We start from the raw sequence: 118,852 nt of genomic DNA on the forward strand, positions 1-118,852 counted from the left end.
CTTCCACGAGCAGATTGGATGGGCCGAAACAAAGGAATTCCTAAGAAGGACAGAGCTTGTGGTTTAGTCAATAGAAGATATAATTCACGAATGCCCTTTTTATAATGATCTTAGAAACAATTGCAGGTATATTTACCCATTGTTAAGATCACAGAAGGGAAGCTGATCCCTAGCAAAGACCTGTTTTCTGCTGTCTGATGTAGTATATACTTCAGAATATCTAAGTTTCCTGCTTCAAAAAAATCTGTGCTATTAAATTTCAAATTTCCTGCTTCAAAAAAATCTGTGCTATTAAATTTAAAAATTAAGAAGCAGAAATGTAAATCTCAATAATAATAATAATAATAATAATAATAATAATAATACTTTTGTTATTGTTTTCATGTGTAGAATGGCTGTCTGCTAACACACAATAAACTGACTTGACTTGGCCCAGTCTTTCTGTATGGCCTTCTTGCTCTTCTGTCGTCTATTCATCACTACACCATTTCAGGTCATAGACTCCAGGGGTTGGGGCTGGTGAGGTCCAGCGGGCAGCAACACAGAGGAGAAGCAACCATAGTGCCAAGGATTAAGTCATCCCAAGCCCCAGCCTGATCGAGTCAACCCAGCCCAACCAGGCTATGCATCTGCAGGTACTGAGATTCTTGTCTGGACCTGTGAAAACCTGGAACCTCTGCTGGCTGCCTTTAAGATATGTTGTTGGTATCCATCTGTCTCAGGCGACAATGGAGGGAGTGCCTCTGGGGGGTGAAGACAAACTGTTGGACAGTTGCAGCGCCCGCTGCTGCTGTAGAGATGGACATATGGGAAAGACATGTTTTGTTGCAGCTGGGGCAAATGAAGGCACCTGGTTGTGGTGCTTCGGATGCCCTATGGCATTTATTTGCACTCCTCCAGCAGTCATTCCACTTCTGGTCACTGCCATGCATACACGACCTGACTGTCTCCAGGCACTGCAGTTGTCTGCATGGGGTTCTTACATGGTGGGGTTGATGTTGCCAGCCTTCAGGTCACGCTTGCAGACATCTTTGCAACACACGGTTGGTCTGCCCAACGGGCCTGTTGCAGCTTGAAAAATAAAACTGCTAGTATCACAATGTTTTTATATACGATACGATACTATAAACTTTATTGTCATTGTCCCATACAGAACAACAAAATTTTAAAAATCTACATCAGACATTCAAAAACCAACAAGCCTGCTATCCCAGCTATCCCAGCCTGGTTAACCCCCTAAAAACTCTGATACCCCATAATTAAATACCATATACTCCTACAGAGACTACCTTACACTGTGTTTAAAACCAAAATCGCATTTGGATAAAAACAGTTTCTCAGGCGGCTAGTCCTAGTCTTTATAACCCTGTACCTTCTTCCAGAAGGCAGAAGCTGAAAGAGATTATTTCCGGGATGCGCACTGTCCTGCACTATCTCTACAGTTTTCTTATGACACCTGGCAGCATAGATTTGATCCAAGGTGGGAAGAGTGCACCCAATTATTCTCTCTGCAGTCTTTACAACCCTGGACAGCATTGTTTTTTCCCTGACTGTGCAACTCCCAAGCCACACACACATACATACACATATACATTTAATACTTGGGTCAGAACCAAGGACCAGGTTCAGTTCTTCTTTTATATCATGCTTGATATTTTAGGCCACTGTGTCTACCTTACAAAAAATTATTTAAGTGCCCTGGCTTCCTCAGTGCGAGTCTGGGTTTCATATTCTACACTTGCCTAGTTGTTTCTATTCCCCAATTCTGCAAACCGGGAATTTGTTGCATGTGATTAAAGAGACAGCATAAGAAAAGTGTGTGCAAGTGTCACAGTGCCTAACTTCTACAATCAATATGCTTCTAAAACAATCAATACGCTTCTGCAATCAATACACTTCTGAGAGATCTCTAAAGTATAGAAAACACAGAGAGAGAGCAAGAGAGAGAATAAATATATGTTACTTAGCACTTTCTTCTGTACGGAGATGTAGCTAAACTGCATCGACTAATTTGCTACTGCAACTGTGAAGAGCAATTCCAAAGGATACGCCTGCCCTCTTCTGGCTGTACATAGTACCAGTTCACACAGAGACGAATATTTCTCATTCACAATAGATACATACAAATTTCACAAACCAATGCATAGTTCTAATAATAAAAAAGGAACTGGATACATATCCCAAGTTAAGCACTTTCTAGTCCTGCTGAATTCAGTGTTAAGCACAATCTAAACTCTTCAACTAGGGATGGGCAATGTGTCAATTTCAATTTCTCTGTTTCTAATTTTTATCATCTTAAATTCAGTCCCCTATGTTAGCATACCAGTTTGCAAGGCGGGGCAGAGAGAATTAGTCCTCACAAATGCTCATCAGAATTTTGGCATGCACCTCTCCTAATATACCCATTTTTCTATGCACTTCCCCCAAATATAGATACAAATAGCCTCCCAGAGTGGGTGGGACAACCCAGTCAGATGGGTGGGGTACCTCATCATCATCATCATTGTTGTTGCTGCTGCTGCTGCTTCAAAGTGGTTTCCCCTAATATAATGCATTTTGTATGTTATTCTCACTAATATAGGCATATGTGCACATTTTGCCCTGGTGTGCATTTTTATACATATGGTTTGGCTAGAAAACTGCACAGCAAAGCTCAGAGAAGTTTGAATTTCCCAGGATGGCTGCGTCTTGTTTGCACATTGTTTTGGAAAGTGAAAATAGGGCAGGTTCATCCTTAAATGTGAACTGCATCGTGCTTCCCTCCCATCCCCTAGCCCAATCAAAGAGTGCCAGCTTGTTCCATAATCACTCAGCTGTTTCTAAGGAAGTAAGTTTTGGATTTCCAGTGCACATCCAGCATGCATATCTACACATTTTTGAAAAGGAAACAGGGTTGAAACTTATTTCTGCACAAACAAAAGCAAGTACTTAATAAGCTGCCTTCAATAGCCTTTGAAAGTTGCAGCTACTCCATGCCACAGTTTCAAACTCGCTACAGTATTTACTTATTTGTTTTCTAAGAAATAGTTATATACCGCTAATTTGTTTTGTTTTGTTTTTAAATTGGAACAGTTTACAACAATTGTAGTTTTTTAAAAAAATACACTGAAAAGTATTTGCTTAAAAACAGAAACCAGGTAACTATTATTTGATACAAGTTACTTTGGTGCACATAATACTGATATCTAAACAGATTCTTTAGGAACTTTCAAATGGTTTCTGAAGTACAGTGGTACTTCATATGCTTCAGGTTACATATGCTTCAGGTTCCAGACTCTGCTAACCCAGAAATATTACCTCGGGCTAAGTACTTTGCTTCAGGATGAGAACAGAAATCATAATCCGGCGGCGCGGCAGCAGCAGGAGGCCCCATTAGCTAAAGTGGTGCTTCAGGTTAAGAACAGTTTCAGGTTAAGTACGGACCTCCGGAACGAATTAAGTACTTAACCTGAGGTACCACTGTATAGGCCTATAGGCCTCCAAATACCTGTGTTTAGGAGTCACAAGTGGAAACTCAGTCACTCAGTCCCTCCTCCTTTTTATTATAAACCACTACTGAACTTTAAAAAATAAATAAATTACCAAGCACAAAGTGTTGCCTTCCAGGACAAATGCACGTACAGATGTAAAGTCTTGTATGCGGTCATCCACAGAGCATTAAAACAGACTTGGAAAATATTTTACATTACACATTAAGCCCATAGGTTGGCTGCCAGGATCCTGGATGACATGGGCCTTTGCTCTGATCCCGCAATGTCTTCTTACATCAGGAATAGGGAACCTGTGGCCCTCCAGATGTTGCTAGACTACAAATCTCATAATCTCTGACCGCGGCCCTTGCTGGCTGGAGCTGATGCGAGTATGGAGTTCAGCATCTGCAAGGCCCCAGTTTCCAAATCCCTACCCTGTGCGATATTGTGGTGTGCTTAAAAAACCCTGAATCAGACAAATCGGGTTTCACAAGGCCAGAGTAAAGAGTGAGCTTCATCTTCACCCCAGGCTGTTCTCAATTTCAGGCACATCAAAATCTCGCTTTATATGCCTTTTCCTTTGCAAATGCTGTCACTTTCAGGTCAAAGTGTTGGTGCTTTGACATGTTCAACTGATATAGCTACCAAGCCAACTAAGTTTCTTTTGCAACCTCATTGCAACATAGTTGAGCGTTTGTAAATTTTTGTAAGTTTGAACTTTTGAGAAAAGCTTGTGAAACACCCTGCTGTGGTCCATGTTTTATAAGCCTCTGCAAATTATCACTGCAGCTGTTAGGCCAGTTAGCAGGGTCGCTGTAATTCAGATAAAGCATAAAAAATACCACCTTCTTTTGCAGACTTTACAGTCCTCTCACATTTCTTGACATCCTTTTTTTCCTTTGTGTTTTCCAGAAATATCTCCAATTTGTGAAACTTCTGGCTTAGAGTTTATAAATGCAATCAATCAATCAATTTCAGCTCCTTCAGTGCTAGTTTCAACAAGAGTATAGTCATATTCTTGTTCTTCCATTTCTTTCTGTGCACAAAGGTATTTCGGGGGAAACCCTCTTGCTTTGCCAGTGTGGTGTAGTGGTTAAGAGCGGTAGTCTCATAATCTGGTGAACCGGGTTCGCATCTCTGCTCCTCCACATGCAGCTGCTGGGTGACCTTGGGCTAGTCACACTTCTTGAAGTCTCTCAGCCCCACTCACCTCACAGAGTGTTTGTTGTGGGGGAGGAAGGGAAAGGAGAATGTTAGCCGTTTTGAGACTCCTTAGGGTAGTGATAAAGCGAGATATCAAATCCAAACTCCTTCTCCTCCTCCTCCTCCTCCTCCTCCTCCTCCTCTTGCTTGCTCCTTAGCTTTTTCTTAGCCTTTCATTTGCAGCACTGAGCTCCAGACAGTAGCTTTTCATCACCCATAGCTCACTAGAAAAATGCATACATTTTAAAATAAAATTAAGATACGACTGTAATATATATAAAATTAAGTAATTTTTCACATGAAACATAAATTCCAATAAACTTTATGTTCTATGTCACATACAGTAAATGAGTAAGCCCACGAATTACATGGGGGTTAGGTTCTGGGGATCGCACCTAAAGCCAAAATCCGGTATAACCAAACACTCTAGCTGCAAAGGTGGGCAGGGTTGCCACAGTTTTTTTTAGCCAGGTGCCTGTCCTGTCCCTGCCCCCCTTTTTATTTTTATGAACTTTTATTTTGCCAAGCACATAAAGCCAAATATGCACAAGTTAAATGCATGCAAGTTGAGGGTGTGTACCATATACCAAAAACCCCCCCAACAATTCTAATGTATGAATAACTTCAAAAATGATAAAATTATCCAAAATATAAAAAAAGGAAAAAAAATTCAGAAATTTATCAGATATAACAAAAACTAATCTGTATAAAGCTGCTCCTCTCTGAGGTCTCTGCCCTAGGCAACTGTCTAGCTGACCTAATTATAGCACTGGCCCTGTCTTCACCCCCCTATGACGAAAACTAGGCTGTACGCACATTGAAATGTACTCCAGATCCACGGCACTCCCACCACTGGTATTTCAAGCTAAGTACACCTAACACTGGCCACAATCCATATGCATTCTGTTACTTTCTTGAGAAATGCTACTGTTTCGATGCACTTTCCCTCAAACCAGCTTCCACCCGATTTGAAAACGTAAGCTGTGGCTGAGCTGACCTGTGTACATTTGAGACACTGCTGCAAACTATGGTTTGCTCATCTCAAAGCAAGAAACATGCTTAATGCATCTGAGCTGTGAACTTTTCTTGGAACGTTTTAATGTATGTTACACTGAGTATTGTGAAATATTCTTAATATTGAGATGTGTCACTATTACATATGAAGATGCTTCTGTAATTTATATATATATTCTTTTTTTAAAAAATCGCATGCATCTTTCATTATATTTCTTCGTTTCCTTTCCAGTCAGGACAAGGCTGCCCAGGACCCCCACCCATGAGGCAAGGGGAGACAAGGGGACCTCAGGCGGCAGGATGCACAGCGGCAGCAGATCCTAATGTATATTTTCATTCCCCTGCTTGTTCCTGATTTAGATCTTCACTCCTCGCCTTCTGCCCCTGTGGGGAGTGGGGCACTCTTTTGTGGTTTACCTCAGGTGCCAAAATGTCTTGGGCAGGCCCTGCGCCGGTAATTAAGTATGTAATTTGGTTCTGGTGCGCAATCCAACTGAACAGGGAGCGGGGTGTGTTTTTGCACAAAACAGGGTTCCTATGCACGCTTCCCAACTTGGAGAAATTAGGGTCCTTTTCCTGCCTCCTCCACCGACAAGGCCGGCTCTGATGAACCTCCGCGCTCGCAGTGGCACCAGGACCGGGGAACAAGCTACCAAGCAGCGGCTGCCTTCTCGAGGAAGCGGCGCGATCTCCCTCTGCCGGCGGCCCGCAGCGAGTCGGCTCCGCCTCCCAGTTGCACAAGCAACCCAGGAAGAGGGAGAGGATCCCACCCCCATCCGCCGGCCGGTCCTGCCATGGCGCGGGTTCTCATTGTGGGCGCGGGGCTGACGGGCAGCCTGTGCGCTGCGCTTTTGCGCAGGGAGCTGCCGCAGCGCCTCCTGCGCATCGTGCTGTGGGACAAGGCGCGCGGCGCAGGTGGGTCTCTCGTCTTCGGCCGTAGTAGATCCTGTTGGGTAAAAGAATTTAAAAAGAAATAAATAAACCGGGCAGGCAGGCTGCGGGATCTGGGAAGGCTGGCAGGAGAGGTGCCCGGAATAAACGCGCCCAAGTTCCGCTTCTCCACATGAGAACGCTGCAAAGTGTCCGCCCTAATCCTTTGCACGTTTACTCAGAGGCAAGTCCCACCGTGTTCCTTCCTTGGGATTTGCAGGTAATTTTGCACAGGGTCTGTGGCCGTCCTGCAGCGCAGTCCTAAACTAAAAAATAAAAAGTTGAGCGAGTCCCGGAGCTAAATGCGTTAAGCATAGCACACACGGCTTCAGAAGACGTCCTCCCATGCAGGGCTTATTTCCGAGGCAGCGTTCATTATACTCAAGCTTGGATAAAGGTAGATCGGGATCTAATAGATCTGCGGCTGATTTGCCAGGGGAGCGTCAAGGATTTCTGACTCACCGTTTTAATAAAATGACGCACGCGCTTTCCAAATTAGACCGCAGAAAACTCGAGTTAACCGGTCTCGATTTTTGTGTGGAAGAGCTGTTGTTGTGTTTTAACACTCTACATCGCTTAGGTATATTTATAGATTTGTAGAGTCAGTCAGTCAGTCAATTAATCAACGAATGCGTGTCCTTTGCACCTAGCTACAGCTAGTGGATTTTGGGTGGAGGGAAAACACAAGAGCCCTGAAGTCTGTTCTCCCCCGATATACACGATGAAAAATCCAATTCCCGACGAAGCTGGGGTTGTTGGGTCTTTATAAATTGGAACCGGATTCCTAAACAGACAGCTTTAGGCAGCAATCCTATAGATGCACTTATCTGGGACTGAGCTCTTAATTAAGCGCTAGGCAACAAACCATCGCCCCCTGCTCGGAATGACTTGACCATACCCCTGCCGCTTCCCAGTTACTAGGCGCCACTGGCTTATTTTGCCCCACGGAGGAAGCTGATTGGATACGCGCGGCTGTGCTTTAAAAAACTTCTTGTCTCCACGCACGTGATTTTTAAGGGGGAAGAATGGCTACAAGCCGCAGCACTCAGGATCCGAAATGCACGGCAGACCTAGGAGCCCAGTACGTCACTCGGATGCCCGAATATGCCAAAAAGCATCAAGGGTGAGCGGGGAAAATGAATGACAACGGGCTGGGTTTTTCTTTGGGGGGGGTGGGGGGTTCATATGTCAAGGGTGAGACCTGCCAATACTGTTATAGCAACCCGTGGTTATTGATTACATTGCAATCTACCGCTGAGCACCAATGAATGAAAGATTAAAGGGAATTTGGTAAAGTGACTTTTAAGAAGGAAAGTGACACTGCTAATGAAAGTACCTTAATTTTGCTAATTAGATCTTACTGAAACTCTTGAGATGGAATCTCACTTGGCATTTTCTCTGTTCATGCTCAGCTTTTTCCTGTTTCACTTTTTGTTTTTTGTTTTTTTAATAAGAGATTGCTTAAATTTTGTACACACTTGTAAGCTACAGTTGTGTTTCATCATTTGTGAAGTATTGGTGTCTGAATGACTGTGTTGAAGCATCCTAAGTGGCTCATGTAGGTCTTTTGCACTTTCTTAGTATATGAAAGAGCAGTTGCAAATCTTTGTTAACATAAGGATACTGTGAAAGTTGAGATTTTCCCCCCATCAAGTTTAGTCTTCTGTTTCAGAGAGCAGGTAGTGTAAGGTTGCCAAGTTCTCAACCAGCTAATGCACCTATGCCTTTAGTGTGAGTAGCAGACAGTTTTAGCGAGCAGCCCTACCTATCTCCATTCTGTGAAAAGCTTCACCTGTTAATTTCTTGACATCAAATTCCTGTGAAAGGTTTAAGAGTTTGGCAGCCTATTTTTGCCTGATCAGTTGGCATGTCTGCATTGATCCAGTGCCTATGGAAGCTCACAAGTTGTTAGAAGAGGACTGTTCTACTTACGACTGACTACAGGCTTGAAGCAGACATCGGCAAATTGTCCTCCATGCATCCGGTAGGCTTACCTCGTGATGCTGCTCTGCCAATCGGTGCCTGTTGGCGACCATTTTACTGGCCTCGAACAATGCTATATCAAGTGCTTCAAGGTATTGTGGGAAACTTAAAATGGTGGCTCAAAGCAACCCGGCACATGGCAAGGGAGGCCCTAGACAGGTATTTCCCTTCACGTACAGCACAACCCTGATCTAAATCACTTGCTTTTTAAAAAGAAAGTTCCATTTGTAGCTTTGAACAAGGATCTCTGATGTAATTGACAGGTTTGGGCCCAATTTGTTCTGTTTCTCTGTACGTAGTGGGTAGTAGCTGCTGCCAGACATGTAACCAGGAAGCAACTACTACATCTCATGCTAGTGAACTCTTCAAGTTCACAAAAGCATACCATTAAAAAAAAATACATTCAAAATCACAGATCAGCTTACTGTTACAGAAATATGCCTTCTTAGTTGCCTGCATAAACCTGACAGAATACGAAAGTTTTTGGCATGTTTTTTGAAGTTGAAAGAGAAGGCACCTGCTGAATCTCTGTTGGCAGAGCTATTGCACAGGACTATTTTGTGGAAACATAGCAAAGTCTTTATGGCCTGAGGCATGCATCATTTCCTTTTCATGTTCTCCCATGACACGTTGCTTATCCTTGTGTTTTCCTTCGGACACGACAGTGTGGTAAGAACGTGGGCAGCTTCAACAAGAATTTGAGTAGCTTCCATTCTTGGTAAGCTTGATAGGTGTGATGATAAACGTGTGATGATGAGCAACTGTATAGTCATCTTTCACTAGGAAGAGAGAGGGAGTTGGGCACTTTCACACCTGCTTCCAGCTTGTAGATTGCTACTTTATCTTGAGAGGCGGGGCAGGAGGGCTTGCTTCTCCCAACCAGAACATAAGGCAAGGGTGGGGATATGTGGCCTGGACTCCCAACTCACGTCATTCCTGACCATTGGCCATACTGCCTGATGTGAACTGAGGTTCAACAACATCTGGAGGGCACAGACAGCCCACCACTGATGCATTGTGTGAGCTGTGCAGTCCTCTTACACCTGCTGTTTCCTTCCCATGGAACGTAGGAATATGTTATTTGAACTGGGCTGAAAAGAGTCTGTGCTAGAATGAAATATATTAAATCCAGATCCTTTCATCAAGGAAAGCCAGAATCTGTGACTTGTGTAATCAGGACAATTTTTATTTTTATTTATTATTTACTTATTCTCTCAGTGGGTTATAAAAATCTCTCCCAGGGTACAATTGCCCTCCCAAGGCTGTGCTCAAGATTTTATAATAGAACAATAACAATAGGAGTACCCAATAATGTAGTCATCCAAATTAAGACCACATTGCATTCCCTTTAAACTGGGTGTGTAGCAATTAATTCATCACAGAAGAGAATAAAGACCTGACTAAAATAAACATATTTTGCAGTTTGCTTATTTTTCCCCCTTACTTTAATCATTTCTACTGCAATTTCAGATATTTTGCATCATTTGTCCTGGTTTTACTAGTTGCAGGAGGATACTGGCACTAACAGACCTTTGACTTCTGAGGTTTTAACAAGCAGCATTCGTGCACTTTCAGGCCTTTTTCAGGCAGCTGATTCCTGTATCCATGCCTGCATTCTGTGCATATCCAGAGGGCCAAAAGTTCCTCAGGCCTGATGTATTGTCAAGCATTGGGAGTGGCTAAAGTGGCCTAGTACCAGATGTTATTGAAGTTCCAGCATCCTTGACCACTGGCAGTGCTGACTGGGGTTTGGTAGTTGGGGTTTTACCTCCACTGTTGAAGAAAATATGCCTCTGAATGCCAGTTGCTTGGATCACAAATGGGGAGAGTGCTATTATTCCCAACCTATGGGAACCTATGGCTTCCCATAGGTTGACAACTGTCTTACATAGCATCTTGAGGGCAGCAGGTTAGCTTCATACACACACATAAGCACACATAAACTGGTCAATCAGATCTTAAAATTAGGGCTGTGAAATCAGTTCTTGGTAATTTATCTTAAGTAGCAATAGCTTTCTGGTGAGTGCAAAGGCCATTGCTGTGCATGTGGATATTTTTTTCCTTTTGATTTTAATGGTTGTGGATTTGATCACTCAACTTTAAGTTGGGTATTTCAAACAGAAGCATCCTTTTGGGGACGTAGTTAATACAGTAGCTATAGACAATTTGACATTGATGTGTTTATGCTTTTGTTTTGCTTGTTTTCAGCTTTTATGAAGATCTGCTGACTCACGGAGTGCTGCGGCCATTGACTGCCCCTGTAGAAGGAATGCAGATGAAGGAAGGGGCGGAGAATTTTGTAACACCAGAGGGAATTTCATCAATTGTGAAGCACTATTTAAAGGAGTCAGGTATAGACCTTGAAACAATGATCCTAAATATATTATTGTGGGAGCATGCCCCACATTTAAAAGTGAATCTTTCGGTGCAATCCTACACATGTTTAATAGGAAGGAAGCTCCACTGAGACGAATGCAGTTTGCTTTCAGGCCATTGTGTATAGAACTGCATTCTTGGTGTGTTTATAAAATCACATTTGGCAGGTAACATCTTACTATGGATAAACCCTATAGTCTATTTTTATTTGTTACTATAAATTCATGCTTCTCTCTCTCCACACACACACACACAGAGAGAGAGAGAGAGAGAAATGAATGGTGGAACAGAAATAGAGCTACTGGATTTGGCCTGTCTATGCATTATTGTACTTAACTTAGTTAAAATATTTATCTCTCTCTGCATCCTATGCTCAGTTCAGCAAATTATTGTGCGCATGGTGGCAAAGCAGTTTCTGGCCTTTTTCATTTGGGCTTCCAACCTGGTTATGATGATAAAACGGCTCCGGAGAAGCTGGTAGGTTCTTCACTCATAATTAAAACTGCAGCATCCACTGTTAATAAAAGCAAATTGCAGACAAGTAAAACATCTGCTGCAGCAGTTAAATATCCAGCCAAAGTGACCTCACCTCCCCATTGCCGTTTGCATACGGAAGGTCTTGCAGCCCATTCTAAAAGCCATCGGGGATGTGCTACTTTGCCTTCCTGACTACCACTCCAAGCAGGTGAGCAAGATCTGGCTGGCTCTCTTAACCAAACAGGTGTCAGTTATGAAGACAGATTTGTTTCTTGGAGGATAGCTGCTTTCCTTACCACAGGCCTGAGATTAACTAATGAAAACGAAAGAAAAAGCTGTTGAACCTCTTCAAGTTGGGTTCCATCCAGCTGGAAGAAACAGAGCCCCAAATTCTTTCCATTCTCTTACATACCTACCCTACTCTACCATTGCTTGTTTCAGTGTCCCAGACTTACACTTTGACTCTCATAGTCCACCCTCTGTTTACAGTAGTTCATGTCAGAGGAGAAAACCAGAAAGTTAATATATCACTTGTATTAGCTGGTGTGGCAGGGCGGACAGAAGGACAAGCTTGCAAGTGAGGTCCGGCCAGGAAGGTGCTGGGAGAGAAAAGAATATTTGCAGATTGGTTTTTCTTTCTGTCTCTTCATGGAGCAGAGAAGAACCAGGTCCATTGTGATTTAAGGTGGGATTAAAGCCAAGAACCTATGGCATATTTAGCTGGCTTATTCTCAGCTGCTAGAGGAAAACCATGTGAAAATAAGGTCCATTAGTAGCAGTGGAGTTGCTTCAATGTGACAAAAACAAAGATACAAACTAATCAATACAATTTAAAAACAACATTTATAAATGAAAGACAATAATGAACAGCTACATAAAATACCACGTGAAACTTAAAGACCTTAGAAAATGTAAAGGTCTTTGTCACCGAAAAGGCATTTTCAACATATGTGTCTACTCAAAGGTAAGCCTTGTTGGGTTCAATAGCTCTTAATCATAGGGAAGTGTGTAAAATATTTCAGGCACTGTCCCATATTCAGGAGAAAGTCCTGTTGAACGGAGCTTGCCTCTCAGTAGATATGCAAAGGAAGGAGCTGTGAGAATTCCAAAAGTGATGTTCCACAATGGAGAACCTTCCCCTCTCACAGCCCCTGTCACAGCCCACCTCATCTAAGATGGCCGAAAAACCCAGAGGAGGGCCTCCCTGGGGCAGCCCTTGCCAACCTGGTGCTGTAATTTTAGACTACAACTCCTGTCAGCTGCAGCAGGGACTGGGACTGATGGAAGTTGTTGTCCAAAACATCTGGAGGGCACAAATTTGGAAATGGCTGCTCTGATCTACTGCGCAAGCAGGTTTATGTGGGACTTGAGACAGACCAGGCGACAATGAAGATGGGAAAGAAACGCATGTGCCTAACTGTGTCCAGTCAAAACCTGCACAGCTGTGTTCTTAAGAGGATGAAGTTGCTGGACAGCCTTCAAAGGCATCTGTGAGAAAAGTGTGTAGCATCAACCTTGATGTGACTAAAGCACGGGTGATGTTTGTTTGTTAATTGGTTCAGATATCTCTTAGGTTCTCTCTTTATTTCGAAGCAGGTGCTGATGTCTTCTATAACCACCACGTCACACAAATCTGCCTCAGAGATGAGAAGTGGGAGGTCTGCGTCAGTACAGGCTCCTCGGACCAGTTTGACATAGTTATTCTCACAATGCCTGTCCCACAGATTCTTCAGCTTCAGGGAGACATTGTGAACAGTAAGGTTCCTCATTTAGTTTAGTTTTACATACTTGTTTGTTTGCTTGCTTGTTATATTTATATTGTTCGCTTCTCACAAGGAGCTAAAAGAAGTATACGTGGTTTTCTCCCCTACCCCACAGTTTATCCTCAAAAAACAACCCTGCAAGGTAGGTGTGGTTGAGAGAGAGTGGCTCAAGGTCTTCCAGCGAGTGTCATGGCTGACCGGATTTGCATGCTGGCTGGCTGTCAGTTCATACTGGCATTGTGAAGACCACAATGTTCAGTTATTAATGTAATCTATATGCGTTTTTATGTAGTGTAATATATATGCAAACGTATATCTGAACTTTGCAGACATTATCGGAGACATGCCTCCATGCCCCCCTGTGCCCCAGCCATTTGATGTTAGGCATGTGGCAATTGGAGCGATGAGGTGCCATGATTGAAAAGGGAATCTATGGAATAATATCCCTAGGGAGGCTCAGCTGGCACCGTCTTTGATGCCGTTTCTGCACCGGGCAAAGATCTTTGTATTTGTTGTGCATTCTGGCATGTGCTGTAAGCTCATTTGGGTCAGGTTTTGTCTGTTCTGCCGAAGTGTTTCGTTTTGATGCAGATTCCACCTTGGAATGGTTTTGTATTTCAGTTGTCTTTATTGCAAGCCATCCGGAGAGGTTCATTGCTTTTGTTTTTTAAGTGTGGCATACAAATTCTCTAAATAAATCTGTAATTGATTTGTCCATTACATCTAGGACGACTGAAGGCATAATTGTCATTAAGGTGCCTGGGCTGTGCTACTTTAGACTACAGGTACAGAAAGGGACATCTCAGGTGATAGATAAATAAAGAAAGAAAACATCCCAGCCCATAGAAAGCTAGGTATAGGAGTTACTAAGCATTCTCACCTAGTTCTAGCCACAGTTGCAGGAGAAATTGTAAGGTTTTTCCTTTAAAAAATAATAATCAAAAATCAGAATTTCAACATGCCCAGTAGAAAGATTCTTGGACCTGTTTGCTTGTGCATTGGCAGTTTTAATCCTCACTAAAGGGATGCTGGGCATGCAAATTCCATCCACTTTTCAAAATGAAGAAAATATAGATTATTGTTTATTTCCCAACAGCAAATTGAGGGGTGGAGGATGAAACCTCCCCACCACCAAAGAGACTTTGCCTTGGACCCTAAAACTGAGTTAAACAGTTCAAAACCCTTCAGATTGAGGCATGCTGTTTTCTGATGCTCTGAATGGGGTCTGGACCTAATCCTGGGGGCAGTGCATAATTTGGTTTATCTTATCTGTTTACATTGTCTCATAACAAAGGAAATGATAGTGTGATAAGTGGAAATACTGAGAGATGTGTAGTGATTTCTGTGGTTGCTTCTGTCGTTTAGAACTGAGGAATTGGCATTTCTCACTGTTGCTTTAATGCCTTTCCTTTTGTGGATGTGATTCTGCAATTGAAGACTATTTCACAGGACACAGAATCTTGAGCAGGCTGCAGCCTAATATTTATCCTGATCTGTTCGAACACATTCAAATGAATAGACTCCTTTAATGGGAAGACAAAAGCTACTCCCTTATTTATAAGTTTAAGCTTATTTTTACTTGACATTTACCTTTAGTAATTTCACCCTACATGTGCAAATATTTTAATTATTAAGATGTTTTTTCTCAAAATGAGTCGGTGATTTAAAAACTAAAAAAATTGCTGACAGTCAATGGCTATTGCCACTTTCCACGGAATGGGGGGGGGGGATTTCAGAAACACAAATTCTAAACATTCAGTTTCAGAATGCAAAAAGCCTGCAAGCTAAAACTTAAAAACCAGGAGCAGCATAAGTTTATCAAATTGAATCCCCACTGTGACACTTAACTGTCAGAGTTAAGCTTCAAAAGAACCAATATTTTGACATGTTTCAAGTCTAGCACTTCCTTGCATTGGATTTATCGGGCAGGAGAAATGTTTGGCACTTGAAGGGTTACCATTTACTGAACCTGGAAGTGTTTCGCATGTTGCACTGGAACCAGTTTTGCAGGGGATGAGGCAATCCTCTTCTAAGCTGCAGTATTTTAAAGAGGCAGTGGATGGCAGCATTTTAATGGCCTTTGAAATGGCTAGATCAAAATGCCTTTAAAAATCGGAAGGTAGGTTCAGTTTAGCTGTGAATAAACGCCAGATATTATTTCAAGCTCAACTTCGGCCTCCAAATCAATGTTTTCTGCAATTAAAACATTTGTGCTGACTTCATAAGATTTATTTTAAATTTGAAGGGGGGAAATGTAATAAATAATAGGAAGTTCCTCATCCACACATGTGTAGGGAAGTGAGATTTTAATTATCCATCACATTAACAGTGCAATCCTAAGCATGGAAGTAACAGCCTCTGAGTTCAATGGGATTTACTCCCAGGTAAGTGTGTAAAGCAAGGGTAGCCAGTGTGAGGCTCCCCAGATGTTGTTAGACTGCAACTCCCATCAGCCCAAGCCAAACTGATAAAATGTCAGGGATGACGAGGCTAGCAACATTGTGTATAGGATTGCACTCTTGGCCACTACACATGATGAAGCATGTCCAGACTCGCCCTTGATGACTTGCAGCTCCAGCACAGCCTCAAGGTTGAGGGGATGCCTGGTGATTAAAATATGAAAGCCCCATATTTGGTGTTAGATCCTTGGCAGCTCATTCCCACATGCAGGTCACCACTTAACATGCCTACGACTGCAAAATTGTGTGTAAACAAGCGCTAAGAGGGCATTTTACAGATTTTCAGGTGGATTTCAGGAGAGTGGGAATTATTTTCAATTTCAATAAATAAACCCCCACCTCAACATTCCCCTGTAGTAACATAACGGCTTTCCTGAACTGGGAATGCAAGGGTGTCCCAACAGAAGTAATCACAAGGTGGGTCCATTCTTAATTTTAGGGTTGGGGCATTCATTGTGCTCCATAGGCAGTCCCTAAATTTAAGCTTGCATCCTTGCCTAGCTCCTCTTTCCCCAAAATTTCCCATTAAAATAACACTTTTTTTAGCCCTTGGTACCTTTTGGGGGGTTTTGGTTGGCATGTTCTGTTAAAATTCAATAAGAGGTGAACTGCAAAGCAATAAAGATTTGTCATCAATTATTATTATTAGTAGTAGTTGTAGTAGTAGTATTATACCACCCTATACCCACAGGTCTCAGGGCTGTTCACAGGATAAAATCACAATATAAAAACACAGAATACATAATCAAAATAAAAACAAGAACAACCCAATAACACCCCCAGAAAAAAATACATTTTAAAAGGGCATTGAACGTCAGTCAACCAAAGGCCTAGTTAAAGAGGATCATTTTTACCTGGTGCCTAAAGGTGTATAATGAAGGCGTCAGGTGAACTTCTCTGGGGAGAGCATTCCCCAACAGGGAGCCACTGCAGAAGAGGCCCGTTCTCGAGTTGCCACCCTCCGGGCCTCTCAAGGAGGAGGCACACGAAGGAGGGCCTCAGAAGATGATCTCAGGGACTGGGTAGGTTCATATGGGAAGAGGCGGTCCTTGAGGTATTGCGGTCCTGGGTTGTTTAAATATACTTTTATTCAGAGCAGACTCATTGAAATTAACAGACCAAAGCTAATTATAGCCATTCATTTCAATGGGTCTTCTCTGACAACTCAAAGCCTTTTTGTATACCGGCAGATGTCTGTGTTATACTGTCAGTGAGTGAGTGAATGAATAAATGTCTTTGTGTCTTCGTTCCATAAAACTCTACCTTTCCATTTTCAAGGCTTCTTCCCTCTTTTTCCCCCTCTCCTCATCTTCTATCCAAATCCGTGTCAAAATATTCCAAGTTCTGTACATCTGCCAACACTTATCGTTGGAATTTGTTTTGGAAACAGAGGAGACCCACCTCATGCCTTATTTGAACAATGTTATTTGGACTGGAGAATTTGGGATGCTAAAGCAAAAAAAAACCCCAAAAAATCTAGATCTCTCCTTGGTGAAGTTTCCATTGCTCACTCGCTTTGCATTAATGAAAATGCCAATGGGCATGATAATTCACATTTGTTCTCTGGTGCCTTTTAGAGCAATTCCCCATGGCTTTGTTCCATACCGTTACACAACACAATTGTTCCATAGCACAGTCAGTTACTTGTAGAATCTTCAGTCAATTATTTTCCCTTTCCATTTTAATGTATGGTTGAGGGTGAAGTGGAGCAGTCAAGCTGTCGTCTTCACTGAGGAAAAGGGCAGAGGCTGAGGCTGGCTAATCAAGAGGAATAAGCAAGTGTCTTCTGTTTCACTCTGCAGCTTGCAGTTGTCCCAGCCGGCTATATAAGGATGCTGCAGAGTGGATCATCTTTTTCCTGATCGAGATGTTTGGGACTGCAACTCGCATTGGCCTTGCTGGCTGAGCAAGGCTGTCTCCTATCCGTGTATACCTTCTTTCAGCTAACACTGCTATCAGAGTTTCCTGATAATAGTGTTAGCTGAAAGACACCACCAACACTTCAGATGTGTGAAGTGATTATATTGACTACTTGGGGTTGTATACATGCATGCATTCCCTCCATTCGACAGTTTTTTCCCTGTTTGTATTTTTTTGTTTTAAATATTATTTTTATTCAAGTTTTTCACAATACAATAACGGCTACAAAAAAATACAAACAGAACAAGTAAAATATGGAGTCGTCTCCTAAAGGGTTTTCAGCCCCTATTACCCACAAATAGCCCCTCCCAGCTCTCACCTGGCACCCCTGTTTTTTCCCTCCTAACATCTCACCCTGGGAAACCGACATTTCCCTGTCTTGCATCCAGGGTCCTCCATCAGCCATCCACCACCTGCATTAGTACACAGTCCCTGGAACTTAGCAAGTGCCCCAAACATAGGACTCCAAAGGGAAAAAAGAAACAAGAATGTTTCTTTTCCTTTTGTCTTTCTTTCTTTACTCTCATTCGGCAGTTTGGTTTGTGTGACTGTCCCCTTTCAGCTGGGTACGGTGTCACGCACGTGAGCTTCCTTTTCATCCCTGCCTGTTCATCAAGAGTTAGCTTGAGAGAAGCGCAAGACTGCTGTAAGCTGTATTAAAACAGAAGCATGGAAAGCTGATATCTAGCATACCATCTGCTTTCTGTGAAAACCATGTTGTCACAAACTGGTGGGGGTGTAGCTGGGGGAAGAAAATTATTCTGAAGGAGTCAGGACTTTTGAGTGCCCAGATAGGGAGGAAGCATAACTGGTGCTATGCTGCTTTTATTGTAAATATTTGTATGCTGGTTTTTTAAAATGTATATGAAGTTTAATTGTTTCAACAATTGTTTTTTTCTATGTTTTTAGCAATTCTTGTTTTTATCTGTAAGCGCTTCTTGTTTTTAGCTGTGGCGCTTTGTCCTGGATCTTAGGCAAGTCAATCGAAAAATCACCTTTTTTGGCATTTTGGGGTTTTCCTTTAAAAAGCTCAACAGTTTTGGGTGTTTCCTGGGGGGGGGGAAGCTCAACCACCTTTGGGGTGTCCTGATTTTTACTTTTTGAAATATGGCAGCCCTGTTTAAATAATGATAATGATAATAGATTCTAATATTTATGCTTGCAAATGCAGTAGACCAGACTATAAGAGAAAGAGAAAGTAATGTGTGGAATATGTCTTAAAACCTTTTACTAGGTGAGAGCCAAACTGTACCCAAACTGTAAAATACCACCTACTTCCTTAGGAATTTGCTCCTGTATAAGTAAGTGCTTCACTTGGGAACCTGGGTAGTATCCTTAATAGAGGGCTGGGCTAGGCTAGGCCAGGACTGAGGAAACCCAGGTTAAAAAACCTCATATTTGAAGTTCACTGGGTGGCCACAAACTGTCTAGCCCACAAACAGGTTGTATGAGGGGAAGAAAATGGAGGGGCGCTGCTTCTCCTCAGAGAAATGATGGGACGTACTGTACATGTAGTTCAATCACAAAAATGCTAATCTCTATATACAGCAAGATAAGGTTATTCCTCACTTCCTTCATACCTCAACAAGCATGCAATTAACTTGAGTTTAGTAGATAGATAGAAACTTTATTTTCATTAGCCACTAGCCATAGCAATAAAGGAAAATATACTGGGGATAGAGATAAATAGTTAGCTATACAAAATACATTCTGGAGGTTTACATCAATACAAATGGCAGAATTGATACATGATCCTTTAGCCACAGAGAAAACATGTTGAGCCAATAGGCTTTCGTTTGATTAAAAAAAGAAAAGGAAAAAAGCTGAGCAATGTTAGAAAATTAATCAAATAATAGATCTTATTCTGACTGCCCCTGCTAATTTTTTTGCAGTTTTTGCATGCAATTAACTTGAGTTTTGTGTGTGTGTGTGTGTGTGTGTGTGTGTGTGTGTAACAGCCTATATAACATGTCTTGCTTCATCGTGGGAATTTCAAGAGGTGTCAGGCTGGCCTACACAACCAAATGTAGCCCAAATGTATTGTAGCCTGCCAAGTCCTTAACTCCTGTTTTTGCAGGCCCAGGCAGGCAGTAAAAACAGGAGATTTATTAAGCTTCTAGTAGGCTGAATCCAGCTTTTGGGGTCACAAATTGTGCACGTCTGATATTGTGCAGGCATAATTTCTTATTGTTGTCATGTTCCAGCACCCCACACTTAGCTTGAGAGGCCTTCACTCAGCCAAAATTGTTTAATAAAAAGGTGCTAATGGAGCCAAAAGATAAACATTCCCATGCTTTTATAACACTGGTGATTTGCTTATTCCAAGCCCTTATCAACCCAGTGAAGTTTCTGTAGCAATATCTGTATAACATTTGCCTTTCTGAAAACATCACGCCATTTTCCATACTGCCATGATATGAGGAAGTATGTCTTTAAAAGAAGTAAGCTTTTTGTTGTTGTTTAGATTGCTTTTTTTATAGAGTTATTTTCTGCTGACTAGCAGGCAGCTAGAGATTTGCACAACTTCATAATTGTCCTGGGAATGTCAGAATCCAGCTTCTAACGTGAAGCCAGTTTGGTTTTTCAGCTCTGCATGCGTTTTCTTTCTTTTTCAAAAAGGAAACACTGAGCCCTCATGGGGGGGGGGGGGAATAAGGCGGTTGGCTTGCGACATGAAAGCCGAGTCTGTTTTAAGATCTATCATCATCAGTTCATTTGCATTCCACTTTTCTACAGTGGTGCTCAAAACGGCTCATCACATACCAAATGAGCAATAATAAATGTAACAATTCATTAAGAACAGATAGGAATAATGTCAATAAATGCAAAAAGTAAATAAATCCATACAGAAGCAGTACAAATAAGCTAACCTAATTTAAAAGCTTAAAACTAAACAGAAGAGAGAATATTATCCAACAGGGAAATAAAATGGTAGCATTCAAAATGTAGCAGGCAGGTGGGGGTGAGTCTTTATTCCCATAGGACATTCCACAGAAGCTCACCACAGTTAATTTGCATATTTTGTATGGTAGCCTTATCTCCTAGTTCTGAGATCTCTCTCAACCATTTCCCCATCTCTCATCTGCAGGTGTAAAGATTGCCAGTCCTTCTTAAAAGCTCACCTGCCCTCACAGTTCAGAAACTGCCGATGAATGGATGTCTTTCTTACAGACAAGCCATTGCTGTTCCACAGAGGCACTGAAAGGCTGTCAGATAACATCACATATTTAAGCACATAGGATTACTGTCATAATATATGTACTATATAGTTTATATGTGCTAAACTATATGATGAAATTGATTAGTAGCACTGAACATTGATTCACATAGATAAACCTATCTAGTGAATCAACATTTAAGGTTACTAATGAATGTACTGTGTCTATTTTAACTTACTTTAATGGAACACAGGAGGAACAGTCGTGGGAAATTATGAATCATAATAGTATCCAGAAACATTTAGGATGACTGAAATTAAGAGCAGAAATTATCAAACATCTGCATGATACAAACAAACAAACCTTTTCGTACAATAATTAATGAATCATCTAATACTTAAACAGGTAGCCCACTTAGATAGCTTTTCCTTTGTTGTCATTTTGGCAAACTTACCAGTTACATTGGCAAAGAGGAAGAATTGCCCCACAAGCTTGCTTCCTGCAGAGAGCATAATAAGGTGGTTAAAGCATGTGGTAGATCTTAACGTTATGCAGACCTTTAATAGTTTCAGTTTACTAAAGGTATGCTTGTCTGGTGCAGCCTATGCTGGAATTTAACTGAGGTTGTCACACTGTTCTGAGTCCTTTATTCATTGCTGACTGTGTCCTTGCAACAATGTGGGTACATAAATTAGTTAATTGTGTGTGCTGCGAATCCAACAAGGATAGGCTGCAGCATGGTAAAGCTTCTTCAAGTGGGTGTTGGGGCCCAGTCCTCCTCTTTCTTGTTGCTTGTTCCAACTTAAGTCTTCAGCCAAGGAAGCACTACATCACGCTGCCAAGCCTACATGTGTTCCTGATCACATGAAACACATGAACTCATGTGCAACATTACTGCAGAGGCATGATATTTTTAGATCTTGGGCCCAGAGTCTCCATGAGGCGGTTGCTCTGCATGTCAGTTGCCATGGGGAATTAGCACCATACCACTCAGTCTCAATTTGGATTAAATCAGCGTGGGTTTAGTTGCAGAACACCAAAACAGTATCGGAGAGCGAAAGGGCTGTGTGGTTAATACCACCAAAATGGTTAGAGATCATAAAATGGTTGCTTGGGAGTAGAATGTATGCGTAAGCACCAGCATGCCTGGACTAATGGCTTACAGTTGCTGCTTTGCTTCTGTGATAGGGATAGATTGGGAAAGAGAGACTTAGTTTGCCTACCCATGTGTTAAAGCAACCCTAAGGCCCAGGGGCCGGATCCGGCCCAATTGCCTTCTCAATCTGGCCCGCGAACAGTCCGGGAATCAGCGTGTTTTTACATGAGTAGAATGTGTCCTTGTATTTAAAATGCATCTCTGGGTTATTTGTGGGGCCTGCCTGGTGTTTTTACATGAGTAGAATGTGTGCTTTTATTTAAAATGCATCTCTGGGTTATTTGTGGGACATAGGAATTCATTCTTGTGGGTTGTTGTTTTTCCAAAATATAGTCTGGACCCCCACAAGGTCTGAGGGACAGTGGACTGGTCCCTTGCTGAAAAAGTTTGCTGACCCCTGCTTTAACAGAAGCAGAGTGGGATGCTAGAGATTTGGTAGGCTGAAATGGAAGCTGAAAATTCAGTAGTGAAAACTAATAGAATGGAGGAGGTTTGGCTCCCATTAGAACAGAAAGGACAGGGGAAACTGAGAAATGGGGGTGGTTAGGGGGAACCAGGAAGTGGAGTGCTGTTACTTGTCGCAAGAAGAGGAGACTGAGTAGAATCAAGTTTCCCAAATTCCCCAGTGACCCAAGAGTTAAAGACCATGATTTTATGTCAAGGTTCCTAGAGAGTCTATGCCCAGGTTCCTGGACGTCATCCACAAGTAGATATGCCTTCTTAGGTTGCCTTTAGTCTTGTATTTAATAGATAACTTGTGTTCCTTAGAACCCTCCCCAGATGGTTGAAATACTGGGAAATGACCTTTAAGGAAAACGCATAGCTTTGTGTCCCACCCTTAAAGGTCCTGACTAACCAAAAAGGGAAGGTAATGGAGTGAACGAGGCAAAGAACGGACTTGGCTGGGGTTGTAGCATCCTCCACACTTCCCTTGGGCTGACTGGAGCAACCCAGGAAGGCTGAAAATTTTTGCTGCCTGAGGGGAAGGTCTACCCGAGCAAAAAGTGTCTGGGGGACAGGACGGTTTCCAAAATGATAGGTGGGTATGCAGAACTCTGGAGGCTGTGTACTTCAAGGGGTCAAGGGTGGGCTTTAGAATACCTGCTCAGTTTTGTGCATGGCCTTCTTTTCTGGTCCGTAACCGCTGCACTGAAGGTCCAAGGTAAAAAACCAGATGGGGCAGTTTTCCCCACTCCCTACCTCTGCACCCATGGCAGAACGTACAGCTGAATGTGGTTTGGGGGTAAGTGTACATCACAAGACCATGTCTAAAGCATTATGTATTTTAGAACTAGCAATAAGGACAGAGAAACACAGCTAGGATATTATTAGATGGAAGTACAAAATCATATTTTCCATAATTGGTTAGCTAATTATTGGATGGGAGACAAAAGCTCTGTTACAACAACAGTTCTTGTGTAACATGTAGCTACTGCATTCACAACTTTGCCTTCTAATTTCTGAGTGATGTAGAGGCATCTGGAAAAGATGTTGGCAGTTTTGACACTGTAACAAATCAAAACTGTTCGGTTTTGGTCTTTTTATTCTCGGACAAGGCACACGTGTTCCATAAATTACGAAAATAATTTCTGAATTTCCTTCGTAGTATTTGTATGCTTTTATGTCTTCGAAGTTTTCATGGTGATTGATATTCTGGAATTCACTGATATGACGATTCTTACTGTGTTACATTCTGCTCCTTATCAGGCTTTCGTTGTTGGCAGCATTTTTCTAAATAAAAATTCCCCCTAGAAATCAAGCTCCTGGGGACAATTCCCACAACCATTTTGGTGGACTGGTTTCAATCTAATGTGTCATCTTTTTATCAGCCTATGTGGAACGTGGGCTTTTTGTGAAGTGAGCATCTGAGCATTCCCCTGTGGCCCAAGATCTAAATTCAGCACACCACTCTAAACGCCATAAAAAGACTGCAGATGTTGTAATGGTGCAGTAGATTGGGATTAGTGCAACATTAGGTGCTTGAGAAATAGGATTAACCATGAGGATCTGGGCCCAGTTCAAGGTACCCAAATCTCATCTATAGTGTTGTTTAATGTGAATAGTAAGCTTGTACCCTCTCCTACTTTCTCATATGCTCTATTTTTCAGAGTATCCTTAGTATGAAAAAATCCAGAGGGGGTATGTGTGGGAAGACAGTGATTTGGTGGGAAACCTCATATGGATGAGGGAGAATTAATGGAGGCACAGGACGCCTACTGTTTGCATTGAACAGGAAGTATGGATGAGCCCTGAACTGATTCCTTCTCCATACCCACAAACATTCAATACAAGATGACCAAAACAGCTTGCTGTGATGGCCCGTGAACCTGCTCTGTTCCTCCTTGGTGCACTAACCCCGAGGTGCCCTGAGCATACTTTTGGATGTGGAAATTCAGTGTTGTTTGTCCTGGCTTCTCGTGCACCGTAGAACAGTAAAGGCAGGGGGATTATTCAGGCAGAGTTCCTGCAGCATGTATCTGTGTGCCGTTCTTAGCAGTTATTAAGAATAAGCGCTGGCTATTGCAGTTATATAATGTGTGTGGCTGCAGCTTGGGTCAGTCGTCTTGAGCTGAATCAGGGCACATGTGGAGACAATCTGGGCAATTCTCTTCTGGTGCCTTGAGATGGAGGGGAATTGCGACAACGTAGCCGCTCTCCGAGTCCTCTGAACTTGTCGCTCTTTAACGAAGGGATGCTTTATAAATATTTGAAATTGGGTAGAAGTGCAGTGGCACGGTATAAGAAAGTGAGCTGTGAGAGGGGTGAAAAGTGAGAGGGGGGAAATTGGTTGGTTACACAGTGATCAATGCTGACGACCGCGGTACTTGTCAAATGCCATACTAACCATATTAATAAAAGCACATGGGCTGTTCAGGGGATGTATATGCCTCCCATCTGTTGAATTTTTAATTTGAATATAAAGTTGTGGAATTTTTCCATCCGTCTTGCATGCAGCCAGTATTTACTCTACCGGATTATTCTTACTTTCTCAACATGGAAAAAAGGATGAACATCTTGTTACGCAATGCCAGGAGATAGGGCCCTCAGAAGACCTTTTCGCCATCAGAGAGCTTTATCTGATGCCTTGAAGAACTTCCTTCCAAATGAATAAGATTCACCAATTCATGCTAAACTCAGGCAATCTGAGATGAAAATGGACTGTATAATTAATGCTAGCGTGCCACGCTCTGTGTGCTTACCAAGGACGTTGCTAGGAAAATTATTCCATTATTTAGCATTATAAACCAATTCCTCCGAACCACCTCAGCTGCTCATGCATGCAAGCTTTCATTTCCACAGCGCCGTTCTCTTCAGCAAATGCTGTCTCATAAAACACAACAGGAAGGAAGGAAGTCTTTCCACAACATAAAATAAAGCTGCGCTTTAATTTCATCTTGTTTTCACATCAAGCATCAGAAATGAACAATCGGAGAATCACTTCTATGATTGTTCTTCTGTTATTCAACTGCGCCCCCCACTCCCAAATTTATATCAAATCTTCTATGCCCAAATTTCCATCCTTGGGGAAAGTTGTGAGAGAGCGAAATAGTAGTAATATGTGGGTGAGAGAAACATTTTACAAACTTAGGTAGAATCCCAGAGCAAATGGCAGAAAGTTGCAGGGTGGATATTATCACTCAAGATTTCTGTACTACATGTTAGCATAATGAACAATTGTAGTCCTATAACCGTCTATCTGAAGTCAACGCCCTTTGTGTTGAATGGGCTTTAGGATTGAAACTTGAGGTTACAATTGTATCTCTTTTACCTGGGATCCGTGCATGTTTTTGCAATTCCCCCAAAATATTACTTATTTATTTAAAACAAAAACCTATTTTTCTCTGAAAGCTTGTACAGTGGTACCTTGGTTTAAGAACAGCTTAGTTTATGAACAACTTGGATTAAGAACTCTGCAAACCCGGAAGTAGGTGTTTTGGTTTGTGAACTTTGCCTTGGAAGCAGAACATGTTCCGCTTCCTGTCGAGTGTGTTCCATTTATATATTGAGTGCTATAGGAAAGCATGCCATGGTTTAAGAATGCTTTGGTTTAAGAACGGACTTCCGGAATGGATTAAGTTCGTAAACCAAGGTACCACTGTACTGTAATGTCTTTTCCTGCTTGAAACATAGGAATATAATTGTTGTAATTTTATAAAATTGCCAAAATTAGATTTTTCTAACACATTCTTCAAACAGATATTTAAAACTCCTTTTCCCAAGTTATTTTATATTATTTTTGCTCAAATTGCTTTGTGCTTCTAATATGTGCCCTACTGTTTCTCTTTTTTATACGTCTTGTGTGTGAAAACTGCATGTGGCATAAAATGTCACAACCTATTAGTTTTATTACTTATATATTTTTATCAGTATCTTCAAGTTGGGGACCTGGTTTTAAAGGTGCAAAGAGATTATGGAAAGATTGCTTATTTCCAAACATACTTCATAATTTTCAGCCCGGCCGTATATGTAAGAAGCTAGATTTGTTCTTTCTTTTTGGTCTCCTGTGAGCTATATCACTCAATGCAATGCATTTTTATTTTCCTCCTGGTTTGTAATACTATTGAAAAATAAATCCATTTTTTTAAATTTTATTGCCGCAGGTTAAATTTCTCAGGGACTTGCTTCCCAAATATAATTCTATCATTTCTTGGATAAGTCAGTCTGATGGTAATTTTCCCATTTTAAAACAATTAATGGCTTAGGACCTTGATTCCTGAAAGATAGCTTCACATATATCTACTCCAGTCTTGAGATCTGCTTCTCAGTAGGGCCTTCTCAGTGGTGGCACCCCTGCTGTGGAATGCCCTTCTCAGAGAGGTGCACCCAGAGTCATGTTTATGGTCATTTTTATATCAAGTGAAGTTGTTTTGTTTTGTTTTTATTCTCCCACAACTTTAGATAATTTCTGGTCTTAGTCTGTTTATAGGCTGTGTATTTTCAGTCATGCTGTAAAACTGGTTTTATTGCTATCTCTGCTGTAATTTTTTATGATACAATTTGTTGTTTTATGGTATTGTATTTTATATTGTTAGCTGCCCAGAGAACACTGTTATTGAGCAGCCTAAATAAAACCCTTAAATATAATTTTCATCAAGATGCTATACTTTTTTTTTTTAAGTCCTATGGATATATTCCGCCAACACACCTTTAAATTATGTTTGGTCCTTCTGTTTGCACCCTTCAAAACAGGTCCCTAAATTGTAGATGTTGAAAATATAATTAGATTAGTGAAGCTGGTACTTTCTGAGGCAGCAAAATTACTGTCATTTCTTGTTATGACAAAGGCTAGGTTCAGACTCTCATATCTTGGTGTAATAACCAGATATGAACAAGTATTGTGTCTCCCACAGCCACTTCCTTCCTTCCTTTCTGCCACATCTGAATGGAGGTCATAAATCTCCAATTAACCATAGTTTCCCATTTGGTACAAACCTCGATATTAAACCATGGTTTAAGTTGGTTTAAGGTTCTGACTTGTTCCAAAACTGGTGACCACATAGTATTCAAGTTTTAAAGTTATTGAAACCAATGGTTAATTAGCACTGGAAGTATTTAATCATAGTACATGATGAAATGATGAGAGAATAGATATCTTTCACAGGCAAAACTAGTGTGTAATATTTTATAATATTTGGGGGTCTCTAAATCACCCCCAGTACTCTGTTGCATTGTTTTTAACTGTATTAGCAGTATCTCGTTGCTCATATAAAGTGATTCATCGCTTATTGAATTAAACATGTGTTGTGGCGTCCTTACTATGATTATTTTAAAAACTAACACTTATTTTTTATATCTGTTACTTGTTCCATCTATGGCGTTCCATCTATGTCATGCTTTTAATTATCAGTTGATCAAAATTATCGTTGGCAAGATTTATTTATGATCATAGATCATTTTACTCCTAGACTCAGAGGCAGTAATAATGTTTTATTTCTATATGATTAAGACCAGGCATCCCCAACCTTCGGCCCTCCAGATGTTTTGGACTACAATTCCCATCATCCCTGACCACTGGTCCTGTTAGCTAGGGATCATGGGTTGGGGAGGCCTGATTAAGACTTTCACTAATTTATAACCACATATCTTTTGAAGTATACTTAGGAGATCAGTTAACTTTCTTGTGTCCCGTGGAATCCTATACATATCTATTTGGAAATAAGCCCACTCAATTCAATGGGACTTATTCTCAGATAGTATTTATGGAACTGCAAACTAAGGCAACACTTTGAGCACTTACCAAGATCAATTGATGCATAGCCATGCTCAGTTTTTCTGTTCATGTCTTTTTTTATGTTGCTTTCCCAAAATGTCTGTTGCACAACTTTTTTCTTCCTTTTGCGTATAATCAGAGGCTGTACTGATTATTATTATTATATGTGCAAATCTGTTTTCCTCCCATTCCCATTTTTAGATGTTTGCTTAAGCCCCAAGCAGGCTTTTGGTTTCAAAGTGGTCAGATGCTTTTGTACTTTGTTTTGTTGTCACTGCTGTGTGTTTTAAGAGTGGTTTAGGTACAATTTGTGTGTGTGTGCGTGTGAATTTGTATTTTATACTTTTACAGATGGTTGTTGATACACAGCAGAGTGCGGGGAGACGTTGGGATTTGTCAGCTGGTTTGAATACAAAGTTTTTATAGGGAAGTCGAACGAACATCTATTTAATAATAGCAATAAAATGTATTTATTATCCAGTGGAAAATTGAAAATTGGCAACCGTTTGCAGAATCCTTAGGCAAGCTGAAGAAAGCATCTCCCAGGGCAGCAAGTGTTAAAATGAAGGCTTGTGTTAACTTTTTGGAGCCTTAGGTTTTGAAACATTGTGCCTGTACAGCTATTCCCATAGATTTTACCTCATATATATGGGTGGCTGCAGTTTCTTAGGGAGTGGAAAGCTGGGAAAGGGGATGAGGTATTGCTGAGTCATAGCTTTTGAAAACTGCAGAGCTATATGCTTTTGTTCTCCAGCTCCAGTTTTAGATGTAATACTGAAGGGCTTTCCGATATTTGCTTCTCGCTTTTCTTCTGAATTTCACGGAGGAAGTCACTGTACCATTTAACTTGGGCAGCCATGCATCTCATCTGTAAGCTCAATTGTATCAGTTCTTCCTTTTGGTTTGAAATGATAGCGCTAATTGGCAGCTTTGCTCAGGGTTTCCCTAATTTCTCATCTTGCCCAGGCAAGAAGGCGTGATTATCTCCAAATGTTCCCCCCACCCACCCAGGCAAAAGGTAGCAATGTGTTTGAAGTGAAGTGGCAGGATTTTGTATTGTTAAGTACTGCTTTTAAATGTCTCCCACTCAGAATCAACCACTTGTTTGGTTTTAGTTCTTCGTACTAGAGACGAGGCACCGTATATTTCAGCACAAACACTTGCTCCCATTAAAAGTTTGGGTGTTTTGCACACATATGTTTAGATTTATTTTGAATCTTCACAGTGAGCAGGTGAAGAAGAAGAAAAACTGTTTAGGATTTTTGTTACACACACACATGCGAATGCAACACAATAAAAACCAATGTAAAGGCAGGAACAAAGCAAAAACCCAAGTAGAACTTGAAAATTTGATGCAGCCATGCTTGGAACATTTTGTGTTTGGGGCCTCTGTTCTGTCTCAATACCTGATTCTTCAGGCCTGTTTTAAAAGGTACTTTTCTAAGTGGCAACATGTTTTGGATGTCCAAATCCAGCTGGGGCCAGAGAAGTAGATTTCTGTTTTTGTGGCCCTTGCTGAATGGGGATCCACATACGCCAGTAGATGCTCTGTTCATTGTTCCCTTACCTGACGCAACAACGAAAGCCAAAGATAAAAAGAAAACAAAGTCCTGAGTATTTTCACCATGGTTTGGCTTCGCATGGGCCCCATCTCCAAACTTTGATGTAATCACTGCTTTCAGCCCCTGAAAAATGTCGGGATCTTGCATCTGCTTCTCTGTAGAATCATTCCCATTTCATGTGAGCAGGTATCAAAGGACATGAGTTTTCTTTATGCACACACCTCTATGCTTATGCGCCTTATACCGTCCACACAAATAAGACATATTGTACTTAAGTATCCCAAACTTTTGTCAAGGTGTTGCTGTCTTTTGTAATTAGTGAGCAGGAGACTGGGAACGGTGCAAAGGAAAGCACACTTTTGCTGTTGTTTCATTCCTTATTACGTTTAATTTCTTTGTAATAAAATGGAGTTTTATGTACAGGTCAGTAGGTTTATGCACAGTGAATTCATAATGGCTTCCCAGATGTTCATATTTAACTAGCAACCATATTCCTGAAAAGAGCAATGCATTCAAAGGTTATCTCCTTGATTAATTACTTCAACTAGTCGCTACTTTCAGCTTAGTGGTTTTTATAGTCTGCCAGAAAATTTAACCGTATAGTTACCCAGTTTGCAAATTGAGGCAACTGTGCCACATGCTATGGCTAACACAATAAATACATGAGTCTTCTTGACATCTGTGCATTGCACGTAGTGTGTCCATCCCATTCAGTTTTTGAATGTGTATCTCCCCTCTTTAAGCCCGAAAAGATGCGTAGAGGAGGGGGGCAATTTGGAGCACGGGTGTGGTGTGCAGGGAAAGGGTTAAACAAACCAATAGTGTGTATATAGATGAATTCCTCAATGTTTGGAGGAGCTGGGCCAGTCAGAGTAGATGGGCAGCATAAGAAGGAGCAGGTGCTTAACTCTTCCCTTGCAACTTGTAGCCCTGCTCAAATTTGCTCCCTGTGCACTTTCATTGATTAGTATATACTAATGCCAGCTTTTGGGAAGGTGTTCTCAGAAATATCCTTTTTAACTATCACCACTGAGGCTGGATCTACATCGACCCCTTTAACATTATTTCATCCTAATAGAACCACATTAGATATGTCATTTTAAAATTTTAAAAACAGGGCATACTTGTTAATTAAAACATTTTTTACCTTGGTGGTCCCCCCCCCCCCGTCAAATGTAAGTAATACCCGGCCACATGATTTTCCAAAATGCTGATTCTTTCCCTGCTGGTTGCTCTGCTCCGCTCTGGGGTCACCTTTTAACCCCCCCCCCGCCTCTTGTCTTTTGTTCTCTGCCCCTCAAATACCAATGGAGGGAGGTCGGAGTTTGAATGCAGTAAAAAAAAAAAGGTAAAACACTACATAGGGACATACAAGCGGTGTTTCACCGATATAGCAGCATAAAATGATTAAAAAATAAGTGATTAAAAAGACAAGTTAATAATGAATTACGAACGTAAAAAGTAGGACATCGGTATTATCAAAACCATTCCTTAACCCTTCCTTAACGTTAAAAACCATGAGTGTAGATCCGCCTTGGGTTGATATCCTCTAGTCCAGTGTTTCTCAACCTTGGGTCTCCAGCAGTTTTTAGACTACAATTCCCATCATCCCCGACCACTGGTCTTGCTAGCTAGGGATGATGGGAGTTGTAGTCCAACAGCAGCTGGAGACCTAAGGTTGGGAAACACTGCTCTAGCCAGTAATATGCATTATGCTCCTGCTTTTAAAAATACTACCCAGTGGGAAGGAGAGCAGGCTGATCAGCAGTGAGGCACAAGAACCAAGCAAACGGTGGGTGCATGTATGAACTTAATGGATTTGTATCCTGCCCTTCAGTCTAAATATTTCCACAAAGGCTGGATGGTGGCTTTTCTTTGGGAGGGCACACTTTCCACACAGCATGTTGATGTTTCCTCTCAAAGGTCTTTCCCAAACCGGCATAGCTGGGTTTGTAGGATTAATTGCTTTTGAAATCTCCCTAGTCAGTTCCCAGTTCAGAAAAATAGGGCATCTTCATTCAGCATTGTTTCGCTGCAAGCCCACCCACAGTGGAACTCTGGCAAAAATGAATATTTTTTATGAAATAAAATAAAATAAACACCCTTCAGGATGCTGAGCAGAAAGAAGAATAAAATATTTATTTTGGAGATCAGAAGAGTGGAAGTTGTCATGGGGCAGAGGAAGCGAGGCATTAGGGAAGCCGTCAACCTCCACTCCAGAGAGGCTTCCTGGTGCCCTCCTTCATAGATCTTGATGCGCCTGCAGTTTTCACCAACATCCCTCAGTACTGCAGGGCAGAAAAGGACAGTTCATAACCAATCAGGAAATACAATTGAAGCCTCTCAATACGGTTGAGGCCGTTTAAGTGGTTATATATAGTCTAACTGTCCTAATTCTGAACTTTTTCTGTCAGCTCCATGGTAATGAAATATTCATTATCTTTTGAAGTTTACATTGGACTGTACTTCAAAAACTATCAGCACATCAAATTATAATATATAACTGCTCTTTAAAAATCTGATAGTTGTAATCCTTTGTGAGATGCATTCCCTCCCCCCCCTCTTTTGCAATTTCTTCATCAGTGCAGATGTTAGCAACTCACACGGGACAGCTAAAAATGTCTTTCATAAAAGCTACAGAAGAAAGCTGTAAATCATATGCTCCAATTAAAGGAGAAAAACCGAGGTTTTGCGGCTTACAAGACAGGCTCACAGGAACAAATTAATACAAGGCAAAACATATAATGCTAAGACTAATGCTGTCCTTCCTCGTTATTAGGTTTATTAGGCGATTGGACTTTTTTGTGAGTTAGCATCAGTACTTTGGGGAACCTGTGGTCCTCTGTCTGTTGTTGTATACAATTCTCATCATGGTTGACAATTGGTCATGGTAGCTGGGGCTGAGGGGAGTTGGTATCCAACATCTGTAAGGAAACAGATTCTACATCCATGCCACATACGACCCAAACAGTGCACCTCAGAACTCCTCTGCAGCTTTGAAACTCCTTTTCACCTAGAGAAAGGAATAAAGCTTTGACCTAGCCTTAAATAAAACTCATAAGGAAATTGGTTCTTGAGTGACTGTAGAATGCATTGAACAGGGGCAAGTCTACGATCTTGATCAAACTGCTGGCCATGGGGCTCCTTGGCAAGTATTGTTCCAGACCTAACTAGGAAATATAAAATTGGGGTAGATTTCAATTTTTGAAATTGTGTGTGTGTGTGTGCTTTGTTGTCATAATCGCTTTTGTTGTTGTAATCAAATGATACAGTTTTTAATTTTTTTGGCAAGGCTGCTTACCCACTGGATAACATCCAGAATTTGTTGTCTAACTTGACAACAAAAATCATTTCCTACTAGTATTGAATCTAGAACCACTTTAACTGCCAACAGTCATGTTAAAAAAAAGAAAAGAGATAGCAATTCTGCGTCTGGAATAATTTGGAAATTAGATTTGGAAATTACCGTATTTTTTGCTTTATAAGACACACCCGACCATGAGATGCCCCTAGTTTTTAGAGGACAAAAACAAGAAACAAGAAAGCAACGCAAAGCCTCTTGAGCAAAGAGGCAGGAGCGCTTCGGCTGCACTCAAGAGGCTTTGCATGGCTATCCCTGAAGCCAGGAGAGCAAGAGGGATCGGTGCGCACCGATGCCTCTAGCTCTTCTGGCTTCAGTGATAGCTGCGCAGCCTGCATTCGCTCCATAAGACGCACACACATTTCCCCTTACTTTTTAGGAGGGGAAAAGTGCATCTTATAGAGCGAAAAATACGGTAGGTTTTTGAGCCTTTCATTCAATGTTTTTAATGCTTGAAATACTGTGCTGCTGCTGCTGTTCACTGAAAGCTGATTCCTTTATAAAAAACCAAAACGTTTTTATTAAGCATGTTATCCCTAGAGGATAGTTACGTAATGGCTATAATCAGCACTATTTTTCTAGAAAAAGAGGTGCTGGAACTCACCATGAACATCTCTCGTTCTTTTAGAATGCCAATGGCGCACACCTGAGAGGTGCCAGAACTGAGTCCTGGCGAGTTCCATCTGGAAAAAAAGCCCATGCTATAATGAATCTATAAGTCACTCCTGGAAAGAGACAGATAAATGAAATTAAGAAGAGCTGGCTGGGGCTGATGGGAGTTGTAGTCCAACAACATCTGAAGGGCACCAGGTTGACCAAGGCAGCTATAAATCAACAAGCAAGGACTACAAAATCAGCCAATATTCCATACTCAGCTATTTGTTTTTACAGACAGGTTTTCTAAAAGGCCCCAGCATATAATTAGGGCCCACAGATGACGATGATGAATGTGTAACTCAGAAGAGCTTCTCTGGTCTGCTGCAGCACAAACTATAGTTAAGGAATTTTAAAGCAGTCTGATGAACGGATGTAAAACCTGCTGCTCCAGAGCTGGCATTGGATTCTAGAAATTCCAGAAAGGATAGATTTCCTTCCCTCTTATGCCTTGATATCCAATCCTCTGAGGGACTGCGACTGCACACCGTGTTGGATTAGGTTGCAAAGCAACTTCTTTTGCAGAATCAGTTTGCACTTGTTTAGCTCATAAATGAGGGGGGCAGTGCACATCACGGGGGCAATGGAGCAGGCTGTTATTATCCTGTTCTGTTTTCTAAATGTAGGACTAGTTGCCATTTGATTTTAGATTTTGTGTCTCCCTTCGTACATATAGGAGCTGACTGGTTAGCGGTAAAGAAGTGTGATACGTTTTTCATGGGACGTAGCAACTAGCAGCAATTTGGTTGGCAGTGGATTTTACCTTCCAAGAGTATGAGTTATGATTCCTCAGTTTTAGAATATGAAAACCTTCTCCAAGACTTAAAAAAACCCAACAACCTCATTCTCAATTAAGATGATAATTATTTCAGCCTTTTCCCAGCAATCAGATAAAGAGAAAAAAGGGGGGGAAGCGGGAAACACAGCATCCATCTAGGATATATTAAAGATAAAATCTACAAATCTGCTGTAAAAAAGTACGGAATTAGATTTCTAAAGCATGTCTCAAAGCCTCTCAGGGCCATGTTAATTTCCTGTGGGCAGTTGTGTTGCATAGGAGAACAATGATCCTTTATGTCTTCATTGGATGATGTTCTGTGACCCTCTTAAAATGCAGAAGTGCTGCACGAGTATTCTTCTATGTGTATTCTTCTCCCATTTCTATCCTCCTAGCTTTTGCTTTGAATTATTTTAAGGATACTTCCTTTTTTTAAAAATAATTTTTATTAACTGGCCAATCACATCAAATTAAATCACATCACATAATTCCAAATTACAAAGCCAAATTTTTAAATTTTGTTGGGGGAACCCATACTTCAAGATCCAAAGGGGGATTCAGATCATCTGCTTATTACTGCGTTAATGTCCAAATCAGTCCCATTCCACATCGTATCTTGTTCATATAATTTCTATTTTTCCTTTACGATCTCTTCTGTTAGTCTCCTTAAGCCGATAAGCAAAATAATAATCCTGTGTGGATTTCCCGTTCCTCCACTAAGTCCAGATGGTTTCCATATATCTCCTTCGTAGATAGCATCGCTCTTTCCATCATGAATTTGGCATTTGTCGCTCTTAAGTCCCACCGAGGAGTTGATCCACGATATGAAAACAACTCTATTTCTCTCTTTCTCCTCCCAGACCCAAGAGCTCCAACAATGCCTCCCAAAATGGCGACGGCATTTTTAACTGCGCCATTCCAAAACTCTTAGCTTTCCAGCTTCATCTTGAAACATTGCTTTGGTTCGAAAGTTTATCTCCACACAGCCTTAAATCCACAGCTTAAGTCCTTAGTTTCTGACTCATTAGGGGAGGGGATTCTTGTTAAATCACATAAGAAAAAGGAAGGCAGGTTTTTTTCCCCCTCCCCCCTCAGTCATTTGTCATACCGTATCTTGACGTATCTTCTCATATTTTATTCTTGTCTTGTTATCAGAGATCTCTTCTGTCAGCAGTCTTTACTCCCCTTTTTCCTTGAAGCATGTGCAATTTATCTCGTCCAAATTGTTTCTTTTGAAGATGCTTGCAACTAGCGGCGCGAATCAGGGACGGCGTCCAGGAGTGCCGGAATCCCAAAGGAGGGCTTTGTGCCTAGTGCCCCCACCCCCACAAATTCGGGGGTGGTATAGGGCACAGCAGGCAAGGGCCACCCCCCCCCCACAATCCTGGGGGGGGGTTAAGGAGGCTAATTACCCCCATCATAGCCTCCAAATTACCTCTTGTGGGTCGGAGAGATGTTATTGTCAGCCATCTTCCGATGCGCCACCTAGTGGCCCCCCGATACTTCCAGTTACTTATTTATTTGACTCATCTCCTTTTGGAAAGTACCGAGCAACATTCATAAGACTCTCAAAAGTCTCTCATTTAACAACAGATCACTCGCTACGCCTACGTAGCTTCAGCATTGCTACACTGTGTAGCTGACTTTCATCTTAACAAAATAATTACTTCATACGAGTCTCAGACATGGAAACGAAAAGTTGCCACCCCACCATCCAGACATCTTATGAGGTCCTCCTTCCACAGTTCTGAATACCCCCATAGCATTGGATCAGAATACTCAAGAAACTTTTACCCACGCATTGGACTAAGGCTGCAGTCCTATACCCACTTGTCTTGGGAGTAAATTCCATTAGACTCATGGAACTTGCTTGTGAGTAGAGATTAAAGGATTGCAAGCTAAGTTAGCTATGACTTAAGTTTCAGTAGGACCTTTTATTCCAAATCAGGACCAAGAAAGAAGCCCCCCTAATTTCTTATACTGTAGGGTCTCAGTCTAGATTGGAGCCCCTATGGTGACAATTCATTATTATTATTATTTTTGTTAAATACTCAGACAGAACTATGCAGATGTGGCTGTGTGTCATTTGGCCTTCAGCAGTGCAGGTTATGCTTTGCTGCATGAGCAGTTCATTCCCCATTAGTAATCAGTGTAGACAATACTGAGCTGGACGGACCATTGTTCTGCCTGGGTGTAAGACAGCTTGCAAGGTTCCTAACTACGTCAGATGTACCTGTTTAGGGAAGTTTTTAATGTTTGATGTTTTATTGTGTTTTTAATATTCTGTTGGGAGCCGCCCAGAGTGGCTGGGGAAGCCTGGCCAGATGAGCAGGGTGTAAGTAATTTTATTATTATATTATATTATATTTTTATTACTTAGTGAGTGGAACTGGTCTGTTTGATCAGGATGCCTTCCACACATAGAACATGTCTGTTTATAGTCACAGCTGACTATTAAAATGTGTGATAAAACCAGAAATCTGGCAAGTGCTAATCTTAGCAACTGATTGAAGGTATGCAATGGCTTGTGGGGGGTAGTGGTCTGAATTGTTTTTGAATGTTTTACATTGTTTTAAACGTGAATTTATTTTATTTTAAATTGTACTATTTTAATATTTTGTTGTTTGCTGCCCTGGTTTCCCTTGCTCAGAAGAGTAGAATAGAAAATTAATAATAAATAAAATAAAGTCACATGTGGGGAAAGTACTGTTGTGTTCAGGTACTGCTTCTGGGCTTTCCTTGGTTGGCACTGGGAGAACAGGATGCCGCGCTAGCTGGGCCTTTGGTCTGGTCCAGCAGGTTCGCCTTACGTTTGTTGTTGTTTGTTTAAAGAAAGCAAAACTGGTAAAGATGTTGACATCTACCTTGGGAGTGCAATAAAATAACCATTCAGATTTAATTGTTTATCAGACATTACTCACTTGCAGGTGTGTCAAAAGTGTCCTGCGGCAATGACTTTTACAAAGGCCCCCGTTAGCTTCCAGAACAGCTTTCCTTGTATTCATTCATTGATGGTAACCTGTGCAATCATTGGTGCAACTTAGTAATTCACTTTGCAAGAAAAAGAGGTTTTAGATTGATGCAAAAAGGCAATGGCCTTAGGAGTGAACTGTTGCAGAAGTGACATGAAGGAGAAATGGACAAATATGCACATCCCCCCCCCCCCATATGCTCACTGCTGGCTGCTGATCTTATGTTGCCTTCCCTCCTGCCTTTCCTCCACCTCTGGCTTGACATGTCCTACCCTACAAAAATCTTACTCCACTCTTATCACTTGGAATGACTCCATTGATTATAGGACATAGGTGGTTACCTGCCTCTGGTTGTTGTTGTTCATCTTTCTGTTGCTGTTTCATCTTCCTTCCTTCCTTTCCTTTCCAATTATTGTTAACCCAGCCCAATCATAAATTTTGGTCGGATTTGGTATGATCGTCATTGTTTTATTTTTAGCTTTCTGGACCTTAGCAGATTTTCCATAGGATAATGGGAACCCACAGTTAAGAAGAAGAAGAAGCTCTTTTTAACTTGTGGGAATCCCAACATGAAGAGAGATTATTGTGTTCTCAGAGATCTGTGTGGGACTTGCTGCCCAAATATGTTAAAGTAGGCGTTTGTTATCATAGCTCCCCCCACACTCCCATCGGTTGTTCTTCTGAAATCTTAATTATATGATTGCTACAATATGTACGGCTTTTTCATGCTTTTAAGAAGAAATGGGACCTCTGAACTTTAAAAAAAGAGAGAAGTGTAAAGTGTTGTTGTATTATCTGTCTGATCTTATTCTGTTATTTATTGTTTTCTTGACTGTGGATGGGCTTCTTGTGTAAGCTTTGTCCTTTTATGTTCGTTTTAAAGGGAGCTCCCACTCATAAACACAGAATGCCCAGACGTCGCTAGATTAAAAGAATGTCTTTCTGTCCAAACAGTCATCTTTTGTAGAATAAAAATTGGCTGTCTGATATTTAATGAACAGAGGTTTTACTTATCGTGCAAAAATAAGTGGGAGCACTTACTGCATTTCTGATCTGTTTACTTTCCAGAATTTAGAGAACATTCTGTCTTTTAAAAATTGCCACGAAACTGACAAGCGCCATTTCACAAACAGCACAGTTCTCATGCTCCACATGTGCATTTTTGGAGCGCATGGAGCTCTAGCCAGTCATGGGCTTCCCTGTTCATAAGGATGCCAGAGCTTACTCACACATGAGTTCCATATGCGAATCCATTTTTTTGTTTTGTGTATCTACTAGATTGTAGGCCTAACAGCGGGGACAGTCTTCCTACTGATACTTGAAAGCTGCTCTGGGATTTTATTTATTTTTTCCTGCAGCAGAGCATGGCAAAAAAAAAAAAAAAAGAACACTGAGTATTATTATTTTTTAGTACAAGAAGTCACTAGATCAGTCTTCATGCTCTGTGCCAATTAAGCATAATAAAATATATTTTATTAAATGCAATAATTTCAACAAAAAGCACTGAGTTGTTAGGTAATAAATCTGCTTACTAATATTCTGTGTTGCTGTAGCTCTTACAACACTCACAAGGTGGAAATACTCCTATTCCTATTTGCTTTTCCAACTTCATGAATAAGGGGAAATTTCAGCTGGAGGCTTTCGAGTTTCCACTCATAGCCACTACGTGAACTTTTGCATTTCTCTGCTTATCTGGAGTGATTTTCAAATTCATCTCCACTTGCACTGTATGTTGTCATACCTTAACTTGTTTGGGTGTCTTTTTAAGTGTAGCTTTCATTATTCATTTCCTGGTTATTCAATGCTTGCTCGGTGTAAAGTGAGTTAGAGCCATGTTATGAAATAACCATTCATGTGAACGAGTGCTGGGATACCACAGCTACTTGATAATTTAAAGTAAGGGGAAAGCTGCTGGTTAATTCCTTCCCAGCCTAAAAAAGAGATGTCAAAAGTTTTCGCGTTTTGAGTGGCCAAGCCCATTTTCCCTCCCAACTTCTTGAGATGTGGTTGTTGTTCTTCAGGGTGATTACTGTAATAACTAAAGACAGGGAAAGCAATAACAAAAGACAGGGAAAGCATTGCAATGAAAGAAAGAAAATTCCTGATCAGTAGGAAGAAGTACAGAGTGAAGGGAGCAATGAATGAATCCACTTAGATTAGCAAAATTCCATTTGGTTTTTCAAGCACCATTGGGGGAAAAGAGGTTGCATGTCCTGCATCGCTACTCAAAGCAGTGATGTGCTTCTGCTGGAGATGCAGCAGTTATTGCAACTGGTTCTAAATAGTTAATTGCTCACAAGAGTGTGTGCCTTTTCAGGAGCCTTGTAGTGCCCACATCAAACCCTAGTACTTTATTGCTATATTTGGGATCAGGGGGTTCTGGTAACCCCCCCCCTTTTCCACTCTTTCTTTTCCTCCCATAGTTTAGGGAAAGGACTTCACCTCAAGGATGTCATAGGTTGTTAGCGCTCCAGAAGGCCAAGCCTGCCCCCAACAAACATTTCCTTCTTTTTCTCGAACAGACACTCTGACTCTTAATCTCAGCATCGCAGCTTCGAACCCCAAGTTGGGCAAAAGATTCCTGCATTGCAGGAGGTTGGACTAGGTGACATTGTGGTCCCTTCCAACTTTACAGTTCTATGACTCGGTGCTCAACGTTTCATCGGTACTGGAAGTTGAAAAGCATGGGCTCTCTGGCCATTTAGGGACAGGTTGGTGGGAATGCAATTTTGTAAAATGTAATTGTCTTTTGAAATTACAACCTGACGTGCTTCTATATGGCTGCCCTATTTCAGGGTAGCCCTGTTTCGCTTTCTATCAGATAGCCATTAAAGAACATATCAGGCTTGAAATCCAGGCTTCTGAAATAGTCTAGGTGGCTTTGGAGAGGACAGTCTCTGAGCCTAAAGTAGGTCATCGGATTGTTCCAAGATAACCCTGTGCACACTTTTGAGTTCCTTGGACAAAGGACAGCATCCAAACAGAGTCTGAGTAATAGCAACAACTTATTGTGGATTTGGTGCCCTGCTGCAACTGGAAATGCTGCACAATTTTCTAATTGTGTTTTAAAGTGCTTTGAACTGAAGGAATGCCAAGTCAATATATGAAACCTGAGACTACTATAGAAAGGTGCAGAGACTAACTGTGATTTAATAATTTATGCAGTGGGTTATATTCTTCGCCTTCTCCTAATGCAACGATTCCCCCAGACAGCATTTACTCCTGTTGTAGCTTTATAACTACTACACTTTGAAGGGATGGTGCTAATATTGAATTGTGTTGGCTGTTCCATTGTGTGCAAGAGGATCATATTCTTCATGACTTCCAACACACCAAACCTTTCAGTTACCACTATTTCTCGTAACAATATTTGAATACTGTCCTTCATGCAGAGAACTCAGAAGCGTACAAGGTTGTTCTATGTATTGCTTTGAAGTTTGTGTATTTTAATACTTGAAAAAACGCCCTTTTGCAACTTCATTTAATGTATCTAGCTTAGCCATTTAAAAATCCTATGACATTGTGTGGCAATATTTTCCCAGCAGATTCTTGTCCTTAAAACCCTACAGGTACTTCTGTGGATGAGATGAAGGCTTCACAATGACACAGCGAGAACTCATATTTTAGTTCTCAAAATTAAATTAATATAAGGACAACAATAGTGCGCAATACAGCAGATTGTTTTGTTGGTAAATTACAATAATGAAATGTGAATATATTATGTGATTTTGTGCCTGCCTCCCTCCCTCCTCTGTTAGGGCATTTTAAAGACATAATTTTAAAATAGATGCTTTAAGAACATAATTCCAAAATAATACCAGCAAGGGATTGCTAACAGTAATAACATAATATGCTTAAAACTCTGAGAAGTTGCCAGCATTATGAGTAGGTGCAGCTTCTAAATGCTTATAGTGTAATTCAAAACATCATTAGAGGGGTGAAACAATGGAATCAGAACTAGGTCATAAGGATCTTTTAAATATTTCAGTGCATCTGTTAAGGTTTACAGTTTGTCCATTAAAGGCTTAATCATATTGTACTTTTGGATCATTTACAAACCCCTGCAACGACTGACTTGCAGATTTATAGGAGACTTGTCTGACCAGGGGAAAAATACTATTAGAGAAAAGTATTTTAAAACACATTTTCCCTATGTGGACATCAAAACTACAGATCTTAATCTACCCAGAAAACATGAAAGCTTAAGCACCACTTCACACATTACATTTTTTAATATATACCTGAGTAGTATAATACTTCTAATTCCTGGAATTACCGATAAAGTGGTTTGATCCTGTCTACGAGTCCCTTTCACGATCATTTGGCCTTGGATGCTCTATGTCTATGAAGAGACTCTGGTAGAGACTTGCAGTTTTTTCTCTTTTCTTATCCCCACCCCCAATTTCTAATTTCTTATAATATATGGCTTTTGTAAACAACAGTAAACATAAACAATAAATCAGTATCATTCATGTATGGACAAAGTCAATACAAGTAATTTAAGTATCTAGATTTGGGAACAAAATAGAAGATAGTACATTTAATCAGGAGGAAAAGAGAGGGGGGAAATATAGAATTGAAACATCTCTGTAGCACAGCTAAAAAGTATTGTGTGTGTCCCCATCACTAACAATGGTTTGCCTACTTTGTGTGCCACTTTGCACATCTAATTTGCATTGTGGTTGAGACAGGTTGCCTTTTTTTTTTTTTTTTTTTTGCCCCGTGTGGCAATTTTCAGAAGTTGAGTTATGAGCAGACTTCAAACAACCAGCATTCTTTTCTTCCTTTTTTTTTAAAAAAAATATTTTTAATTAGTTTTTACACATATTCTCTAGCATAACATCCTTTTAAACATCATTTTGAAATTTTTGGCTATCACAGCCTAAGACTTCCTTCAACCTCAACTGATGGTTTTCTAAAGTCTTTCTAATTATGCATTTTGTTACTATAATTATTGCTATAAACTCAAATTTCCAATACATCTATTCTTAATTCTTTTCACAATAATTTATAAATTGCTCCTTACAAAACTTCTTTTAACCCTACAAGCAATGTCAATTGGTTACAATTGCTTTCCAATTATATCCAAAACTTCTTCCATTCCTTTAGGAAAATTTGGTCCTGCTAGTTTCAAATTTTCCCTGTTAGTCTCTCCATTTCAACATAGTTCATCAGTTTCTCTTTCCACTCTTCTTTAGTTGGTGTTTCTTCTTGTTTCCATCTTTGGGCTAATAGTATCCTTGCTGCAGTTATCGCATATAAAAACAATTTTTTATCATTCTTATGAATTTCTGTACCCACAATACCCAATAGAAGGGCTTCTGGTTTTTTAACAAATGTATATTTCAACATTTTTTTATCTCATTCTAAATCATTTCCCAGACGCCCTTCACTTTCTTACATCAAACAACCAGCTTTCACGTGGGCCTTGATTTTTGTGAATCCTAGTGCGCTAGGAATGGGAAACTTGTGGCCCTGACAATTGGCCAAGCTGGCTGGGTCTGATGGGAGTTGGAATCTAACAACAGAGGGTTGTTTGTATTTTAAAACCGATATAGGCCTTTTCCATATTTGAGCAATATTTGGCTATTAATCCATGCTTTTCCTATTTAAATTAGACCAGAGTAGTCCAGATCTCAGGGGAAAGCACTGAGATTGGTGTTTGCGGGTAGCGTCATGTGGACTATACAGATTAAATGGGAATGAAAACAGCTGCAAGCACACCCCATGTTTTTTTAGGGGGGAGATTTCTGCTCAGGGAATTGTCACAATCAAGTACATTTCCATCATCCACTTCCAGGTTGAGATGGGAGCTGACAAGTGAATTTCCAAATGTATTGTGATGTTTATATATAGTTGGATGCAAAATGCACACACCATATTTAACATTTAAGCAGTAGTGCCTTTGTGATCTCTGTAGGAGGTTACAGCACATTACACTATTTGAATTTGAATTCTTTTCTGAAGTCTCATTTGCCCCGGTTTGCCAAGAAATGGTTCCGAGTGCATTTAAAAGTGCAAATTGCTTTGCAGGCGTGACAAACTCATTAAACCTTATGGCAAGTCTGTGGGATACAGATCATTAACACTCACATTTTGCATTGGTTATGAGTAAGTTTGGTTGTGGATATTCCCATGGGTTTCTGTTAAATAGAGGGAAGGGATTAACAGAAGGTCATGCTGTGGTTAGAACTTATACCTAAGCCCTCTGCAGAGCTTAGGTATTACAGTCCTGAAAAGCTAACATGAGAAGAAAAGGGTGGCAAGGCTACACGATTAGACGCACTACTGCCATCATACAACATGCACTGGCTTTGATTACTTCTGCAGCAGGAAACCATTTCTACTTGTGAAGACTCCCCTTGCAGCTAAGAACCCTGATCTTTCCAAGTTCAGAGGACAGTTCTCTGTTGGAAGTGGTGTCCAGTCCAAGGTCAGATTAATGATAAAAAAATAACTCCACTAAGGAAAAGTAGATAGGGGCCTTGAGGTTTCTCATCAGCAATGAGTATATTGAGTCACAGACTTGACCAGGCACACAGATGTATCCCACTGTTTCTATTTAAATTTTACTAATTGTTTCCAAATTTGCATCTATGCCTATAAAGTAGCATGTGACGGTTTTATGCAAGTCTGTGTACTTTGTAACTCTTTACGGCCCTTTTAACAATATGTTGGTGGCTACAGTTCCCAGGATTCTTTGGGGGCAAGCCATATTCTTTAAATGTGTGTTAAATGTGCTTCTGCTGTGTGGTGTAGATGTGCCTTGTCTAGCATCCTATTACAGTAGTGAACTAGATGCCCATGGGAGCTTGCATGCAGGACTTGAGTGTAGAGTTCTGAACCATGTGGGTTTAGCGCTCTAAACCATGTGGGGAGCCTACTTGCCTAGAGGTCACCTTCATTCAGACCTTCCCCTCCTCCATGCATGGAAGGTGGGGGAGGGGGTTAAAGAGGGGGGCTGGGCCTTCGAGTGCAGTCCTACTCTTCCTCTTACACAGTGGTAATCACATGAGGGGACAGCGAGTGAATGGGGCTTTTGTGTAACACGAATTCTACTGCAAGATGAACAAGAGATCTGATTCAGAGACGTCTTTGGAACCATCGTTTGGAATAATGGACCGAAAGGGTTGGGAATTCAATAGAAATGGAAGCATTTAAGGCAGACGGGTCAGTAGATGCCCAGTGTTCTCGGCAAAATCCATTTGTTGTCTAAGTGGTTGCGCTTTTGTGGCGCCTACTTTAATTAAGGCCCTGACAGGATTTCCATTATAAGCCCATGTTTTAAGAGGTTTATTGCTCGGCTGTAAAAATTTGCTCCAGGCGGCCTGTCTCAGCCTGAAAATGTTTTCTCAAATTTTGAAAAAATAATAATAAAACAAATTAAGTTATGCAAGTAAGGCTTCTGAGATGCTCGTTTTCAGTGGCATGTAACTAAATCAGCTCTCATGTGACACCAGTCTTGTTCTTCAAGCTCTAGAACAAGGAGGTGCCAGTCGAAGTGATCTGATGCTGTTAAAAGCAAAGCTTGCATTTGCAAAAGTGTCTCGGTCCTGTGTACCTATAAGACCACCCATCGCAAGCTCTAAGTTCAACCAGGAGAGCTGTCAGCAATGCAGTGCACAAGGCCAGTACAGAGGGCATGTGGGGATGTATTTTTGGCATCTGCCCAATCACTTTTGCTCTTGCTAAAGTCCAAGCCTAGGCATTTTCTGCAAATCTTGTTAAACCATTTTTTTTTTTATCTGACTTTTTGTGGTTAGGAATGAGGTAGCTGAAGGAAAGATTAGAGATGCTTCCATAGGAGACGGTTACATACAAGAATAGCCATACTTGGTTCATTCACATTTTATGTGGTGTCCAGTCATTTTTCTGCCGTTTTATGTTTGATCCCCCACAATCATTATTGAAACTGCAGAAAATGTGGCCATTTATTTGTACAAAGAATAATATAGCATGGCACAGTAGAGTGATTTTCCATAGGTGTGTTCGAGAAAAACTGCAGTTGAGATACCCGGTGAGAGGATGGTTCAGGAAACCACAGGAGTGGGGAGTTGTCTCTCCCTCGGGTCCTCTTCTGGACTTGGCATCTGGTTGGCCACTGTCAAGAACAGGATGCTGGTCTAGATGGTCAGATCCTGAAAGCTCTTTCTGTGTTCTTCTAGTGAAATAATGGTGTGGATTAGTGATGTTTTACCATTTCCTGTTTGCAGTGCCAATCTGCAATGTCCCTTCCTGTATTACTTTTCTTTCAGAATTTGTACACCACTTAGAGAGTTTTATGATAAAGCAGTATTTCAGGGGTGGTTAACCTGTGGCCCTCCAGATGTTTTAAGGACTCCAGCTCCCCCCAGCCCCAGGCAGCATGGCCAGTGGTCAGGGATGATGGCAGTTGGAGTCCAACAATATCTGGACAGGCACAGGGTTCATCATCCCTGCACGCTATAATTCTTCCTCAATAAATGAGGTACCAGGTCCTGGAAGAAGGGAGTGGTCTTTATGCGTTCTGTCCTCCTTTGATAATGAAGAACAGAAATTTACTGGTGTCTGCCTCTCTCTGCTAGATGCTCGAGCCAGCTCCTGATCTGGGTAACAACAGGGTCTCCGATTACTGGGAATATTTAATATTCAGAGAGATGTTTATCTAGCAAAGCCGGTTTTCTCAAACAAAGCTTTCACTTGCCCCCAAGATCTCAAAATGCATCTTGTGGAAATAGAAATTAGAAGTTGACTTTTAAATGTACAGTATGCACAGTACTTCTGTGCAAGTAAACTGGAATTCCACCTATGTGGTTTTTTTTTATTTGTAAATTATACATAAGCTTTCTAACTGCTGCAAGCATCACCTCTATTATTTAATAGGCTTCCCTATCAATAAATTATGGAATTTCAGTGGTATGCAAATTCATATCAATATTTGGGTCCTTCAGAACTTCAGACCCCAAACACACTTAAATTATACATACTAATGTAGTGATACTCCACAAAAGTGTTTCCCCCCCTCGCTTAGATAGTACTTTCTATAAAGCTATGCTTTGATCTGCAAGTTTTATTTCCCAGTATAAGGGCAAGAAAGGTGTGTACCAGGCATACTTTGTTTAAAACTGAAATGCCAATTACGTGCTGTTTGAAATAGACACCTGAACTATAACCATTATTTTAAAAGGAAGGGATTTGTGGTATGTAATAAAGGTGGTGGGCCATTGGGTTAAAAATGTTCAGAAATGGAAAGGACTTGCACAACACAATAAAACGTTCTCTAGCGATGAGTAATCAACCAAAGGCTGAGATATGTGTTGGTGTATGTCTGTGTGTATTTGTATGTATTTCCCCAGATTAGGTTATATATTTCTTTGCCGTTGCTTATCTGTGCCCCGTTCATTCTGATACATTTCATCTAGCAAGAGTCCTCTTTCGGTCTCTCACTAGAACCCTTCTCTGAGGCTACCAGAATACACAATAGGAATCAATCTCATGATTCATAGCCCCATGATTCATCTTCACTTTCTCAAACCAAAGTCAGTTTTTTTATGCTTGCTTTCACATGGTATGCTCCAGACATCTTTTGAGATGACAAGCCACCATATTCAGATTAAAGGTCTAACATGTTCCCCCAGTGCCTAGTTCTGAAATTCTTCCTTTGTCCACCCATTTCTCCCCCCCCCCCTTTATTTTCCTCTTGAGATTAGTTCTCCTCTATTATTTTTTTGCTTGACGAAGCAGGTTCTTTTGGTGGAGCATATGAAACTGTGTTAACATGAACTATGGTTATTTTAAAACAAACTAACTTCAAAATTAGGGCAGCACTTTTTATTAGGCAAACAAAAATGTCACAAAAAGATCTTCAAGTTTTCAAGCAGTCCACAACTCTTCATTAGACTAGACAGCTTCTTAAAAATAAAAATAAAAAGGTGTGGGAGAAGAGAAAAATGATCTGGTGATAAATCTATCTATATCTGCATCTAATAAAAGTTTTAATTTGGAGTGTGGAAGAGCTAACAGAAATTAGAGATCTGTGGACTTTGCTGTCCAGGGCGCAGCTTGTATTCCCTTCCCCTCATTACCCCATCCAACATGTTGAAATAGTTTTTTCTCCCTATCCCATTGTTGTTGTTGTTGGCATCACACAACAGATTATACGTTGTTCATCAAGCTCATATTTAGATTCAGTACATAAGGAATCATGTTCAACATAATCTGCTTCTTTTGTTAAGTAGATCGCTTAGCACATTCTCTTTTGTAGGGACAATGGGCCTTTGCAGAACTAAAGACTTGGCCAAGTATATGTGATTGGTTGCCCTTGTATCTAAAGATAAACGATATCATTTGGATACAATAATGTCAGCATAACGTATACTGTGTCGTTACGTTATGGATACAAAATCCTTTTTTAAAGCCAATACAACTTGCTAATTTGCCATGAAAACTGACAAAATGTAGGAAATGAGCAGATTTGCTCAGGCCAGATAAATGCAAACCCTGCAGGGCACATAGACTCTTACCTTGCATTTTAAAAGGGGCGGGGGAATCCTTGCATGATCTGTAAAATAAATTATAAACCGAAACATCTCCTTGCCCCCCCCCCCTTGTACAGTTGCTGTGAAATAAACTAGCCTAGCCACTAAGGGTTTTAGCCAATGAGTGAAGCCAGAGCTGTGATTGAACCCATCATTCATTCTCTCTCTGGAAAACTAGGGTGAGGTCCAGAAGATCAAAGACTGTGGGAGGGGAATCCCCTTGGGGTTTTCAGTGTGCCATTTTTGTTCACTGTATACATGCTTCACATGTGGTTGAATTGTAGCTGAATAATTATGAAAGGCTTTTTTTATTTTGAGAAAGCAAATTAACTTTTTTTAAAAAAAGTATTTAGTTTAAGAAAGTAGACTTTAATTTACTATTCCGCTTTGTGCATTGGTATACCAATATAACAGGGGCACATGATAATAAAGATCAATCCTAGAATACCTTCTGATGTCTAAGCATAGTGTGTTTAAGTTGCGAGTAGAAAATCCTGGTGAATAACGAAAGTAAGTTGTTTATTCAAAGTGCATATTTTCCAAGATTCCTGCAAATGCCAGTAAAGAATGGTTTTTGTCCTCCAACACACACTTTTTGAGTGTGGAAACATGAATGTAGAAAAGTGAACAAATAGAAACAGCCAAAATTGAAATTATTTTTCATCTGTACGCTGTGTGGAAGATTCCAGGGAGATCCCAGTCTGTTGCTGTAATCTGGCTATAGCTAGCATGGTAAACCATAATGATTCCTTTGGAGGTGAGTCATAGAAAATGGGTGAGTTTTACCCCCCAACAAATTCAAAATTTTATATTTTTCCTTAACAAGGGGGGACTGCCATATCGGTAAAGATTTATTTTAAAGGGGTGGGGCCACAAGGGAGGAGGAGGAGTGTGGTTTGAGGAGGAACAAGGTGGGGACAAAATGCCTACCGCTACCTGACCCTAAGGACCCCTAGGAAGCTAGACCCATCCCTGCGTCTTGGCAGTAGATTGCTTGGGGAGGGGAGAAAGCAAGGGACCCAATGCGCATGCAGTATTCTGGGCCCAGGAAATCCTTTTAGCATTCCTGGTTGCAAGCATGCAGATTCTGATTACTTCTGATGTCAACAGTGGCTCTGCAGTGAAATGACACTGGCCTTTGTCATCCCTCACCTCCACTACCACCTTCCATGACACAAGCTAAGAGTGGGGACAGCTGCTTCCACCTTTATCGGTTCACTGCGGCAATCTTGCTTAGCAAAACTCCTCACTAGCCTTTCTGCCTGTGCTGGAAATGTGTGAATGTATCTCTCAGTAATTTAGGACATTTTCTTTCGATTGCTTGAAAGTATGAAAAATTAATGCGTTGGATCAAGACTAACTCAGGATCCAGGTAAAATCAATGGGACTTAAGTCAAGTTTTGATGAATAACTTGCCCCATCTGTTGAGCATCGTGCAGCTAACTTGTAGGGCAATGCTATACATGTCTACTCAGAACCTTGTTTCATTGAGTTAAGCGAGACTTACTCCTGGGGAGGTGTGTCTAGCAGGGGTTGGAAGCCTGTTGCCGTTCAGATCTTGCTGGACTACAACCCCTGTTGTTCTCAACCACAATAGCTGGGGTTGACAGGAGTTGGGAGTCGAAAATCATCTGGAGGGCTGCCGGTTCCCTGTCTCTGGTGTTTCAGATTGCAGTCAAATCCATTATAGGTAAGCTCAACTTTCATAGGTGCAGCAATATACAACTGGCAGGTACACAGAACTGTTCATCACAATCTGCATCATGTCATGAATAATTATTATGCCTTGCTTAAAAGTCTACTCAGTATCATTTCCACAGAAAGATGATCCAATGGTATGCAATGCGTTTTGCAATCTTTTTCATCTTTTCACCTTGTTGCCAACAATCTTTCAGGACTGAGATCTGAGATGGACTGAAATATAATATGACCTCTAGAGTGTAGTGTTACAGAGGCTGTGTTCAGAGGATCACTATTGTAGAATGGTTTCTGCTTAACATTTTATCTACCACATCGCGTTCTCTGCAGAAATAGTTAATGGATGTTTCTTCCTGATCTTTTGATTTCCCACCCCTGTGGAAGAGTTTTGCGCACATTGGACCCAATGACATTAGTGGAACTAACTTAGTCATCGTCATTAATTTGAGTGGGTCTACTCTGAGTAGGGCTAGCATTGAGTACCACCCAAACTGTCTGCCTCCTGACTTGCCAGGCCAAACTCCTTAACTCACCATTTCCCACTTCAACAAGTTCCTGGCCCCATCCTATTTCTGCCTGTGCTTCCCAAAGCTGAGGATAACATGAGACGTTTCTCAGAAGACCTTTTTTGTGGAAGAAATCTTTTATTTTTCTTAGCTAGATAAAGTCTGCTTTTCATAATCTTCTCCATCATGTGCTGGGGGTGGGGGAGAGAGAGAGTAGATGTCATCCTCTCTGTAGGCCACCTTCCTCCAGTGTCGCAGAATGGCACCAGGTAGGTTCAGGGATTTTTGGAAGATGTAAACGGTAGCCAGACTACCAGCACAGTTGCTACTGCTCCCACTTGCAGAAGCAGCAGCAACAACCCCCAACCCTGAAAGGCAAACAAACAAACAACCTCAAGTGTGCTATTGTGACTGTTGTTGGTGAGACCCACTAGTCTCCACCACTAGAACCAGGGCTTTTTTTCAGCCAGAACTCACCAGAACTCATCTCCAGCACCTCTTAGGTGGGCACCATTGCCATTATAAGAGAACAAGGGAGGCACTCATAGTAAGTTCCAGCATCTCTTTTTCTAGAAAAATAGCACCTTTGGGATAATTTTTACTCCCCACTGCAGAAGTTCAGGATTTATTTATTTTTAACACATCAGTTTCTTTGCCCACAGATAGAATAGAGCAGGGGTTTTCAACCAGTGTGCCGTGGCACCCTGAGGTGCCCTGAATGCTGGTCAGGGGTGCCACAGGCAACACTGGCCTCTGTTCCTCTTTCCTTCCCCCACTCTTCGTGTCTCTGCCTCCCCAAGGCTTGATCAGCTGTTTGTTGCAGCAGCCCTGGCTACAAGCTCCGCAGGCAAATGGTGGCTCTGGGGCTGGTCAGGGAGTGCTTGTTGCCTGGAACTGAGGCAGCCTTGGAGTAAGCAGGTGAGGGAGCCTAGCCAGCTAGTCCACCAGCCCTTGCAGTTGGGAATAGACAGACAAGTTGAAGGCTGGGCAGGCGGGCAGGCACTGTGCTGGCCTTTCTTGTGCTTGCTGTGTGCAAGGCCTGCCTGGGAGCAGTGCCTGGGACCGGTGCTGAGGATGAGCCTTTCCACCATGTAGGCCCTGCAGCACCCACTGCTGCCACTGCTGCTTCCCAAGGTAAAGTGTTCACCCTTGGCCAGTCTCCATTAGACCACTAAGGCTTGGTGCATCCTCTTCCCAGGCCCCTGTGGGGCAGTGTGAGGAGGTACCTCTCTTTGGGATGGTAGGGGCAGCTCAGACACCAGGGCAGCAGAGCCCAGAGGACTCACAAGAGAGGGGAGAGGAGAGGAAGCTGAGATAACACTGCACAAGGGAGGGTGTTCGAAAAAGGGTGAGAGGCTGCCAGCTCTGCAGGCAAGGGGTGACATAACTGGGCTCCTGAGCCCCACAGGGGTGCTGCAGAAAGAATGCAGTTGGTCAAGGGAGCCGTGGACTCAAAAAGGTTGAAAACCTCTGAGTTAGAGAATTTTGTGAAGGCATTTGCTCACAGCTCTGTCACAGGCCTTCTGTCACACATGTGGACAGGAACCTTGAAGGTTATCTGGCGCAAGCACAGAGAACCTGACAATGCTAGAAGGCTGTTATCTGCAATATATTTAGATCACCGAAGATTCCCGAAGCCTCACTGGCAAATATTGCATATCCTTCATTAATTTCTAATGTACAGGCTTGAATAACTTGATACGTCCAGTCACAGGTAATTAATACATATTTTGAGTAATGCCAATTACTTCCACTTATCTTATCAAATATCTTTCATCTGCCCAATCAGGGTGATATGAAATTTGAGGAGAAAGCAGGGAGTTTAATTTCCTTATTGAGCAGCGCCTTTTGACCAGAACAGTGACAATTGTTTTCTGTCACTAATAAACGGATTTCGGTTAACCCAGCTGGTGCAGCAGATAATGTGCTGGATCAAGGATATGTATGCCAGCTGGAAATACTTAAATATATTAATATTGTTATTATTATTTAAGCCATTTCCTAATATATGTCAAGAGAACAAACTGTACAGCGGATTAGCATATGCCTGCCAGCACTTCCAGTTTTTCCTCATGATTCACTGACTCCACCTTGAAGTAAACGGTTCCTTGGCCCAACACAATTCACTTGAGATTTTGCTTTCAAAGAAATGTAGGGACAGGAAAGAAAAAAAAATGTCATTTATATTCTGCCATAGCAATTCCCATATCTCTTTTAAAGACCGTGAAGTTATATTTTGTTTCCTGTTTCACTTTGTGGCCTGGAGTCAGTGGGTTTAGCCTTATAGTTATTTCTTGCTCAATTACTTGTGCGCTAAACAACGTCAAGAGACTTTTCTAGTGCATTGTCCTTTAACTAACCTTGGGTTAGTTTAGGATTGTGCCAACCAGGGGTGTAGTTAGCCAGGGTTGCGGGTCATTGATCCATTATGTTTTTTGGGAGCAGAGTTCTAGGAAAGTCCCCATGTTGGCACCCTACAACCCTGCTCCCAACGAGTGATGATTTGCATTGACTTGTGCATTGCTGCTGCAAAGTTCTCATATTAATTGCCTTCTAAGTAGCTAAAGAACGAGACTAATAGGTCATTATCTGCAGCACCCAAGATTTTTCCCTCAGGCAGTTTTGCAATTTTGCACCAGAATGTCCTTGCCAAGAGCATTGCCAAGGACATTCTGGGCTATCTAAAGGCTCTGCTCTCTGCCTCCTCCTTCCCTCTGGGGAAACGCTTGAAACGGGCTTCATTTGAAGGCAAATTGCTATTGCTTTGGGAAGGACCCTGGTATTTTGAAGCTGAGGACTTGTAATTTAATTTCTGCACGTTTATGTCTCTACCCTGTAAGGGTTGGTTTTTTAAAAAAAAAAATATTTTACTTGTGGGCTGTGTTATTGAAACTTTAAAAGCTGCTTTGCTTTGTTCTGCAAAAACCCAAAAATGTTTTGCTCTGAGCGTGTGTTTGTGTGATTTGCTCTGAGTTGCAACTTATTCTCAGCAAAAGCCAAGCCTCTTGCTCTTTCTACCTTTGTCGTCTACTTGATGAACTAAAAACAAACAAACCAACCCATACCCTGATCCTGTATATATTGTTCATCAGAACTCCAAACAAACGTAAGAGACCGAAAGCTCATTTTTGATGTATAGTCTTAGAAGATTGCATAATCTTAGAAGGCGGCAGGGCTGTGAGGAGGTGTGGAATGACTGTCATAAAGGAACCCTGCACTTCTGAATTTGCCACTACGCTACCAGCACCAACCACTGGCGTCCAAAGGTTGTTTTGAGAGGATATAGGACTCTGTGTGTGAGGGGTGGGTGAGAAAAGGAGAGAACCCAAAACTGACAGATTTGTTCCTCCCCCATCTGGGAGGTGGGTTCTCAGTCTTTGGCTGGGTATAATAAGATCCTCATTGCTTTAATCTGTTCCTGATTGTAAACACCCCCAAAGTGTATTGCTTTATTATGGTGTGAGCTTACATAGAACTCACTGTACCAGGTGTATAATACAGACCTCTATCCAAATATGAAGTGGACCAGTTTTTTTAAAAAAATGCGTTCACAACCCCCCCATGAATGTTTCTTAAAAACAGGAAGGAATTGTTTTAAAGGGAAATGCCAGGTGGGGAAAATACACAGAGGGATTAATCAGTGGAAGTAAAACTAACCAGCTCATAATGTTAAGGACATGCAATCATGAGGACATAGTCCTGCGCAAGAAATACTGTTTCTTATACACAGTGATATGTTCATGGGAATGAAAGCGGAGCAGCAATTGCTATGAAGGATCAATACTTCATTGGGTGGGCTGTGAGAGCAATATGCAAGTGTATCAAGACAATGCATTAAGTGGTATACATTGGTACCTCGGGTTAAGAATTTAATTCATTCTGGAGGTCTGTTCTTAACCTGAAACTGCTCTTAACCTGAAGCACCACTTTAGCTAATGGGGCCTCTTGCTGTAGCTGCACTGCTGCTGCACAATTTCTGTTCTCACCCTGAAGCAAAGTTCTTAACCCAAGGTAATATTTCTCGGTTAGCAGAGTCTGTAACCTGAAGCATATGTAACCTGAAGTGTATATAACCCGAGGTCCCACTGTATGTTGTAAGAGACTTTTTTTTTAAGAAAGCATGACAAGAAAAGACAGGGGTTGACTATGCTTCGCTTCACAGAAGTGAAGAAAGATTGTTTTATGCTTATAGTATGTCTTTTGTGCTGCTCAGCCCATCAGCTGCTTCCCATAGTGTTTTGATGTGGTTTCGCTGAATCACTTGAGGACTTTAAGTGGGAGTAGATGTCAGCTCTTTGTTCTGGCCCCAGAAGGATAGGCTGGGTCAGATGATTTTTGTGCCTGGGATGCATTCACATGTGAACTTCCACTCTACCTGCTCCTCTTCCATTCAACAGGGCCCCACCCCACCCCACCCCAAAGAGTGGGGAGAAGTGGCTTCCAATCTGCTGGAGGTAACAAGCCATTGTTTTCACTTCAGCAACTCTGTGTGGTGCTGCTGAGAATCCTTGACAGTGTCTGTAGCACAATGGAAACTCAGTTTGGAGGGAAACTAAGACTGCACTTGGCGGAAAGATCTGTCAATATTCTGACTCCAAAAAATGAGCCATGCACAATGAATGTGGTGGTACATTACTGCAGAAGTGGGGGGTCTATGGCCCACAGGCAAAATTAGACCCAAATTGACCCATGAGGCTATTCCACAAATAACACCCAGTTGGCCCACACCTGACAGATGTGGGGGGCAGGTAAAGACACAGCTGCAAAGGAACAAGTGGGAGCCTTGGAATTCACACCTAATTGTTCAATGGTAAGAAAGGCATGTTGTCAGTGCCAATCAGCCAACTGAGAACTCCCTGGTGTAGCTTGACTTGTGTCTAAGCCAGGCTACAAAGGAAGAAAGGAAAGGATGGGCAGCGTGCTCAGAATGCCATTAAACTATTACTTCTTTTGATGTTGGGTCTCCTGGCGTCTTGCCAGGTGATTGGCAGGTGGGCAGCCCTGCCTCCCTGTCAGCATGGTACATGGAGAACTGGGATTTGGCCAGATCCTCTTACCCACTCCTGAATCACTGGGCCAATCTGTTTTGTGTAGAAGCATTAAGGAACCTTTGTGAATCTTGTGGGTATATTCCATCTCTGGATGAAACAGGAAAGGAAGCTGGTGTTGTGCCTAAGGAAGATGGGATTGCCTTAAATTGTGATCCGCCAACCTGGGGTATTGCCCATATATTTTTTTCATTTCCCTTCCAGCTGGTCTCACAGTTATATTTGACTTCATGCTTTAGGCCACGTTCGGCCTGCTCTTCCCACTTCTCCTGCCGGAAGACTTTTAAGCGTCCCACTGAGCAATGACATCAGGGTGCAGAGATTCATCTGTTCGATTTCTGCCTTTGCCCCTATCTGGTTCAGAGGGAAAGAATACATAGATCTGGGTAGTACACAGAGGGCAGCCCGCTCCAAAGCACCGTTCTTCCAGCATGTGAATGTTGGAACAAATGGGAAGTAAGCATTTTCTGCTTACATCAGGGACGGGGAGCCAAGTGATTTGAACCATTGTCCATGCTGATTGGGGCTCATCGGAGTTAGACTCCAACAGTAACTGGAGGACCACAAGTTACCCATCCCTGGCTTACGTGGTGCAGAGGTTAAGCCGGGTGCCTTAGCACAGGTGCGTAAAACCTGAGATCTACCAGCTAGAGCTAGGTGCATGAGTGAATTCTCCTAAACCAAATATTATTTTGATCCATCATGAGTGTGGAGGAGATAAACAGGTCGGTCAAGATCACTAGACGTGCCTTTGTTCTCTGATGAGGGAGGGGCCACCTCAGAAACCCAGATTCTCTTTTGTGTGACTTAAAAGGCTTTTAGTGCCATTTCTGCAAATAGTGTCATGCACGAAGAAAATGAATGCTCTTATTTCATTGTTCACCTCAACTGCTTGAGGCATGCTATGCTTTATGCAAAAGTTATTTGCTAAGTGCTTTGTAATTAAGATTATATAAGCAATGAGAGTTTTATATTTATGGCATGTACCGTGAAAAGGTTCATTGTCTAAATCTCCGCACTTCAAGGTAGGAAACAAAGCTGCCATGGCGTGGTCCAAATGATTACAAAGACCATGGAGTAATTCCAGCTTAATTAATAAATACATCCATGGGGGCGGGGGGGGGAGGCTGTTGCTATGCCACACACCCTTTTGCCAGCACATGATCTTAAAGTCAGAGAATTGGAATTCATAATTTTATCACTTGATAAAAGTGAACCAGTTTCCTTGTTTTCAAAATGCACAGAACAGAATACAGTATGTGTGCACTTCAGGAACACAGAAAGTTGCCCTAGTCCATCTACTCAGTATTGTCTGCACAGACTGGCAGTAATTTTCTAGAATTGTCTCCCAGCCCTACCTAGAGATGCCAGGGATTGAACTTGCAACCTTTTGCATGCAAAGCAGATGCTCTATGACCCATCCCCAGAGGAGAAGCTGGGTTTGCTAAAATATGAACTACTGAACCCCCTAAGCTAAATATCACTCCTTCTAATAGTGAATTTTCGTGCGAGGTACCAACAGGATTGTAGCCAAAATGGGGTTACTGAAAAAGAAGAGAGAGGTATCAGTATGCTGAAGGGAACCCTAAGTTTTACCGAAGCACAACAAATTGTTAACCAAAAAAAACCCCTAAGGAGGCGAGGACTGTGTTCAACTAAGTTCTGTTCAAAGTAGGCCCACTGAAATTAAGGAACCTTAGTTAGTCATGTCTATTAACATCAGTGGGTCTACTGTGAGTAAGATTAACATTAAATATAACCCAAATTCCTAAAACAAAACCCCAATAAGAACAGAGTATAGTGTTTACCTACAGAAGATTGAGTGTTAGAAAGGGAAGAAAGTTGTGTGGTGTGAAATGCCTAGTTTGACCTCTTAATGCCTTATAGCAGATACTGTAGTGCTCTCATCATACCTGAACACTGACCATGCTAACTGAGACGGGTGGACATTGGAATTTTACAACATCTGGGTGGCCACAAGCTACCATTTCCTGATTTGTTGCAACCTAAAGGAGGGCACAGCTGGTTGGCTGGCTGGCTGGCTGGCAGCTGGAACAGAAGTATTCCTATTATTAGGTGGCAATATACTGCAATGTTTTGTTACAGATCTCACTTGTAATGCTGCTGCAGGTACTTGATGGAAGAAAGAAATAAGACATCAGAATATTGGATAGCCAGGACCACAATTTTTATTGGCATGATTGCAACAAGATCTGCAATTCTAACACGTGTGGTGCTTAGCTAAGCTCAGGAACTGCCTAGTGACTCAATTTGCTTATAGAACTAGGGGTTAGTCATGCCCGCTAGACCCTTTTCTGTTAACCACACTTGTTCCAGCTGCTTAGTCCTATAACACTCTAGGAAGTGTCTATGAACACATTAAAACCTAGGTCACAACCATAAGGAGAGCCAGTGTGGTGTAGTTGTTAGAATGTTCGGCTAGGACCTGGGAGACTAGGGTTCAAATCTTCCCTTGGTCATGAAGCTCAATGGGCAACTTTGGACTGAAATTGGGAGCGGGTAGCCACGTACCCCACCTTGAGCTCCTTGGAAGAAAGGTGGGAAATAAATGAACCATATATACATATTATATATATATATATATATATATATATATATATATATATATATATATTCCTTTTGGGAGACATGTGCATATGATTCTGTGAAGCAAACCTTTGAATAGTTGGAAGGTGCAGCCTGTCAGATGGGTGTAATTCACGTTCCAGTCTCTCTTTTTTATATATATAAATTTTTATTAATTTTCCAACATATATTAAGACACAATACAACTGACAATACATAAACAAACAAACATATAAACACGTATAATTTCATAACCTCTTTTTCTTAGACCTTATTTCAACGACTTCCCCATACCTCCCTTTTCTGCATCCCTGTTTTAAACTTTCCCAGCAACCCCTAATTTCAGTTACTTAAAATTCACTTTCTTTAATCCTTTTTCTCTTACCCAATTATTTGTCACTGCAATTCTGTTTTACATTACCCATGACATTTTAGCACTCATTAATTTTACAACAGTTCTTAAGATAAACTTTAAATTTCTTCCAATCTTCTTCCACCGTCTCTTTCCCTTGGTCACGGATTCTGCCAGTCATCTCGGCCAGTCCCATATAGTCTATCACCTTCGTCTGCCACTCTTCCAGCGTGGGTAGTTCTTGTGTCTTCCAATACTTTGCTAAAAGAACTCTTGCTGCTGTTCACGTTCCAGTCTCTTGGCACAGGCAGGCATTCAGGGTGGCTCTCACCACCTACCAGTACAATGCCTAGGCTAACAGAAGAGCCATTTCTCCCCTTTGCATAATGAAACAGCATATTTATGAGCAGGGCCCTCCAAATCATTATGATCGGTTTTGGAGGAAGGTTTTTCTGGTTAAGCATGAGCTTACAAGAAACTACTATTGGGTGTCCTTGCTTTCTCCCTGCACTTTCTGAATTTAGAAAGATGATTCATAATCTCAATACATGAAATTTTACACAGCTATAGCTCTTTTTGCTGCACTTTTCAGAGGATGTACTTCACTCCTTCCCAAAGAGAACAGGGGTGTTTTGCCTTAGCCAGATAGCACATTTGATCTGGAAATATGTGGCAATGATATCACTGATACGTAATATTTTTAGAATCAGGGTATTCCACTTAAGTTGGTCTGTATCAGAACAGCGTTCTAGCTGAGTAATTTAGGATTTTATATGAGTTTCTTATAATGTAGGCCAGATTTTGTTTTTCAGTTGTTTCACTGAACTGATACACGCACCTGAAAAGTTGTTGTAACTCATTATGTTACTTCATAAAACTCATTGCGACGTAATTCTTCGTGTCTTTTCCCCTGCTTTGATTATATAACTCCATAAATGTACCCTTTACACATCTTTCACGTGTCACAAACTTCAGGCAATAAACTTTATAGGAAACCATTCATGACGACAGTGATTTAGAAATGCCGCTCGTTAATAGACAATTGCCGTAATGTTCCTAAGCACTGTGCTCTTGCAAAGATAACTATTATGCTGCGCCTCTCAGTAGAAACACCAAAATGGAAGTTCAGCACATTCGAAGTGCACTTACATTTTTGCATATCTCTTTTTTTAAATTGCCATTATTGTGCAAGCCTTAACATGGCTGAATTTATCTGCAGTGCTGCCCTTTAAAATCTGAAGACATGATAAGGAAACTCAGCTCGAGGACCATGTCTTTCTCATAACCTTTGCTACCTCCTACGTAAGTATAAAAGCAGTCAAATGCTCTGCAGCTGGAAATGGCCTATGCGGTGGCAAGAAGCCAGCATCCTTTCACTGTGACAGTTAAAAAAAAAACCTTAATGATTAACAAATGGCTTCTTTTTTTTCTTTTTAAAGTCTCTTCTTTATAGCCTCCTCACAGATAGTATCTTAATAAGCAGCTTCTGATTCTCTGGTAGAGAAATCCCACAAAGGAAGGAATGGTTTTCTTGCTTGCTGACTTCATCAACTTTTAATGTAATGTGTAATTTTGTATAATTCAAGACCTCAGACATAATGCTGTATAGAGTTTAAGGCCTGTCAGGTTGAAACAGTGTCGCTTCTGATTGCAAAATGTCCTTTATTCTAAAGGGAAAGAAAGTATTTCAGGCTCATTCTCACATTGCGTTTTAAAAATACAGCTCTACCCTTACAAGTCGCAACAGTGTTCAAGGGCGGTTTCCTATGTTACGGTTTCATTCTCAGAAGTGCTTCTAAAAGTTTTCTCCATAACGCAAACAGTAATTCTCTATAGTCTTACATAAAGAGTATGTTTTTAAACTTTCCCTGCTTTTTTTATGGATAAGCAGAATTTAAATTGCCTAAATAAACTTTTTACTTGTAAGACAAATGTCCAAAGTTGCTTATAGACATGGGTGGATCTTTTAATTTTAATTTCTCGCTGTTTCTCCAGCCTTAAATTCAGTTCACTACAGCTCCATTTCTAGATTGCATTAGAAAAAAAAATATCATGAAAATTCACCATCATTTTAGTATGTATTTGTTATAATAAAGATGTTTGTGTGCAGTTTTGCATAATGTACACATTGTTTGAAAGCAATGTACCCTAATATAATCAAATTGTGTATGTTGCTTTCATTGGTATACACATTGGCTGGAGAATTGCATTGCAAAATTCAGAGAAGTCTAAATTTTGAAAGAAGTTTTGGTTCATGTATTCTTTCGGAAAATACAAATTAGGTAGGTTTGGCGCTATAGAATCAAACAGAATAAAAAAACTTACCTATCTCTAGACTTGCATGTCACCATAGCATGTGGGGCTTCGGACAACTGGTATCAGAGCAACCGTCTCAAACTCACTCATAAAATTATGCAATTACTGTGCGTGAGCTCCCAGTTACCAACAATTTTGAATAAAATTTAGGCTACAATACAGTAAATAGTTTCCTGTTCAATGGGCCTTACTTTTGAGCAGACATGCCTAGGTTTGTGGTGTCAGTTATCAAATATTATTGTTACTATTTACGCCCTTAATGACACACCAGAATAGCATATATATTGTAACATGTGGAAGCTTTGCTTATATATCTGTTCAGTGCTAATGTTTAACTTGAGTTTTACCTAGTTTGAAATTAATTTGGTTGGTGCACAGGAAGCATACTCAACGGATTTAGGCTGAAATCCTATACTGACTTGCGTAGGAGTAACTCCCACTGAACTCAGTGGGGCCTATGTCTGAGGAGACATGTATAGGATTGCCAAGATAGATATGTGATACCCATTTAAAAAATGCACGTTCATGTAATCTGGCTGCAACTAATCGTTGTTTCTCTTCACCACATTTGTGCTCCTTTAATATGCCAACCCATATTAAGGATTCAAGGTATTGTGCCACAGTGTGTGGTGTACAAGGCACATGAAGCAGTAATCTAGCTGAAGTGAAGCAGGTTTGGGTTTCGTCAGTGCCTAGATGTGAGACATTCTGGGAAACCCAGAGAGTTCTGGGAACTCTCCTTGAGTTCCATAATGGGAAGAAAGCCAGAGTTATAAATATACCAAATATTTCCTATGTGGAAGTGCTTTCGCTTCAGGAATCTTGTGGCACAAACTCTATGATTCTGTGATTTCTGAGAGTCAAATTCAGGTTTAGAGTACATCCACTGAAATCAATGGAGATTATGTTAATCACTAGCTGAAGTCCCATTTCTTTCTATGAGTATTCTCTAAAGGATGACTAAATCTGGATCCATCTCCCAAGTATAGTGGGAACTGCAGAATGCTTGAACATTGCTTTGTATTGTTCTTCTCTTACCTATTGTTGTGCATGTATTAATCCCCTTCCCCCCGGTATCTTCCCATGCATGTTCAGACATGGCTTTTAGTCTCATGAGTAAATGAATCTCCTTGATCAAAACATTTCAGGAAGTTGCCTTTCTTTCCATTTCCCACCCCACCCCCCTTATTCTAGACATTCATTGCTTCGCCATCAGTCTCATGGAATGGGGAAAGGGACTACATGTGTTCTGGTTTAACCCCCTGAAACAAGCAAGGGCTGTATCCGTCCACCCGGCAGCCTTCACAGTCTAGTCCACGTTGGCCAACAAGCAAGGGAGCAGGTGCAGCACAGCAACAAGATACTTATGAATAGCTGTAGATGATTCAGGCAAAGAGCCCAACCACACAATGCAAGGAGAAGGCATAAAATTCCCAGGGTCTCCAGCCAATTTAGCCGGGGGGGGGGGGAGAGGAGGATTCCTTCGCAGCCTGGAGTCTGTTGGATCAGTCAGATCCCCTCCAGTGAGTCATCCCAAAAGAACATTTAATTGGGCACCACTTCAACAATCCTATTGCTAGTTATGGCACAATCGATGTTCCTTGTTTTTTGGAACATTCCAACTCCACGGAACTAACACCACATCTTTTCTTGTATCCCTTCTTCTTGGAATTTGGTCTTGGCAACCATCAGCTCCAAGGTAAAAAAAAGGTCAGGCTGCATAATCTGTCAGGGCAAATGTTCTTCTGAATTCTGTTAAACAGAATGCCCACGCTAAAAATACCTATGTTACAGTTTAACCACAATTTCCTTTTTAACTTAAAACAGCAATCAGCAGCAGCTCCAAATACTACAGCTTGTTCAGGCAATCTGTATCTAATTGACTAGTTTTAAATTCTTGGCCAAAGTATGATTTAGTCAGACACTACAAATAAAATCATCTTAAACAAAACAGTCTGTTGAAGGAAGAAATAATATATTTTTTGCACTGCATTGAACATTGTGTGTGTGTGTGTGTGTGTGTGTGTGTGTGTGTGTGTGTGTTCGTGTGTGTTCGTGTTCACACAAACCCAAGCATATGTATATACATACAAAAGGAAAGTAACAAAATAAAAGGTGAACAGTACAATTCTGTGCTCCTCTACTGAGCAGTCCAGATCTGCCAGTCTCACTTAACCTTTCCTTGTGTAAATAGATCCAGCATAATTCAGTGCTTAAAGTATCAGAGCTAGAGAACTGGGGACATCTAGGTTCAAATTCTCATGAAGGTCACTGGGGGTTGTTCTGATGATCATATGAGGAAGAAAGGAGGACTGCACACTGTACCTGAGGAAGGGTGAGATAAGTGTTTGAGAAAGAAAGAAAGAAAGACTTTCAGCCACCTAATATTTAAACCCTCCTCCAAAAGCTTTAGAATATCACCTCATCGCCACATATTCCCCATATCAGATCAACCTTCTGACATGAAAGAAGGGTAGTTCACCAAGCCCTAGATTTTTCTACTGATTCAAACCTCTGTTTGACAAGAAACAGTCATGGGGGAAAGAAGCACAGAAGCAAGCAGCAGGACTCTCTTCCCCTCCTTTGGTTTCTAGCAACTGTATTCAGAAGCATACTGCCTCGGGCATGCAAAAGTTCCCAGGTTCAGTCCCCATTACCTGAAGCATCAGGTGATTTGGAGGACTTTGGCCTGAGAATCTGGAGAGTCACAGCCAGCCTGGGTAGTGAACATTGGGCAAGGTGGATAAACAGCCTCGCCTGGTTTGCAGCCTATCTCTGTGTATAGGACATTAGAGTCAACTCATAACACTAGTGCGCTGAGAGTTACGCTGGTTGCTAATATGCTCCCGGGCCAAATTTAAAGTTTACCGGTAGTGTATAAAGCCCTAAACACGTTTGAGAGATCAGTTTACTCCCTATATACCTGTCTGCTCACTGTATGGGCCCACCTCATGGTTCCATGGGCACCAGAGGTTTGTTTCATGGTTACTCAGATCAGATCCTTAAGCACGCCTGTCCACGAAAGTTAGACAAGTACCAACATCATACACATTTCATCAGATGCTAGAAACTATTTCTACAGGCCTTCCCAAAAGGTTCTGTCGACTCAATGTCAGATATCAGATTTCTTTTGGGAAACTGTTTTTAATCTGCCTTATTTGTTGTGTTTTTATTATTGCACACCACTAATTTTAACTGTCTATGATTTTTTCCAAATAGATGAATCAATAGAGAGTACATTGCAAAATGACCTGACCTAGTATAAAGAAGATTCATACAAGGAGCCTGTTTCTTCTTTTCTTTTACTATCAAGAGCTCCTTTATCCCTAGTTTCCTTTATCCTTGCCATTTAATATATCTCATTCAACTGATCCCACTTCCTACAATCTCCCTCTCCTTGCTCATAAATGGTCCTTAATTCCCACACATACTACTGCTTATGAGGGGTTTTCCCTCCAGATCAAGGACATGGGTCTCTTTTTTCTCCTTCCTAGCTCATTCCCCCATCCAGCTTCATCTTGGGTACCACCACTCTTATAAGAAATACAGGATGCTGCCTTACAGCACATCAATCTGTAGGTCCATCTCACTCAGTATTGTCTACAGCAAAAGTGGGCGAACCTGTGGCCCTCTAATTGCTATTGAACTCCAGCTCCCATCATCTCTAGCATAGCCAATGGGTAGGGATGGTGGGATTTACAGTCCAGTTAATCTAGAGGGCACAGTGTTGGCTACCCAACAATTCTCCAGGGTTTTAGACAGGACTCTTTCCCAACCCTACTTGGAGATGCCATTTATTGAACTTGGGACCTTTTCCATGCACAATATGTACTCTTAACACTGGGCTACAGCCCTTCCCCCTGCATCTGGGAGCCTTAGCAAGGTGAGGCATACCTTGAACCCCCGCCATGTGTTTTCTGCTTTCCTCTTTACAGAACCCATCTGCCCTTTGCTTTCATCCAGTTGCACCAACCTAGAGCCTACACACAAGTCATCACTGTCCTTGACCCAGCAGATGACTCTTGCTGGGCATTGTCCCACTGCTCTCCCACTTCCAAGTCAATATTGGGTATTCAGGTCAATTCCTTCACTCTCTATAGAGAGTTTGTTGGTTCTCATTTCTTAATTTATAAGTGTTCAACATGGTTATCTCCCAGCTCTCATGGTACATGGGAGTGTCTTCTGGCTTCTGCACATTGGAGTCCTTAATTTATCACTTGTCCATATTAGGATGGAGCACTAGCATCTTTGTTTGAATGTTGTAGCATCGGGATAGCAGTTTTTCTTTCTAAGTCATAATGGAAGAGGTGTTGCTACATCTGAATGATAATACAGTTTTGTTTTTAGTTTGTTTCAGGGGGAAATAACCATCTCTGTTTCTTTGTAATTAAATTGCCAGTGGGACAGTTATGACCAAGGCTTCCGTTTATGCTCCAGTTGTGGTGGTCTGTTGCAAACCTTCTATCCATGACTTAATTAGCTTGGCTTTTTAGAACTCTCAGAGAGCTCCAGCATCTTGTACTCTGTATGAGTGCAGTCTAAAAGCAAGAGCGCAACTCTGCCCCCAACACCCACACTCTAGAGTTGTTATTAAATCATACCTGCTTTGGGAAGGAAGGAGATATATATATTATTTTAGAAACCATGTCAAATCATCTACCTTGTTCAAATTCAAACCAACACACACAGAATTCCCAAAACTGAAACTCTCACCTTGATTGAACTTGACTCACCTCACTGTCCTTAGTAGAAATCTTCACAATGCCAGGCATATAACTGTGCATTGTTATGCAATATTTCTGTTAATCTGATCTAGGCAATGGGTGAAAGACAACACTTAACGTGAACATTTTTTGTCTTTCATTCGAAACTTGAATGTTACGTTGATGTTCAGTTCACAAAGGCTTTTATTTGCTCAGACTAGATGCTAATAGGCCCTCAAACACGACCATACATGTACACTTTCACCTGCCAAATGGCTTCTTAATAATGAAACAGCACAGTAGTGTAGATCCATGGGGAGGATATTGCATATTTTGTGTATATATATATATATATCCATCTGTTCCAATTAAAGGAGAAAGTTGGTGCAAGTGCATTGGTAAGTTGAATAATCATATAAACTTACTTTAAAAGATAAACCTAATAGAGGATTGGTTAGTTTGGCACAGACTCTTTTAAGGGAAGCGTCTGCTTTATATCCTTTTTTGTCACATTAACCATTTAACTGGTGTTTCACCTTGAGATTTAAGCCATGTTTCCAGTGACTATTCAGTCACGGTTATTACTGAGATAGCTAACAAAAGGTGAAGGGCACCATGGGGAGGGTGCTTCATTCAGAAGTCTGAGCACACGGGGGAACTCTATAAAATCCAGATTGTGCCTGTTCACAGATGATCAGCTATCCCATGTGAATGTAAAATGGTATTAATTTCAGCTTAGCCTTCACCTGAAATGTCTGGCACATGGAATACTGTCACTCAATAGTTCACAAGAGCCACAACTAAGGAAGCAGGACTTCTTAACACAACTTGTAGAAGGGGTCACAAACATGGCACCCATGAGGTCTTTCCCTAGCACCCACAAGTCTTCTGAGACACACACACACAACTGACTGCTCATGAAGTGGTGAGGGTGGTTACATTTTTCTCTGTTGAAAAATACATGGAGCTGAAGCTGGATGTGCCACATTCTTTCCCACTTCCTCTTTCCTATCTTAAGTGTTTTTCAAAAGTCAGATTAACTCCACAAGATCCGACTTTGACATAGATCTCTTGGAAAAGTGAAGTGTGTTTGTGTGCGTGCCCCCTTATCTCTCTCTGTCTCTCAGTGAGGTTGATCCAGAGGAGGGGGAGATAAGTGGCTAGAGGGTTAAAGTGTGCCCACAGGCCTGAAAAGGTTAGTCATCCCTTACTTGTAGAATTGAATGTAGTTGGACTACTTTGGTGTGTTTCATATTTTGAAGTGCTGCGCTTGGTGAGGGAAATCAGATACACAGGTATAGGCTGGCGGGAATGGGTAAAATTAAATGCACGGGTATAGTGGCTTAGCTGTAGTGAAAAGACCTCAGGATTGTGGGCAATCTTGAGTTGATCGTAAGTCAGTAGTATAACATGGCTGCAATAAAGGAAAATGCAGTTTTAGGCTACATTAATAGAGACATCGTTTCCAAGTAGCAATAAGTAATAGTCCCATTTTATCCTGCAGTCATCACACCTCATCTAGAGTACTGTGCCCAGTTCTGGGCACCACATATTAAGGAATATATAGCCAAATTGGGGCAAATTAAGAGGAGAGCAAGGAACCTGGTGGGCGTTTGAAACAAAGTCCTATGAACTAGGTTAAAGGAATATTGAGGGGGGATATGATGGAAGTCTACAAAAACCTGGATGGAAGTCTACAAAAACCTGCCCTGTGCAAGAAGGCAAAGACTTGTCCTCGGCTGCCCCAGATGGCATGCCTAGACCTCATGGGCTTAATTTACAGGAGGATAGATTTGCATTGAAGTTTCTTTGGGGGGACTATTGATGGTAAGAGTGATTTTACTTTGGAACCAGTTATTTATGGTGGCACCAGGTTGTAACTTCATGGGGTGTCTCTAAGCAGGAGTGGGTAGCCACCACAGAGCCCTTGTCTATGTCCCACTTTGGGAGAATGGTCAGTTGTGATGAGGAGCAGGACAACAGCCACAGCAACTAGGATGGTGGAATGCTTCATTCTATGAGGTTTGGGGAGCCTCCTCTCTGATGGCCTTCTGCTGACTTGTGAAGACATCCTTTTCTTTTATCAGTCTTTTAATTTTCCACACGGAGGTGTTTTTATTGAAGACTGTTTTATCTGCCATGCCTGTGTCTGTTATATATATTTCTTCTTCTTGCTGTATTTCCTTCTTGTGATTTTAATTATCGCAGGGTGCCTTGAATAGCTCATATATACAGGCAACAATCAGTTCCGGACTCCCATGCGTATCGGTGGGGCCCACGTCAGCCTACCCCATTCCGTCGCCTTTTTGGTGACATTTTGGTGATGTTTTTGGGTCACTTCCAGGTTCGGCACGATGCGCGTGTGCATGGTTGAGCACATATTGGATACTCCTAAAATGGTTGCTGCCTGTATTAAAAAAGTGAGGCATAAATCTTCCTATCAGGGGTGGGGAATCTCAGATCTGGGGGCCAGATTCAGTCTTCCAGGCCTTCCTATCTGACCTTCTGGACTCTCCTCATGCCACAGAACCTCTCCCCAGGCCATGCTCCTCATCTACCCTGCTTTAGTCCCTCTTTTCATGTTGAAATGTGTCCTGTAGCTCTGATAATGGCATTTGCTTGCCTGGATGGAGGATAGATAGAGGTATGTGTAGAAACCAGCTAACATATAGTACAAAGCTAACATTTACGTTTGCTGCCCCACTCACTTTTGCCTCTGGCCCTGGCCACCCTTGGCATTTGGTTCCACCCAACCAACCAGTTCACCACCCCTAAAGGTAAAGGGACCCTAACCAGTTGTGACCGACTCTGGGGTTGCAGCGCTCATCTCGCTTTATTGGCTGAGGGAGCCGGCGCACAGCTTCTGGGTCACGTGGCCAGCATGACTAAGCCGCTTCTGGTGAACCAGAGCAGCACACGGAAATGCCGTTTACCTTCCCGCCGGAGCGGTACCTATTTATCTACTTGCACTTTGACGTGCTTTCGAACTGCTAGGTTGGCAGGAGCAGGGACCGAACAACGGAGGCTCACCCCGTCGTGGGGATTCAAACCACCGACCTTCTGATCGGCAAGTCCTAGGCTCTGTGGTTTAACCCACAGCGCCACCCACATCCCTTCACCACCCCTGCATTATAATAAAACATAGGGCCCAGGACCTCAGGCCTCCTGGCCTCACCTAGCTGTTCTCCAATCTGCCCCCCCCCCCAATAAAACACACACACAAAGCCACATACCTACACCCTCTCTTATTGCTTTTGCCTGGCTAAAATGTGTTATTGAACTGCAATAATGGATGGAGGATAGACAGATGTCTGTATGGAAACCTTGTGACGTTTGCATAGCTTGAATGCATCCTGCTGTGCAAATATACGAATCACAGCCGTTGCTTCACCAGCTTTCACAAAGGGCCCTGCCCATCATTGCCATGTAGGTTTCTCATGAGGGAATACTTCCCTTAGACTGGGGGGGGGGAAGGTTTCCTCACCTCTATAATAAAATTAATAACTGTTGGGGATGCTTTAGCTACAGATTTCTTGCATTCAGCTGAATGAAATGGGGGTGGGGAGGGCAGACTGGGTTGTGTCGCCTCCCACTTCATTGGTGTATATAAAGTGTTTTAAAGAGTCATTAAACTTCAATGCCCGTGGGGTGAACGAGGCACCGATGAAAGGGTGAGTCAAGTAGTCAGGGCGGAGGCTGTGAATACAGTTGAAGTGCATGACAGCTATGGATTAGCAGCCCTTCCTATTGCCCTGTGGGGCTTGCGGCTCTGGAGTTTGCTTCACAACCACTGCTGGGTGACGCGAAGCAGTGACAGCTGTGACTACCTGTAGATGGCACTGGTGATTTCTGCAGTTTCAAGGAAGCATCACCTTCATTTAGAACATACAGTCGTACGTTGGTTGTCAAACGCCTTGGTACTTGTCCATTTTGGCTCCCGAACGCTGCAAGCCCACAAGTGAGTGTTCTGTTTGCGATCGTTCTTTAGGAGCTGAATGTCCAATGGGGCTTCCATGGCTTCCAGTTGGCTGCAAGAGCTTCCTGCAGCCAATCAGAAGCTGCGCCTTGGTTTCCAAACATTTTGGAAGTCGAACGGACTTCTGGAACGGATTCCATTTGACTTCTGAGGCACCACGTATTTGTCTTTGCCTTACACAATGTTCTGGTGGATCCTTTCCCCCCTGATGCTCCTTCATTTTTCCTAATGACTTTTTAAAATATATTATCACATACCGTGGCATTCTTTTTCAGGCCAGAGCATTATAATTTTCCTTTTCACAGAAGACATGTGAAAATATTGCCTGCCCAATGAATAGCACTCTTCAGAATACTGGCCATATTTCGGAGGACCTTAAGAGAATAATGGTCTTATAAAACTTTGGCTGCCACCATTAAGAACATGGGAAGTTGCCTTATACTGAGTCAGATCATTGTTGCATCAGGCTCAGGACTGTCTACACTGGTTAGCGGTGCCTCTCTGTGGTTTCAAACAGGGTATCTCCCAACCCTAGCTAGATACTGAACCTGTGACCTTCTGCATGCAAAGCAGATACCCCACCACTGCGCCTAAAGCCCCTCTGTACTGAACCTGAACAAGAATATCTGTTATCATGAAATACCATTCTGATTTTGTGGAATTTTCTCTCACTCATTGTGTGGGTGGATGGCTCTGTTGAAATTGCTAGAAATGTAGACTTTTGCTTTCTACCATGCTTTAGCGAGGTAGTAACCAGTTAATGGTTTCTTACTAGGTTAGAGACTAGCTAGTCTCCTCTGTCCCCCCCCCCCCACAGCTCTGGGCATGTGCGCTACTCCAAGACCTTCCTGCTTTTGCGGGAGGTGGCGGAATTCCCCCACCTCCCGCAAAAGCCCACAGGAGCCGCGCGCGACTCCTGCGGGCTTTTCAACCAGGAAGGAGAAGGGACTGAAATGGCCAGTCAGTCCTTTCTCCCTCCTTGGGGAAAAGCAGGCAAAAGCCGTGCGCTCTTTAAAGGCTGCACGGCTCCTACGGGCTTTTCTACGACGTGGGAGAATTCCCCCACCTCCTATAAAAGCCAGCAGAAGCCGCACAGCCCCTTTAAAGAGCGCACGGCTTTTGCCTGCTTTTGCGGGAGGTGGGGGAATTCCCCCATCTCCCGCAAAAGCCCACAGGAGGGAGAAGGGACGGACTCGGACAGTCTGTCCCTTCTCCCTCCTTGGGAAAAGCCTGTTTCCCCCACCGCCAGCCTCCAAGCTGGGTTGGAGAGCAGCGGGAAGGCGTCGCGTGCCTTCCCGCTGCCCCCCATCCTCTGGGGCTGGTGATGAGGGAAGCGTTGCTTTCTCCCACCGCCAGCCTCCAAGCCGGGTTGGAGAGTAGCGGGAAGGCGTCGCGTGCCTTCCCGCTGCCCCCCATCCTCTGGGGCTGGTGATGAGGGAAGCGTTGCTTTCTCCCACCGCCAGCCTCCAAGCCGGGTTGGAGAGTAGCGGGAAGGCGTCGCGCGCCTTCCTGCTGCCCCCCATCCTCTGGGGCTGGCGATGGGGGAAGCGCTGCTTTCCCCCACTGCCAGTCTCAAAGCCGGGTTGGAGAGTAGCAGGAAGGCGTTGCGGGCCTTCCTGCTGCCCCCCATCCTCTGGGGCTGGCGATGGGGGAAGCGCTGCTTTCCCCCACCGCCAGCCTCAAAGAGCAGACTCTCCTGGCTTCAGCGGAAGCAACGCGAAGCCTCTGGAGCGCAGGCTTCGGAGGCTTCGCGTTGCTATCGCTGAAGCCAAGGAGCCTGCATTCGCCCCATAAGACGCACACACATTTCCCCTTCATTTTTGGAGGGGAAAAAGTGCGTCTTATAGTGCGAAAAATACGGTGTATATATAAGCATGTTTCGGGGGGGGGATTAGTTTTATGGTACCAACTGCTTTGAGGGTCCTTAGCAGGCGTGAAAGTGGAATAAATGAATGAATGAATGTCTCCATGTGTGTTTAGTCCAGGGAAATTACTCTGGAGCCATGTTGAAATGAAACAGCACTTTTAATCTCTAATCATGAATGCACTGGTTCTTGTCCATGACTCACAATCTTATCTATACTCACAGCAGCATAGACATATATATTTTTGTACTCATGAACTCCCAGATCTAGAGGTCACCAAGAACTGAGTCTGCATTGTCAAGAATGTTGCTGATTAGTAATGAAAAGATTATTTGGTGTTTAAGATTGATATTTTCTGGAGTCCTTGTTCTAAATTCCAAACATGCAGATGCACACGTGTGGTTGCATGACTTTCTGGTAATTTTTTGCACGCAAAGGAAATCTATCTATGCGGGTAATTCTACTGAGTACAATATTACGTATGTATTGTTATTTATTATGGAAGCTTGGAAGTATTCTCCTTGACTACTTTTAAAGAGAAAGAGACTAAAATAAGACTCACATTCTTGAATTTATGTCTGCATTATAATAAGAGGACAAGGTCACCAGCCCAGACCACCACAGCGGCCCACCACAGCAGGGAGATACAGTGGTACCTTGGGTTGCAGATGCTTCAGGTTACAGACTCCGCTAACCCAGAAATAGTACTATTTCTGGAGTCTGTAACCTGAAGCATCTGTAACCTGAAGCGTCTGTAACCTGAGGTAACACTGTACTTCTACCAGCAAATCTGAAATTAGTTCTTAGGGCATGAATAATAATGTAGGCTCCTCACGGTTAACACACGGTGTTGTAGTGGTCAGTGTCAGAGTAGGACTGGGGAAGCCCAGGTTCGAAACCCACTCAGCCGTTGGGCAACCTTGGGCCAGGCACTATCGCGCATCCTAACCTACCCCACAGGATTGTTGTGAGGATATAATAGAGAACCACATATGCCACCTTGAGGTCCTTGAAGGGAAGGTGGGGTAGAAATGTAATAGCAATAATAACAAAGATTTGAAAGTACACTCAGGGACACGGCCTCTTGGGACTTCCTTTGAGTTTTATTCCTTGGGAGGAAATGGATTCCTATTTGCCTAATAACATTTTTGGAACGGGTTTCTGAATGGAGTACCACGTCTCTGTTCTTGAGTGGGCTTTTAGAATTTACTGTAAGTTATGAAATGTCCCAAATTAAATGTATTAATATGTGATACGATACCCTTTGTGAGATGTAATTCTTCTTCTTCTTCCTCTTCTCCTCGTTATAGCCATTAGCTAGTAATCCGATTACATATATTTTGTGGATGATACGATTTTATCTTGCAGGACTTTCCTCTTAGCCGTAATGTGTTCTCAAGATTCTGTTGTGGCAAAGCTCTCCACCCCCCTTTTTTTGTGTGTGCAAGTGGCTTATATCGCCTTCCCACCCTTTGCTCTGTTTCACCTCCGCTCGCATCTACCTTTTCCATTTTATGCACAAGGATATATCCCATGTTTCATAAAACGTGGCTTCTTAAGTATCCTTAAAACTGTCTGATGACCCTCTGTGTGACAGTAACAAAGACCCAGGACTACATTCGTGTTCTGTCATTTGAAACTATGCAATGGCGCATGACTTCTGCCGCCCGCAACCCCCCTTCCTTTTATTTCTAGGCACATATGAGTGCTGTTTTAGGAAAAGTCTAAGCGGCTTAACTATAGCATTATTTGCAGGTTTAATGCTCTGAGAGAAAAGTAATTGTCTAATTCCTTTATTTGTCTTTTTTTTCTCTCCACAGTAATTAACGAAAGTCAAAGGCAGCAACTGGAATCTGTGAGCTACTCCTCTCGTTACGCTCTGGGCCTTTTTTATGAAGCCGGCACACAGATTGATGTCCCTTGGGCAGTACGGTACATCTCCGATAATCCCTGCATACGCTTCATCTCCATTGATAATAAGAAGCGCAATATAGGTCAGTGCTCCCATTATTCCCTTTAAGCACAGTAACAAAGGAGGGTGTAGATCATGAAGGGCGGGGGGAGAAGCGACTTAATTGAGTGTTGCTATTCTGAACAGAGCAAGTATTTAACTCCATGCCGTAGGGGATTAACAACAACAAAAAAAAGTAATGTCACATTTGGCCTGTAATAAAATGCACAATAAAATTAAGAAGGATTTTTGAAAATCATCATCATCACCCGACACATGGTATATATTATAGCATTTTATGAAAGCAGTGTCAGAGATGGGTTAAAAAGAGAAAGAGGAAGAACAAAGGAAAACATCAAAACCTGGCTATTCCAAGAAATGCCCTGGTTCTGCTGTTTAAAGCTTTGATTTTTGCACAATTTATTCTACTGTCCATCCAGAATTTTGCTACCCTTCGTCACTCCTCCCCGCTGAGTATGCTTGGCTCCAGAAATGAAATGTGTAGGCATGGCTGCTGAGCCCAGTCCTGTGGCAGTGCTGGGGGGGGGGTGTTAGCATGGAAGGACCATGACATTTCCGTAATTCCATATATTATTCAAGAAGACCTTTTTTTCCCCCCCAAAGAGCTGCTTTTGTCAGTGTTTCGGGATACGTTGTTGAAAATGGCTGTGGAAAAGGCATTGGGTGCCACTTTTATTTCCCCCCCTTCTAAGGCAAATGTCTTCTTTGGAGGAGGAGAGATTTTCATCAGGACTGTGGCATGGGAAGAAAGGTTTTAACACCCACCCACCCTCCACCTCGTTTCTCCTGTCACAGTTAGGATGTGCTTCCCCCCAACTTCAGCTGCTCCTACATTGCAGTTTCCAAGACGCAGTTAACAAACCACACATTTAATGTGTACTTTGGCTCTAAAGTCTCCAGAATTCTGCATTTTGCCACAGGTTCTAATGATGTGCAAATGGTTGTCGTCATCTATCTGTGGCATGGGCCCCTGAAAGTGAAGTCCTATTTCCAGCACCCCTTCCTTAGAAGTCCCTTTAGATTGTATATTTCCAAAGGTGTCTTCTCGAAATGAAGTGAGTCTTACCTTTTTCCAAGGCAGGAACGCACACAGTCCGCATGTTGTGTCTTAAGACTGTATTCTTTCAGGGGAAACTGTGCCAAGCTCTTTCTGCAGAGGTGCTGTTGCAAAGGTGCAAGTGCAGTGGCAATTTGCACCAATTGGGTAGAATCTGTAGACATTTGAGCCTCTGCTCTTTAAGGGCACCGCTGTGGGCCATCTGCCAGGAAAGGCTGCCCTCTGCTCCTACTCGTTTCACCCTTGTCCCTGTAACTGCAGCATCCCTAATGAATGCAGCTGTCATGTAGGTCATATCAGGAGGCCATGGGAGGTGCAGCCCACCAAGGGCATAGAAGGTCAAGATCTGGACCTTGACCTAAATCCAATATTGAACACAGGGCAATGAAGCATGAGAAGTACTAGAGTGATGTGCTTTCAGTTGCAGCCTGCTGTTTCCTAGATGGCTTTCTAAGTTGGTCTTCATTCAAAGATGGTTATATATACATGGCCATCTATGTCTATGTATGTATAGATCTAGATATAGATGCCTTTATATATTTCCCAGCCTTCATTTCTCTGCTCAGATCACTAAATAAAAATTGCACAGATTTAGTTTGGTTGTGCAGGATATTATTATTATTATTATTAGGCAAGCCCTGACTTCCAACAGTGTAAGAACCATATAGAAGACATACTTTTTAAAAAAAAAATTAGTAGTAGTATTTATAAATTTGTATCCCACCCTTCATCTGTAGATCTCAGGGTGGTTCACAGCATAAAAATGCAAGATAAAAGCACTAAATATATTATAAAAACAAGGACAAACTAAAACAAGCCAATAACACCCCCACACCTCAATCTATAACCAGAAAAATACAGTTATTAATAACTACTTTTATCTGTCCTCATTGTCAACAACAGTCATACTGTCTTTGTTTTATTTATTTTAGAGATTCATATCGTACCCTTCCATAAAATTCCCAGGGCATCTTCCCAGTTTTCACTTCAATCAGCATCTCTTGGACTGTTCCCCAAATCTTGCTCTGCTCTCCCAGTTGGCTTACGGTTTATGTTTGTGATGTGGGAGAGGAATTTTAACCTTCCATCTATTATATTCTGCATTTAGTACAAAATCATGTGTGCTGTGAGGATTCTCACATTTAAAACATCTGAAACATGAAAATATATTAGTTATATTAAAGTATAGGTTAAGAATGATATTTAAGGACATCTTTTTTTTTTCCAGCAGAGGGGAAAGACGTAACTTTTCACCTGAATTCTCTGCATGGTTTGCCAGGGAATCTGGCTTAGCTAGTTGCTTCTTTCCCCCATCTTGTCTTCTTCTTTTTCTCATCCATTGCTATCTTGCCATCAACCAACTTAACGACCTGCGATTGTGGCAGCTGGGCTTGCCCAGATCAACCATAATCCTGCAAGGGCCCACCTCCTGTGGCCAACGTTGGCAGGTGGACAGCCCCACCCACCTGACAACGTTCTTGCAGGTGCAGTTTGGATTCAGACCACACCTGCAAATGGATATTTCTCTTCTGCAAACTGAGAAAACGCGCAAAAGAAGCAGCTAGCCACTTCTGGAACGCTGGGGAGAAATATTTGGGGCTAATAGCTACGGTAATGGGATGGGCAGGTGCCTGTTAGGAAACTTGTATTGCCCAATGAAGTGCCAACTCCATTATTGTTTCTATTGTGTTTAATTAATAATAAACAAAACAAGAAGGGAAGGGGGAATAAAATGTCAGCCTCCGTTGATTGAAATATCATGCCATTGTGCCTGTATACATGTAAGCCTGATTTAACCAGCTGCTCCTGATGGATTAAGAGAAAGCCACAGTGTATCATCCTTCATGACACAGATTTATAAATTGAGAGTTGGGAGTGGGGTGGGGGTGGGGGAGAAATATTTGTTGGCAGTAATTTGTCTAAGATAACCAGCTTTCTCAGAGGGAGTGAACTATATAACTGTTATAAGCTTTTAAAAAAAAAATGCTGAAGACCAGCAGTTGCAGATGAATTTCTTCCCACAAGACCTCATTATGACATATGGTCCTCCTTCTCTTTTGTACTCTGTTGCCCCTTGTTAACTCGGTTGAATTTTGCAAATTGCAACTCCGTTCCAAGAAAAGTAGTAGTAGGACAATGTGCTTATTAGCAGCAAAACAGAAATAGTTGTGATGGCAAGAGCTCTATTTAATCTCAGGGGTTTTATGAGATGGTTCCATATTCTCTGGGTTTTCTTTAATTTTAAAAAATAGCGATGAAATAGCTGAATGAGAACATAAGAGTGAAGGGGATTTTTGTCCTTAAGGACATACTTCGTTTGCCATGTTTAATGAGCATTATTGCAAGCCAGAATGCTTATGATGAAGACTATCTAGCCAGGGATAGATGATAGATAGATAGATAGATAGATAGATAGATAGATAGATAGATAGATGATAGATAGATGATAGATAGATAGATAGATAGATAGATGATAGATAGATAGATGATAGATAGATAGATGATAGATATAGATAGATGATAGATATAGATAGATGATAGATAGATAGATGATTATAGATGATAGATAGATAGATGATAGATAGATAGATAGATAGATAGATGATAGATAGAGATAGATAGATAGATGATAGATAGATAGATAGATAGATAGAGATAGATAGATATAGATAGATAGATAGATGATAGATAGATTCCCCAAAACTATAATGCTCACAATCATTGCATATATATTATAGATGCTTCACATGCACAGGCATGTTAGCTGCCCTGTGCTCCCATTGGAAGGAAGATAAGTACAAGGGTATAAATAAGTGCTTAAAACTGAACTCATACACATTGTTCTCAGTCTGCAGTGCATAACATGTTTGGCCAACTCTGGTGCACCAAACCCACAAAGAGTGGGCTTTGCCGAAAGAAGAAGCAAGCCATAGGGTGCAGACAGAAGGTGTCATTCTTCTTTGTCCTGCCTACAAGCTTCATGTAGGCTTCTTGACGGGGCGCCAGTTGTGTCATGCCAATATGCATCAGACAGAGCAGAAAACAGTGTTCCTTGCAAGGCTCATTCTCGCCTGGTGAGACTCAGTAGATCAGGGATGGGGAACCTGTGGCCCTCCAGAAGTTATTGAACTACAGTGATCATCATCCTTAACCACTAGACATGCTGCATACTGCCTCTCTTGTGGCTTGCTTTGCAATTAAGAAATTTGCAGGAAAACGTTTTCAGCTTTTTCAAGCTTGCTCTAGCCTCCGCATATACAGTTTGTTCTCCTCCTCCTGTTGCAAAAAGGCCTTTATTTACTTTGCCTCCATCAGCAGGTTACTCCACCAATACATTTGACTCCTCTTTGCTTTATCGGTTTGCTTTATAGCCCCTTTCGTAGCTCCTTTCAAGGCCACTAAGAAATTATTCACAAAGATAACGAAAGACGGAATAGGTTATCCAGCATTCTCTTTGCAGGACTCCCTCTGATATGTGCTCTATACATTAAGGCGATTCCAGGAGGAATAGAAGAAACTCGACAAGCCATGTGAATTTTTAATAGAAAAACCAAGAACAGCCCATCCGTTTGCAAAGTAGTACATTAACGTCAGTACTGACATTTCAGAGGAAATTCCAAGTTTATTTTTAGATTCGAAGGAATTTATTTTTATTCATTATTCATAGCTAGATACATCTTATTAAATCCAAAATGATTTTTCTCGATAGATATTTTAGAGGCACCCAGTCCGCTCAAATAACGGATTACCTACTTTCCAGGTTTTTTTCTTCTCACCCTGCTTGTCATTAGATCTCTATTTGTGTGTGTCATTTTCCCTTACAGATTACCATTCAGACTTTAATTCAGGGGTTGCCAGCCCTTTGGGGAGCATTTCAAATTCTGAAAGAGGGCTGGAAGTGCCAGTCACAAAATGGCTACCATGGAGGAGGCATGGAATATCACAAAATGGCTGCCACAGGGAGCATGGCATCATTCAAAATTAGAGAGAAGGGCACCCCTGACATCCTTATGCTTTCCATGGGAAGTTAGCTATGTCCTACTGGTCCTGATTATGGAGATCTCTCTCTCTCTCTCTCTCTCTCTCTCTCTCTCGCACACACACACACACAAACACACACACACACACACACACAGAGAGAGATCATTCCTAAGCACTAGGAAAAAATATACAAGGTAGCCACACCACCAGTCTCATTTCACAGAAAATGCATAAAAGTTTCCCACATATTTGCCCTGCAACTTCCTTTATAGGAGAGCTAGAGATTTTATTTATTTTTTAAATGAACACTTGGGGTCTAGGGAACTTGCCCAATGGTGCCCATGGGCACTGGGTTGGAGACCTCTGTTGCTTAGGAGAAAGGAAAGGGGAGTAGTCAGAAATGGCATTTTTTCCTGCCATTCTCTCTGCATAATTAAAATAAATTGCACTGGAGGCTAGCCTCTTACATAAATGCTTTCTTATTTATTTCAAAAATTCTAATCATGCAGTCTCAGCACAGTGGACTGTGAAGTGGCTAATAGCTTGTAAAAATACAAAGTGCCACATAATATTCGTTCAGCACTTGCAAGAAATCAGTCCTTCACCATGGCAGCACCTACACTGTGGAACTCCCTGCCCATTGAGACTGTACTGCTTTTGATGCCTGCTAAAAACGTTTTTGTTTATGCAAGCTTACCTAGACTTACACATTTGATATGTATTTTAACATGCTGGGTTTATTTTGAAAAAGTTCAGACTAACTTTCTTTAGCATCTGATTTTATTGGTAAATTTAATGTGCATTTTATGTAAACCACTTAGAGATTTTGCTGATTGAGCCATATATCGATCCTGTAAAATAAAAATAAAATTAAAAAAACACAATAAAATAAGCAGTATTAATTAAAACTAAAAAAAGAAAAGGCAAGCCAGCCATCTTCCTGAACAAGCAGGTCTTAACTTCCCATTAAACAGGACACGAATGGCAAAACCATTGCAAGGAATAAACTCAGGGCATGCGTCAGAATCTGCGCACCTGGAACGGATCGTTAGATCAGGACACAAATGCAACATTTAAAAAATAGTGAGCACAAACCCCGCTTCAGTAGGCAGACTAATTGCCGTTGTTTTAGCAATATTTCAGGGCAAAACATGCATGGCACAGCGGATTCTATCTACGCTAAAAGACAGAGTGTTGTCTCTTACCACTTAAAAGTACTGAACACATGCTATGTGTACACCATACCATAAAATGTCTACTGTACCATAAAATCAAGTGGCTAACCGAAATATCTTTTTAAAAGAAACCTGAGGATGTGGTTTGGTCATTTTGCCCTTGGGCAATAGCATTCATATGGTGAGAATAAGGATGAGACTTGAGAAACCTAATTGCCCAGGATCACATAAATTATGGTGTTGGGGGAAGGGCTGTTTTGGGAGGGAGAAGGGTTAGGCACATTGCACATACATTACATGCAACCTCCTGCCTCTCACGTGAGTTCAGATGGCTTTAAAGGGAGATTATTGATTTATTTGCATGTTTACACCCAACATTTTTATATCGGCCTTTCACAAAGTGACCAAGCTCTGATTCTAGGTCATCGTATGGACTGACCATCTCAACAAGGCCTGAAACAAATACCTATGGTTCTTTTAAAAAGGGTTTTTTTATAGTCATACTGTTCTCCTTTTTTCTCTCTCTCACACATCAATAAAATAAAACACTATGAACCACGGGGCAGAGATGCATATGGAAACTAGCACATGCTTCCTCAGTTTGCCCTAGAAATACCACTTCATTCACAAACGGGAGGAACTACCACTTCTAAAAGCAAATGTGGTTTAGTTTCTCAGCACATTCTGTTCTCTGTATCCCTGTGGAGACCGTGAACAAAAGTGTTGATTGTGGTAGGGACTTTTGGCATCAAATCCTTTTTTAAGTTCAGAACTGGGTAACAATCACCGATTCAATTTGCACAGAATGCGATTATACTTGGGCAAATACAGTTTGTTTGTGTTTTTTATATTAAAGAAAAATCAAAGATTTTAGAGCTTTCTTTTTTATTATAAGAAATGTCAGTTTCTGTGAGAACTTGCTTGATAACTTGTCAAAACAGCATTTTAAAACAACGGCAGAATTATTCTAATTCTGTGGCTTTCTGTGCGGTTGTCTAAAAAATGAATAAGAGCAGAGACCACTTATTCATGGGGGCATGGTATGTGGGGCCCTTCAGAAGCTGCATCATCCCTGACCGTTGTCTAATGCTAACTTGGGCTGATGGGAATAAGAGTCCCACAGCACCTGGAAAATGCCGCATTGGCTGTCAGTGGTTTATTCCTTCCCTATTTCACATGTGTGGGACGTGGGTGGCGCTGTGGGTTAAACCACCAAGCCTAGGACTTGCTGATCAGAAGATCGGCGGCTCAAATCCCCACAACAGGGTGAGCTCCCGTTGCTTGGTCCCTGCTCCTGCCAACCTAGCAGTTCGGAAGCATGTCAAAGTGCAAGTAGATAAATAGCTTCCAGCGGGAAGGTAAACGGTGTTTCTGTGCACTGCTCTGGTTCGCCAGAAGCGGCTTAGTCATGCTGGCCACATGACTCGGAAGCTGTACTCCGGCTCCCAGCCAATAAAGCGAGATGAGCGCTGCAACCCCAGAGTCGGTCACGACTGGACCTAATGGTCAGGGGTCCCTTTACCTTTATTTCACATGTATAAGAAATACTGTAATGTAAATGAAAAGGTAGCTGGAGAACACGGTAGCGAATTTTGCAAAAAGAAGTTTCTTGGTTGAACAGACCAGGCATCCCTGCCTGCTTGACTTTAAACTGTTGTTTTCAGACCTCACCACTTTCTAAAACCTTCCTGAATTGCTGTATTGTTTCCCACTTTCATAGACTATGTATAATTTCTACCTTCTCCAATCTCCACGGGAAGAGTTCTCACGTTGTGAAGTGTATTGAGAGAGACATTTACTCAAGCAAAACCTTTAATTCTTCATGATTTACAATCTGCTAAGATAGCTTAGACATTACTGAGCTCAGGTTTGTAGTTTAGCTAAGAATACTGTAGAACCATTTTCACTGATACTTCTTTCCTTCAAACTTCATGGATGTCATGAGCACTTTTAATCATTAAGATTAAAAAGTTAAATCACTATAACTTCTTAAACATTTAATGTCTCTTTAACATGAACTTTTGTTTATCGTGATACTCCCAGACCCCTTTCTGGCAGTTAGTTATCTTAAACTCCTTATTCTTCTTTAATTCTTTTTTTTTTAATCCATTTTCCCATAGGCAAAATACATGTGAACAAAATTGTTTCTTGAAAATATGTGGGAAAGCATGCAATATCCATATCTGTCCATCCCAAAGTCCTTCTTTTATCAGAAACAAGTAGCAATAACTTAGCTACTTGTTAGCTATGTTATCACTTTCAGTTTATCCCAGTTCCCCATTTTTCTAGCCTTCAGTTCTCTACATTTCCAGATCAGTTTGCAATTTTTCAAAACGGTGTTCATGAAAATTCAGCATTTAGTGCAAGTTTCTCATAATATACACATTTTTAATTCAGTGCTGCCATATTTGCAAAGCAAATATAATATAAATTCCCTAAGATACAGTCATACCTTGGAAGTCAAACGGAATCCTTTCCAGAAGTCCGTTCAACTTCCAAAGCATTCAACTTCCAAATAGCGGCTTCCGATTGGCTGCAGGAAGCTCCTAGAGCCAATTGGAAGCCACGGAAGCCCCATTGGACTGGAAAAGTCACTTCCAGGTTTCGAACGTTCGGGAGCCAAAATGTCTGAGTTCCAGGGAGTTTGACAACCATGGTACCACTGTATATTAGGGAATTTATATTATATTTGCTTTGCAAATATGGCAGCACTGAATTTTCACTAATATGTACATTATTATGTATACATCACTGGGGCAAAAACTGCACCGGAAGATTTGGAGAAGTGTGAATTTTAAAGAAATGGGTATGTTTTGTTTGGTTCATGTATTGTTTCAGAAAGTGTAAATTAGGTGGGTTCACCTTTAAAGGCGAATTAGCACAGAACAAAAATACTGTTCAACTGAGATTAGATTAAATGATTTCATTGTTGTGCTGTAATCCTTCTGTGTTTCAGCTGATAAAATGAAAATGGAAAGCAATTAATATTTTAAGATGTATGACATCAACAGTGCTAATATATTTTTCCCTAACTTAAGATTCATAGCCCCCATTACATAATATCAGATGTGGGCCAATTCATAGAAACAATTTTTTAATGGGATGGTTTGAAAACAGTTAGTGTAACTACAAAAGTGCTAGAATCAGAACTTTTGGGAAACCAACTTGTTGTTGTTTGCGTTGTATCTTTCCTCAAATTTATTTGACCTGTCTCTTTGCTTTTTTTTATTTCAGCACATGAGTCCTAAATACAACACAATAAAAATGATAAAGCCTAGCTGATTAACTATATGAGTTTTAGCTGAATGGTTAGTTGATTGATCAAAGCTGCGTGGTTTTTCGTGTGAATAAAACAAATAATAGAATACAGAACCTTTTTTGTTTTTGGACAATGCAAGCATTTGTCACAGCAGAAGCCACGTAGAAAAAAACATATCCTTTGCTCAAGAGGGAATTTCTCTACTAAGATAGCAGCTAATACCGACAGGTTTTTGTAAGTTATTTTAAAATATCAGCCTCCCAATTCATCGGGTAGCAAGTTTCTAGCCAGTCAAGACATGAACATACCAACTGAAACAATTAATTAACCAAATGCTACAACCCTACTAAATACACCCTGGACTTCTGACCAGTGGGATTTCTGGTTAGCATCAAGTGACAGTATTTGTAAACTGTCACAAAAGGGCTTGCAGTCTTCTTGCCTGTGTTGGCTATGCAACCAGCAGTCAATACAAGCTAATAGGTGATTGTTTTAGGGACAGCCTAAAACTCTGTTGCCAATATTCATGATGACAGCAGCTTTGAGGACAGAGTAGCACCCAGGCACTGCAGGTTCCACCTCCCCAGCCTTATTATGGATTTGTGTCAGCCAGATTGGAGAAGTCCTTTTTATGTGCTGGAAGTCAACAAAGTTGACTTTTCCCAGTGTCATTGTGTATGGAGCGAGGGGCCACAGCACAGTGCTTCTTGAGATATATTTCCATATAGTGACTCAGCATGTTCTGGTGTTATTTCCTGAGCAAATTCTGACTTGCTTATTTCTGTTTTCCTTTCCACCAGCATCGGTCCCATAGGCTGTCAATTATTTGAAAGGTGAGCTCTATTGGGACTGGGATCAGAATTGCAATGGAGCTCTTGAAACAAACCCACAGGAAGGTTCATATGGAATAAGTCAGGGTGCAAACTGAGAAACCTGTCTCGAGCAGGTCTAGTTTAAGGAATTGACTAGATAGAAAGGCAAACAGATAAGGACACTATGGGCTGGGAGGAAAGAGGGTGGCAGCGGCACGAGCAAAAATACTTAGAACAGTCCAGTGCAAAATCTTCATGAGGTTTCATTACCCCAAGAACTTTCTTCTGTGCAGAATGCAAGTAGTATGATGGTCCCCTGGCAGAAAGACGACTATAAATGCAGTGAAAGGGCTGTTTGTTTGATAGTTACAGGGGAAAGACTTCTGCAAAATCTCTAACACTCTGAATAATTTGCATCAGAAATTGGGGGATCAACTGCAGTTTTTCTCCTTAGGTTATTTTCTGCCTTCTGAAGAAGGGATGAAAGGACTCTTTTTAAAATCAAAAGGGGAAAAAGAATGCCTTATTCTCTTACATTTTAACTATACCAAGAAGAGGGGTGTGGGGAAACAGCCTAGCATGGATACAGCAGGGCTGGAAAACATCAAAGATATCTACTGCTCACAGCCCATGGGGTGAATATGGTAACTGCTGAAGGAAAAGGAGGAAAGGAAGAGCAGACTTTTTTCTTTTCTTTTCTTTTTTGCAATATTTATCTGTCTCCCCATAGCACTGTTCTCTAGCCATCTACAACGATAAAGCATTAGCATACAGTAACAATCAATTATTACAGCAGAAACCAATCAACTCATACACCTCAAATCATAATGTTCCTCCATCGGAGTGCAGGTCCACCCTGGGAACAAAGAAGAAATCGCTCAGATAATTCAGTCAAGAAAAGGGAAAGAATCAAATTAACAGGAGACAAAGCAGGAAATGTATGCCTATAAACATATACAGGAGAGTCATGAAAAAAGATGCAGTGGGAGAGAAGGATGAACAGGAGCATCAATATGACCCAAATGCCTTTTTCATGTAGTTGGCAATCCTAACTGAGTAGTAAGTCCTATTGAGTTAAGTGGGGCTTATTCCCAAGTAGGTAGGGTTACGTTTGCTGCCTAACTTGTTTTGGAAGCATCTAACCAAATTTAGTTGTGTTAGTCCAGTTCCTAGAATGTTACTGATCCATTCCTTAGTTGGCAATAATGAGTGAATGAATGGTAGTTAGCAATAAGTTGGAGGGACATTGGTACCAAGATCTTTCCTATAGCTAAAATCACAAATATGGTACTTTCTTCTTATTGGCCTCTCTCTCTTTCTCTCCCTCTCTTTCTTCACTGTTGTGATATTTTGTTTCTCTGAGTTAGACTCGCCACTGCTATTTGTTTATTTTCCATGTGGTATCGGCCATCTTTTCGGAGTGGGCAGTGATACTTCACCGTAGCAAGCTTCTGGTTCCCAATAAATAATCCTCCCCTAGCCTTTGAGCGGTAACAAGTTTTTTAGGTTTGTTTCGAGACTATCCTGGTGGTCATACGCAACAGAACTGGGGCTGTACCAAGCGCTTGAGCCCTGTTTACATTTTGGCTCCAAACACAAGCATGTTTGACATTTCTGAGTGATAAATGAGTTCTGTGCCTGAAATCAGATGAGGCACATGCTGAGCAAAGTGTAGAAAGAGCAGCAAATACGCAAAATACAGGAAGATGCACTCCTATTGTATCACTTTTAGTTTTGGTCAGCTTCTGCATTTCACCACACCACCATTTTCATGGAACTTAACTGTGATTCCCCCGCGCCCCCATAAAAACAGAGCCCTTCAGAATCCGATTTCGCTTCGCGTGTTTTCGAATGTCAGCTTCTAAGAATAACCCTTAATTTTAAGAACGATCTTGCTCCAGTAACCTCAGCGTTAAATCCATTGCAGTTTGGGTTTCAGCCTCAGTCACACACAGTTCTCTGCTGCCATCCCACCAAAAAACAGCTTCTCGGTTGCCGTTTCTTATTGCTGAGTGAGCACAGCGTCCCTCTCTTCCTTTACTTTTACTAGGAAGCTTCCCATCTCCTCTGTGGTTCATTGCTCCTGGGCAACACAACCCTCACAGCACCCCTTTGGGGACGAGCTGAGAAGAGCTTGTGTTGGCAGATAAATCATTTACACATTACACAAAGTTAGGCCCAAAGCAGCCTCAGGTGGCTTGGAAGGATTTTAGGTGTGACCTGCAAAAGTTGTAAGAAAGAAAGAATATCTGAAGCTAGACAGAGACTTGAAGGAGGTCTAGTAAGAGCTGCCTCTACCCCAGGAAGTATCTCAGGGTTGCCACCTTGCAATCAGATTCACGGCATTAAATTTTCCACTGTAAAACATCCCTAATTCATCCTGCTAATGCATTCACCCAATGTGGTTAATAGGGACATGGTTGGTCTGAATAGTGAGGGAAGGGAGAAAGCAGCTGACAGGACCAGGCAGCAGGATCTACCACCATCTCACTGGTGGCAGCACACTTTGATTTATTGTCTTACTACAATTATTTCTCCAAGCAACTCAGTATGGTGCACATGGCTGTCCGCTAACCTGTTTTAGCCTCATGCCAACTCTGGAAAATAGGTTAAGTGAAGAGAATACGACCAGTACAAGTGTTTACCAATGAGCTTTGTGGCTGAGTAGGCATTTAAACCTGGAACGCACTGGTCCTAGTCTAACCCTTTACCTACTACAACATATTGCATATTGCTGGACTACAACTTCCTTCATCACTGACCATTGATCATATTAGGTGGGGTTGATGGGAAATGGAGTTCAGCAACATCTGGAGGACCACAGGTTCTGCATCCTTGGCACACTGTGTGCCTAGTGCTGAGCCTCTTCGGCTTGCCAATCAGAAGGTCAGCGGTTCGAATCCCCACGAAGGGGTGAGCTCTCGTTGCTCTGTCCCAGCTCCTGCCAACCTAGCAGTTTGAAAGCACGCCAGTGCAAGTAGATAAATAGGTACTGCTGCGGCAGGAAGGGAAACGGTGTTTCTGTATGCTCTGGCTTACGTCACAATGTTCCGTTGTGCCAGAAGTGGTTTAGTCATGCTGGCCACGTGACCCGGAAAGCTGTCTGTGGACAAACACTGGTTCCCTCGGCCTGAAAGCGAGATGAGCACTGCAACCCCATAGTCACCTTTGACTGGACTTAACCATCCAGGGGTCATTTACTTTTTAGCTTTTATATACTTTAGTTACTAGGTGGTACATTCCTCTCTATATGGTCCTCAGGACTCTCTCTCTAAGCTAAACCCCCTGTCCCCAAGCCACAACTTTAGTGTTTTTGCCCGCTTATATTGTGTCCTTGAACTCCAATAATGCCTCCTGCTTGCGCAGATAGATGACAGAGAGGGGCTTGTGAATATGTAAAGATACTAGCCCATTGTACAAAAGTAAAAAATACATTTATTCCCTCTGGCATGTGGCCCTCAGAAGGGGATGCAGTCTTCAGGCTGAAAAAGGTTCCCCACCCCTGAATTAAATGTTGTTCAGAGAGAAAACAGATTATAATGCTTACTTTGTGCTATCCATATTAACTCTTAGGGAGCTACTATGCCGTTAGTTGCTTTTGGATTCCAATTGAAGCTGCGTTTAAGGTACAAAACAGTGCTAAATCTCAAACATAATTATTTGTACGCCAAATAATATATATATTTCTTTGTGTCTCTTGCAGAATCACCTGATGTCGCTCCATCTGTTGTTGTTCACACCAGCGTTCCCTTTGGAACTAGCCACTTGGAGTCAGACAAGGAAAAGGTTCAGCAGTTGATCCTAGACCAGCTGAAAGATGTTGTACCTAGTTTGCCTCAACCAGCCAGCATCAAGTGCCATAGGTGGAGGTATTCTCAGGTAATCTCTAATAAAGGATGATAGCAAAATGCTCAAGTCCAATGATAGCTTGTTCAGGAATGTGAGAGGCACACAGGATTTTTATTCAAGCATTGCACTGGCTTCTGAACACTGACTTGCTGTAGTTTGTTCAGCATTTGGTGAGACATCTGAATGCAAGCCACCTACATAGCTCAATTGTATCAGGATGTGGCCCCTTGCTGAAGCTCTGTGGTAGAGCACAAAGAACCAGGGCTTTGTTATGAGGGCACATGATGCAGTCACCTCATTGAAGCTAAGCAGGTCTAGATCCAGACAGAAGGGAGACCACCTACCAACACCATTTACAGCACTTTGAGTTCTGTATGTGTGGGTTTAGTTGAATTATTGGCATCTCCAGTTAAGAATTATGCCTGCCGCCAACTGTGGAAAATGTGCAAAATTGGGCTAAGCATTCCGTGAGGTTGACCCATTCTAAGGTAGGTTCATACCCACCTTTTTTAGAAAACCACCCTGCATGGCTGGGATTCCATGCTGCAATGGCATCAGCAGCAATCATGGTGGTCAAGCGTATCACAGAAAGAGATCCTATATCCATGCACCACTGTGGTGTGAAAACCTGGTCGCACAGAGGGCCTGAAGTCTATTCTTTATTCTGCTTTATCCTTTCTGACCCTGTTAGTTCTTTGTTCTTGCTACAGGACAACTGAGCGTTGCAGGACAGTAACTTATCAAATGTGTGAAATGGAGCAGAGAAGCTATTGCTATCTTGGTTCCCCGTGTGAGTCCCTTCTGGAGATACACCCCCCCCCCCCCATCCCAGGCTGGGCCTCCAGCTAGCCAGATGCTGGGAACAAAAACATGGTGCCTCTGATGCAATCCTGGTTAGCTATTTTCCTTTCTCTGGATAAAAGGTGATAGAGGGAAATAGTATATAGATGACTGTCAAATATGAGACACCTTGCTCTGGTGGCTGAAATGGCTGTTTTCTTCATATATGTCTCTCTTTTGGCATAGCTCCTTCTCTTCTTCTATGGCTTCACATAAAAAAATGGAGCCATAACATTTGTAGAAGGAAAATGAAATATATATACCGTATTTTTCGCTCTATAAGACACACCAGACCATAAGACGCACCTAGTTTTTGGAGGAGGAAAACAAGAAAAAAAATATTCTGAATCCCAGAAGTCAGAACAGCAAGAGGGATCGCAGCAACGCAAAGCCTCTTCAGGGCAGCGGAAGCAACACTCCCCCTGCCCTGAAGAGGCTTCGCGGGGCTATCCCAGAAGCCAGAACAGCAAGAGAGATCGCTGCGCAGGGATCCCTCTTGCTGTTCTAGCTTCTGGGATAGCCGCGCATCCTGCATTCGCCCCATAAGATGCACACACATTTCCCCTTACTTTTTAGGAGGGAAAAAGTGGATCTTATAGAACGAAAAATATGGTATATTAAGCAACTGTAATGTGTGTATATACTGTATGTTTGTGCAGATAATTACCAGAAGATGCTGATAGTTACCAGTTGTAAAAATAAAGATGGACACATATCTGAAGTGTCTAATTCAGGCCAGGCTTTTCAAAATTCTTTTTTTCCCTTTTTAAATGAAATTTAGCAGCCTAACCACTTAGTGCAACTCAAAATGGTGTGTGTGTATGTGTATAGATATAGATATAGATATAGATATAGATATAGATATAGATATATAGTTAGCAGTTAGTTGTGGTTCTTCCATGATGCCCCATAACCAAGGTTTTCGACAGAGGACATCACATCGCACAATTAATTTCACAAGATGTTACAGGACAGGACCAGACATGGAGATAGACCTGTTAACACTCACAGTAAGCTGTCTGCTATTAGGTATGTTCATCACACTGCCCCTGAACTAAGTTAAGAAACTATTTCGTTTGTTTGTTTGTTTTATAAAAAGTCCATTTTTTAAAGACAGTACCCTCAAGTAACCAGCAGAAGAATAAACAATACCAAAAAGCAAAGTAAACAACAATCAAACTGCAAGATAAAAACATCAAGGCCAGCAAATTAAACAGCAGCTAAAAAAAACAAAAAAAGACAATGAGAGGATCTTAGATACATTAAAAGCATGAAAGAACAGTATAATCTTTGCCTGGCACCCAAAATATAACTAAGGAAAGATCCCATAAAGCATATCTAGGGACAAGATTCCATAATTTGGCACCACCACTAAAAGGACCCCCTTGCTTGCAAGCACCTCCCTGCTCCCAGAAGACTGAAGGAACTCTGAAGAGAAGTTCATGTTGAAAGTGGTGGTCCTTTACACACCCTGACCTCAGGCTGCTTAGCTTTAAAAATCAAAACTATGATGAGCTTGAAAAATAAATTCCCCTGGAAGCAGTGGGTATCTTTGATAACTGCATTTGCTTGTTTTCCTATTTCTCTGCTTTGTTTTCATTTTGTACTGTGCCTTATAAGCCATTATTTTAAATAGCCAATTGTCTTGTATGCCTTGACAGAAAGAGGCCATATAAACTTAGCCGCTGAATAGTCAGTCACCTTTCCATTTCTGTCATGGCTCTGGAGCCTGTGTTTTTGAAATTAAAAGAGGAAAAGTAAATTTGAAGCCACGGTTTTTGCCCGATGTACATGATTCATATTCATCTTGTAGTGTGGGTTTGTCCTTTGTTCTTAAATGTTGCAACCACAACACATGTGCAACAGCCTCTTAGGAGGTGAGCATAGCTACCCTGAAAGTTGAGTTTTGTCACTCGCTCATCTCCCCACTTTCATCTAGCTGCAGAGTGATTTGGCTCTGGGACTCCCTTTCTGTCGAAGGAAGGGGCAAACTGAGCTTCTGCCTCAGCAGCAGGAGGCTCAAATGCCACTCTTGCTCCAGAGTGGCAGGAAGCAGCCTCTGAACCAGCAAGAGGCCGTCTGAGGACCAGAGGTTAAAAATACTACCATAAGGTAATCTGTTTTGATCATAATATAATAGCAGCAGCAGCAGGATTTCCAGAGTGGTTATCATTATGGCAGCTAGATTTAATTACAAAGATAAAAACACCAGGTTGTTAATTAGGTTTATTGTGGTTATTATAATTCATCACTCGTGCTACTGTAATGCCTGCACTGTAATAGCTGGTTGAAATTAGGGACATGGTATTTAATTCCTGGAGCCCAGAGAGAGGAAGAGAGATGCACAACTCTGAACATGATTCATGGATCTTAGGGCTACCATGGGGCAAAAACAGAGGCCGCCACTGAGGTAGCCAGTGCTTGACAAGTGTGTGTCTCGTAAACGTTTTTGCAATTATCTGTTTGCCACATTCATCTTTTAGGTAGGCATCTAAAGTTTCAATCCTATGCACCCTTACCCTAGGAGTGAGCTTCCCTAACAAACATCATCAGCGTCATCACTTTATTTGTACACCGCCTTTCCACACAAAAAAGATGTTGTGTTGTCCACAACAACAACAACAATACATCACGTAATCAACAATTGTAAGAATAATTTCACACCAACAGCAATAATAAAACAGCAACATATAAGGAACGTAAGATCATGCAAAAGACAACAACATTTCAGTACTATAAATGTAGCAAGATTGCACCAGCTGGCCACATCAAAAATAATAAGGGAGCTTTGAACAGATCTTTCCTTGGACCTAGATATTCCCTAGCCAATAATAATAATAATAATAATAATAATAATAATAATAATAATAAATTATTAAATAATTTTTGTTTAATAATTATTAAATAATTTTTATTTAATAATTATTAAATAATTTTTATTTAATAATTATTAAATAATTTTTATTTAATAATTATTAAATAATTTTTATTTAATAATTATTAAATAATTTTTATTTAATAATTATTAAATAAATTATTAAATAATAAATAAAAATAATTTATTAAATAATTTATTATTTATACCCCGCCCATCTGGCTGGGTTTCCCCAGCCACTCTTGGCGGCTTCCAACAAAACACTAAAATACAATAATTTATTAAACGTTAAAAGCTTCCCTAAACAGGGCTGCCTTCAGATGTCTTCTAAAAGTTTGGTAGTTATTTTTCTCTTTGACATCTGGTGGGAGGGTGTTCCACAGGGCGGGTGGCACTACCGAGAAGGCCCTCTGTCTGGTTCCCTGCAACTTGTCTTCTCGCAGCGAGGGAACCGCCAGAAGGCCCTCTGCACTGGACCTCAGTGTCCGGGCAGAACGATGGAGGTGGCCTTCTGTGTCCACTAGGGATTAGCCAAGAACCAAGCATAGGGTTGTGTGGCATGGTACTTTAGGGCTAGGCATATGGCTCAGGGCCAAAGTAAATGGGACATGAAACTTTGCATTTAACATTTATGCAAACCTTATAATGCACATAATAACCCACATGCCAGATAATGTCCTCTGCACGTGAAATCATAAATCACCTAGTGTTTTGGAGAACATTGTCAGCAATATGCTGATGGCATATAGCTCCACTTCTCCTTTACATTTGCAGTTGAGGCAGTGTATGTGCTGGACCATTTTCTTGCTTTGGTAATGGACTGCATGAGAGCCAATAAACTGAAGCTCAATCCAGATAAGAATGAGGCATTGTTAGTGAGTGGTTCCCTAGACTGAATGGCTAGAAGGTTGTCTGCTCTTGATGGGGTTACACTTCTTCTGAAAGAGCAGGTACATAGCTCGGGGGTACTTTGCTGTCACTTGAGGTTCACGTGGCCTCAGTGCCGTGGAATTCCTTCCATTAGTTTGGCTGGTGGCCCAGCTGCACCCGTATCAGGACAGGGACGGTCTAACTACTGTTGTGTATGCTCTGGTAACTTCTAGGTTAGATTACAGCAATGTGTTATATGTGGAGCAGCCTCTGATGACAGTTCGGAAACTTTAGCTGGTGCAGAATTTAGTGGTCAGGTTGCTCTCTGGGGCAAGACGCTTTGAGCATATAATCACAATCTTGGCCCAACTGCACAGGCTGCCAATTAGTTTCTGGGCCCATTTCAGACTGCTGGTTTTGACCTATAAAACCTTAAACAGCTTAGAACTGCAGTACCTCAAGGACCGCAACATGTGAAGGGGCCTTTTCTGCAGTGACTCCCCATTTCTGGAATTCTCTCCCCAGGGAGTCTTGCGTATCTTTAGGTGTCAGGCAAAACCATACCTCTTCTCCTAGGCCTTAAGATAATTAAACTGTGACCTTTTAATCTGGGGAGGGGAAGAGAGATACAGTGGAACCTTGGTTCTCAAACAGCTTAGTCGACGAACAAATCTGCTCCTGAATGCCGAAAACCTGGAAGTAAGTGTTCCGGTTTTTGAACGTTTCGGAAGTCGAACGGACTTCCGGAACGGATTACATTCGAGAACCAAGGTTGTATTGTATTGGTTTGTTATTATGGTATGTATTTCTTCTGTTTTTATATTGTAAACCACCCTGTGATCTTCAAGTAAAAGGTGGTATAGAAATTTAATAAATAACAATGGTGGTGGTGTGGTGGTGGTGGTGATGACGGTGACAAAGAGGTCTTTGCCTGCCCAATTAATTCACACATGCTTATATATTAGATGTGGCTGATTCATAAGAAGCTTATTTGTCAGCCATAGATCTGTCCCCGTAGATGGCATTAAGTGAATGTAATTAAAGAATGCATTCTCAGAAAGGAAGCTCCCTACAAGAACTGACTATGCTTAAGTGCTATACAGTGGTGCTCACTAATTACCTTACAGCCATTTTTGCTTCAACATTCCAATCAACTATTGACACAGCAGCAAAAGGAGAAAATGAAGGGTGGATGTGGTCCCCCCCCCAACCCCCCGAGGCTTTCAAGCGGGATTTATTCTTTTTGTTAATTCAGTACAGCCATTATGCCCTTCATATGGGCCAAATACAATCCCAGGATTAAAATGCAGACATTACAATTATCCATGGAAGATGTGGGATTAGTCCTCCCAAACTTCTATTGATACTACTTAGCAGCACAGCTGCCGTGCTCTATCCCATGGTTTAATTATGATAAGACAACATTAGCATCAGCAATCAAGGATTCCTGAGCCAGAAAGTCTTTTCAGCCATCATGTTGCATTGTGGTAGGACTCGGGGGGGTCATAGCCTGAGCAATATGGCCATTTCATTCTTTTTTATAAGCAGCGCATTTGCTGTATCATTGAAATTATATGTTAAAGGAGCCCACATTCCTAAAGCAAAGAGGTAGCGCCATTTAAAAGCAGACCTGCCTCCCATTCCCAAGCGCAAAGGGTCAAGAGGCATGTTGGCTTGGTCTCTCCTGCTGAATCGGAAGGGCATCTCTGCCACAGGTATCGTACAGCCCAAACGACCCTGTGGAAGGGGATTTTGAGTTTGGAAGTACAGCACTGCCAGCTAATAATAATCCTACATGGGCATTTCTTCCCTGTATGCGAGCATATGTGTGCATACTTGATTGCTGGATTACAGGGGGGTTTGGACTAGATTACCCTCAGCATCTTATCCAACTCTACAATGCTATTATTCTATGTGCACACTGACTAGAAGATCCAATGTGGCCAAAGGACAGAAGACCTCTTTTAAATCTCTTCTCCTCCATAGGATAGGGTTCTCTTCTGTCCATTGTTTGAATCAAGAATTGTAGGTCCAGAGGCGTGTGTCTTGCCCAGTTGCTTCTGCACACCTGTTGTTCACTCCTATTGCACCCTGCTCCCTTTCAGATGGCCCTCTTTTGCTTTGCCCGTTCTCCTCCCAATTACAGTCCAGGAACAGGTGAGCTAGTTTTAACTGGCTTAGAGCACTAAGTAAATTCTTAACAACAGAGGGGCTGGATTTTCCCAGTCCCAGTTAAACACCTGAGGCTCATGAGATTTATTATCTTGTAGACAATTATTTTTCTTACGAATGATCGGAGCTGTTGTTGCTCGGTACCATCGGTTTCTTACTAAGGTTGATGCTTTGTGCTGCCCTGTACCTAGTGGCATACAATAACACAAGGGAAGTAGAGCAGTAAACTTGACATTTGTAGTTCAGCTGCACTTCTAAACAAATCTTTGATCCGGAAGAAGCAAACCCAAACTAAACAACAACAGATTCCAGGGAAGAGTCAAGTGGGAAATTTTACTGAGAAGATTTGAAGGGGGGGTTGCATTCTTCTTCTTAAGCTGTTGTTTGCTATTTTTTTAAACCTTCTCATTTGTTTTGCTGTCTTTCACTTCTACAGTATATTCTTTGGTCTCACTGCCAGAGGGATGTACATCTTTTGATCTACCTAAAAGAACCTTTACTCTGAACAAAGCGTAGATCTATGTCCCATTCCCCAGCACCACCACCAAAAACATCAATAATGTTCATTTCTACTGTGTGTTAAAATGGGGTTTGGTTGTTCAGATGACTTTTGGTCCAGTTGTCATTTCAGTTGCCACTCTATTCTATTTCATCTAGTGTCACATTTCACAACACTGATACTCTAAGGCAGCTAAACAGCATCAAAACCAAATACAGTTATTTGAAACAGCAACAACAAAATCAAAAAAGCAGCAGACCCTTCCCCCTAAAAAGCTCAGTACCATAGACAGAAAGAAAAGGCGCCTTGCGAACACACTGTTTGTCTCAGAGATCCAAAGCCTTGAAGCCACCATGGTAAAGACCCTGCCCAGGGCAATTCCCTCCCATACTTGAAGTGAAAGAAGGCCTTCAAGGAATATTTTGAAGAATAGGTAGGTTTATAGTGGAGAAGATGGTCCTTTAACTCCTCTGAATGGCAGTCAAAGATTAATGAATTGGGCCCAGAAAATGAATTGGGAACCACTAGAGTTCATCAGAATTGACATACAGTCATACCTTGGATCCCGAATGCCCTGGACGTTTGGGCTCCCGAACGCTGCAAACCTGGAAGTGATTGTTCCACTTTGCAAATGTTCTTTTGGAAGCCGAACATCCGACGGGGCTTCCGCAGCTTCTGATTGGTTGCAGGAGCTTCCTGCAGCCAATCAGAAGCCATGATTTGGTTTTTGAATGTTTTAGAAGCCAAACAGACTTCCAGATCAGATTCTGTTCGAATTCCAAGGTACAGCTGTATATTCTCTGTGGTCCATCCTGCAGTTTGGTGGCCACATTTAGTACTAATTGTTCACAAGAACTCTTCAGAAGCAACCATACATCACAGTACAGGATTTGAGTAAAGTATGGCACTGATTAGCTTCTCTAAAAAGAGTGATAATTGCAAGTGAATCTTAATAATGTAAGCCACATAATAATGGAAGTAATAATGGACATTAGGTGTCCTGATAAATATAATACAATTTTCATAGCGTTTGAAATTTCTGGATGTTTTCCCATTGTTGATCAATATTTCTGGCAAAATGAAAAGGAATAGAAAACTGGTCTGAAACAAAAAGAAACCGAATTCAACAGAGAAAATTGCAGCGTTCTTCAGTCAGAGGGAAGGAAATCAATTGTACAAGTATAGGATTTGGGGGGAATACCTGGCTGTGATGTCTGGATCACAGTCCTGCACAACGTGAACATGAGTCAGCTGTGTGATGTAGCATCAATACAGGCTAATGCAGTTTTAGCCTGCAGTTAATAGAGCCATGGTTTCCAATACGTAAGAAGTAAAGGCACCACTTTATTCTGCACAGTTCAGAGCTCATCTGGAAGCACTGTGCACAGTTCTGCCTTCACACTTTAAGAAGGATATAGACAAACCAAAACAGGTTCAGAGAAAGGCAACAAAGATGATTGAGAATCTGGAAAATAAGGCCTATGAGGAAAGCTTGAAAAAAAATGGGCAATTTGGGTCTGGTGAAGTCTGAGGCAGATTGCAACAGTACTCAGATACCCAAAGATTCTCACACAGAAGACAGCAAAGATTTGTTCTCTGCTGCCCCAGAGGATAGGACTAAAACTATTGGGCTTAAATTGATATAGGAGGGTGGATTTCAGCTGGAGAAACGTCTTAGTAAGAACAAGCCTATAGCCGAACCAGTTATCTAAGGGAGAGATGAAGGTCTTTAAGCAGAGTCTAGTCAAATCATCTAGCTATGGGTTTCTTGTACCCAGGAGGGGGTTGCACTAGATGCCTACAAGGCCCCACTGAGTTTGGTCATTCTTTTCCTTTCCTTCCTTCCCCTTGTTGTATTCATTCCTGGATACAACTGCCATTTCACTGGGGCATGCCCTGCCCCTGCCCTCCTTTCCGTGACAATATGGAGCAGCGAAAGCTGGTCCCAGAAGCGTGCGCCTGGATTCCTCCTGCACGTATGTTCTCTGCAGACAGATTACTCCTAGGCACTGCCATAGATGCCGTGCCCCTCCGCATGTCCCTTGAGCAGCTGCAGCTTTGAAAACTGCAGTCTGGCACTGCGTTACAGAGTTCGGGAAAGAGAAATTCTCTGTCTCTCTCCCATTAACTCCTCCCACACACATACACCGTCAGCCTGAACAGGCAGGCTTACGGATCCACAACAATAGCCGTGGTAGCAGATGTCACAGTGGTGCTCTGCGTGACTCATCTACTGTATGTACTCTGCGCTCTCCAGAGAGTCCTGCTTTTTTTATATGGGCTCGTTTGCGAAAGGTGGAATCAGGCAGGCCAAACAGGCCACCATGAGCTGTCAAGTCTCGAACTGCTTCCTAAAAGCACATCCCTTCCATTATTAAAGAAAGCTCAGTGGCCCACATATGACAGCTGGCTTGCAATGGCTGAAGACAGTTCTTTCCTCCCCCCGCCCCCGCCTTTTAAACAAACAAAAAAAGGCCACTGGGCATGCTAAATGTTAAAGGGAGCTGATAAACAGGGGGAGGAGAAACTTTGATGGGTTTACTGCACAGTTGGTTCTTGGCTGTAGATCCTTAACCACAGTGGTAGAATGTGTAGGGGGAATATCCATTGACTGTGCTGGAAAGGCTGGCGCAGGAGGCGAGGAGAGAAAGACAGAGATCCAAAAGTCCTCTTTCCCATAGGAATGTGTCTGGCCCCTGATAACAGGATGTTGGATTAGATGGGCCTGGCGGGCTCTTCTTAGGCCATGGCTTAATTTGGTCACATCACTTTCCTGTTGGCCCCTGCTCCACTTGGTTTTCACACCCTATCTTCCCCTTTTCCTCCTTGTACTAAATAATTTTTTTCCCTTTCTTTCTCTCATCCTGCAGGCTCAGCTATTTGTTCTCTGTAATGGGTCAGTTGGGAATTTCCAAGGGGCTGCTCCCCCCACCCCCAGAATGGAAGGGGGGGAAAGAATTAAATTGGACAAAAGTATCTAAAAACAAAATCCAATGTTAAATTTAGAAAGTTCAAGGCACTGTATACTTAGATGGTTTTTAAACTATGCTCATGGCGCAGCAGGGTAAGAGAAGCTCAGCCTTCTCTCACTGTATTTTCAGTTTCATGGCTCCTCCAGACAATCTATTGAGCATCCTGATTTGCTTGCACTAAGTTTACAAGGAGGTTGGATTGTACCCAGTCTCTGCCTGGATACAACAATGAGCATTCTGATATGCTTTCAGGGCATTTGTACTTCTGGTTAATCATTCATTCATTCCACGCTTTTCAGTGCATTTCCCCCATCACCTTCCTAACTGCAAAAAGCCTGTTTATTTTTTTAAAAGTGTATTTGTTGTGCTAGAATGGCAGAGTGCTTTAACCCACTTCAGCTATGCAAAAATAAATTTCCCAGTATGCACTTCAGCCCTTCCCATAGATTGTTGACAGCTTGGAAGTTCCCTCGATCAAATATCATGGTGAGCCCTATCACCCCACCTTTCTCCAGAGGAAAGAAAAGGGCCTGGGTTCTGTCTGTTCCCTAACTCCATCAACACTCAGCACACACACACAACAGTGGATATTGAATTGGTGCAATAGCCAAGCATGCTACTTGGCATGAAGTGCATGTAATGTAAAGCCCTGGCTTTACATGGCTCTGTCGATGGTGAGGATGGGTATTGGGCTTTATATTACGTGCATAAAGGAAAATGAAAATGCAGGCCACTCTAAATTATTCATTGATCTCAGTTAACATGATGCACAATTCCTTCTCTTGGTCTTGCCAGAAGATGTACATTTCAGTCAATATTACAAGCGTATCTCTGATTCAATAAATATTAGACAGCAACATTCATAAATATTGGCATCCATCGCAGTAAAAAACTTAACCAGGGAGAGCATAAAATTGGACCTTTTTTCAGCCATGTTGATTGCTTTGTCGTCACATGCAGCCATTAGCATCACCCACGTTATTCATTCCCTTGAGATTTTCAGCAGACTTCAGCAAAAGCCACTTGGGATGTTTCAGTTCACACATCTTGTCAATTTTTATGATACAAAGGCTGATGCTCTTTGTTAACAACTGCCTTCTAAATAAAAGTTTTGCAAAAGTTGGTGTTGCAACGCTTGGTGATAAACATGTATAAGATAAAGCAATAAATGAGTAAAATAAAACTGATTAAGGAGGAATGTCTCCATCAGTCAGGCTGAGCATGATGTTCCTGTGAATGTCTTTAGTTGTTAATTTGAATACAAAACAAGAATGCTGAGGTTTAAGACTTGATGTTGGATTTGCTTTAAGAGTTGTTAGTAATGTTTTGCCTGCCTTACTTTAGTTCTTTTTTACAGTGTGTTTTATTGATGCTTTCTCATATTGTATTTACATTGTGGCTGTTAGCCGTCTTGAGCACCATTTGGTGGAAAACTGGGTACAAATTTTAACACATGAAATAAATAAAATATGCCTTTTATCTGCAAGCTAAATTCAGTTCAGAGTTGAAAAGGGTTAAAGGTTAAAAATTGTTGGTGCCGCCGGAGCAGGATTTCGGGGCAAAAGTCAAATGGCCCCTCTCGGCAGAATGTGGAAGTGGGCCACCAAATGCAGTAGAGCAACCAGCTAACTACATTTTGAGAAGGATGTAGAGTAATACACATTACCATTGGGGGTGAGGGCTGCTATTAGACTATTAAGTCCAGTGCTTTGGTTCAGTAAGAGCTCGCTGGACGTCAGTTCCAGCACCTCTCAGGTGGGTGCCATTTCCATTCTAAGAGAACGAGGGAGGTTTCATGGTGAGTTCCGGCACCTCTTTTTCTATAAAAAAAAATAGCACTGATTAAGTCTTACATTAACTAGGCATATTTGTAAGCATTACCAATGCCATTTTGGGGGGGGGGGGAGGGACAATAATTGTCAAAGAAGGAATTCAAACCTACAGAAGCAAGCAACCCAGTGCATAGACATTGTCTAGTAATATAGACTGCTACATGACAATGCAGGATTTCTAAAAGCAGACTTTACAGGTTTGCAGGAGTGAATAATAATAATAATAATAATAATAATAATAATAATAAATTCTGCTTGTTGTTAGAAGGATTCAGCCATCTCAAGGCTGGGTGAACTTTGCTATGAGTTATATATATGGAAACAAGGCAGCATAGGAAGATATCTTGTACTGAAGCAGACCCTTCCTCCATCTGCCTCAGTGCTGTCCACACTGCCTGGCAGGAGCTCTCCATGGTGTCAGGCTGGGGGTTAAACCTGGGACCTTCTATACAAAGCAGATGCTTTATCACTGAGCTGTGGAAGAGGGGGCAAATGCAGAAAGGTCAGGTGAGTAGGCAAGAGGGTAAACATGGGGGTCAAAAGAGGGAGGCAGTAGGTAGCCTAGGAAAAGGCATATGGTAGAAGTGATAGCCAAATGGAGAAGGGATGGGGATGAACAGGGCAGGTGAGGCAAGATGAGCAAGAAAAAGCGGGAAGCAGGAGAAGGCTAAGAGTGCAGGAGGACAGAAAGCGAGGCCAAGAGGAAGGAAGATGGGGCTGGCAATAGCTTGCTGACTCAGCTGTGGCTCATCTTTATAGCCATACGGCCATATGGCAGGCATCTCTTTAATTCAAGATAAAGTATTTCCGTATCGCTTCTTTCATCTGAGTCAGAGGTTTCGATAAGCAGTCGTTGCTGTTTTGCCCTGTTGACATTAATCTGTGGATGTGTCCCTTTTATAAAGCCCAGGCAAATTCCATATCTGTAAACATATAAACAGCTATTTCCATTTGCATCAGCAGTAATCACAGTCTATGTTCCTTTTTATTTATATTGTACTCTCTTTCTGTAAACAGGTCTATTGATGCTAAAAGGAATCTATTCCACTCCTCTCCTAACAAAGTCAAGGGGGGTGGGGGACCACGCATGCAGTGTTTACTTTGCCCAGAGAAACGTAATGCCGTTTCTCACTGTTTAGAGAATTCCTTGACCATTAGCAATATCATAGGATCAACATACATTGTGTTTTAATGTACTTGATTCGGACCACTGCTTCTGTGCTCTCGTCAAATTGAGAGGTGGTTTTGTTTTGTTTTTCATTTTAATAATGCTGAATATCTGCAAACCATTGCTCCAGCCAAATCCCAAATCCTGAACTGATTCTGGTTGACCCAGGATTTGGCCAGAGTGGGTTGAGGCAGCCCCAGGTCTCCCAGATCAATCTGTGCTTGTTTAAAGGGTCGGTCAGGAGGTGAGGTGAGGAAGGAGTAGAAGGAAACACATGCACACTGCCTCCTTCTCCCTCCCCCACCTACCCACCCAATGTTCAATTGTGGTTTTAAGCCCTAATTAAAAACTCTGCAAGGCCACAATCCATTTTGGGCCCTGGATCAAGGTCAGGAACAGATTAGGGCCACTCAAAAGGGCCAAATGAGCCCCTGAATCAGATTAGGGGCATTCACAGCCATAATGCAAACCTGCACAGTGATAGCATGGCTTGTGGGCAGAGGCTTAGGCATGCTCTGTCCAGAGAGGCCTACCTGGATGCCTTCTTTATCATCTTTTTGGAGCCAGCTGAAAAACTTTTTATTTACCCAGACTTGCAAATTGTACTTAAATCCAGACTCTTAACTTGATTCATTCGCTCTCAGTTGTAAGGAGGTTTTTGCTACCTCTTATTGTTGTGGTTGCCTTTAATTGCTATATCTTGTCTTTTTAACATTGTTTTGTTACAAGTCAAACAAGGGATATTTTTGGTGGGTAGCTATATTAAATGATGATTGTGCTGTAGTACTAGCTGTCATAAGAAATCTCTTAATTGGAGTCATAGCCTATATAAGACATGGGGATTCAATCTTTCCAAGTTTAAATCTGTTTATTTATCGATCTAGTCATGCATCCATTTATTTACATTTATATCCCACCTTTGTTCCAACCTGAAACCCAAGGCAGCGTCAGTTGATTTTCCCAGGGGGACTCCCATCCAGAATCTTTTTGCACCCAGACCTGCTTAACTCTAGCAATCATGGGTGTTGTATCATGCAGCTTCAGACTATGCTGAAATTGGTGAGCATAGAAGGCAACTCCTAGGAGCTGAGGTCCCTTCGTCCCCACCCCATAAAATATTTGAAGGGGCCACTCTCCCGAAAAGTTGAAAGGGAATTCCCATTCAAATGGTATGCCATGTCTTTTGATCGAATATGCGGGGTGGGACTTACCTCTCCCCCCCCCCCAATATTTTATTCAAGTTGGCACCCATGTTGGCAGGTGCAGGTGAGGCATACCAAACCAACTTGGCTTGGCAGGTTGGCTCACATGTGCGGCAGCATGCCATGTGCAAGAGAGGAGAATGAAAGACCTCCTTCGATTCCCCCATGAGATCCAGCAAGGAAGGTAAATTTACGAGTGAGTGGAAATGGCTTTGGAACCAGAAAAAGCAGGCTTCGGTACTTTGTATTTTCTTTGAGACAAGTATTGTGTGCTGCTAAGATTCGTATTGCCGCTGTTCCAAACTCGGCAACGTCAGTAGTGCAAATGTATTTTAGGCAGATGGCCTTCATGAATTTTATAGAGGTTTCAGTTCCTTTTCCCTTCTCATGTCATAAAGCATTTTACCATAGAATGAAAGAGCACTAAACATGTTTGTTGTGATAGGTGTCAATTATTATTAAAACGAAGGGACTGTTTCTTCCAATTAACACACGTCTTTCTTTGAGATATGAGTTACTCATATGTCATGCAATATAATGAATAGCTACTTATTTTTCTAATCCCCTCTGTGTTTTGTTTTTTTTCCAGGTTACCAAAGCTTTCCCTGGCAGTCCAGGACAAATAACTCTCCATACAAAACCGTTTCTTGTCTGTGGAGGTGATGGATTTATTCATTCCAACTTTGATGGGTGCATAGATTCAGCAATGAGTATTGTGCAGGCTTTGAAGTCCAGTTTGTAGGATTTTTCATCATTTGTTTGTTTGTTTCCTGTCCCACCCCCATGCCATCTTATTTCTATGACAAATTATACAATATACTAAAGCTTGATATACTTGACCTACTTGACCTCTGTTTTAAGGAAATAAATCATGAGAAGTCTTCAGACGTTTCACAGATTTATTGCAATAGTTGGAAATGTTGCTTATTTATTTGCTCTGCCTTGAAGACACTCACTGTGATAACTTTTCTGGCTTCACAGAGTATCAGACATACATCAAAATGGTTGTATGCCGTCTGTCTTCACCCACATTCCAGCTCTGGGCAAAATATTTCCACCAGTTTTAGATGGGTAAGGAGGAGGAAACCATAGACTACCTCCTTAATTATTAAAGGGACCAACCACCAAAGAACAGCAAGCCAGTGTGGTAAATGGGTAGTTGTGTGAGTCTAACTGGGATCAGTCATCTGTATTCACCAGTTTTAGCATCTTATGAAGTCACATGATGCAACCACCATGCTGGATGCAGTGAGGGCCTAGATGGGAGGCCACCTGGAAAACCAGTGGAGACTAGATTGAGTTCCACAATGGAACAAAGTTGGGATATACAAGCCATTGTGGTATGGCTTTCCTGCCCATGTTCACACGCTAAAACGGTCTTGCAAAATGTTCAAGTTGCCAAATCCTGGGGAAGCCAATATCATGACACAGCTTCTATTTCAAAACATGCTTTGGATGTTTCTCTGTTGCACAGAAATGACACAAACCAGTTCTCTACGCAGTGAGAGTGGTTTGCACCAGTGATGTCAATGCAAAATGGGAAGGTGGTGTGGTGACAGAAACTGATGAAACCTTTTCCTGTGCAGCAAGGTAGCACCCAAAGTCTCTCATATTACCTCATGGCCTTGCACTTTTTTACAGAACCGTTTTACCATGTGAATGCAAAGGAATGTCACCTCATGGTGATTATTCCACCTTTTAAAATGGTCACCTAAAATCACTATTGCCAAACAAAGGCCTTCTGAGAGTATTGTGGAATTGCATGGTTTCACTGAAGAGCATATATCGAATATTTTGTGGCTTGAGTTTTCCTTGCAAACTTCACTAATTATTTCCCTCAACATATTGCTTGCTGGAATATAGTTTGAGAATCACTGAACGAGATAATAATGTGTCCTAAAACAATTAACAGTTTGTGATTTTTTAAAAGCCATTACCCTGACTTATTTACCACAGTTCTTTGTCGTATACAGGCAGTGGCTTTGTGTGCACAGTATCTAAGGAATCTACCAGAATGGCAGAGCTATTCAGGTGGCAATTCTATACCCATTTACCTGGGAGTGAGTCCATTAAACTTAGTGGGACTTACTCAATCATAGACATGTAGAGGAGAGCACTGTTACCCCATTTCCTCTTTGATAGTGAATGAAAATGCTTTGCTTTTTCTTATCCTGTATGTTGTCTGGCCAACAAACAATCTGACCGTGCACAATAAGGAAAGAATTAAGAGGATTTGAAAGAAACTTAAGTCGATTTATGTTTCTTCCAGCAATCACATTTTACTCAAATTGTTATCTTGAAGTGTCCGCTAACATATACTCGCTTGCATTTGGGCTGCTGCAACTTTCAGTGTAACAGACAAAAACAAAACCGGGAGACAATTGCAATAGCTCAGTTGTTTGCTAGATGAGTCTGTGATTCTTAAACTGTTGCACAGTCCACAGCAACTTGGAGGTTGCCTCTAAGATAACAATGAAAATAGAGGGAAATGCTGAAAAGCCAGCAGGTTATTTGGAATATGGTAGCTGCCTGTATGGTGAAAAAAAAAAATAGTTTTGTTGCTGATGGTGTTGAAAATGTGAAGTTGAAAAGCAGCTTGACTCTTCAGCAGCACAAGTGGCTACAACAGAAACATCAATAAAACTTCAGGCCATGTGCCTGGTTCTCCTCGGTAATCTGACTGGTGAGGTAGGGTAGGAAGAACACAGTTCCTTGCGTCCAGTGCGTTGTGAGGAAAAAATGGCAGCCATGATAGCCACCTCTTCCACACTCTGTGGGTTCAGAAGGGAGGTGAAGGATTCCCACTGTGACTGACACATAACACACAAACTTGACAACAAACCTTGAAAAAAATGTCCCCCAAATTTATCACTAGTGAACAGAAATTCAGAATTTGGAGACCATTTGAGTTTGGCCCCATTAAGCACTTCTATGGCCCTTCCAAGACACACTTATGAGTGTGTATTTGTCTTTTATTGAGAACCCGTCAGCCCATTTCCTAAAAAAAAACCAAAAAATTTTAGGAAATTGACAGAAGCTAATCATTTTTATTTTTATTTTTAAGCATATGTGTGTTCAGCTGGGAAATGGGGTTAGTAGCTGCGTGATATAATGCATGTTGGCTAGTAAGCACAGCCTTTGCCGAAATAAAACTTTACGATGCTGTGTTGGAAAAGCTTAATTAACAAACTGTCAGCCCACATGTCCTGTTCAGGAGCTGAGGATGACAAATGATCACAAGTGAGCAGTAATTTTTTTCCACCTTGAATGTTTTCTGCAAGCAGGAAATTACCTTGCCAAAAAAGAAGGGGGGGTGTAGAGAAGCTATTTTAACATTGTTAAAATCCTTTGAAAAATAAATGTGTTGTTGAGACCAGCATTGACATTTTGATCTGAGAATTTGGGGGCGGGGGGTGGTCCTCACAGTGAAAGGAAAATTAATCTACTCATCTGCATTTACATGAAGATATTACATGTGGAGTGGAGCTGTTAGAGAACAGCACATCACTCGAATTTTGAGAGGTCTGTGTTGGCTGCCAGTGACCTATCAGGTCCCCTTTCAGGCATTGGTACTAGTGTAAAGGTAAAGGGACCCCTGACCATTAGGTCCAGTCGTGGCCGACTCTGGGGTTGCGGCGCTCATCTCGCTTTATTGGCCGAGGGAGCCGGCGTACAGCTTCTGGGTCATGTGGCCAGCATGACTAAGCTGCTTCTGGCGAACCGGAGCAGCGCATGGAAACGCCGTTTACCTTCCCGCCGGAGTGGTACCTATTTATTTACTTGCACTTTGACGTGCTTTCGAACTGCTAGGTTGGCAGGAGCAGGGACCGAGCAACGGTCATGGGGATTTGAACCGCCAACCTTCTGATCGGCAAGTCCTAGGCTCTGGTTTAACCCACAGCGCCACACGTGTCCCTTGGTACTAGTGTACAAAGCCCTAAATGACTTGGAACACAAGGAGAGCCTTCCTCCATATGCCCAGATTTAGGGAAGGCGGACTTCTCTCAGTGCCACCTCTGTGGGTGGCAAGGAGGACAGGAATGCAGCAGAGACCTTTCACTGTGGGAGCATCCCCACCTCTGGAGTTCCTTTCCATGGGAAGTAAGACTGTCCTCTTCCCTGTCTACGTCCAACAGAAATTTGAAGACATTTTTATTTGTCCAAGACTTTGTAAGGAAATAGGTATTGTTAAGCTATGGGTTGAACATTGCTGTCATGTTAATTTATGGACATTGGATATTGTTTTGTTTGATTTTATGTTGTTGACATAAAAATTTTATGCTGGAGCTTTTTTGTGATCTAGCAGAGTTCTCCTTATACTCTTCTTCTTAAGGAAGCCTGCTCCCATTTAGATAGCCCTGTCTTAGTTTCTGTTCCTTGGTCACACTAGAATGTGACATAAGGTTCAGAGAATAAGACAAAAAGTTTGAAGCTGGATTTGATGTATATACAAATCTGCATTGAAGAAAACCAAGATTCATCTGTGCCTCATTTCCAGAATCTTCTACTGATATTTAAGCACCTGTTCAGATATTAAAGATATATTCCTTAAAGGTTGCAAGTTGTTCTCTGACCTGATGAAGGCTGTGTAGTTTCAGATTATAGATAGGTAGGATATACTTCTACAGATAAGGTGCATATTATTATTATTTTAAGGAAAGATCCTTTGTTTGGTTTTGTAATTTTGTGTTTTGTTTTATTTGCATGTATTTAGGTTATGGTTTGTATGTTTAGTTCTGTTTGTATGTAATCTAATATATTTGAGCTATGAAACTTCAAAGAATTTGGGTTTGGGAGGGTTAAAAAAGAGATTACCCCAAAAAAATCAGGGTGGTAGAAGGAAAAAATATGGTTCTTGGTGTGGTACGCATTTAAGATCAAAGCAGAGGAATAGAATTTCCACAGATTCAGAAACTTGTGGTCTTAACTAACATCCTAGCATAGATTCACTTCCAAGATATTTGTGGAAGATCAAATTCACTGGTGTCATCAGTCATGACTTCAGAGCAGAAGTCCAGGGCCCCACTCAGCCAAATGAGCTAGAGGTTCTGAAAAACAGCAAGGCTGGCTTAATACATTTTAAAGTGAGTGAAATAATACTCAGAACCATCTAAAAAGCCACCCAGGTAAGACTATGAAATCCAGTGTCTAAAATCACCTCTGCTCCTATTATTTGTTAACTTTCATATTATTTATTTACTCTTAATTGTTGAAAATATAGATGGATTTAACATCTCTACACTGTGACATAGAAGTTTCATCTAGCTATTAGAGAAAAAAAGTAAACTAAGTCAAACTTAAGCTGCGGATGTTTGTTATTCTGCAAATGAACAAGGAAAGCTGTAATGTATGGACTGTAGGCTTCTTTTCTGCTAAGGCCATTCGCAATGTATTTTGGAGGGATGCAAAAGCTCATATTCGCTATTATAGAGGGGTGTTTATCAGTTGTGCATCAGAGCTGCATCAACTTGTCATCATAAATCTGCCCAACTTTCAAAAATGTTCAGAGAAACCAACTGGGAAAGATGAGAAATGTCAGAGAGGGTAAAAATAGAAGATGAAAAAAAATGAAAGATAGTTGGTTTTTAGGTCCTAAACAAGGCTTTGTGAGGGGAGATGAAAACCAACATAGGCCTCACAATGGATTTGGCCACTGAAAATCTTGTTCCCTAAAGTCTTGTTGAAGAGAGATCTTCTCTTACTGCTTTTCTTTTTCTTTTAAAAAAGGGGCAAGCAAGAAAGGCACTTGAAGCACACAATATGTACACAGTGACTTAGTAGCTTCATCCAGGTTGAGGGTGCATGTCATGTTTGTCTAGTCTACATATGTGGTGTCTTAAGCAGGCCTGTGACTTCTACTCCAGCCTTGAAACTTGAGACATTTCACAGCATCTCAAATGTGTTACATGTGGTATTTTACACCACCAGCATCACTGAATAGAGCCACTGGGGTGTCGTGGCTAGACTGCTGGGGTTCAAAGCCCTAATCAGCCATAAAGTCTGCTGTGTGACCTTGGACCAGCCACTCTCAACCTCACCTAACCTCACAGGGTGGTCGTGAGGATAGAATGGAGAGGGAAAGAAGAAGTATGTAAAACCACCTTGAGCTCCTTGTATCAAAGGTAGAATATAAACGTAGTAATAATAATATAAATGTTTTAAGTGGGTTTCTACTATAAAAAAGAAGCTAAAAAAATAAAGCTTAGGGTTCCATCAAGCTTACAGTCTCTATCTGTGGTTTAATTATGCGTTTAAAAGCAGTGCTCATCCACACTGTTTTCTTCTGTTCACTGCCTTACCTCTCCTTACTAGGTACAACTTCCTGGTATGTCCTCTCCATTTAAACTAATAAATTATCCCAAATTGCCTGCAACAGACTATAGTCTTTTGCAGGCAACTTGGGGTATATATAGCACTGGCTCACATATATGTATACCCCCAGTTCAGTGTATTGCATCATCATAACAGAAGTACTATACACCAAATATGGAATCTCCTTAACACCTTGCATAGACTCAAAAGCAATGTTTTTTCAAAGGAGCCAAGTCACACACTCAGCTGCTAGTCTTCAAGCAAAGAAAAATTAAGTGATGCACATTGTGTAAGCAAGCCACCTAACTTCAACCTAGCCCCCCACCACTCACTTAGGCTGTGTACACACTATACCTGTAAACAGTGCTTTTTTTCTAGCAAAAGAGGTACAGCTACTCACCAAGAAGTTGTTACAGTAAGTGCCACACTTTTTAACAACAACAAAAGGAGGTACCAGTACTGTGTACCCTTAAGTACTTTGGGGGGGGAGGGGAAGCACTGCCTGTAAAACACATTCAAAATACATTATTTCCCTCAAAGAATTCCAGGCACTGTAGTTTATGCATCACAAAGTTACTATTCCCAGCCTGAGAACAGTCTATACTTGGTCAGGTGGAAGCGAATTAAAACATATCTGTGTTGTGGTTGCTCCAGTCAAGGATGTGAGGATCAAATTGACACACTGAGCCATTTCACTACTCTTACTGAAATCCTTGTGGTTTCCCTTGAAATTATTCTAATGTTTCACCTAAGGAGGGCCACCCCATTTTTTCTTCTGCTTTAGGTGAAATTTCAGGTACAATACCTTTCTTAAACATTAGCTCAACCTCGGTTAGCAGAAGCACACAGATTTTGTAACAGTTGTTCCTAAAATTGCAGATGGTTACAAACTGGCAAGTTCCTGTTTGAAAAATGCAGAACTAGAAGGCTGATGCGGCACAGCTCTGTGGCATTAGGTTTTGCTCGTCGCATCGTAGAACTACATGCTCCCTCCCACCCACCAGATTTAACTTCACAAACCAGAAGTGAAATAATGAAGAGTGAGGCTCAAATGCCTATCATTAAGGCGCAGTTATGAGTGGGCTAGACAACAGTGATTGTGTCTGGCGGATCAGATGATCTGTTTGAGAGAGAATAAGGGATCTTCTTCCTGAGCCTGTTTACTCTTGAGCTGGCGAGCAGACATTCAGGAGAAATCGGGGGGATGTGATTTCCTCCCCACCCCCCTTTATAATCCTGGTTCTGATGTGCAGTTGGTAAGCTGCTTTGCTAAAATCCAGAGACATTGATGATGTCACCTTCGGCCACTGCCCCAGGCATTGTATTAGTTGGATAATAGCGGTTTGTTATGGGTTGCACTTTCAGTCAAATCAATCTGTATCCAGAATGGTACCAGTATACTATTTGGGAAAGCAGCTGATATTAAACTGGTTGATAAAGCAGCCCTACATCACACTGCCCAGTGCCAGCTTTGGAATAGTTATATAGTCCCTGAGCCAGCGAGGTTGGTTGATGACCACACACGGAGATAAATGCTTATTATAATTTTAGTCTGGACCACTAGAGATTGAAAATTGGTGCTAGAAATGCATAATTCTTTGCTGTTGTTAGAAATTGATAGGGAGGCCCTGCAGTGCAGCTTCAGAAATCTAGCCACAGGCAAGCTCAGATGAATGGTTGACAACACAGAGAAGTCAAGTGTTATGATCTGCTATCACCTGTTTCCTATCCCTCCTGAGTTCTTGACTATTTTCCTGATGCAGCCGTTGCAATCCTGCATGCCTATGAACACACTTTTTCAGTATGACTCACACACACAAACACGCTCGCCTAGGTGGTACCAAAGGTACTAATGGTCAAATTTGACATCTTGGCTCCTTGACAATATGTGTGAGTCTTTCTGAAATGGTATACATGAAGGTCTCACTATCGAAAACAATGCATTCACAGGATATTGTTAGGCAAGCATTTGCATGACGAGGCAACATTTTCCATTGATCTCTATGGGGAAATTTCTAATGCGTTCCTGACCACAGAATTTTGACTCTGGAAAGGGGGTGGGGACAAGAAAACCCTGTGAAACCTTGCAAAAGGCAAATGTGGAAATGAAAAATTCTCTAATATGCCCATTCCCTCCCCCTTCCTACCTCCTCCCTCTTTCTCTCCATGGTTTCTGGCAAAACGGCTGTCACGGACCAACAAAACACAAAAGGTAAGGCTTGTTTAAGGTTGCTTATTTGTGTACAGTACTGCACACAGGTCCAGTTGTTTGGATATCTGAATCTGCAGTGTGTATAGTGAGGTTTGGGTCCTAATTCCTCAAGTTTGGATAAGTGAGATTTGGGTAGCAGGACATGCAAGAACAAGCAGGCTTGCAGCCACTATGTCAAAAAAAAATAGGCAAGGGCTCTGAAGAAAAGGTTATCTGCTGAGTAAGGCTGGTGCTATCCATCTCATGCCAGAGTAAAGCCTGCAAAAAAATTAAACATTCCCGACATTATATTTTGAGCTCCCTGCTGTGTTCGCCATCTACAAACATCTTATTGGGGGAGAGGAGATAACTGTCCCGTTTGATAAGCCATTCAGGGTTATCATTAAATTACAAGTGGAACGACGAGAGTGCATATAATCATAAAAGAAAATTGAACTGCATTAAAACGACCCATCCAACCACCCCCACCCAGCCTTCAGTCTGGGAGGATTAGTGCTAAAAGCCATTTCTGCAATCACAGGCGATATCTTAACCCTTTGTACACTACGTGCATCCCACACATTTTAAACATCCTCCTGTTCTTGTCAGTGATTCACAGAATACACCAGAGAAATAGTGTGTAGTCCTCACATGGCATCTTAAATTGCCATTTTAGATTTATTTACTGGTTTATAAGGTTATTTTTGTTTTACAAGCGGTGCACAAAGTATCTCTGTAGCTTATGACGTTTTAATTGTGGCTTTATTTGTGTGTGTGTGTGCATGTGTGTACACACGCACAGAGATAACTATAGACACATGTGTTTCCTTTTTTGTATGGTGCCTTAGACTCCATATTGAAGGAAAGGTAGGGCATAAGTCCAACTGATAGATTTAAAAGTGGTGTATAATAAATCAATAAAAGTCATTCCAATAATAATAATATAATCCTAATTCACGAACACAACCAGCCATATAGGCAGCTGAGCATATACTTGCACACACTAAAAGCAACCTTAACATACGAAGGAGAATGCTAAGTAACAAAAGACTAGGGCTATGCAAGTATTTAATGAAGTGTCTACAGCTATACAGGAATGCATTCTGCCACATGCCCAGAAAAAGAGAACCCTGGAGTTTTGGTGCCACTACTGAGAAGGCTTCGTTTTAGGTACACATCAACCAACCGTGAGGGCAAGGAACCACTAACAGGACATCAACAGAGCTTCTTTGATTCCTAGGATTATATAAGGATCTGGCTTCCTCAAGTATTGAGAGACGACAATGTTCCATTGTCCTTAGACCTGGAGATGGAAGAGTCTTTGTTCATTTCTGGCCTCCGTTCTTTTATAGAGAAAGAGATCGTGCTTGACTCTCATGCTTTCTTGAACTGTGGGAGCACGTACATCCATAATGCACTCAAAAGGCTGCTTATGTTTATAAGTGAAAATTTTAAAGAAAGAATGGGTTAAGCTGATGCAATTAAAGGACAGAAGTTTGTTTGTATTGTGAATGTTCTGCTTGTGAATGTCACAAGGGTTGGGGGGGGATGTCTTAAGCCTTGCTGCAGCCAGCATCTGTAATGCACAAATGACCTCTGCATGCATGCAGAGAGGTTTTGTGCATGGGCACGCCCATATGTGCACATGTCTGCATTTCTCTTACTGTGGGAAAATGAACTTGCTTTCAGTCGCCTTATGCATCTGACCACTCAGCTGATCAGTAGAGCATTGTGGTAAACCACAGCTAAGCTTCAGAGATCTTTTTTAGAACATAGTTCCGGTAGGACTGGATGGTACCTCTTGCATCACCTTGCTCCTGCACCGAGATGGCCTTCCTTCCTCATCTTTTATCTTTTCTGAACATGGTTGCATACTCCTTGATAACGCCATTACAACAAACACACGTCAAATCTTTGTCTGATTAGCAGACCGATAGCTTATCAGTTGGGTTAGTTGTCGTGTGCACGACAAAGGATGAGCCAAGTACACAATCTGCAGCTTAACTAACGACAACGGAAGGTTTGAAAACAAAAATACAGTATGCTGATTAAATAAAGAGGAAAACGGTGTTGCAAGTTGAGTAGGATTTAAGCAACAGCATCACACAAGAGCATCCAAACAAACAAGACTTAGATACATGATTTCTCAGCTCTTGCAAGATCTTACCATGTAAACTACACAAAATGCTTATGTTCAAATATAACAATGCTGCTGTAAATAAATAAATGAGGGTAATGTAAGTGGTAATGAATTAAAATAATAGGGATTCACAATTTAAGAATTTGGTGCCCATGAAAAAATAAGATAAAAATGTACAGGTGTATGTTATGATTTTATGATACTGTATAGGTGGGAAATTTCAGGCCTAGAATCCAAATACAGCCCACTCAGTCATCTCTTATTGGGACCTCAAAACTCCCTCTAGGACACAACCCTCTCCCAGGACCGGGGCAGCTCCCTCAATGGGGCAGAGGTCCCACTGCTGCTTATGTGAGGTGATGGCAAGGCTGGGGCTGCACAGATGCACCAGCAGGAGTACTGGATTGGCTCTGCTGGTGCACCCCCACAACACTGACCTCACTGCCCACTCCCAGTAAACAACAGGGATGCCACTGCCAGGAGGGTTTCACTGTAAGTTCACTGGGTGAGCCATTACACCAGGGGAAATTGCTTTGCAAAAATATGTACATTAGCCAAAATTGCATACAAAAACAAATTGTGATATTAGATATGAGTATCTTAGAGCTTTTCTCCTAGCATTACTTTATGCTGTTACATGCTCTGCTGATGCAAAGCACTGCTCATCCAGGATAGAGACAAGCCGGCTGTACAAAGCCGGCTATACTCCTCCATTTCCAGCTTAACCAACTTAATGCAATGCAATGCAATGCTTAGCTCTCTTAACATGCCTTACAGAACATATAGGTCAGCTTCTGCTGGAGTCCTCTGCCTTGTAGGGCTAGCCCCAGAACAAAGCTGTACAACCCAATCTGCACCCCAAATGCTTGGGTCTGTGGTTTATGGCCCAGATCCAACAAAACAAGTTTCTGGGAAGGAGAGCCCTGAGAATGGCCATGGGTGGGAGGAGAGGGGAGATCATTCCACCTGGCAAGCTCAAACACTTGAGCTTATGGCACAAACATAATAGCATGAAGTTGAATTTGTCGTAATGTAACTAACATCTGAATCTTTGACATATTTCCATGTCCAGTTGCTTCCAAGGACCAAGCTAGATGTGACACCATTCACACAATTAGCAATTACATTAAAAATTAAATTAAAGATGAGGCACGAGGTCCCATATCTGGATCAGGACCACAGTGGGTTATGGTCAAAGGGATGAAGTCCCTTTAAACCCTCCCACCAGAGTCTCCATCTGGACTAGGGACCCCTATTATTTACTTCTTTTTTAAAAAAAAATGCTTTCATGATACTGCTAATTGCTTGCAGGGTCAATTTGCTGATTGTGGTCAAGTTATGGCTGGTTGGGTTATTTGGACACTTGAGGCAGAAAATCCGCCAGGGAGTAGGGAATATAAAAATAATAACCAACAATTTACTGCCCACAATCTGTTGCCTGAGGCAGCTAGCTCACTCTGCCCAGTGGTAGGGCCGGCTCCAATTGTTCGAATAGTGTCACATCTTGTTTGGCCCCCAATAAGTGAGCTTACAATGACTGGCTCTAAATCTGCTTAGATTCTAAATATGATGGTAAATGGAGAACTAATTCGCATAAATTAAAACTGCTCAGATCCATCCAGTCCATGTCACTTTGGAGCTTGAAGTGGAAAACCGAAATGGCCCATAAAAACTAATTGGCAGAGGACATGAGCCACCAGAAAGCCCTCTTACAAGAATGAGAGCTTCACAAAAACACATGAGTACTTCCAGCCTAGTTCCTAAGCCTGTGTCTTCAACTATGGGAGTTAAATCAGAGTTCCTCCCAAGCAAATGTGCATAGGATTCCCATCTGAAAAAGCAAGGCAGAACAGAACTATTTGCATGTCGGAAGCACACGTCCTGAATCAAGCATAGCACCCACACGCTATGTCATATTCCCTTTCAACCAGGGATGGGGGGAAACCTTTGAGTCAGTTCACACTTAAAGGCAAACCCCCCACCCCACCCAATTTGCATTTTTCGAAACAGTACTTGAACTGAACCACAGCCGTCCTTCAAACTTGGCACTTCTCTAAATTTTGCAATGCACTTATACAGCCAAGTAATGTGTACAGAAATGCATATATTAGTGAAAAGGATATGGGGGGAAATGCATTATATCAGGGAAAATTGTTTTGCTAAAACATGTAAACTAGGCTAAAGTGCATGGAAGAACTTGTAACAAGAAATTCGCACAGAAATGCTGGTGTATTTTCATGAGAACTACTGTGGGGCGGGGGGGGGGGGAGTCATAGCCTGCTGTTGGAAATGGGGAGAACTGAATTTCAGGTTAGAAAAATGAGGAACTGAGAGACACTGAAATTGACAGATTTGTCCATCTCTACTTTCAACACAACCGTGTGCCAGGACATGTGAATTGCAAGAAGGGCAAAAAAAGCCTTGCACTTCTTATTTTTGAAGGGGAAACGAGCAAGGCCAAGAACCACTAACTAGCATCTTAACAGCCCTCTTAACAACTACAACAACAAAAAACAGCTTCTTTACACGCTACTCTAGAAGATAGATAGCTCCTCTTCTACATATTAACTACCGACTTGCTAACAGTACTGTTCACATATTCACTACCATAAGATGGGAGGCAATATTCACTGGGCAAAAAAATGCTTGCCTACCTGTTCTGAAAAAGTTCGGCACACTGGTCCTTACTGAAGTAAGGAACAGCTTCATGTGGTTAGTACTACTGCTGCTGCAACCTGGCCAGGAGAGCAGAAAGAAAGGGGAGCAAAAACATTGGCATCTTTGACAGATAACTCCTGAGCATGCGCAGAATCCTTATCCAGATATTTCTAGAGATTTTACATTGCACAGCATACAGAATTCACATTGCAATCTGAGGCACCATTCCTACACAGTGCGTGCATATAGTTACGACAGCAAAAACAGCTCAGCAAAAATTTTGCTTTCTTATTCTGGAAACTGGCCAGGAAGATGAAAATTGGGTGTGCCTGTAAAATTCCGGGAAACCTACAACCCTGAAAAGGTGAGAATGGAGAGATGTGATGGGGAAGGGAGGGAAGTCAAGCGAATCAGACCCTTCAACTGCATAGGGAGTGGCTTTATTTGCCAATGACATATGGTGAAGTAATGGGTTAAATGGCAGAGGATGTATGTGGAGTCTCTATACGCGCACAATAACCAAACTTTTGAAGGCAGAGTCGGTGTCACTGTATGCTGCAGTCAGAGGATGTGGTGATGCATATTGTCATTGGCAACGTCAAAAGCAGAAATTCAGAGGGGACAAGAAGTTTTAAAAAGAGCAGAGGGAAGTTAGAGACAGTCTACAAAAGTACAAAGAAATACAATTCAGCAAAAAATAATAATGATATGTCCTTCAGTCGTGCACGGCTCTGGCTATCCCAGGGGAGGGAGTACAGCTCTGCAGAATCAGAGACATCCCTGCATGCATGGGCATGGACAAACTGCAGCTTGGAAACGTTTAGCTCTCGGGGACTCCTTTGAGAGTGCAATTGTGTGTAGGGGCTGAGGCTGTCTATGGCAGAATTGGAAAGCACTGGCCCCAGTGCCCTTAGATGAGCCTGCTGCTTGCTCCCCCACCTCCTACACTGTAAGAACAGCCCAATTATTCCTTGTCTTTGCTTCCTGTTGTTTAACCAATTGCAGAACAGCTTTCCATGGTTTCAGATGGGGGACATTCCCACAGCTGCCCAGAGATGCTGTGGATGGAACCTGGGACTTTCTGACACACAGAGCAGATGCTACACACAAAGATGAGCTATAGCAGTCCCCCAATTTTTTTGTTACCTATGCTAATAGCATTTCTGTAATTCTGTGCCCTACAGAAGTTATTTAACTCCCATCATTCCTGGCCACGGGCTGGGGCTGATGGGGATTGGAGTCCAGCAACATCTGGAGGGCATATTGGCTCCCCCTGCTATAGTTATTATGGGATGTAAAAAAAAAAAAGCAGCCCAGGCAAATGCTTTCAACATGCCAGCTAGTGGTTGTTTCGTTTGGGGGTTTTGCTTTGCAATTTGTACCGCAGCCCTCTGCATGTTTACTCCAAGGTAAGTCTCACTGTGACCAGTGGCGCTTCTCCTCCCTGGTGAGTGTGCAGTCCAAATCTTGGATAGATGAAAGTGAAGGCCTTTTATACCTTGCTCAGAATCCATGCCACTTGGCTGCCTGAGGTGAAGCTCAAGATGACATCCCCTTTCCGTTGCACCTGCAGCGTCCTCCACTACACCTGAGGGCAGTGGGCTGTATTTGGGGGTGCAGGACAGATCACGTGGCTTATGCAGCTCCGTCTTCCAGTGCCTTGCTGCGGCTCGCTCACTGCTCTGCCCAATACCTGTTCACTATCCACTCAAGCAGGACTGGCCCAACCATGAGGCAGAGTGAGGGAGGCACCTCAGGCGGCAGTTGCTGGGAGATGTGGCGTGGTGCCCCCCAAATTAGCCTGCTGCCCTCTGTTGCAGAGCAGGACACCACCAGAGTCCATGTAAGGTTCAGCTTCTAGTTTGGTCAACTTACGTACATGGAATGAGGCAAGGAGAGGCACCATCTTGTCTTTCGTCTCAGGCTGCAATGTTTCTTGTGCAGGCCCTGCACTCAGAACAAATGCAGAAATGCAGCCAGCATTTGTCACATGAGCAGGTCATCATGCACCTGCTAGAGTGGGCAGCCTGGGCTATCTTATGCATACCCAGCATGCCTAATGGCAGGGCTGGCCTCGCATATCCCCTACTACTGAAATCTGGAAAGTTACCATAGGCACATAGACCATTCACCTGATCCAGTAAAAGCCAACTTTACAGCACTGAGATAATGCCTTCTATTGAACCCAGCCAGTTTATGTCCTTTAATCCAGGTTGCCTCAAATTTCACTAATGTGGTTTTTGTTTTTTTTTGTCCCTATGTGTCAATCTGAAACAATCAAATGCTGCACTGTTTTCAGACGCTTGCCTTTTTAAAGGGGGGGGCGGAGACACACCCTTCCTAGCCTTCCAAACGGCTGTATCAGTTTCAGCACAAATCTGTTCTTCAAACGACCAGCACATGTTGAATCTTGCTGTCCTCTGAGTTTACAGGAAGAGGCCTCGGATGGGTTAACCGCAGCGGAGCCAACCTTTTCAAGTCATTTAAGGAAAACAAAAATACGAGTGCTTGCCCCACAATGAGTCGAATCGTTGCCGAGGCTGCAGGAAACCCTGACCAAATAAGTGGGGTGGGGGGCAGTCATTGGGTCCCTGTCTCTCTCTCTCTCTCCCCACACCCCACCCCAGGCTAGCAGTGCAAGCCAGCAATGCTGGTTCTTAATAAGAGAAAACGCAGGCTTTGGGTATCAGTAAACAGTCACATTACCCAGATTTGAAGCTGCTCCTAAAATTACAGCTGTGGAGCAGACATCCCGGCAGTACAACCTGCTCCTGCGTGCATTTCTCCAACTGCAGCCGAGTGATGTCATTCCTCACTCCTAGGGCTCTCAATTATTGCTATTCTTGTTGTTTTCATAACGTCTGGGAAGAAGCTGTCTGTTATTTTTGTTAGCCGAGCATGAGTGTTCTGTAAATTCCCACCACGTCGCTGTGCAGCTGACATATTCCACGTATCTCTTCGACTCCCACTGCTTTGGCTCAGAGGCTGGACTGCCTCCTTCCCTGGGTGGGAGAGGACAAATAATGCACAGCTTTATGGGAGCTGAGGATCAGCCCTAATGAACCCCCCACCCCTTGGCAGGGTCGCAAGATAAGAAAGCCCTGTTGTTTTTCTCTTTGTTGCTGTCCACATACACACACATTGCACACAAATTTCAAGTGTATGCTCAGGTGGTGAAACCCCTGCTCAGGAACTCATTTTGATCAGGGGCCGCATTCTGAATTTAGCAAGGGCTGAGGGGCCATCTCTGTGGGTGGTGCTCAAGGCTAAACAAAGCTGTATGTGAAACGTGTCATTGCATCTCACCGATCTGTTGTGCTTTTCTAAAATTCAAACAGCAGCAGAAGGGGTGTTAAATCTCCCTACCCCACTTGCAGTTTCGAATGGGTACTCTCACACACACTGATTTGAAATGGCAATATGGCCTGATAAGAGAAGCTGTTGTTGATGCCACACACTTGGAGGTAAGTCCAGTTGCGACCAAACTTAAGTCCAGCAGAATTAACAGAGCAGGAGCTGGAATGAGAATACCACGTCCTTAAATTGGGGGAAAGTTGCTGGGTATAAAACAAACATATTTACTGACCTCCACTGTGAATACGCTTTCAGTCTTTCTATGCTGCGATACTCAGTGTAGATGGTGTGACATTTCTAATTATATAAGCATAATTAAGGAAGATTACACCCAGCCTCCTTCACTTCTGGAACATGAATTGCCCCAACCAGGTTTCACCATTAACACCACAATAAACCATACACTATAACTATTATATCTACAAAGACACTCGTTGTAGCTTGTGCTACACTGTGTTTAAGGAGAGGGCTGTATCTTTAACATGCTTTGTGTTTGCAAAAGTCCAAAGTTCAGTCACTCACATCTCTAGAGTTAAGGTGAATAGAACGGGGTTAGGAGAGACCCCTACCTGAAAACTCAGAAATCCCCTACCACTCAGTGCAAATAAAACTGGGGGGGGGGGGGCTTAAACCAAGGGTCTGACTCAG

At 41.9% G+C, this 118,852-nt stretch overlaps 1 protein-coding gene and 1 long non-coding RNA gene across 3 annotated transcripts; one reads left to right on the forward strand and one right to left on the reverse strand.

The window, feature by feature from the left end:
* Positions 1-6,325: 6,325 nt before the first annotated feature.
* On the forward strand, positions 6,326-102,434 carry RNLS (renalase, FAD dependent amine oxidase). 2 transcript variants are annotated; one of them, XM_083614233.1, is made up of 7 exons: positions 6,326-6,602; positions 7,635-7,740; positions 10,809-10,951; positions 13,050-13,208; positions 72,835-73,008; positions 86,974-87,149; positions 102,139-102,434. In XM_083614233.1, exons 1-7 carry the CDS (start codon positions 6,482-6,484, stop codon positions 102,289-102,291), a joined length of 1,032 nt encoding a protein of 343 aa, XP_083470359.1. In that variant the 5' UTR covers positions 6,326-6,481; the 3' UTR covers positions 102,292-102,434. The 2 variants fall into 2 exon arrangements, with proteins under 2 accessions (XP_083470359.1, XP_083470358.1); XM_083614232.1 differs by having other exon boundaries at positions 6,432-6,602; positions 13,047-13,208.
* On the reverse strand, positions 32,146-39,324 carry LOC310762796. Its single transcript, XR_014548182.1, has 3 exons — positions 37,789-39,324; positions 37,397-37,494; positions 32,146-32,695 (listed from the first exon to the last, which is right to left on the reverse strand). It is a non-coding gene; the product is annotated as an uncharacterized lncRNA (long non-coding RNA).
* Positions 102,435-118,852: the final 16,418 nt, after the last annotated feature.

The sequence above is a fragment of the Podarcis filfolensis genome (genome assembly GCF_964270895.1).
Source record: "Podarcis filfolensis genome assembly, chromosome: 5".
Taxonomy (NCBI): domain Eukaryota; kingdom Metazoa; phylum Chordata; class Lepidosauria; order Squamata; family Lacertidae; genus Podarcis; species Podarcis filfolensis.

Bases quoted from the DNA above. Each gene is read 5' to 3' on its own strand.
- RNLS (XM_083614232.1), top strand. From the start codon at position 6,482: ATGGCGCGGGTTCTCATTGTGGGCGCGGGGCTGACGGGCAGCCTGTGC. The intron at 10,952-13,046 runs GTATAGACCTTG...TTTATTTCGAAG, and splicing joins GCACTATTTAAAGGAGTCAG to CAGGTGCTGATGTCTTCTAT. The intron at 13,209-72,834 runs GTAAGGTTCCTC...TTCTCTCCACAG, and splicing joins TCAGGGAGACATTGTGAACA to TAATTAACGAAAGTCAAAGG.